Source organism: Oncorhynchus nerka, linkage group LG26 (genome assembly GCF_034236695.1).
Source record: "Oncorhynchus nerka isolate Pitt River linkage group LG26, Oner_Uvic_2.0, whole genome shotgun sequence".
NCBI lineage: Eukaryota > Metazoa > Chordata > Actinopteri > Salmoniformes > Salmonidae > Oncorhynchus > Oncorhynchus nerka.
Window position 1 is genome coordinate 19,228,683 of NC_088421.1, and position 137,835 is coordinate 19,366,517.

Sequence of the window (137,835 nt, forward strand, 5' to 3'; positions counted from 1 at the left end):
CTATGTCCCTTCCGTCTTCAAGAGAGCGAGAGTTGCACCCCTTCTGAAAAAACCTACACTCGATCCCTCCGATGTCAACAACTACAGACCAGTATCCCTTCTTTCTTTTCTCTCCAAAACCCTTGAACGTGCCGTCCTTGGCCAGCTCTCCCGCTATCTCTCTCAGAATGACCTTCTTGATCCAAATCAGTCAGGTTTCAAGACTAGTCATTCAACTGAGACTGCTCTTCTCTGTATCACGGAGGCGCTCCGCACTGCTAAAGCTAACTCTCTCCTCTGCTCTCATCCTTCTAGACCTATCGGCTGCCTTCGATACTGTGAACCATCAGATCCTCCTCTCCACCCTCTCCGAGTTGGGCATCTCCGGCGCGGCCCACGCTTGGATTGCGTCCTACCTGACAGGTCGCTCCTACCAGGTGGCGTGGCGAGAATCCGTCTCCTCACCACGTGCTCTCACCACTGGTGTCCCCCAGGGCTCTGTTCTAGGCCCTCTCCTATTCTCGCTATACACCAAGTCACTTGGCTCTGTCATAACCTCACATGGTCTCTCCTATCATTGCTATGCAGACGACACACAATTAATCTTCTCCTTTCCCCTTCTGATGACCAGGTGGCGAATCGCATCTCTGCATGTCTGGCAGACATATCAGTGTGGATGACGGATCACCACCTCAAGCTGAACCTCGGCAAGACGGAGCTGCTCTTCCTCCCGGGGAAGGACTGCCCGTTCCATGATCTCGCCATCACGGTTGACAACTCCACTGTGTCCTCCTCCCAGAGCGCTAAGAACCTTGGCGTGATCCTGGACAACACCCTGTCGTTCTCAACTAACATCAAGGCGGTGGCCCGTTCCTGTAGGTTCATGCTCTACAACATCCGCAGAGTACGACCCTGCCTCACACAGGAAGCGGCGCAGGTCCTAATCCAGGCACTTGTCATCTCCCGTCTGGATTACTGCAACTCGCTGTTGGCTGGGCTCCCTGCCTGTGCCATTAAACCCCTACAACTCATCCAGAACGCCGCAGCCCGTCTGGTGTTCAACCTTCCCAAGTTCTCTCACGTCACCCCGCTCCTCCGCTCCCTCCACTGGCTTCCAGTTGAAGCTCGCATCCGCTACAAGACCATGGTGCTTGCCTACGGAGCTGTGAGGGGAACGGCACCTCAGTACCTCCAGGCTCTGATCAGGCCCTACACCCAAACAAGGGCACTGCGTTCATCCACCTCTGGCCTGCTCGCCTCCCTACCACTGAGGAAGTACAGTTCCCGCTCAGCCCAGTCAAAACTGTTCGCTGCTCTGGCCCCCCAATGGTGGAACAAACTCCCTCACGACGCCAGGACAGCGGAGTCAATCACCACCTTCCGGAGACACCTGAAACCCCACCTCTTTAAGGAATACCTAGGATAGGATAAAGTAATCCTTCTCACCCCCCTTAAAAGATTTAGATGCACTATTGTAAAGTGGCTGCTCCACTGGATGTCATAAGGTGAATGCACCAATTTGTAAGTCGCTCTGGATAAGAGCGTCTGCTAAATGACTTAAATGTAATGTAAATGTAAGTCAGTCATTTGATTAGTCATGCTCAACAGGTGCAGTCATTGGAACAAAACTGTTTTTGCTGTTTGCATGGCAAAAATGTTGAGCCCATCCCCAACAGCCTGAAGAAACACCTGGAGGGAATAATAAGGAACTTCTAGTGGAAGTGAACCACAACTAGGCTACTAACTAAACACTATGCAGCCAACCCTCACTCACTGGACAATGAGTTGACTCAATCCATGTTCTTACAACACAGAGAACATCACTTGTGGCAAATGTTTCCCTAAGAATGCTGAGCTGAAAAATCATATGAGTATTTAGCACTATGTGGATGGGACATTCCTGCTGGGATGGAGGATTTATCTGGAATGCTCAACTAGATGATCAGGACAGTCTAGGGTACTACTTGCCCGAAAGAGGTGAAGTCTTGCGACGACTGTACTTCTGATTCTGATTCTCAAGAGGAAAGTTAATTAGCTGTGAGATCACTAAGGAGGACCAACAGTGGTTGAGGGATCATCTGAAAGGGACTGACATGTCTAACTGACTTCACAGGTTCTTTGATTAGTCATGTACAACAGATGCATTCATGGAACAAAGCAGTTTCTGTGGTTTGTATGGAAAAAACATTGAGCCCACAACATGCACCTCAGTGAGAATATTCTGTAACTGTGTCATGGTGGACGTGCCTGAAACGTCAATGTTTCCATTGAGCTCCAAATAAGAAGTAAGTATAATTCGATAGGACTAACCCTAAGAAAATCCTCTGGACTGCTTAACTAGAGAGACAGCGAGAGAGAGAGAGAGAGAGAGAGAGAGAGAGAGAGAGAGAGAGAGAGAGAGAGAGAGAGAGAGCGAGTACATCTAAGGATCGGAGAGACATCACTTCCGGCAGATCTCCTTGCCGAGGGAGGCATTGAACATCATGCACTGTTTCTCATAGGGGGTGCCTGAAGATGTTCTGCATGTCACGCCTTATGTCTAAAACATGGAAAAAAGGGGAGACAAGATCTCAAAATTCAATGTTTTATCACATTTGATGAGTTACTAACTTGTCCGTCCACATTCTCGATCTGCTGTAGTCCCTACACCTGGAATCTCGCACTCGGATCACACTGGCACAGGAGGTCCATGCATCGGATGGCCTCAGGGATACACTCCTGGAAAACTAAAACATTTGGTCAGTGGTGGGTCTTTTTCAAAGCTGTATCACTATCTTATCTGGACAGAAGATGCATTGTTTACCACAACACAAACACACCTTGGACAATGTGACAAGTGGTCCCTCAACACCCAATCCTGAATCATGAGAACCATACACAAACATACTGTGCAGATATACATTTCAGCCACACCTGTTGCTGACAGGTGTAGAAAATCGAGCACAAAGCCATGCAATCTCCATAGACACATTGCCAGGAGAATGGCCTTACTGAAGAGCTCAGTGACTTTCAACGTGGCACCATCACAGGATACCACCTTTCCAACAAGTCAGTTCATCAAATTTCTGCCCTGCTAGAGCTGCTCCGGTCAACTGTACGTGCTGTTATTTTGAAGTGAAAACATCTAGGAACAACAACGGCTCAGCCACAAAGTGGTAGGCCACACAAGCTCACAGAACGGGACTGCCAAATGCTGAAGCATGTAGCCCATAAAAATAGTCTGTACTCGGTTGCAACACTCACTACCGAGTTCCAAACTGGTCCAATCTGGAAACTCATTAAATGGGTTTCCATGGCCATTTTAGGCCACAAGCCTAAAATCTCCATGCGCAATGCCAAGTGTCAGCTGGAGTGGTGTAAAGCTTGCCACCATTGGACTCTGGAACAGTGGAAACGCCTTATCTGGAGTGATGAATCACGCTTCAGCATCTTGGAGTCCGATGGACGAATCTGGGTTTGGCGGATGCCACGAGAATGCTACCTGCCCGAATGCATAGTGCCAACTGTAAAGTTTGGGGAGGGAGGAAAAATGGTTTGAGCTAGGCCCCTTAGTTCCAGTGAAAGGAAATCTTAACGCTACAGCATACAATTACATTCTAGACGATTCTGTGCCCTTTCCTGTTTCAGCATGACAATGCCCCGTGCACAAAGCGAGGTTCATATAGAAATGGTTTGTCGAGGTCGGTGTGGAAGAACTTGACTGGCCTGAAATTTAACTGACCTCAAAATGATACATTATTTTAAAAGATTAATGACCTTAGATTTCAGCATTTGTGGCATCCATTTCAAGGAAAATCCTAATTTACCTCAAATGTCTCATTGCTCTTACCATCATTGGTGTTACTACTCCTAGTCGTTGCACAAAGTTAAAATAATGGTAAAAAAAAATGTAAAGTCATAAAGCTACCATATTAGTTGATTTAGAATGGGAAGAACTTGTCTAAAAAAAAGTTTTCCCAAAACGACATGCCCAAATGCCAACATAAGACGAGTCAGCAGCTAGCCAGCTAGCCAATTTTCAGTTGACGCAATAATTTTCTCAGTCAAACACATTACCCAAAATGCACTGTGTGTCTTTTGTTTACCAGGTCATGTAATCTTTGGTGTAAAAGTCAACTAGAACAGAGAGCACCTTATCTATCCACTGGGCTGCAATATCATCCTCAAAATCCTAACAAAAAAGAAACAGGAGTTAATGCATGGCCACACCAACAACGTCTCCTGTGTCACTGTGTCCAAAGGTGGAAAGTATGTTGCCTCATGGTCAGGTCACTTTCATGGGCTTCAAGGTAATGGACTAATGCAAAGATGAAAGAAAAATGGATGGGCAGAAAACTTTGATGAAAGATAATTAGCCTTTATCATTCTTTGAACAGGATGATGTTTTAATATTGGACTTTTCCATGAGAAGAATATATGCTCACCTGCAGCTCCACAAAGCCTAAGTGGGAGGATTGGCCTTCTCCCCTCAATGTCAAGTACATGGTGACCCTTGGGGGCCAGGATGATGGCAGTTTTTGTCAAACTTTGTGAAATACTGACATTTGACTCAGATCCTCTGTTATAATACAGTAGTTACAAATAGGTGTATTCATACATTTGAACTGAATAACTGTGTGTGTCTATAATTTCCATATAGTGGTGTGTAAAATAGAAAACAGAGAAGCCATTTGTGGAAGCCCGGCCTCAGCCCACAGTGGTGGTCACTGCCTTAATCTGCAATACTCCAACACAAGTGATAGCATCTTCGTATGGGCAGAACAGTATGTATATCTAAATAGAGCTATTTTTGTATAACTTTGGCTTGGCACACCTTCTAATGAAATGTCACAGCTATGGGCCTATAAGGATCTGGATCATATTCTTGTAACGACACTCTCCGCGTTTGGGAACTTGATCTTCCCCACAAAATTACACACACACAGGGCAGCCGAAAACAATTGTGAAATGCATTTGGGTAATTATAATATCAGAACACACAGGGCTCTATGCTGACCTTTCATACAAGGAGTACATATGCACCTATGTTGAAAAATGTAGGCACACACAAAGAAATTAAGTCGCACTGTAGAGCCCTGAAACATTCAAACACGTGAATAGTATGACCCTTTGTGAGAGCGTCATTTCCTCAGCATACTGCAGTAAATCTTGCAGCAGTTTGCAACCTGAATAACTTGTTATTTCTTGGTACAGTTCCCTGAGGAAGGCAGCTATCTCTACTGTGGAACCAGTGGGGATATCCTGAAAGTCAGTCTCAAGACCAAGCTTCTTAATGGGCCATGTCCAAGTGAAACAGAAGTTCAGCAAGCTGGCTTCAAAAAAGTTACACGGTAAGAGGAGTTTAATATCTGGCTTAGTTAGACTGCAGTACAGAACTCAGCATGCATTTCCCCTTGTTGTCTACATGGGGTGAACACAGTCTGTGATGAAGACAGGCAACATACTCTCGGCTCAGGAGATGGCACGTTCACTCTGTTCAGGATCCTCATCCAACTTCAAACACATCAAGTGAGTCTAGTGTCTGGAATGGAGGTCTTTATTCACTTTTATAGTTATTCTCTCACTTCAGTAATCCTGTGTGCATCTTCCAAAAGCATCTAATGCACCACTGTACTACTCAATGAACACTACCTGTACATGTATTCTTTGGTTTCTACTCTTTGGCAGGAAGGTTCAGCTGGAAAGGGGTGACATCCATAGCACCCCGTGGTGATGGTCACCAGTTCTTTGTGGGCACACAGGCAACACAGATCTGCCATTTCAGCTACACTGACTTCAAAGAGGAGTTCATCACCTGATCACCTCCAGCCATAACAGCGCTGTGAACGATGTGAGTGAAACAACAGGCTAAAAGGTCACATAATATACGCCATCACATTCCATTTGTGTGCAGGGTCAGTCCCCTATTGAATGCAAATAGGAAACTGTTTCTGCTTGACTGGCTGTTCATTTTGAAGCCCATTGAAACCAGTAGAGGGGGCTACACAATAATTTAGTAACCTGGTATATATATGTTAATTATTGTTTTCCAATAGATGGCAGTATTGACTCAATACAGTGTTTGCCTTATGCTAGCCTTCAAATGTATGCCATGTAACCATGCTCGGAAAAGCCTCCGGTAATATACGCCAGGTGCATTCCGGTAATGTTATTCTACGTGACAATTAAATTCCAAAACGTACTTACGTCTCCGGTGCCAACAATCTAAGAAGCAAGATACTACATCCTCCAAAGTTTATCAGAGTCATTGTCAACAGCTAAATAAATTCATTATGGGCTGATAAGTGCTTTAATTTAACGTATATATCTTGATGTATATCTCACAGTGGCTCATCTGAGCTCTTTGCCACGTTCTGAGAATGACATCTGGATGTGGCATACGGAGACCTCTAAAGAAGTGCTACATATCACTGTGCCCAACATGACCTGGCTGCAACACTGTGGAATTCATGATTGACAGCAGGAGCATCATCAGTGGTGGATTTCCCATTCCATTTCTTAGCAGCAGAAACTCAGGGGCTTTCTATTATCAGCCGCGTCTGCTGTCTGGAAATGCAAAGGCATTCCTCTGGTGGTGATTTAGTTGGGCAACAACAGTTGTGCCATTTTTAACTCGGATGAAAGAAAAACAATACTTTCTGTCACGCATTCATGTTTGTATTTCTCCCAGTCATTGACTTGTGTGTCGTTTTCTTTCAGCCTGGAATGATGTACGATCTGTGGCTTCACTCCTGAGACTAGCAGGCTGATGATGACTGTGCAGAACACCCACAGCATGGGTGTGAGTGACAGCCATCGCCACCACCAGAGGCTACAAGATGATTCAAATCAAATCAAATGTATTTATATAGCCCTTCTTACATCAGCTGATATATTAAAGTGCTGTACAGAAACCCAGCCTAAAACCCCAAACAGCAAGCAATGCAGGTGTAGAAGCATGGTGGCTAGGAAAAACTTCCTAGAAAAGGCCAAAACCTATGAAGAAACCTAGAGAGGAACCAGACTATGAGGGGTGGCCAGTCCTCTTCTGGCTGTGCCGGGTGGAGATTATAACAGAACATGGCCAAGATGTTCAAATGTTCATAAATGACCAGCAGAGTCAAATAATAATAATCACATTAGTTGTCGAGGGTGCAGCAAGTCAGCACCTCAGGAGTAAATGTCAGTTGGCTTTAAGAGTATCTCTACCGCTCCTGCTGTCTCTAGAGAGTTGAAAACAGCAGGTCTGGGACAGGTAGCACGTCCGGTGAACAGGTCAGGGTTCCATAGCTCCAGGCAGAACAGTTGAAACTGGAGCAGCAGCACGGCCAGGTGGACGATTGCCAGCGGGGAGGGGAGGGACAGGTAAAGATCATGAAGATAAAGCACCATGGAGATATAGATAAACAACAATGATGGAGATAAAGAACCATGGAGATAAAGATAAACAACAATGATGGAGATAAAGAACCATGGAGATAAAGATAAACAACAATGATGGAGATAAAGAACCATGAGCATTACAAAGTACAAATAGGGTACAAAGACCCAAATAGGGTCGATAATGGCAAACCGTGGCGGTGACACCACTTTACGAGGGTGTCTGTCTCAAGGTGAGTTGGGATATGCAAAAATACACATTTCCAATTCACACATGCATATTAATACACACTTTTACATGCATGAAATAGGACAAATATAAGCACCCACCAAATTATATAATTATAGATACCTATAGTTAGTGGGCATGAAACCTCTGCACTGTGTTAGGGCCTACCAGATAAACAACGTTTTCAAAAACCACAAGCCTTGGCTCATGTTTATTCATAACAGAATCTGGTTACAATGCTATTGATATGAAGAAAGTACTAATAGTTTAACAAATATTATTTGATTCTAACAGTGAAACAAATAGAAGCAACAGATACTGTATACTCTGGTTAGAAGTGTCTGCTACCACTCTGAGGAGTACCAGATCATCACTAGTAGCACAGACAGAAAGGAACATCAACCACCACCGTAGGATATATAGAATAGCATTTACTAACAGAGAATTCAATTCATTCCAGATTGGGTTAATGACTACCATAGTATTTATTTAGTCATTGCCATGGAAACACAATGGATGATTGATCGCACAGTGAGACGTGTGTGAGCGCCAGATGTCATAGTAGTGTAATGCGATGACAATGACAGTGCATTGTATTCTCTGCTAAGGGATTGTTTGTTCCTAAAGCAGACGGCATAGCTATGACTCAACCAGATGGTCTCTGTGGGCCACATCTAGGATGAGGTTTACTTCTTCACAGAAAACCACATTGGAAAATTCTCTCTCCATGTTCAGCTTCAAAATAATAATAATTTCACTGCTTTAACAGAGCAAGCCATAGAGCAGCACATTAACTTCATCTATTTTTGTTATTTGAGGCTTTCCACAGAGATTACTTCCCTTGGGGGTTGATAATCAGAGTTCTTCATGAATACAGTCCATAATGTATTGATGACATTGGGTACATAATGCTAGTTAAGCATAAACCTATAGTGAAAGTATCAAAGTTGACCTTACAGTACCAGTAAATCAAACTGCAACACTTTTAAAGAAATACTTTGCCCTTTCTTTTTAACTGAGGGGGAGAGTTCTGTGTTTACATGAATGTACTTTTTGCTAGCATCACTTCTTTACATCATAGGACTAGGTATCTCTAAACTGTACAGTAGTGGAGCATGTGTTTTTTCATTCAAAGTTGAGGCACAATCACATAGGATATACAATCTAAACTCTTCCCTCCTCCTGAGCACGTTCTGTCTAACTTTGCAATGACAGAAAAAATGGAAAGGCACCTGCGTTTTAAAAGGGAAATGTGGTATTTGTGGTCTAAATCTAACTTAAAGAAACAGTTGCAACGGGAGGACAAAGCTGGAAGGAGACAGCTGCCAACCCAGAGATGAGTATTACTTACTCACACACAAATATATGTTTTAACAACTGCATGTTGCTATTTGATAGACGGTAGTGGCGACCACTTGCATAATTATTTACCAGCCAATAAATTATGGTGTGCACGATACATCTGCTTATAATGTTAAAAACAGGAGGAGAGATTGACACAAATTTGTATTAATTAAAAAGTTTGAATAATGAATACTGGTCATTGTCTTATTTCATAGTGTCACTTTTCTATATAAATGTTACCATATTTGATTTCATAATGACACATTGTATTTCCCAATGGATTTTTTCATTATAACATTTATCGCTTCATTAATGGCGCTGTATCACATGATCTATTTCCGAATTTCATGGCCTTTTTCATAATAAAAAATATTCTGATTGAAAATGTATGAATAAGCCTCCTGTACACCTATATCTTGCAGACGCTGTAACCATCTGACAAATGCATGGCGGTGTCGTAGCATGCCACTGGCATATCTCCTCTCCGTCTCTGGGGCAAGGAATAAGTTTCTCTTATTTTACATGTATTTTTTAAATATGAATATCATACAGTGGACGTCTAAGCCTAAAGGCATATGCACGCAATGCCCTGATGCATTTAGCGCTCAAATCTCCGACAGATGAACAGCGAGGTGGACAGTTGTTTTAGGAAAGTAAAACCCAATAAAACAATAGGCCTGTTTGCTTATGCTACACATCTAAAACACTGAAGTGTTTTTGTAATTTGTTATAGGCTGTTAAGGACAATTCAAATGTGGCTCATTTGGCCAATAGGCTATCCCTCGTTTATTGATGGCACTGGCCTTGCCAGGTCGGCAGTTTCTTTTCTTTCCCTCTCTCTTTTTAGTCGGATCTGAATGCATACGAATGTCCAATAAATGTGTAAAATGTCTGGTAAATTAAAATCTTCCCGGTTATGTTGTCCGGTGGCAAATGTTCCTGACCGAAAACACTGGTCTTACCCTCTAGTATATAACGTAGCTTTTTCACCAGTGTTGTTCCCCTCCAGGTGTTTCCTGAAGAACTCCTGTACCCTCCTCCACAGGTCCAGCTGAGCCTGATGGTGGGCTTTAGCCTCTCCCCCTCCAGGTGTTTCCTGAACAACTCCTGGACCCTCCTCCACAGGTCCAGCTGAGCCTGATGGTGAGCTTTAGTCTCTCCCCCTCCAGGTGTTTCCTGAACAACTCCTGGACCCTCCTCCACAGGTCCAGCTGAGCCTGATGGTGAGCTTTAGTCTCTCCCCCTCCAGGTGTTTCCTGAACAACTCCTGGACCCTCCTCCACAGGTCCAGCTGAGCCTGATGGTGAGCTTTAGTCTCTCCCCCTCCAGGTGTTTCCTGAACAACTCCTGGACCCTCCTCCACAGGTCCAGCTGAGCCTGATGGTGGGCTTTAGCCTCTCCCCCTCCAGGTGTTTCCTGAACAACTCCTGGACCCTCCTCCACAGGTCCAGCTGAGCCTGATGGTGAGCTTTAGTCTCTCCCCCTCCAGGTGTTTCCTGAACAACTCCTGGACCCTCCTCCACAGGTCCAGCTGAGCCTGATGGTGGGCTTTAGCCTCTCCCCCTCCAGGTGTTTCCTGAAGAACTCCTGGACCCTCCTCCACAGGTCCAGCTGAGCCTGATGTTGGGCTTTAGCCTCTCCCACAAACACCACCACTTGACCAACTGCAGGATGGAAGCCAGACGGGCAGTGGGGCATGTAGGGTACTTCCAGAAAATGCCCCACGCTGGGGTACATCACCACCTGGTGGTGAAAGGAAAAGAGGACAGAACATATTTGCAAAAAATATAATGTTTTTTACTTTGTCATTATGGGGTAGTATGTAGATTGATGAAGGGGAAACATTTTTGAAACCATTTTAGAATAAGGCTGTAATGTAACAAAATGTTATTAAAGTCATGGGGTCTGAATACTTTCCGAATGCACTGTATGTATATTTGTCTCAATTTCTGCACCAACTGGTAGATTTAAAAATACTCTGATTTTGTAGATTATTAAGGCACATTTTAGTGTTAGGAAAGTTTCCAAACTTGTTTGGAGAGTCTTTACGCACTAAATATATTGATTAATAAAAAAATAGGTGTTGAACAATAATTCTACCCCAATTCTCACGAATCACAGACATGTATGACAATGGTCCAGTCTCGCGAACCGTGCACCACGCTCCAGGTTTAACCTGCTACATGTGGTCTGAGTTCCATAATGATGAACATTTATTGGATGCATTTGCTGTTTGTTTTGGTTGTGTTCCAGATGATGTTGTTCCCTATTTAAACAAAATGGTAAATAATGTAGTGTCATTTTGGAGTAACTTCTTGTAAATAAGAATAGTATATGTTTCAAAAGACTTTTGCATTAATTCATGTTTCTAATAAATAGGGTCGTGGATCAGAAAACCAGTCACTATCTGGTGTGACCACCATTTGCCTCATGCAGCGCGACAACTCTCCTTTGCAGAGAGTTGATCAGGCTGTTGATTGTGGCCTGTGGAATGTTGTCCCACCTTTCAGTGGCTGTGCAAAGTTGCTGGATATTGGCGGGAACTGGAAAATGCTATTGTACACATCAATCCAGAGCATCCTAAACATGCTCAATGGGTGACGTCTAGTGAGTATGCAGGCCATGGAAGAGCGGAGACATTTTCAGCTTCCAGGAATTGTGTACAGATCCTTGTGACATGGGGTTGTGCATTATCATGCTGAAACATGAGGTGATGGCAGTGGATGAATGGCACAACCTCAAACTAATAGTGGGTGAATAGCATGCTATTCTCATGCTTAAGTTCAAGGTCAAAATATGCAGAGAGAAAAAAGGAATTATGTTCCATTTACGGAGCACCAAGTCTAGGACCAAAAGGCTCCTTAACAGCTTCCACCCCCAAGCCATAAGACTGCTTAACAGTTACTCAAATGGCTACCCGGACTATTTGCATTGTCCAACCCCCACCCCCATTTTTACACTGCTGCCACTCTCTGTTTATTATCCATGCATAGTCACTTTACCTCTACCTACATGTACATATTACCTCAATTACCTCGACTAACCTGTGCCCCCGCACATTGACTCTGTACTAGTACCCCCTGTATATAGCCTCGCTACTGTTATTTTATTGCTGCTCCTTAATTTGTCTTTTTTTTCCTTTTTCTTATATTTATTTATTTTTTACTTCAGTTTATTTTTAGTAAATACTTTTTGAACACTTTTTTTCTTAACTGCATTGTTGATTAAGGGCTTGTAAGTATACACTTCACTGTAAGGTCAACACCTGTTGTATTCGGCGCATGTCACAAATCAAATGTGATTTGAAACACACACTAACTCATTCAAACGCACACAGAAACACACACATTCACGAAGACATCTCCACCATCTGGAGAAGTTGAACATGTGGTTCAAACAGCTGGCAACAAACCACCACCACCCCTCTTCCCTGGTATGTGCCTGAGCCAACATGTTCAGCCACTACTGTGTAACATTGATATTTTAACATTTATCAGTAATGCATAGTTGTATGCTAAGTGTGAATGGACTCCAGATTCATACGGAAACATCTGTACAACTTATGGCTATAGTAACTGGAGAGGGCTGTTTGGAAATGCATTCACAGGACTTAAGAATAAAAAGATTACAACGAGCGGAGGAGTATGAGCGGAGGAGCAATCAATTACTCTATTTTGGCCTGTGTGGGTATTTTGGCCTGGGTGGGTATACTTTATAAACACTTATGTGCTGTGTAATAGAAGCCTGCTGGAATGACCGTCTACAGGCAGTGCAGGGTCATTGAGGCCAGATGAGAGAGAGTTTATTTGTGGTTTGGTAAAAAACATAAATTGATAAAACCCCAGTAGAATAACAGAGACTTCGGCCTCCCGGGTGACGCAGTGGTTAAGGGCGCTGAACTGCAGCGCCAGCTGTGCCACCAGAGACTCTGGGTTTGCGCCCAGGCTCTGTCGTAACCGACCGAGACCGGGAGGTCCGTGGGGCGACGCACAATTGGCCTAGCATCGTCCAGGTTAGGGAGGGTTTGGACAGTAGGGATGTCCTTGTCTCATCGTGCACCAGCAACTCCTGCGGCGGGCAGAGCACAGTGCGCGCTAACCAAGGTTGCCAGGTGCACGGTGTTTCCTCTGACACATTGGTGCGGCTGGCTTCCGGGTTGGATGCGCTGTGTTAAGAAGCAGTGCGGCTTGGTTGGGTTGTGTATCGGAGGACGTATGACTTTCAACCTTCGTCTCTCCCGAGCCCATACGGGAGTTGTAGCGATGAGACAAGATAGTAGCTACGAACAACTGGATACCACGAAATTGGGGGGGGAAAGGGGTAAAATTCAAACATGAAAAAGAATAACAGAGACTTCAACACTTGTCTACATTGTCCTTTTAGAAAAAAAAGAAAGTTTAAATCTCTTGATTTAATGTTATTTGAATTATGTCTGATTCCAATCGAAACATTGATAAAAAAATATGCTTACATGAGGTCAAAATGCCAGTATAGTATGTTGGTTTTTAACCCCGCCACATACCTCACAGTCCCCAAATCAGATGAAATTATTATCATCTGAATGAATCCTGTTAGTTATCTTTAGGTAGTCATGATTCTGTTGTCCATAAGGATAGTGTGAATATTACACCCCTGAAATGTTTGCTAAATATTTTACCAAAGGACTGATCTCTGTCTCCCTGTGCCTCTGATCCAGCAGGGCAGCGATAGTGTGAAGATTAAAAGCTTATCCAATTAGCCACCCGCTGAGACCTGCTGAGCCAATCAGGCCCATCTAAAGCCTGTGGTCACACTGGAGTGCTGCCAGGAGAGGGTCTCAGGGCTGCCCATGCAGGGGGAACAACAATGTCTTAGAATGGGTGGAGCCCTGTCTCATCTCTTTCCTGGCTATTCTTCAATGACACGCTGTTCCTCAAATAGCTTTTGAACAACGGTATCAGAGGGGGAAAAAGCTTGGATTACTACAGCGTAACTACTGTAACATCACCATTGCACACGGAGACCCAACGCTGGGATTTTTAGACCACTGTTTTTAAGTTTCACCATTCATTTTGAAGGGTTCTTTATGACGGATTTGTCTGTTCACTTTCAATTCTATGGGGATCAGTTTAAGATCCGGCTATGTTTTGTTGATCTAGATATTTCAGTGACGACATGGTGTCCGATTGTCTTTTTACACATCCATCTGCAGGAATTGCTGTGTTCTGACTGGCCTCAGGTTTTATCTCCTGGACTGAAATGTCATTGTTGCAACAAAAAAATGACATGGCTCAACATTGCTTTCTCTTTAACAGCCACTCAAATTGACACTCAGAAAACCACAGTGAGAAGGTCCCTGACACATTACGACCAATCATATGTGTCTTTACCTCTTCATCCTGGGTGGGACATTTAAAAAAAAATGTTTAACCTTTATTTAACTAGGCAAGTCACTTAAGAACAAATTCTTATATACAATGAGGGCCTAGGAACAGTGGGTTAACTGCCTTGTCAGGGGCAGAACAACATATTTTTTTCCTTGTCAGCTCAGGGATTCAATCTAGCAACCTTTCAGTTACTGGCGCAACGCTCTAACCACTAGGCTACCTGCAGCAACAATCTTCTTCCACTGGGGTCTGTCTTTGGCCACAGTCCCATGTCAGTCATAACAAGCAGGGAGCTCATTCATCAGGATTTGTTCTGACACTGTGTTCATAAAATATGCAGAATGAAAAACAATTCAGTGAACCACCCTTCAAAACACTGCCCTCTGCAGGAAATGGGGGAAAAAAAGAAATCAACACAGTTTGGCACAAAAGGTCTGCATAAAGAGGTGTGTATTAGGCTATACTCAATACTATGACAGAGGAGGTTCATCTTTGGTGTGAGACATTCTAAAGAGAGAGTGAGTCTTGTATCTTCGATGTTAGTCATATTTCTCCTGACGATGCGATTCTAGAGGTCAACTGCAGCTTTTCACTAAATACGCTCTTTCATTAAGGTTCCTAAGGTCCTAAGGTTCCTAAGGTCATACATGACCATGACAGGATAATTACTTTGTTCCCTCATTTGTCATCATGGCAAAGAAGCCTGCGATCCAGCTCACATGGTCATGAATGGGTGTCTTCCACACAGATGAGTGATCTGAGACAGATGTGACCCCAATAAAGACCCCTACACTGAACAGTGGCTGCCCTTGCATGACCACTTTTATTGAGGTGTCAAGGGGCAATGAGTCACAACACATTATGCAAAACTCCAACAGAGAAGAGCATTCCACGGGTGATATAAGAATAGGTATGAACTTAGCCATAAGGATAAGTTATTATATAATGTCACTACCTGCTTCATTCTGGGACTTGGAGGAGCCATAGAAGGAGAAGCAGAGGAGAGTGTGCTTGCTTGGATGGTGGAGCATAATGAAAGCGCTATATAAATTAAATGTATTATTTTCAGAGTTTCTGTCAAACTTGTCACATATTTCACGCTGCTGTATGAGTTATTGGCCAAAAAAAGTTTTGTTGGCAGTCGAAGCTAAAAAGTGAGAGTGCTTCGTAAACGTTTACCAGTAGGTTGGATATACACAAAATATTTCACTTATTGATCTTGATGCAGTTATTGGTTATACTGGTACGTCCTTGCTAGCTAGCTAGACTTTAGTCATCTCTTCTGAACTGATTACTTCATCAATCAATCAGAAGAAAATCCAGAATAATATCACATAGATAGTGGACCCTACAAAAACTCTATTAATTTTCCCAAAACTTCTGGGAACGCTTGTGAAGCAGGCTCCGCAGACCAGACCGTGGTTTGAGCAGTCAATGAGAGATGTAAAAAAAACTTCCTATTTGTTAATTGTCTCTAAATCTAAAGGCACAACCTAGTTTCGAGACAATGTCTTGTGTAGGTGAACATGTGCATCAAAGCTGGGACCGAGAGACTGAAAAACAGCTTCTATCTCAAGGCCATCAGACTGTTAAACAGCCACCACTAACATTGAGTGGCTGCTGCCAACACACTGACTCAACTCCAGCCACTTTAATAATGGGAATTGATGGGAAATTATGTAAAATATATCACTAGCCACTTTAAACAATGCTACCTAATATAATGTTTACATACCCTACATTATTCATCTCATATGTATACGTATATACTGTACTCTATATCATCTACTGCATATTTATGTAATACATGTATCACTAGCCACTTTAACTATGCCACTTTGTTTACATACTCATCTCTTATGTACTCGATACCATCTACTGTATCTTGCCTATGCCGCTCTGTACCATCACTCATTCATATATCTTTATGTACATATTCTTTATCCCCTTACACTTGTGTGTATAAGACAGTAGTTTTGGAATTGTTAGTTAGATTACTTGTTGGTTATTACTGCATTGTCAGAACTAGAAGCACAAGCATTTCGCTACACTCGCATTAACATCTGCTAACCATGTGTATGTGACAAATCCAATTTGATTTGATTTGATTTGACATGTTATTACTCCAACCTCGCCAAAGTGACAAACTGACACGTTTTCATTTTCGTCAAAAACAACTTTATATCGAAAGAGTGCCTTCTGATCTGACGGATGCACATGCGTAGTTCTGCGCGAGATGACTGTTAGACCCAATGATATGTATAAACCCTGGATTGCTAACGCTATGTATTGCCCATTGAGAGGCTTTGAAGCCACCGTCGGCCACAAAGACAGTACCCAGTAGGAGCAGTCCACCATAGGAATGAATGGAATTATATAGTATTTCAATTAAATGTTTAAAGGGCAAAGTTACATGTATTTAAGTGTTGTCTTGTTGTAGTGGGGACAGTAACAGTAACAAGGAAAATGTTGTGATATTTATTTTTATTTAGTAGTTTTATGTTCAGCTAACATAATATCATTTTAAAGTGTGCATTAAGGTGTCCGTAATAGAATAAATGTGTCAAAACTAATGTAGTCCTAAAAAAATGCATTTCTATAGCTTCCAAAATATGTTTTACAATGGAGGAGTAAGCGCCCCCCTGTAAGTCATCCAGAGTTTATATACATCATTGGTTAGACCCAATAACATGATCAAAGATTTCATTTGGAGAGGGAGTTTCTACGTATCTTCACAGGGAACCAGTTTTGCTTTTAGTATGTCATACATTTAAGGATTTAATATATCATTTGGTGTTAGTAAAGGTGGAAGGATTGGCCTTCTCCCCCCAATGTCAAGTACCTGGTGACCCTTGGGGGTCACGATGATGGCAGGTACTAGCCATAGCAATAGTGTGTCAAACTTTGTGAAATACTGACATTTGACTCAGATCCTCTGTTATAATATAATAGTTACAAATAGTTGTATTCATACATTTTAACTGAATAACTGTGTGTCTGTAATTTCCACATAGTGGTATGGAATATAGAAAACAGAGAATCCATTTGTGGAAGCCCGGCCCCAGCCCACAGTGGTGGTCACTGCCTTAATCCGCAATACTCCAACACAAGTGACAACATCTTTCTATAGGCAGAACAGTATGTATATTTAAATAGCTATTTTTGTATAATTTTGGCTTGGCACACCTTCTAATGAAATATCACAACTAAAGGCCTACAAGGATATTGATCATCTCTTGTAGCGACACTCTCCCCGTTTGGGAATGTAATCTTCCCCACAAGATTAGGTCCACTGAATGTCAGACAGGGCAGCTGAAAATAATTGTGAAATGCATTTGGGTAATTACAATATCAGAAGAGTTTGTGGTCATACCACATTCTTAAAAACACAGGTGCTGGGCTAATAAAGAATACTAGTATAGAACAAGAAGGCCCGCATACTGTTAAAGCTCCCAGTTCACCGATTTATTGACTTTTTGTTCCGAAACGGATCTTCGTCAGGTCATAAATCGGCTAAGATCCGTTTCGGATTGAAACGTTGTCAATAAATCTGTGAATTGGGAGCTTTAACAGAGTGCGGGCTTCTTGTTTTATACAAATTACAATATCAGAACATACAGTGCACTAACACATACACAGGGCTCTATGCTGACCTCTCATACAAGGAGCACGTGTGCACCTATGTTGAAAAATGTAGGCTGTAGAGCCCTGATACATTTGTGAGAGTGCTATTTCCTCAGCATACTGCAGTTTGCAGCCTGAATAACTTGCTATTGCTTCATGGTACAGATCCCTGAGGAAGGCTGGGACCAGTGGGGATATCCTGAAAATCCGTCTCAAGACCAAGCTTCTTAATGGGCTGTGACCCAGTGAAAAAGAAGTTCAGCAAGGTGGCTTCAAAAAGGAATACGGTAAGAGGAGTTTAATATCTGGCTTAGTTAGATAGACTGCATTACAAAACTCAGAACTCAGCATGCATTTCCCCTTGTTGTCTACATGTCTGTGATGAAGACAGGCAACATACTCGCAGCTCAGGAGATGGCACGTTCACTCTGTTCAGGATCCTCATCCAACTTCAAACACATCAAGTGAGTCTAGTGTCTGGAATGGAGGTCTTTATTCACTTTTATAGTTATTCTCTCACTTCAGTAATCCTGTGTGCATCTTCCAAAAGCATCTAATGCACCACTGTACTACTCAATGAACACTACCTGTACATGTATTCTTTGGTTTCTACTCTTTGGCAGGAAGGTTCAGCTGGAAAAGGGTGACATCCATAGCGCCCCGTGGTGATGGTCACCAGTTCTTTGTGGGAACACAGGCAACACAGATCTGCCATTTCAGCTACACTGACTTCAAAGAGGAGTTCATCACCTGATCACCTCCAGCCATAACAGCGCTGTGAACGATGTGAGTGAAACAACAGGCTAAAAGGTCACATAATATACGCCATCACATTCCATTTGTGTGCAGGGTCAGTCCCCTACTGAATACAAATAGGGAACTGATTCTGCTTGACTGGCTGTTCATTTTGAAGCCCATTTGCCTTTTGAAATGACACCAGTAGAGGGGGCTATACTATCATTTACTGTAAGTCATGTCCTGTGTCCTCCAAAGTAGATATTGTTGAGCATGATATTTATATTAGTCATTGTCAATAGCTCAATCGATTCATTATGGGCTGATAATAAGTGCTTTAATTTAACGTATATATCTTGATGTATATCTCACAGTGGCTCATCTGAGCTCTCTGCCACGTTCTGAGAATGACATCTGGATGTGGCATACGGAGACCTCTAAAGAAGTGCTACATATCACTGTGCCCAACATGACCTGGCTGCAACACTGTGGAATTCATGATTGACAGCAGGAGCATCATCAGTGGTGGATTTCCCATTCCATTTCTTAGCAGCAGAAACTCAGGGGCTTTCTATTATCAGCCGCGTCTGCTGTCTGGAAATGCAAATGCATTCCTCTGGTGGTGATTTAGTTGGGCAACAACAGTTGTGCCATTTTTAACTCGGATGAAAGAAAAGCAACACTTTCTGTCACGCATTCATGTTTGTATTTCTCCCAGTCATTGACTTTTTGTTTTGTTTTCTTTCAGCCTGGAATGATGATAAGATCTGTGGCTTCACTCCTGAGACTAGCAGGCTGATGACTGTGCAGAACGCCCACAGCATGGGTGTGAGTGACAGCCATCGCCACCACCAGAGGCTGCAAGACGATTGCCAGCGGGGAGGGGAGGGACAGGTAAAGATCAAGAAGATAAAGCACCATGGAGATAAAGATAAACAACAATGATGGAGATAAAGCACCATGGAGATAAAGATAAACAACAATGATGGCGATGAAGAACCATGAGCATTACAAAGTACAAATAGTGTCGCGGTTGATAATGGCCATTTTCCGAGGGTGTCTGTCTCAAGGTGAGTTGGGATATGCAAAAATACACATTTCCAATTCACACATGCATATTAATACACACTTTTACATGCATGAAATTGGACAAATATAAGCACCCACCAACGTATATAATTATAGATACCTATAGTTAGTGGGCATGAAACCTCTGCACTGTGTTAAGGCCTACCAGATAAACAAAGTTTTCAAAAACCACAAGCCTTGGCTCATGTTTATTCATAACAGAATCTGGTTACAATGCTATTGATATGAAGAAAGGACTAATAGTTTAACAAATAGTATTTGATTTTAACAGTGAAACAAATAGAAGCAACATATACTGTATACTCTGGTTAGAAGTGTCTGCTACCACCCTGAGGAGTACCAGATCATCACTAGTAGCACAGACAGAAAGGAACATCCACAGTAGGATATAGAAGAGCATTTACTGAGGTCAGACTCATTTGTACAACAGACTAAAGTATTGAGGGAGAATTAAACTCTGATTGGGTTAATGACTACCATAGTATATATTTAGTTATTACCATGGAAACACAATGGATGATTGATCGCACAGTGAGTCGTGTGTGAGGCGCCATCTCCTTGCCACTGGTCATATTTTAGCGCCAGATGTCATAGTAGAGTAATGCAGTGACAATGACAGTGTATTGTATTCTCTACTAAGGGATTGTTTGTTCTTAAAGCAGACGGCATAGCCATGACTCAGGCAACCAGATGGTCTCTGTCACCCATTTCATCGAGGATGATGTTTACTTCTTCACAGAGAAAACCTAATTGGAAAATGATCTCTCCTTGTTTAACTTAAAACATATATATTTCACTGGTGGACCAGAGCAGTCCATTGAGTAGCACACTAACATCACATAAAATATTGTTATTTTGAGGTATTCCACAGAGATCATTTCTCTTGAGGCTTGGTTTTCGTAGTATTATAATTGAGTATTTCATGAGTACAATCCATATGTCTTCATAATGGACGTTTGGACCTGATTTTTTAGATTCAGGACTCTGGATCAAACTGCAGCACTTTCAAAGAAACACCTTTTTCTATTTATCTTTAACTGAGGGGGAGTGTTTTGTGTATAAATAGAATATACTTTTTGCTAGCATAATTTCTTTACATCAATAGACTAGGTACAGTGGGGAGAACAAGTATTTGATACACTGCTGATTTTGCAGGTTTTCCAACTTACAAAGCAGGTAGAGAAAATCCAGAAAATCACATTATATGATATTTAATTAATTAATTTGCATTTTATTGCATGACATAAGTATTTGATACATCAGAAAAGCAGAACTTAATATTTGGTACAGAAACCTCTGTTTGCAATTACAGAGATCATACGTTTCCTGTAGTTCTTGACCAGGTTTGCACACACTGCAGCAGGGATTTTGGCCCACTCCTCCATACAGACCTTCTCCAGATCCTTCAGGTTTCAGGGCTGTCGCTGGGCAATACGGACTTTCAGCTCCATCCAAAGATTTTCTATTGGGTTCAGGTCTGGAGACTGGCTAGGCCACTCCAGGACCTTGAGATGCTTCTTACGGAGCCACTCCTTAGTTGCCCTGGCTGTGTGTTTCGGGTCGTTGTCATGCTGGAAGACCCAGCCACGACCCATCTTCAATGCTCTTACTGAGGGAAGGAGGTTGTTGGCCAAGATCTCACGATACATGGCCCCATCCATCCTCCCCTTCATACGGTGCAGTCGTCCTGTCCCCTTTGCAGAAAAGCATCCCCAAAGAATGATGTTTCCACCTCCATGCTTCACGGTTGGGATGGTGTTCTTGGGGTTGTACTCATCCTTCTTCTTCCTCCAAACACGGCGAGTGGAGTTTAGACCAAAAAGCTCTATTTTTGTCTCATCAGACGACATGACCTTCTCCCATTCATCCTCTGGATCATCCAGATGGTCATTGTCAAACTTCAGACGGGCCTGGACATGCGCTGGCTTGAGCAGGGGGACCTTGCGTGCGCTGCAGGATTTTAATCCATGACAGCGTAGTGTGTTACTAATGGTTTTCTTTGAGACTGTGGTCCCAGCTCTCTTCAGGTAATTGACCAGGTCCTGCCGTGTAGTTCTGGGCTGATCCCTCACCTTCCTCATGATCATTGATGGCCGACGAGGTGAGATCTTGCATGGAGCCCCAGACTGAGGGTGATTGACCATCATCTTGAACTTCTTCCATTTTCGAATAATTGCGCCAACAGTTGTTGCCTTCTCACCAAGCTGCTTGCCTATTGTCCTGTAGCCCATCCCAGCCTTGTGCAGGTTTACAATTTTATCCCTGATGTCCTTACACAGCTCTCTGGTCTTGGCCATTGTGGAGAGGTTGAAGTATGTTTGATTGAGTGTGTGGACAGGTGTCTTTTACACAGGTAACGAGTTAACAGGTGCAGTTAATACAGGTAATGAGTGGAGAACAGGAGGGCTTCTTAAAGAAAAACTAACAAGTCTGTGAGAGACGGAATTCTTACTGGTTGGTAGGTGATCAAATACTTATGTCATGCAATAAAATGCAAATTAATTACTTAAAAATCATACAATGTGATTTTCTGGATTTTTGTTTTAGATTCCGTCTCTCACAGTTGACGTGTACCTATGGTAAAAATGACAGACCTCTACATGCTTTGTAAGTAGGAAAACCTGCAAAATCGGCAGTGTATCAAATACTTGTTCTCCCCACTGCATGTCTAAACTCTACACTACTGGAGCACATGTTTTTTCATGAAAAGTGGTGAGCACAATCACATAGGATGTCAAATCTACACCTTTCCTGAGCTCCTTCTTTGTAGGTTAATGAATTTTTCAACAAGGGAAAAAATAGAAAGGCACCTGCGTTTTAAAAGGGAAATGTGGTATTTGTGGTCTAAAAATACCTTCAAATAACAGTTGCAACGGGAGGCCGAGAGGCCAAGGAGACAGCTGCCAACCCCAGAGATGATTATGGCTCATTCCCACACAACCATGTTTTAACCACTGCATTTTACTATTTGATAGACGGTAGCAGTTTCTATTTGCATACTGTGAAGGACTCATTAGGAGAAAGTCAAGGCTTTAGTTATAAATCTCCCAAAAGTATTTACCAGCCAATAAATGCTGGCATGCACAATACATCTGCTTATAAACATTTTTAAACAGGAGGAGAGATTTTGACACAGACTTGCATTAATTAAAAAGTTTGAATAATGAATAATGGTCATTGTGAAAGACTCTGTATATTATAATCCTGGTTGAAAAATAATGAGCATGCGCTTTTGGAAACTGTTGGGTGGATTTTATACATTGTGATTGTATGCATTTTGCAGTTTAATGAGAGTTCTACACACAACTATTCTACGATCCTCGTTTACTGCACATCAAGGCCTGTAATATTTAACATACTGTATATTTTCTGTGACGGATTGGCTATTGGGAGGTGTATGACGGGTTTGCCTTACGAGAACTAGAAGGGTCCCTCTCAGGATCCATTCATGGAATGACATCACCCTCGATGGAGACCAGTTTGTGACAGATACAGATGCGTTACCTTAAATCTTGTTGGTAAATTCCACTTTATAGTTTCAGACTTGATTTACGCTAATGTAGAATGTATCAAACCCCTAGAAAAATATCCATTATTTATAATCCACATAATAATTAATATTTCCTGTTGCTGCAGGATTATTTTCCTGCTGTGAGAAACTGGCTCAAATTAAGAAACAGCATATGTATGGTTTATACAGTTCAATGTAATCTCAGGCCACAACATTTCATTGTCTCTCAGAGACATCATTCATCAAGCCTTTGTAAGATGAGATAGTCTGTACTGTACCCATTGTACTGCACTGACAGCAGACTAAACGAAACACTGATATCCCATAATAATGTATGCTTTGTGTCTCCACATAGGTGGCGAATGGTGATGACAAGCTGGTGAACAAGCTGCATTGGACCTTTAAAGATCCCACTCCTATTAGTGTTCCCATTTCATTGCCTGAGTATAGATTAACAAGACATTATTTCACAAGGTCTCCATTTCTACCAGGGCATTCTCCAAGGTATTGAATGATATTGTTGTGAATGTAAAAGGAATGCACTTATGCTTTTGCAAAGACTGTTTTTTTCCCCAACCAACAAACTCCATAAAGTTCATGTTTGAGATGAACCTGACTGAAATATGTCTGCTTATTTTCCATCATATCCTTCTATCTGTTGTGTATGGTTGGTTACTGCTCTCTTCAGGTGAGCACCTCACCACTGCCCTTCATGCCAGTGGGCTGAAACAGCAGGGGTTGGGAAATTTATGATTGGCTAATATGTGTGTGTGTTCTAAATGCAAAAACGTGTCCATGACTAATCCACATATTTTATATTAACAGAGAAAACCTGCCAAAAAGAAAATATGACTGTTTCAACATTCAACCATGAAAAACTGCTTGTTTTCATGAGAATAAAAGTTAAACCTGGAAACATCAACTTGATTGTTTTCATGAAAATAAAAGTTAAACCTGGAAACATTAATTTGTGAGTCAGAGTTTATATAGCCTACTATGCCAGTGTAAACTACTTTGATGATACAGGGACTAGAATCAAAGTGGGAGGGAATAGTCACACACTACGCATGAATACACGCCTCTTTCGAGACGAAGTTCGAAGCGATGGGTAAGTGCGTGTGTACATGCCCGTAAAGGCTGCAAGTAGGAGGCAAGAAAAGGCGAGGGTAATGTTGAACATCGATGGAGCTCATGTAATTTGGTCAACAAGTATTAAGGGTTTCAGTAAGTGATGAAATGTTTGACGTTTACCGGCTGCACGGAGTCGATATGTGTTGATGTGCCATGGCTCCGCGATGGTTTCACCTCTGTGCGCTGGTGTTCTGTCCTCCTCACGGTATCCGGATGGGAAATCTCTGCAGAAAAGTGGCACACTGGCCTCGAAATTAATTCCAGAATTCTCCAAAATTGGCAAAGTATTATAAAGATATGGATAAACACTGCAGAGTGAAGGATGAAGCCACGTCAAAGGCAGCAAAGCGCAAGGAAAACAAACAGAAACATGGACGGCTTTTTCGAAAGAAATCATTGAAGTCGGTGGGGAGTTTTGTAAATAAAATTATCAAAACTTTGGGCACTTTTACCCACTTTGGAGATGTTGCAGTTCAGGGCGCAGAGGATGACGATGGAGGGTTTCGTGACGGGACACCTTGTAACATCAGTACCAACTCAGAAAATATCAAAGAGGATGTCCAGGTCGCCGGGGATGATTCTGTTAAAAATAATTCGATAGCTTCTTCCCGTTGCTCGGTGAAAGAGAGGGTTTTATGGTGCTATGGTGGCAAAATTCCAGGTGTTCTAGGCTTGAAAAATCATGGGAACACCTGTTTCATGAACGCCGTGGTCCAGTGCTTGAGCAACACTGACCTGCTCGCAGAGTATCTCGGGTTGGAGCGGTACAAATTGGATTTGAGTCGAAGGAGAATGAATGGGATTGTTAAAAGTGAAGACACGCAGCATGCCAGAGGTGAAGTCACGGAGCAGTTGGCATCACTTGTTAGGGCACTCTGGACTCTGGAATACATCCCTCAACTGTCAGTGGAATTCAAGGTAGGCTATAGTTGGCTATAATTAAATCTAGTTGCTCTTATACCTGTGTACTAACAATATACTTACTATGTAATAAACTCAGGACAAGCTATTTTAAGTACCAGAGAGCCAGGGGTGAAGATAGCGGCTTTATTTCCATTTGCTCCTGCCCCTGTATACCTTGACTGCACCTTGATTGAAACCGCAACATAAAACAACTATGCTGCTGTCATTCCTAACATGATAAAAAACTATTTGTGTGACATTTGCCTAAAATATTGAGGGGATTTACAGAAAATGTTAAGATATTGGTCAATAAGCATTTTACTGTTGGTCTACACCTGTTGTTTACGAAACATGTGACAAATAACATTTGATTTGATGTTATATTCCAAAAAATGCTGCCTGAAGCACTATCCATGACATTGGAGCTCATAAGATGTATTAGCCTATAGGTAACCTGTTTATTTCTTTCGCCAGGTTTGATTACTTTATAAGTCAGTGCATCAGCTACTACGCTGAACTCCAGTTCAATAGCTACTACGCTGAACTCCAGTTCAATAGCTACTATGCTGAACTCCAGTTCAATAGCTACTACGCTGAACTCCAGTTCAATAGCTACTACGCTGAACTCCAGTTCAATAGCTACTACGCTGAACTCCAGTTCAATAGCTACTACGCTGAACTTCAGTTCAATAGCTACTACACTGAACTCCAGTTCAATAGCTACTACGCTGAACTCCAGTTCAATAGCTACTACACTGAACTCCAGTTCAATAGCTACTACCCTGAACTCCAGTTCAATAGCTACTACACTGAACTCCAGTTCAATAGCTACTACGCTGAACTCCAGTTCAATAGCTACTACGCTGAACTCCAGTTCAATAGCTACTACGCTGAACTCCAGTTCAATAGCTACTACGCTGAACTCCATTTCAATAGCTACTACGCTGAACTCCAGTTCAATAGCTACTACGCTGAACTCCAGTTCAATAGCTACTACGCTGAACTTCAGTTCAATAGCTACTACACTGAACTCCAGTTCAATAGCTACTACGCTGAACTCCAGTTCAATAGCTACTACACTGAACTCCAGTTCAATAGCTACTACCCTGAACTCCAGTTCAATAGCTACTACACTGAACTCCAGTTCAATAGCTACTACGCTGAACTCCAGTTCAATAGCTACTACGCTGAACTCCAGTTCAATAGCTACTACGCTGAACTCCAGTTCAATAGCTACTACGCTGAACTCCATTTCAATAGCTACTACGCTGAACTCCAGTTCAATAGCTACTACGCTGAACTCCAGTTCAATAACTACTACTCTGAACTCCAGTTCAATAGCTACTACGCTGAACTCCAGTTCAATAGCTACTACGCTGAACTCCAGTTCAATAGCTACTACGCTGAACTCCAGTTCAATAGCTACTACGCTGAACTTCAGTTCAATAGCTACTACACTGAACTCCAGTTCAATAGCTACTACGCTGAACTCCAGTTCAATAGCTACTACACTGAACTCCAGTTCAATAGCTACTACGCTGAACTCCAGTTCAATAGCTACTACGCTGAACTCCAGTTCAATAGCTACTACGCTGAACTCCAGTTCAGTAGCTACTACGCTGAACTCCAGTTCAATAGCTACTACCCTGAACTCGAGTTCATCTCTCCAGTGCTTTTATAGTCTGTGGGTTTACCCAGATGGCTTTTAGTTCACCACTTAGTAATGAGGTGGCTGGCTGGCACAGTGTGTCACTGGAGTCTGAGGGCATGGGATTACCAGGTGTCTGTCTGGAGTGCTGAGCTAGCACTTTGTTCCGTCAGACACTCACAGCACAGAAGAACCTTGAACATAAACAAAGGACTTACTATACTCTAAACAGACTTTTGAAAGATGGTGTGTCATATTGAGTGTCCAGGTATGGCGGCTTTGAACGCTGGGTTTTAATATTACAGTCGCTGAGATGATGAGCACCTGGCTGACTCACTACCATTTACAGTGTTTCTGAATTGGACACACTTCATTATGTTAGTTAGGCAACATTGCCATAGAGAAGACTGTTTATTGAGAGGAACACTCTCCATTAAAGGATCTGAGAGTGTAGATCTGAGAGTGGATCTGAGAGTGGATCTGAGAGTGGATCTGAGAGTGGATCTGAGTGTGGATCTGAGAGTGGATCTGAGAGTGTGGATCTGAGAGTGTGGATCTGAGAGTGGATCTGAGTGTGGATCTGAGAGTGGATCTGAGAGTGTGGATCTGAGAGTGTGGATCTGAGAGTGTGGATCTGAGGTTGTGGATCTGAGTGTGGATCTGAGAGTGGATCTGAGAGTGTGGATCTGAGAGTGTGGATCTGAGAGTGGATCTGAGGTTGTGGATCTGAGTGTGGATCTGAGAGTGGATCTGATTTTGGATCTGAGAGTGGATCTGAGTGTGGATCTGAGAGTGGATCTGAGAGTGGATCTGAGAGTGCATCTGAGTGTGGATCTGAGAGTGAATCTTCTTGTGGATCACCCTGCCCACGCTAAAGAGGAGGAAAAATCAATTATCACACTCCCGCCTGCAGTGCTAAGCTCCCATATAGTTCAAGGCCAGATAAAGAGAAGATGATAAGGAGTAGGACAATACATTCACAATGGATTTATTCTTGGAAATGCGATTTTGGTCTGTGAGGAGAAGAGGTGTAAGCGTAACTAGAGGCACACCTTCACCCTGCATTGTGCAAAGCCAGGCTCAATCACTTTGCCTCTAGCTCAGTGTAATGTACTGGAAGTATAGGAGTTCAAATAAAATCAAATGTATTTATAAAGCCCTTCTTACATCAGCTGAAATCTCAAAGCGCTGTACAGAAACCCAGCCTAAAACCCCAAACAGCAAGCAATGCAGGTGTAGAAGCACGGTGGCTAGGAAAAACTCCCTAGAAAGGCCAGAACCTAGGAAGAAACCTAGAGAGGAACCAGGCTATGAGGGGTGGCCAGTCCTCTTCTGTCTGTGCCGGGTGGAGATTATAACAGAACATGGCCAAGATGTTCAAATGTTCATAGATGACCAGCAGAGTCAAAGAATAATAATCACAGTGGTTGTCGAGGGTGCAACAAGTTAGCACCTCAGGAATAAATGTCAGTTGGCTTTTCATAGCCGATCATTCAAAGTATCTCTACCACTCCTGCTGTCTCTAGAGAGCAGGTCTGGGACAGGTAGCATGTCCGGTGAACAGGTCAGGGTTCCATATCCGCAGGCAGAACAGTTGAAACTGGAGCAGCAACACAGCCAGGTGGACTGAGGACAGCAAGGAGTCATCAGGCCAGGTAGTCCTGAGGCATGGTCCTAGGGCTCAGGTCCTCCGAGAGAGAGAGAGAGAAAGAAAGAGAGAAAGAAAGAGAGAGAGAGAATTAGAGAAAGCACTACTTAAATTCACACAGGACACCAGATAAGATATAACAGACTGACCCTAGCCCCCTGACACATAAACTACTGCAGCATAAATACTGGAGGCTGAGACAGCTGGGGTCAGGAGTTAGAGAAGTTTTGTCTGGGTGGTGGTCAATGAGGGGCATATTGAGAGTACCCAACCACAATACCAGACTAAAATACCATCCAGAGATTGAATTACCTTTATTGTGCAGTCAGTGCTGTACCTCCTGCCAGAGAGGTCTCATAGGAGAATCAATCCTAACTAGTTTATTTGGTTTCTGTCTGACCCAATGTTCTGTGTTCATCTCCTCCAAAAAGTAATTATTTCTCACAATCTCACTCTTCTCTGGACACCCTGCCAACTTCTCTCCATCTATAGCCACTTCCTTCTTATCTTGTGGGACTCTCCTATCAGATTTTGAGAGGACAAAAATCTGAGCTGGCTTCATGTAGTCAAGATAGTTGAGATCTCAAGATAGCTGTAATGAAAAACACTCAATGTATGTGATGAGATCTTTCCTGTGTTTAAGTACACACAGGCGTGCATCTTGGCTGTGGCTCTGTGACCAGAAGGGTCATGAGTTCATGTCTGGCCGTCTAAAACTGTATTTTATGTAATTCCACAGCTGTCTGCAGTAGAGGTCGACCGATTATGATTTTTCAACGCCGATACCGATTATTGGAGGACCCAAAAAATCTGATATCGATTAATCTGAAGATTTTTTACATTTATTTGTAATAATGACAATTACAACAATACTGAATGAACACTTATTTTAACTTAATATAATACATCAATAAAATCAATTTAGCCTCAAATAAATAATGAAACATGTTCAATTTGGTTTAAATAATGCAAAAACAAAGTGTTGGAGAAGAAAGTAAAAGTGCAATATGTGCCATGTAAGAAAGCTAACGTTTAAGTTCCTTGCTCAGAACATGAGAACATATGAAAGCTGGTGGATACTTTTAACATGAGTCTTCAATATTCCCAGGTAAGAAGTTTTAGGTTGTAGTTATTATAGGAATTATAGGACTATTTCTCTCTATACCATGTGTATTTCATATACCTTTGACTATTGGATGTTCTTATAGGCACTTTAGTATTGCCAGTGTAACAGAATAGGTTCCGTCCCTCTCCTCGCCCCTACCTGGGCTCGAACCCGGAACACATCGATAACAGCCACCCTCGACGCAGCGTTACCATGCAGAGAAAGGAGAATAACTACTCCAAGTCTCAGAGCAAGTGACGTTTGAAACGCTATTAGCGTGCACCCCACTAACTAGCTAGCCATTTCACATCGGTTACACCAGCCTGATCTCGGGAGTTGATGGGCTTGAAGTCATTAACAGCGCAATGCTTGAAGCACAGCAAAGAGCTGCTGGCAAAATGCACGAAAGTGCTGTTTGAATGAATGCTTACGAGCCTGCTGGTGCCTACCGCCGCTCAGTCAGACTGCTCTATCGAATCATAGACTTAGTTATAACATAATAACACACAGAAATACGAGCCTTAGGTCATTAATATGGTAGAATCCGGAAACTAGGGCGTGAGTTGAGTGGGTTGTCTATGTTCGTTTTTCTATCATTTGGGATTTCTGTGTTCGGCCTAGTATGGTTCTCAATCAGAGGCAGCTGTCAATCGTTGTCCCTGATTGAGAATCATACTTAGGTAGCCTGGTTTCACTTTTGAGTTGTGGGTGTTTGTCTTCCGTGTCAGTGTCTGTTACCAGTGTTTCGTTTATTCACGTTTATTGTTTTGTTCCAGTGTTCTGTTGTGTTTGATTAAACATTATGGACACTTACCACGCTACGCATTGATCCTCCGATCCTTCTCGCTACTCCTCCTCAGAAGAGGAGGACGAGATCCGTTACACTATCATCTCGAAAACAAGACGTTTATTCTTTCAGTGAAATACGTAACTGTTCCGCATTTTATCTAACGGGTGGCATCCATAAATCTAAATATTCCTGTTACATTGCACAACCTTCAATGCTATGTCATAATTAAGTAAGATTCTGGCAAATTAGGCGGCCCAAACTGTTGCATATACCCTGACTGCGTGCAATGAACGCAAGAGAAGTGACACAATTTCACCTGGTTAATATTGCCTGCTAACCTGGATTTCTTTTAGCTAAATATGCAGGTTTAAAAATATATACTTCTGTGTATTGGTTTTAAGAAAGGCATTGATGTTTATGGTTAGGTACACATTGGAGCAAGGAAAGTCCTTTTTTGCGAATACACGCCGCATCGATTATATGCAACGCAGGACATGCTAGATAAACTAGTAATATCCTCAACCATGTGTAGTTAACTAGTGATTATGATTGATTGTTTTTTATAAGATAAGTTTAATGCTAGCTAGCAACTTACCTTGGCTTACTGCATTCACGTAACAGGCAGGCTCCTCGTGGAGTGCAATGAGAGGCAGGTGGTTAGAGTGTTGGACTAGTTAACTGTAAGGTTGCAAGATTGAATCCCTGAACTGACAAGGTAAAAATCTGTCGTTCTGCCCCTGAACAAGGCAGTTAAACCACCGTTCCTAGGCCGTCATTGAAAATAAGAATGTGAGCCTCCCAGGTGGCGCAGTGGTTAAGGGCGCTGTACTGCAGCGCCAGCTGTGCCACCAGAGACTCTGGGTTCGCGCCCAGGCTCTGACGTAACCGGCCGTGACCGGGAGGTCCGCAGGGCGCCAAATTCAAAACAACAGATGTCCCATAATTAAAATTCCTCAAGCATACAACTATTTTACACCATTTTAAAGATATACTTGTTGTAAATGCAGCCACAGTGTCCGATTTCAAAAAGGCTTTACGACGAAAGCACACCAAACAAATATGCTAGGTCAGTACCTAATCACAGAAAAACACAGCCATTTTTCCAGCCAAAGAGAGGAGTCACAAAAATCAGAAATAGAGATAAAATGAATCACTAACCTGTCTCATTGCGCGCCAGCGACTCCTGTGGTGGGCTGGGTGCAGTGCATGCTAACCAAGGTTGCCAGGTGCACGGTGTTTCCTCCAACACATTGATGTGGCTGGCTTCTGGGTTGGATATGCACTTTGTTGTGTATTGGAGGATGCATTACTTTCAACCTTTGTCTCTCCCGAGCCTGTACGGGAGTTGTACGGGAATTGGATACCATGAAATTGGGGGTAAAATTCAACAACAAAATATATATATTTTTAAATAATGTGTTTTTAACTGACTTGCCTAGTTAAATAAAGATTAAATAAAGGTGTAAAAAATATATTTAAAAAAATAACAATAATAATAATTTGTCCAAATCGGTGTCCAAAAATATCGATTTCCGATTGTTATGAAAACTTGAAATTGGCCCTATTTAAATCGGCCATTCCGATTAATCGGTCGACCTCTAGTCTGCAGGCACCATGAGATAATCAGATAGCTGTCAGGCCCCTGTCTGAGCCCTTAGGCCATGGGAGTATCAGACAAAACAACCAGCCATCTATAAACAATCAAAAACCTTACCTTGTAATTTAAATGGCCCACTTCGTAATTATCTCAGAGCAGAGTTCTCAAACAGTATTATCAGTCACTCCACATGCCTCTGATAGAGTAAGAATAGCAAAGACAAGGAATAGCAAAGAAGGTGGATAAGTGTTTGCGTCACATCCCATAAAAAAACACAATTTTGGAGGAGAAAATGAAAGTGAATGTAAGTAAACTTTATGATGTAACACAATGTATTAGCAAAAGCAATTTGGTGGTTGCACACATTTGTGCTGTTCAGTTACAGGCTAATATTCACTAATATGCACCAAGTAAATCTTGGTTAAAACCTCTCTGGGATATGTGGGACGGTAGTGTCCCACCTCGCCAACAGCCAGTGAAATTGCAGGGCGCCAAATTCAAAACAACAGATGTCCCATAATTAAAATTCCTCAAGCATACAACTATTTTACACCATTTTAAAGATATACTTGTTGTAAATGCAGCCACAGTGTCCGATTTCAAAAAGGCTTTACGACGAAAGCACACCAAACAAATATGCTAGGTCAGTACCTAATCACAGAAAAACACAGCCATTTTTCCAGCCAAAAAATCAGTCACAAAAATGAGAAATAGAGATAAAATGAATCACTAACCTTTGATGATCTTCATCAGATGACACTTATAGGACTTCATGTTACATGTATGTTTTGTTCGATAAAGTTAATATTTATATCCAAAAACCTCAGATTACATTGGCACGTTATGTTCAGTAGTTCCAAAACATCCGGTTATTTTGCAGCGAGCCACATCAATTTACAGAAATACTCATAATAAACATTGCTAAAAGATACAAGTGTTATGCATGGAATTTTAGATCCACTTCTCCTTAATGTAACCGCTGTGTCAGATTTCAAAAAAACTTTACGGAAAAAGCACACCATGCAATAATCTGAGTACGGCGCTCAGACACAAAAACAAGCCATGCAGATACCCGCCATGTTGTGGAGTCAACAGAAGTCAGAAATAGCATTATAAATATTCACCTACCTTTGATGATCTTCATCAGAATGCACTCACAGGAATCCCAGTTCCACAATAAATGTTTGTTTTGTTCGATAAAGTCCATATTTTATGTCCAAATACCTCCTTTTTGTTTGCGTGTTTAGTACACAATCCAAACTCACAATGTGCGGGCAAGTCCAGGCGAAAGTTCAGACGGAAAGTCGTGTTACAGTTCACAGAAACATGTCAAACGAAGTATAGAATCAATCTTTAGGATGTTTTGATCATAAATCTTCAATAATCTTTCAACCTGAGAATTCCTTTGTCTTTAGAAATGCAATGGAACGCAGCTAACTCTCACGGGAGCGCACGAGACTGAGCTCATGGCACTCTGCAAGACTGTTGACATCTAGTGGAAGCCAATATGACCCCATAGACACAGTATATTGGATAGGCAATGACTTGAAAAACTACTAACATCAGATTTCCCACTTCCTGGTTGGATTTTTTCTCAGGTTTTTGCCTGCCATATGAGTTCTGTTATACTCACAGACATCATTCAAACAGTTTTAGAAACTTCAGCGTGTGTTCTACCCAAATCTTATATGCATATTATATGCATATTCTAGCTTTTAGGCCTAAGTAGCAGGCAGTTTATTCTGGGCACCTTTTTATCCAAGCTACTCAATACTGCCCCCCAGTCCCAAAGAAGTTAATTAGAAGCAAAAAGTTACCATTAAATGTTGATCTGTCCCAGTGTCCCCTCAGGCAGGTTGGTGGCGCAGACTGGAGAAAAATAAAACACAAAGGTAGCTACCACAGGATGACTGGCACTGAGCCACATTCCAGTAGCACCTTGCAGGACTGACGCTGTCGGGGGAGGGTTACTTAAATGTTGTATCAAAGGTTAAGTACTGTGTCCGTGACTTTATATACATTCTTCCCCTTCATCATGTCCTAACTGTCACTGTCCTCTGATCTGAGGGCTTCATTTTACCTGCTCTGGGATCAGAATCAGATGTGTGTTTTAAAGAGTATCTGATCTGTTTGTCCTAGTGCATTCTCTGAATCCCTCCTGGTGGATATCACTGTTTGTATAGAGGGGCCAGAGAAGGTTTGAAAACAGAAACTCAAACAGTTACTCACCAGCTAGTATATAGGTTTCAATAACATGGGAGAGGCCTAGGACAGGGGTCAGGGAGGGTAGGGAGGGAGGGAGTGATGAATGCTTCTTGAGCTGGAATTCAGTCCTCCCTCCCTCTCTACAGAGCAGATGGACGATCTGGTCATGATTGAAGGCTAAATCAGTTTAGACTTTTGACATGTTTGTGTGATGACTCTTGTGTGATGACTCTTCACTGTGACAGTGACTCTGGCTTCCACGGATTTGTCAATATTTAAGGTCTCCATGTAGGCCTTTTAATGATTAGGCTATTTGATCTGGCAGAGCTTTTGATTTCAGGACATTAAATATGAAGTTAAATGACTCAGTGAAGTCACAGGGAGATGACACTTGTTCTTGTTCTGTAAATCTTCTCTTCAGGCGTACACAGGGGTTTATTTGGGCTGGGTCCCGCCGAGTCCGACACCTGGCGCCTATGATTCAAATGAGACCCGGGACCTTTGATCCGTATTGGGGACATGTCCCTGTCCTGAAATTGGAGAATTTAGCATTTTTCAAACACCTAAAACAGCTTTTTGCTGCAATCTAGAACCATAGTAATTATGCCAAAACTGTTTATTTTTCTGCATATCTAAACATAGGTTACCTCTTGAGCTGTCTGTATCCTCCTGACAGTTTTTGTTAAGAAACTAAATATGCTTTTCTGCATCTCTGCAAAAATGTGGGTTAAAGATTGAAAGTAATGTGAGTCTTATTCAGGACATATAGTAATTGCTTGCTTTTCTAAAGGCATGCCAGCTAATATAGTTACACAAGCTAGCTACTCTAACTTGATTGATAGCCTGAAATGGTTTATTTTAGCTAGTTATGAGGTTGTGAGATTAGGAACTTATCTGGGCATAACATCGCTAGGTGGCTAGTCGTATTTAAAAAAATAAATAATATTATATATAAATAAGACAAATCTGTGGGGGTACATGCACCTGTGCCCTCTATGGGCATGACACCTCTCCCTAATTTTGAATTATATAAAGAAAAATGTCTTGTCCACATTTTAATTTTCCACAACCAAAAACATGAGTAAGCAACCCAATAGTAGAATAGTTTACCTATTAAATTGTTCAGCCTGTCACATTCTATGCGAGAAAGTAATATTCCTCTTGAGGAGCACTCAAATTGCGAGTGCTGCACAGGGAGAGACATATGGATGTCCAGTCATTGTACAACATTCTTAATACAGTCGCGGGAAAACCCACATTTGAAAGCCGTTATGATGGCCACTGTAAATAGCGGAGGATCACGGAGCGTTCTAGTGTTACTACACTTATTTCTCAATCCCCAAAATGTGTTAAAATGCACTATTTTAGAACCATATTTTTTATCAGCGCCATGGTTTATGCTCGTCAGAGCTCGCTAATGGCGTTGAATGCATAAGATTGGGGCTAAATGTAACACAGGTCAGGTGTAACATGATCATTGGCCAGTGGAATTGTTTGGGGGGAGCATTCAAGTCATCAGTATGTTCCTAACTGGCAACAAGATAGCCTAATGTTTAGATCTAAGAGTTAGCATCAGGTGGGCTACATCAGGTGACAATGCTTATTGCTAAATAACACCTGCCTGGTAATATGGACCGATAAGTTATTGGGCTCATTTCCGGAGTGGGAAAATCTATTTTATAATTTTCAGTTATTTTGGAATAGAATGTCCTTTTAAAAACAGTTACCTCACAGTTACCCCCAAACAAAATTTAAAAAATAAATAATTAAATTGTAGGTCTTTCCGTGACCTGTAGTATGTGCTTTTGTCAGTATATATTGTTTAGGCTAGTATATTATATCACCCCCCCACTCCACCCCCAAACTAGGGGTCCCATACAGTATATGTCACATTATTTTTCCAGTACCAGCACCCACTATTATCATGATCATGCTTCATTTGCTTGATGATGACACTGCAGAGAAAGAGGCAGTGTATACCAACATTCAGAGGTCATCTAATGTAGTCATCTAATGTAAAAAACCCTAGCAGTGGTCCTATTTATATGACTGGTGGGACTGCTCCATATTAATTGTCAGTTAGAGTCAGGTACCTCGTAAACCAGAGCATTAATCATACACAAATATTACACAGTCCAGAGTTATACGTAATTAGGTCAAAATGGCCATTGTGGACACCACAGAGAGAACTATACCTTATCTACCTTATCTACAGTATTATTTATATGTTGCAATTACCACATTCAGAGACACTGATGAAGATAACTAGAATTACCATGGGAGATTTGCCACTGGAACAGCAGCTTGTAATTGTAGCATTATGTGTCCACAGAGAGCTTATTTCTGGAAACTGCCTTAGAGAGTTCATTTAAAGTATGTCAAGAGTTAAAATCTTTATTGTCTGTACACTGCCATCAGACTATGTAGAACACAACAAAACGAGTCGTACAACATCGATGTAGGTCTTTCATCTTGCTACCTCAATTGTGCTTTGCCTTCCATGCAATATATTTACAGTAGGGTAAAGCAGTACAATGAGAAAACCTATTACATGAAGGCTATCTTGTTTCCCTAAACTGTGCTGCCAGTCTCCAAGAGGCCATTATGTCATGCTGTTCTTTCTTGACACAAAAGGGACAGACTTGCTGCTGGCACAGGGACAACTAGACAATGGATTTGTCTGTACAGTCTGAGTTCTGGCCCTGTGATGGTGATGTCTTATTTTTGTTGTCCACATTGTTTTGTAATTGTGTGTAAGGACCTGAACAGTGTGATACTTCTCACCTGACTTTGTCTCTGACTAAAAATAGACACTGTAGGAAGAGGCACACTTTCAGACAGCATTCGGAGACTACTCTCTTCTACTCCTACGTTTGCTTTGACACATCCCAATAATCACTTTGCTCTCTGTTTATGAATGCGTGTTCACTTTGTACAATGTTCAGCTGAGTAGCTACTTTGAAGATAGGTAGAGAAAGCAGTACCTCCCACACACAGTGTGTTATTATACAGGTTGTACCAATGATAGCGAGATCTACTGTACTGTATGATAGAGTCATACAGTATGCCTGTTAGATACCTGTCAACTTACATTGTGTTCCATGTGGGCTTAAGTATTCCTCAACCTACTTCTTTTTGTGGCAGAGTGATATCTACAGACGTATGTCAAAAGAACGGTCTTTATATCTGTCAGTTAAGTTTGGGTAAAACTAGTACTATAGTTGTGTGTGTGTGTGTGGTGTTGAGACAAATGTTTCTGAATAACTGAATATGACCTTGGAGGCATCCAAGGTCAGCTCTGATTGGGCTCAGCAGCATTTGAGGATGTTCTGCCCGGGACCTGAAATAGCTTTGTCTCAGACAGTAGGCGACGAGGGAAGCATGAAGAGCATTAGGGAAAATGTGCAATTCAAGAATCCCTTTGTTCTGCGTTCTGTGGAGACGGACATGGGGCTTGAGGCAATGATTGACCCGCTGTGGGTCCACTGTGGGGGCTGTGCTACAGGAATTAGGCCTACAGCTGAGCTTCCTGAAGAAGGGATCCTGTGTGCAGCCACAGGTGGACCAACAGACACACCAGACATATCATAAATCAAATCAAATTGTATTTGTCACATGCGCCGAATACAACACGTGTAGACCTTACTGTGAAATGCTTACTTACAAGCCCTTAACCAACAATGCAGTTTTTAGAAAAATAAGAGTTACATTTTTTTATTATTTTTTTAAGTAAAAAAAAAAACGAGGCTATAAACAGGGGGTACCGGTACAGAGTCAATGTGTGGGGGTGCAGGTTAGTCGAGGTAATTGAGGTAATATGTACATGTAGGTAATGGTGAAATGACTATGCATAAATAATAAATGGCAAGTAGTAGCAGCGTAATGTAAGTAGTCCAGGTAGCCATTCAATTAACTGTTCAGCAGTCTTATGGCTTTGGGATAGCAGCTGTTATGGAGCCTTTTGGATCTAGAATTGGCGCTCCGGTACTGCTTGCCATGCAGTAGCAGAGAGAACAGTCTATGACTAGGGTGACTGGAGTCTTTAAAACTTTATGAGCCTTCCTCTGACACAACCCTGGTATAGAGGTCCTGGATGGTAGGAAGCTTGGCCCCAGTGATGTACTGGGCCGTACGCACTACCCTCCACAGCGCCTTGCGGTCGAAGGCGGAGCAGTTTCCATACCGGGGGATGATGCAACCAGCCAGGATGCGCTCGATGGTACAGCTGTAGAACCCATGCCAAATATTTTCAGTTTCCTGAATGGGAATAGGCATTGTTGTGCCCTCTTCACGACTGTCTTGGTGTGTTTGGACCATGATAGTTTGTTGGTGATGTGAACATCAAGAAACTTGAAGCTCTCGACTTGCTCCACTACAGCCCAATCGATGTGAATGGGGGAGTGCTCAAACCTCCTTTTCCTGTAGTCCACGATTATCTCCTTTGTCTTGATCACGTTGAGGGAGAGGTTGTTGTCTTGGCACCACACGGCCAGGTCTCTGACCTCCTCGTTGTCTGTGATCAGGCCTACCACCGTTGTGACGTTTGCAAGCTTAATGATGGTGTTGGAGTCGTGCTTGAATGCGCAGTCATGGATGAACAGGGAGTACAGGAGGGGACTAAGCACACAATCTCGAGAGGCCCCCCCGCCGTGTTGAAGATCAGCATGGCAGATATGTTGTTGCCTACCTTTACCACCTGGGGGGCGGCCCGTCAGGAAGTCCAGGATCCAGTTGCAGAGGGAGGTGTTTAGTCTCCGGGTCCTTAGCTTAGTGATGAGCTCTGAGGGCACTATGGTGTGAAGACATGAACAAAATGCATCAGTGATTCGTATTTTCCTTTAAAATGTATACCTACCTATAAGCCTATACCTACCTGGCAGAATGATATCATGATGATTTGCATCAATCCAGTGGCGATTTGTTTAGCAAACTCTGCAATCTCATGTGTGTTCCAGAAACACAGCTAACGAAACAGTGTTGGTGTGCAATAAATAAAAGGGGATCTACACCCAAAAATGTAAATGTAATATATTTTTCCCAGACCTCAAAAGTGGTCTCCTGATGTGGTTTAAGCATTGGTGTGGACCTAAAACATAAAATGTTGTTGTTTTTCTATCAACAAAAATATATTTTGAGAGTGAAAACGTGAAAAAACTGGGGGGAAAACAGAAACCTGGAAAAACCAAACTGAGAAAACGGAATTTGAGAAAAAAACAAATAGAATTTGGCAAAAAATAGAATTGATTATATAGGGTCCTACACACCTCAGTTGGCCAGTTAATATTGCACTGTTTGTTTCATGTTTCTATGGAAGTGGGAATGGCAGTAAACAAACCAATAGCTTTTGGTACTGCAATTTGGGTATTCCCGTCACATCTCAAATCCTAACAAGCTGTCAGATTTGGATCTGAATTATCCCACTGCTGTTTTAGGTTTCCACTCTTATGCAAAATGTCCGGATTATCCGGACAGCAGAAGGTTATTCATGCATTTAGGCATGCATAAGTCTTTACTTCAAAAGCACACTGTGTGGTTATAGTACATTCATCTTGAATTACATCAATGTAACCATTTTAAAACAAGTCAGCTAATCTGTTTTCTCTGTCCATTGAAGACGCACTAATTCACCAATGTTTACAATACAGTTTTACATGGACTCCTTCATTGACCATGTGAATCTCCTTTCCCTCTCTAGAGTATAGTATCCAAGTATGGATCCCAATTCCGAGGAAACTCACAACATGACGCCCTGGAGTTCCTGCTTTGGCTTCTGGACCGAGTTCACGAAGATGTCAACTTGTCCTCCTGCAGCAACAACAATAACAAGACCAAAGCCCCAGGGAAGGTAAGAGTGCCTACTCCATCCACTGTCACACAGTCACATTGAACTGTACTGAACTCAAAGTGTAGGCTAGAGCCACAAGTCTCAACAGTGCCTTGCACTCCCCACTCACAACAGCAATAACTACTGTCTGTAAAATCTATTGCTATACAGAAAATGATCTTTTCATTTACTTACAGAACCTTGGTTTCACAAAAGAACGTCGGTTTCTCCAGGCATTTGCAACAGCATCTTTATGTTCTTTGCAGCTCTACGTTTGTACAATGTAAATTCAGCTCTCAATTATTGATGTACTTATCTACCCGTGGATCTATACTAAATGTGCTAACACATCATTAATCGACTTTAATTTATGTACTCTGTGATTCTGAATAATTCTGAACAGATGTGAGAGGAAGAGCAGCATTGCATAGAAGTGACATATTTCCTTCTCTCCTGTGCTCTAAATGGCATACGTATCAACAGATCATTCTGATAACCCTGTGTGAGGGATAAAGCTCCCTCTATACCTTGTATTGCCTTACCCCCTTCGGTGAAATTGTTCATGTACCTGTTTGGAAACAATTGCCTCTCTGACAAACTTATTTCCTGTGTTTGTGGGGAGGAACAGCTTAGAGCTGTTGTGATGGGTTTCCATAGTTCTGTCTGTCTGTGAACATGCCCTGTGTGCTGCAGCCGTCTAGCTGATGCCACAAGTGAAACTGCTGCTTTCACAGGAGACCTGCAACTTTGTTCTATAATGTCTTCTGTGCAGCCTGAGGAGTAGAATCAAAGCTGGGTAATTTGCTGTTTGATACTTTCTCTGTGCATGGCTCCTCCTGAAGGTATGCCTGTGGGCACAGTGGAGCCTGACACCCCCTGGATAGGCCTTTGATCGGTTCCACTGTGCCCATTAGCAGGGAGTTTCATGCATTATTAAAAACATATTTCTGCTTTTGAAATACACCCCCTCTTTAGCAGTGCTATCAGGGTGATGGAATGATTCATACCAAGTGCTAAATTCACGGTTGGTGAGTCATCACAAATACATCTAAATGATATCAGTGTCCCTTCTCCCACAGACCTTACTCCACTGATTTATTCTGTTGTATCATCGCTATTCTGGTGGAGGGGAATTTCAGTCTCAGATTCACAGAACAATACATCACTGTATTTGGGATTCAACATGTCTTTATCAAATTGATATGTGTGTGTTAAGTAACCGAAGTGAGATGCATGGTTTGAGGGAGGGTAAATGGTGTTCCGGACCAGTACAGCTTGGCTACTGTTTAGGCCTGCTGGCTCTTGTTTTGGATAAAACACAGCTTGGTCTTTGTTGCATCAATTGAATTTGACACTGCATACTTGAATTAATAGATCAAAGTAAGAGGTGGTCTCAAGCCATGGTCTGTTGAAGTGAATCTCACTGACACTAACCATGTAGGGACCTACTGAACCAAAGGCTATGGTTAAGACTAAAAACTAGACTGTGTGTAGGCTAAGACAGAGGTTTTGAGATACAGTTGCCAGTGTGAACTCAGCTTTGTAGTCTTGTATGTAAGATTCCTCAAAGTGTGATTTTCTTACTTGATCTATCTTCTAACAGGTTAGCAGGTTAGTGTGTTTGCATATGGGTGGGTGTGTTCTTGTGTTTATGGGTGTATGCATGTGTATAGGCTAAGTGATGCTCTGTGAGTTGTGTGTGTGAGACAGTGAGTGTTTGTATGGGCCTCAGTTCATTGAGCCATTCAATTTAGTTGTTTACTGTGAGCAATGAGCATTCGGTCCCCTCAAATGTACTTTCCCCCTTTCTCTCCATCTACCCCCCCCTCTATCTTTCTCTCTCTCTATATTTCTGTTGACACCCCCTTCTTTGTTTATCTGGCCATATACAGTACTATGCAGTGTCTATCCAATACTTGAACAAAGCTTCAATCTGTGTCTGAGATGAGTTGCCCTTCAGTGCAGGGCCAGAGGGCACAGGAGGTGATCTGGACTGTGTCTCTGTCTCTCTGTATCAGGCCACAGAGAACATCAGAGGAGGCTGGGACTGGAGGACTGCTGATAAGGCCTGTCATTATAAGTCTGGGACACGTCAAGGAAAAAGTTGTCACACTTTGTTAACGGTGTGAGGGACAAAAACCTGCTGTTTTTGACAGTGTGCCGGACAGTGTGAGGGACAAAAACCTGCTGTTTTTGACAGTGTGCCGGACAGTGTGAGGGACAAAAACCTGCTGTTTTTGACAGTGTGCCGGACAGTGTGAGGGACAAAAACCTGCTGTTTTTGACAGTGTGCTGGACAGTGTGAGGGACAAAAACCTGCTGTTTTTGACAGTGTGCCGGACAGTGTGAGGGACAAAAACCTGCTGTTTTTGACAGTGTGCCGGACAGTGTGGGGGACAAAAACCTGCTGTTTTTGACAGTGTGCCGCTCCGCTTCATCATTGCTTTTACACACTTTTACTTTAGTTTAGGCAAGACAAACTGGTAATATCAATTTGGTTAGGCTATCTTCCCACACCACACCTCCAATGGTTCACCTTTCTGTGTGAAGGAGACCCATTTGAACTTTTGAACTTGTTATTGTGTTCTCTGTCTGAGGGACTTCCTCCCAGCTATATGGCCCATTAAGCCCAGCTTCCATTGGCACTTTGAAGCCAACCCAGGTTGGGCTGGTCTTCGTCGGCTAGCTCAAATTGCATTTCCACTGCCTCCAGAAATAAGAAATTATGTCATGTTGCTAGGTAGTCAATATGTGGCTGCAGATGGCTTCGCTGATATTGCTAGCTAGCTATCTAGCAAGATGTTGAATAATTGAATTCACCCTCACCATGCTGAAACTAACGTTACCCCATACTCCTGCCAGTGCCTGTCCGACTCAGAGTTTCTCTGTCCAGTGTTTGTGTTCTTTTGCCATCTTTTTATTGGCCAGTCTGAGATATGGCTTTTTCTTTGCAACCCTGCCTAGAAGACCAGCATCCCGGAGTCACCTCTTCACTGTTGACGTTGAGACTGGACAGAGGAACTCTGCCTAGAAGGCCAGCATCCCGGAGTCACCTCTTCACTGTTGACGTTGAGACTGGACAGAGGAACTCTGCCTAGAAGGCCAGCATCCCGGAGTCACCTCTTCACTATGGACGTTGAGACTGGTGTTTTGCGGGTACTATTTAATGAAGCTGCCAGTTGAGGACTTCTGAGGCGTCTGTTTCTCAAACTAGACACTCTAATGTACTTATCCTCTTGCTCATTTGTGCACTGGGGCATCCCACTCCTCTTTCTATTATGGTTAAAGCCAGTTTACACTGTTCTGTGAAGGGAGTAGTACACAGTGTTGTATGAGATCTTCAGTTTTTTGGCAATGTCTCGCATGGAATTGCCTTCATTTCTTAGAACAAGAATAGACTGACGAGTTTCAGAAAAAAGTTATTTGTTTCTGGCCATTTTGAGCCTGTTATCTAACCCACAAAAGCTGATGCCCAAGAAACTATTTACAGTTGTACAAACCTATGATAGAGTTGTAATAATACAGTGTTTTTATTGTTATTAACTCATTCTAGAGATTTTATAAAGTATTGGATTTCAAGTAAAAAATATGTTGCATTTGGAGACATATTTCAAATATTTTTTTCGTTACAAGAGAGAATGAAGAAATGAACGACTAATTCAGTAGTTTTGTTCTCATTTGAATAAGAACATATTTCATTGTAAATACTTGGGTTTTGTCATGGCTTCATCATGTATGCATTCTGCTCTGGCTGTTGAGTAAAGACAACCCCTTCCAGAGGCCCATCGCTTGTCTCTATGTTGGCTTTATACTGACAGGAATAGGAATCATGCTTCATATTGACCTCAATTAGATCTGTGGAAGTCATTATTAACCTGCCCTGGAAATCACATTAGCATGTCCTCATTAATGCCAAAGCTATTAATAATGACAGTCAACTGAGTCATTTAGCCTGAAATACATGACTGACTAATTGATGGACAGACATCACCTCTCATGCAGCTGCATCTCAATTTGTACGAAGCTAATGCTTCATGTTCTCTAATGATATGGGGTGGTAGGGTAGCCTAGTGGTTAGAGAGTTGGACTAGTAACTGGAAGGTTGCAAGTTCAAATCCCTGAGCTGACAAGGTACAAATCTCTCGTTCTGCCCCTGAACAGGCAGTTAACCCACTGTTCCTAGGCCGTCATTGAAAATAAGAATTGGTTCTTAACTGACCTGCCTAGTTAAATAAAGGTAATATAAAAAATAAAATGTCGACTAACATATAGTGGGAGTTCAGCAGGTGTCAGGGTTGTGCTTGTGGTGAGGTTCTCAGAACCTCACTCCTGAATGAATTAAGTATTCTTCTTGAAAGCTTGTTTTGAGGTAGAGAAAGCCCTCCTAGTATTCAAAAGAATACTGTCTAACAGAATAAACTCTATATCAATAAATGACATGCACACACAGAGCAGAACATCTCTTATGACAGTCATCTCTTATGTTTAGCCAGAACCTCTCCCAGCCGCCTATGAATGGACTGAGCACCGGCGTTGTCATGGATTTCATTTTCTTATCAGTATGGAAACATGTGGCCTGATAGACTAGAGCCAAGGAAATAATCCCAGGGCTCATACAGTACACTACCTACTAAAGGGATTTATCCTGCTATTCTCACTGTGTCCCCCCCCCCTCTCTTCTCCTCAAAGTCTGCTACTTACCATACTCACTCTTCCCTTTATTGGTCTTTTTAGAGCCCTCTAAGAATTTACAGTAGTATCAGCTAGCCACCCACAAAGGAGCTCTCCTCAGGGGAGAAGGCTTTTATTGGCTCTTTCAGGTGACAGACTCCATGAAGAGAGGTCTTCTTATTTTAGCACTGCTCAGACATCTATCACATCTAACTGTGTTTATCCTTCTCACATCACAAAAAGTCAAACCCTTGTTGACGTCTGGGAGAAGGGTCTTGAAAGAGGGAGTTCAGAGGAGTTTAAGGGTTTGTTGTGTTGTGTTTGTTACTGTGCTGTGGCAGGCTGCAGCTCTGCCACCCTACTGGAGCTATTGCCGTGCCAGTGGAGTAAGCCTGGGTCACAGGGAGGATGGAGGGAGTGAGGCAACTGGTTTATAAGTCCTCTCATGTCACCACCGAGACCAGGGAGGGAGCTCTGCTAACCCTACTGGAGCTATTGCGATGCCAGTGGAGTAAGCCCGGGTCACAGGGAGGATGGAGGGAGTGAGGCAACTGGTTTATAAGTCCTCTCATGTCACCACCGAGACCAGGGAGGGAGCTCTGCTAACCCAGGGGCTGAATTAATTGTTTTTCAGCACGCGTTCAGTTACCATAAGCAGCACAGGAGACCCAGGTGAACAGTGGGAGTTCCCCCACCCCTGAGCTTCCAAGCTCAAGTCAGTGGATCCCAAACATTCATTCTGGCCCCCCTTCCATCATTGGGGAACATGTCTCGCCTTCCCTCTATGTGCACAAGTACTGTCCATGACACAAACTTTTCACCCCCCCTCTTGTTGGCAGAGAGAACATGTTGCAGTTTTAAAGCTAATTTCCTGCAATTTAACACATTTTGCCCTGTCTTATGTCTTATGTGTGTTCATGTTATATCTGAGTGACATTACAACAAAATCAACAGGCTAAAAAACCTAGCTAAAAAAAGATTCGCTGACATGCGCTGGTTGATCTGGACATTTCTGACAAGTTATAAATATCTCTCTAAGGTCTGCAATGACTGACATGACCAGAGGAAAACGGATGATGCACTACACACAATTTCCAAATTGCACTATACGCATTCTACTGTTACCATTATCAAGAGTAAGTTGTAAGCTCGACTGAGTTCCTTAAAAAGAATACACACACACACACACATACACACACACACACACACACACATACACACACACGTACTGTAGTCACACCATGGAACTGGCATTCAGTTTGTTGACCGTTTATCACTTAGGAAACAGTGCTGGTGTGAAGCTCTCTCTCTGTATCATGAATGCGGCCCTTTGTAAGCCGGTGGAAGAAAGAGACGCTTGTTGAGCACTGCTAGTGAAGCGAGGGAGAGGTGAGACAGGGTTGTGTTGGGCTCTGTACAACAGTGTGGCTGTGGGTGGGGAAGCCTTAACGGGTAGTGACAGACTGACAGATAAGCAAACCTCCATTCAAGGACAGCAATGTTGCAGAGTCAGTACAGTACAGCAACTGTTGTCATGTTTGATGATATTTCAATTATTTGTATCTGATTTACACGTGTTTACTTATCCAGAACAAAGATTGGGTACAGTAAGGACTTTTGCTCTCAGTGAACCCTCAGCCCTCCTACAGCGTTGGAACATGAATAAGGGACTGTGATTGTAATGCAGTCAGTGCTGTCACAGCAAACACACAGGCAGTAAAAAAAGCTTTTGAGAGATTTGAGCTGGTCCGAGCTATTCACTTTAGAGAATGGGATATTCACCAGAGGGTCTTGGGAATCTACTGTCTCTGTGCCCATAGAGAAGCACAGGGGAGGGGTGTGAGTAGAGAGAAGAGGAACAATGTTCAGGGTTCAATCTTGGGTCAAAGAGGATTATCAGTGGTACTCATGATGCAAGCCAGGAAAAGAGATAGCACTGAAGGCGAGCTACCAGAGACACTCAACAACAGAAGGTCACTACACAGGACATTCCCATGCAGGGTCAAATGACTCATGTCCTGCACTGGTTCCTCAGCCATGCTGAGCACAATCATCACAACGATCACTATCAAGGTTACCAAGGTCAGAAACATTATCCTCAGAACCTTTTAAGGCATCATCCTCTCTTCTCTTCCCTGTCTCCTCATAAAGATCTGCTGTGATTTACAGAGAGTGCACTAACTAAGCCAACCACCAATACCTGACTACAACAACATCACTTACAGTAGCACCGACCGTCACAACGTGCCATGTGTGGTTGCTGTTTTCCAGTCAGAGAGGGCAGGGTGAAGGCCTATTGTGCCTGTGTGGTTGCTGTTTTCCAGTCAGAGAGGGCAGGGTGCAGGCCTATTGTGCCTGTGTGGTTGCTGTTTTCCAGTCAGAGAGGGCAGGGTGCAGGCCTATTGTGCCTGTGTGGTTGCTGTTTTCCAGTCAGAGAGGGCAGGGTGCAGGCCTATTGTGCCTGTGTGGTTGCTGTTTTCCAGTCAGAGAGGGCAGGGTGCAGGCCTATTGTGCCTGTGTGGTTGCTGTTTTCCAGTCAGAGAGGGCAGGGTGAAGGCCTATTGTGCCTGTGTGGTTGCTGTTTTCCAGTCAGAGAGGGCAGGGTGAAGGCCTATTGTGCCTGTGTGGTTGCTGTTTTCCAGTCAGAGAGGGCAGGGTGCAGGCCTATTGTGCCTGTGTGGTTGCTGTTTTCCAGTCAGAGAGGGCAGGGTGCAGGCCTATTGTGCCTGTGTGGTTGCTGTTTTCCAGTCAGAGAGGGCAGGGTGCAGGCCTATTGTGCCTGTGTGGTTGCTGTTTTCCAGTCAGAGAGGGCAGGGTGAAGGCCTATTGTGCCTGTGTGGTTGCTGTTTTCCAGTCAGAGAGGGCAGGGTGCAGGCCTATTGTGCCTGTGTGGTTGCTGTTTTCCAGTCAGAGAGGGCAGGGTGCAGGCCTATTGTGCCTGTGTGGTTGCTGTTTTCCAGTCAGAGAGGGCAGGGTGCAGGCCTATTGTGCCTGTGTGGTTGCTGTTTTCCAGTCAGAGAGGGCAGGGTGAAGGCCTATTGTGCCTGTGTGGTTGCTGTTTTCCAGTCGGAGAGGGCAGGGTGCAGGCCTATTGTGCCTGTGTGGTTGCTGTTTTCCAGTCAGAGAGGGCAGGGTGAAGGCCTATTGTGCCTGTGTGGTTGCTGTTTTCCAGTCAGAGAGGGCAGGGTGAAGGCCTATTGTGCATGTGTGGTTGCTGTTTTCCAGTCAGAGAGGGCAGGGTGCAGGCCTATTGTGCCTGTGAGTGTTTCCTCTCCCCAACTTTGATTTTGTCTGCTCTGTAGAACAGAATGGCTTCCTGTGACTCGGAGCCACCCAGCTGGAAAAGCAGCTTGGAAGAAAGGGTCCAAATGTGACCTCTCTGTGCTTGTGTATTCCTTTGACCTCTAACCCAGATTAGTGTTGATTGGACGATACATACTGGGCTCATGTTCTGTATCGTCATCCCCACAGAGCAAGAGAATGTGTGTGTGTGTGTGTGTGTGTGTGTGTGTGTGTGTGTGTGTGTGTGTGTGTGTGTGAGATTGTGTGAGATTGTGTGATATTGTGTGAGATTGTGTGCATGTGTGTGTGAATTATTGTTGACTTCTCGTGGAGGTTTAATTTGAGAGCGTCCCTCCCTTTGCCAGCACTGTTCTTGAAAAAGGACCTTTTTTAATTTATCTGCAGTCTGCCGGGGTTGCTTTCACTGGCACAGACACAATTAAGCTGCCTCAGACACCCCAATGTATCACTCAAGGTTTAAGGAGCGGTTAAGGACATTTCTATATACTGCACTGCACTGTCGCTGAGCCACCACCTCTGTGTGGAATGTTTTCTCCAAGTCTACCTGTAAAAGGGCTCATAATTATACAGGCTAGTTGGCAGCAGATTTTCATGACCGTTTGACTTCATTTCACTTTATTTGGATGTCTTTGATAAGTTCTTTTGAATGGGGTAACATGTTTTGTAAACCTATGATAACACCTTATACACTCGCTGTAAACATTCTTTACAGTTCATGGCTCTTGATAGACATACTGTACATGTTTCTGTAAGTATATTACAAAGGCATCACACAGAGGTGGTCTATATAAATAGTTACTAGCCTTTCTTGGCTTTTGCTCCTGTCATTACATCCCCATCTGTGGGTGTCTCCTGCCTGTCACCAGTGTGTCAGCAGCACAGTAATAAACCCCATCAGCTCAGGAGACCCACATCCCTGTCTTTATATGAATTCATTTCCTCCTCTGCCTCCTAAAAGCCAATCGGCTTATGAGTCATTAATGATTAATTTCACAAAGTCATATTCATCCACCCAAAAAAGTGTTAGGAGCATTTTTCTTGAATAGTACCTCTAAGTATTTTCTTGGCTCGCAAAGGTACTTCCAAAAAGTGCTGTGTTTCCTCCCTCTTTTTGTTCCAGACTTGATGTTATTTCCATATAAAACAAGCAGTGAAGCGGCAGGGCAGATCCACTCAGCATTAGTGGAGGATGATTCTCTCCACTGGGCTGTAATGTTTTACTGTCATTAATCTTTTTACTGTGGAGGTCCAGCGAGTCTGCTCTATAGAATGATATCTAATGTAGGTTACCAATGACTGTAGCATTGTGGAGATGACCTCATACACTATGTGAGAGAATGTTACAGGATGCCAATAATTGTGCTCCACCAGTGGGTTTTACCATGGTTGAAAATCTGTCAAATGCTCTCAGAGAGTAGCCCACTCGGTATGACTGACATGAGGTCAGAGAGACTGAGTCACATCATCATCCCCTGCTGACCTCTAGCTACTGCCTGGCTATTATTTCCACTAAAAGGAAAGGAAGTCGACCTCAGTGCAGACCTGCTGGTAGGTGTCTGAAAATCCCTCTCAAATGAGGAAAGTTGGCATGCTAGCAAGGATTCTGGGAAGGAGTTGGTTGGCTAGGGTCGGTTGGCTAGGGTTGGTTGGTTAGGGTCGGTTGGCTAGGGTCGGTTGGCTAGGGTCGGTTGGCTAGGGTCGGTTGGCTAGGGTCGGTTGAGTTGATGCATTACAACTAATCATGTGTTATATCGTCATTCACCTCAAACCACTGTGCCTGAACCCATTCTGCTGATATCTCATATACTGTTGTCGAATCATTGTCAGAGGTCTCGCTACCACTTTAGCTACCCTCCTGTCACTAGCTGTATTCTCCAACTGAAGAACTATACAGAGAAGTGTCCGTGCATTGAGGGCTTCTACACTCCTTCTACACTCCTCTCTTCTTATATCATTACCCACTCCAGGACTATGTCCCTCTGTCTCTCAACCCGCTAATCATTTTATCCTTTCCTTCTTTCTTATGTAAAATAACTAAATTCCCTTTCACAGAGTCCTCTGCTGCCTTTTCTTCTCAGTTATGAGACTGTCTCATTCTCAATCCCCTTCTGTGGATTTCTGACCTCCAGACTTTGGGATTTAACTAGTAGCCCACCCATCTGACTGGCTCAGTGAAACGGACAATGGAATGGTGTGTCTGGAGCATACAGCTAGAGCAGATTATGATCTGTTGTGCCAACAGCCTGCCTGTATGAAGAGCCATAGACCCTTAATGCTGATTCACTTATGTCAAGGATGTCTACATCCTTGGTTATAGCTTCATGGAAGTGCTTGAATGTGAGATCTCCATTTTACATTATTATATGTCAGTCTTTCCTGAACATTGAGTTGATATGCTTTTCCATTGATATTTTGTGCATTTAGTAATACAAGTTGAGGCTTTTGTTCAACTTAAAAAAGAACAACAACAATTGCAAAAAAAAGCTAAATGTATGACTCCATAGAAGATTATAGATATAGTACATTGTATGTTGCCAGGTTCTGCACTTCTTCATTAAATAAGTGTTTTACCCAATTTCGTATTATCCAACTGGTAGTTACGATCTTCTCTCATCGCTGCAACTCCCCTATGGTCTCGGGAGAGGTGAAGGTCGAGAGACATGCATCCTCCGAAACACAACCCTGCCAAAACGCACTGATTCTTGACACACTGCTCACTTAACCCGGAAGCCAGCCGCACCAATGTGTCAGAGCAAACACTGTTCAATTGACGACTGAAGTCAGCTTGTAGATGCACAGCCTGCCACAAGGAGTTGCTAGTGCACGATGAGACAAGGAAATTCTGTCCGGACAAACTCTCGCCTAACCCGGACGATGCTGGGCCAATTCTGCGCCGCCCCATGGGTCTCCCAGTCACAGCCAGCTGTGAAATAGCCTGGGATCGAACCCGAGGCTGTAGTGGTGCCGAGGCTGTAGTGGTGCCTCAGCACTGCGATGCAGTGCCTTAGACCGCTGCACCACTCGGGAGACCCAGGATCCGAGCACTGTCACTAGTATGTGCTTTCAGGGTACTGTAATAATTAATTCTGGATTGTGGTGTACACTTTTTTAACTATAGTAAATACTACAATATTTAATTTGCATATACCCTACCCATTCCCCTCTCCATATCCCAATTTGTGCCACGCTTAAGTGAGAAACCTGCATGCAAGTATAGATCATATATTGTGTTCCTTACAGGTTATTAGAAGGAGCCGAAGCTCTGAACTATCTATTCAGACCCTAGTCCTTACTACCTACAGGTTATGGAAAATGTTCTCTTTTAGTATATCTCCAATATGTTTCCTCAGGGAGAAAGCTTCTATGTATCAAAGATAATAAAACAAAAACACTATAGTACATACTACAGTATACTACAATCTACAAACACACTACATGAATTACTATATTATCTTTTATTACAGTATTTACATGATCTTTTTTTACAGTATTTACATTATAGTAAAAAGACATGTTTTGTCATACCCGTGGTATACGGTCTGATATACCACAGCTGTCAGCCAATCAGCATTCAGGGCTCGAACCACCCGTTTATAATATAGTATTCATACCATAGTATACTATAGTATTTTCTTAATTTCTTCATGTGGGCAGCTGTCGTCCGAATCAAACCAGAGATCATGGTACACTATATATACAGGAGTATGTGGACACCCCTTCAAATTAGTGGATTTGGCTATTTCAGCCACAACAGGTGTATAAAATCGAGCACACAACCATGCAGGCAATCTCCATTGAAAACATTGGCAGTAGAATGGCCTTACTGAAGAGATCAGTGACCCACAACGTGGCACCTTAAGGATGCCACCTTTCCAACAAGTCAGTTCGTAAAGGTCCTACCCTGCTAGAGTTGCCCCGGTCAACTGTAAGTGCTGCAAAGTGGTAGGCCACACAAGCTCACAGAACTGGACCGCCGAGTGCTGATGAGCGTAAAATCGTCTATCGAGTTCCAAACTTCCTCTAGAAGCAACGCCAGCACACCAACTGTTAGTTGGGAGCTTAATGAAATGGATTTCCATGGCTGACCAACCGCACATAAGCCTAACACCGTACCCTAATCGGCCACAAGTGTGTGCCATTTTGCGCAAATTGATTTTGTCCCCCCACACCAAACGCGATCACGACACACAGGTTAAAATATCAAAACAAACTCTGAACCAATTATATTAATTTGGGGACAGGTCGAAAAGCATTAAACATTTAAGGCAATTTAGCTAGCTAGCTTGCAGTTGCTAGCTAATTTGTCCTGGGATATAAACATTGAGTTGTTATTTTACCTGAAATGCACAAGGTCCTCTACTCCGACAATTAATCTACACATAAAACGGTCAACCGAATCGTTTCTAGTCATCTCTCCTCCTTCCAGGCTTTTTCTTCTTTGGACGTTGGCGATTGGCAACTAACTTTCATAACGTGTATTACCACCACCGACCTCCGTTCGTCTTTCAGTCACCCACGTGGATGTAACCAATGAGAAGATGGCATGTGGGTATCTGCTTTGGAACGAGATGTTCGATGAGCAGGTGTCCACATACTTTTGGTATTTTTGGACTGTATAACCAGTCTTGAGATCCCAGGGGTAATTGTAGCTGATACCCTTTGTGAACTCACAGAAGGATACCAAGGCCAGAATTCTGCCTCTGGACAGGTCTGCTTTCTAACATACTCCCACTAACCAGACCTGACCAGACACACACATCATCTAGCGGCCACTACCTACCTACTACACACTGAGGTCAGCCTCACCCTGTTCAGCAGAGCATTCCCACTTAGCATGTCCATAACGATGCTCCCACAAAGAGTGATTCCCTATGGGGGGGCTCTGACAGTAGTGCTGCTACCCCTGTCCACCTTGACTAAAGAAGGGGCTATTTTTAGAGAGGGACGTGGTAGGAGGTTTCTCAGAGGGAGACGTCCATTATTCATTAACGCGGTGCATGACAGCGCTGTGTAGTGCACTCTCTCTCTCTTTCACTGTCTGTGTGTTCAGCTCTACTGGAGAGGTTAGAGCTCTGCTGTTGCAGCCCCTGTTCTCAATCATTCTCCCCTAGTGCTCTGCTCCTTCCAGAAGAACATGTCCATCTCTGTGTTTCCATGGATGCTTCAATTATTCACTGCAGGCCCATTACTGGGAAACCTCGTCCCCATTTACGCTCCATTCCTGAAAACCCATCAGGACGAGGCAGGTGATCCGCGCAGGATATTTGCCGGAATTCCTCTGCGGTGGAGTGAAAGTGCCCAGGTTCCTGAACACTGGTATGAATCACTATGGGTGACATTTGGGTTAATTATTTAAGACCTCACTAGAGGACAGACCATTCTGTTAATGTGTGTGATTTCAGGCTCTCAGTCAGCACCACAATGAAATAAAGTCCCGTTATCGGTCTTAGTCTTGTCATTACGCTCTATGGAGAGTTGACGATGGGTAAATGTTTCTGTAACTGTGGTTCTCAGTGCTACCAGTGCCAAATCCGTTTGTAATGGCATCTCAACTGGAGAATTGTGTTTACTGTGTGAAGTGAATGGCCTCGAGCGTGGTGGAGTGTCGTAAGAGCAGGACGTTTGTTTGTACTGTAGTGCTTATTATCTTGATTTTATCCTTCAATTTTACACTTACCAATGTCTGGACATGGACTTAAATCGCTGTCAAAACTGGTATGCTCTGGTGGTTACAGAAAATGACCCCTTTGAGCCACCGTCCACTTTCACTAGCCGATAACAATGCTGCAGTATTTTTCTCTGGTCAGTCAGCTCAGGAATCACAATAGATTAACTCTGTCCCCCTCGTTGACAGTGCTGCGCTGGCAACACAAGGCTCTAGTCCTTCCACTCAGTTGCTCACAACTGTATCTTTGTCATTTATCTAAATCCTAAGAATCAATTACACTGCTGTAGCTGCCAGGGTGAGGGATTGGAGTTTTAATGTTATTCTTACTCCCGGGGTATCGGCACACGCCTCTCCTGGCATTGAGGCTTTTGGATTAAGCAAGGTTGACAATTTGACAATTTAACATATCTTGGGTATTAGCGGTCGCACGTTACTACTACATGATGAGTTCTGTTTTGTGCATTAAACTGACAGTGTCTGAAATTCCTCCATGTTCTCTTTTCAGACTTCGTTAATGTCCTCATCTCCTCTGTGCCCAGTCAAGTGCCCCTTCACAATAGTCATTTACTTTGTCAAATGTGGTCTTATACTGTAAATATATACAGCAGAGTACTTTTCTTTTAGAAGGGACTTTCACTAGAACTGTTTGAAAGGACAACTTGATAAGCCATTGTAATCAGCCAATCAAATGATCATCTGATCTGACATTTACTGTGATCCCTGTATACGTTGGTCTGCTGTATGTCCATCCTGAACACACACTTGTAACCACTGACCATGCTTTTCTTCATGTGGGTCTGCTGTATGTCCATCCTGAACACACACTTGTAACCACTGACCATGCTTTTCTTCATGTGGGTCTGCTGTATGTCCATCCTGAACACAAACTTGTAACCACTGACCATGCTTTTCTTCATGTGGGTCTGCTGTATGTCCATCCTGAACACACACTTGTAACCACTGACCATGCTTTTCTTCATGTGGGTCTGCTGTATGTCCATCCTGAACACACACTTGTAACCACTGACCATGCTTTTCTTCATGTGGGTCTGCTGTATGTCCATCCTGAACACACACTTGTAACCACTGACCATGCTTTTCTTCATGTGTGTCTGCTGTATGTTTGCGATATTGTACTGTATCTGTGACTGAAATTATTTTCAAGGGGATAATTGCGGATCATAATCTGAATGTATTTTATTTGATATAGTCTTTAAGGATACCTACTGAGCATAGTCTTTAAGGATACCTACTGAGCATACACTGATTGAGTCAATGTTGTTTACAATCATTTCAATGAAATTACGTTGAACCAATGCGAATGTACGTTGGCTTGACGTCTGTGCCCAGTGGGTAGTTGCTTTTAATTGTATTTTTATTTTGAATTGTACCTTTATTTAACTAGGCAAGTCAGTTAAGATCAAATTCTTATTTTCAATGACGGCCTAGGAACAGTGGGTTTAACTGCCTGTTCAGGGGCAGAACGACAGATTTGTACCTTGTCCAACACCCTAACCACTAGGCTACCCTGCCGACAATATTTGCTGACAAAATTAAATTCAGCTTATTTTATTCAATTTAGACGCTAAAGGGCTGTGTGATGCCTCTCACAACCCTATCAAGCACTAAGTTGAACAAATGAAATATCTGTTAGTTTGTTTACACAGTATTGCTGTTAATAAAAACACCAGGGCAAAGTCAAATAAACATGACTACGTTGCCTGCGGCAGGCATGCAATCGTAGCCTTTACTGATGAAGCTATTTATACAGGTTTAGTAATAAATCATTATTTGTCCACTCTGCTTCTAATGAAATGTTCCCTCATCAATTGGCCTTTCCTCTCCATTACAGGGCTCTGCTCTGTCAGTGAGACTTCTCAACCACAGCCACCTCATCTTAGAACTGTTGGAAAGAGCTCAAATCATTTTAATTTAATCTGAATCTCCCTTTTGAAAATGTGTTCATCTCCATGTTCACTTATAGCAGAACACTAAAGCGCCATCCTTCACAGACATACTACTTTTTTGTGTCACAGAGTTGATGGCCTAGAAGAAGCAGCAGACATGAACACAGGCTTTTTGACAACTTGCTGTTTCTCTTTGTGTCCATGACAAGTGGAGTCGTTTGATAAAGCATTTATCAAGGACACACAGTACAGTACATTATGTTCCCGTCTTGGACATCAGTCTGTTGCCTTTGAGTGTTTGTGTGTATGTCCGGGCGTGCGTGTATGTGTGTGTTTGTGTGTATGTCCAGGCGTGCGTGTATGTGTGTGTTTGTGTGTGTGTCCGGGCGTGCGTGTATGTGTGTGTGTGTATGTCCGGGCGTGCGTGTATGTGTGTGTTTGTGTGTATGTCCGGGCGTGCGTGTATGTGTGTGTTTGTGTGTATGTCCGGGCGTGCGTGTATGTGTGTGTTTGTGTGTTTGTCCGGGCGTGCGTGTATGTGTGTGTTTGTGTGTATGTCCAGGCGTGCGTGTATGTGTGTGTTTGTGTGTGTGTCCGGGCGTGCGTGTATGTGTGTGTGTGTGTATGTCCGGGCGTGCGTGTATGTGTGTGTTTGTGTGTATGTCCGGGCGTGCGTGTATGTGTGTGTTTGTGTGTATGTCCGGGCGTGCGTATATGTGTGTGTTTGTGTGTGTGTCCGGGCGTGCGTGTATGTGTGTGTTTGTGTGTGTGTCCGGGCATGCGTGTATGTGTGTGTGTGTGTGTGTGTATGTCCGGGCGTGCATGTATGTGTGTGTTTGTGTGTATGTCCGGGCGTGCGTGCGTGTATGTGTGTGTTTGTGTGTATGTCCGGGCGTGCGTGTATGTGTGTGTTCCAAGATAGCATCTCAATGTTAGACAGGACATTCAAGTTTATGAGACCTCTTAAGATGCATACTATAGTTTTCCACATTCCGTAAAACTTAAATTAAATGCCGTCTCAAATAGCCGCCTGTCCCTTTTAATAGCCAGGCATCGACACACATTTCAGCCTTTTTCGAATAAACACGGGGTCTAAAATGAGTTGTTTACGAGTAAACTTCAGTGAGCAATGTAAAGATTGAGCAAAAGAAAATAGGAGAACAACATAATTTCTAAGGATGAGACAGCAGTGTGGTTTGACATGGTCGGCTCAACTACGGGGGATACAAGGCGCAACGAGTGAGAGAATGGTGCTGAAGCGCAAAATCGTTGGCGTATGATAGGCAGCCTAGTCTTTGCAAGCCTGATCTACAATGGATTTGTTATTATACTGGTCATACTGGTCACTAACTGGTCATACTGGTCACATTAAACAGTGTTATAGTCTTTTCAACATCTCCCGGGCTGGGGACCGTCGCTGGAGACCCCAGGCTGGGGACCCTCTCTGGAGACCCCAGGCCGGGGACCGTCGCTGGAGACCCCAGGCTGGGGACCCACTCTGGAGACCCCGGGCTGGGGACCCTCTCTGGAGACCCCGGGCTGGGGACCGTCGCTGGAGACCCCAGGCTGGGGACCCTTTCTGGAGACCCCAGGCTGGGGACCGTCGCTGGAGACCCCGGGCTGGGGACCCCGGGCTGGGGACCCTCTCTGGAGACCCTCTCTGGGTTATTCTGTCACATTCGTCATAACGAGGAGACCAAGGCGCAGCGTGATAAGAATACATTCTTCTTTATTTACACAAAGAACACTAAACAAACTTTAAAAAAAAATGTTTTTAAACGAACCGTGAAGCTAATATGCGTAGTGCAGACAGGCAACTAAACATAGACCAAGAACCCACAAAACACCAAATGAATATGGCTACCTAAATATGGTCCCCAATCAGAGACAACGATAAGCAGCTGCCTCTGATTGGGAACCAATTCAGGCCACCATAGACCTACATAAACCTAGACTTACAAAACCCCCTAGACATAAAAAAAACCTAGACAATACAAAAACTAACAAACTCACCCTAGTCACACCCTGACCAGACCAAAATAATAAAGAGAACTAAGATAACTAAGGTCAGGGCGTGACACCGAGTCAAGTCTCAAGTCAAGACCGACAAGTATCAAGTCATGTCTCAAACTTTGAGTTTCGAGTCCTAAATAAGTCATAATGTGCTCTTCACCAAATATTTTTTTAACAAGAGTAATAGTTAGTATATTACATTTACGCAAATCATGAATGCTTTTAAAAATATCTATATATTTATTACTTTCCAAATAAACGTTATTTTTACATGGAAATACATGGGTAGCCATGAGAAAGACCCCCCCCCCCCAAAAAAAAAAGTGATCGACTATCGAGGATCGCTATGGGGCGCAATCGGGCGATGTAGGCTTGTACACAATCGCCCAACCTTACACACACACACACACTCACTCTCTCTGTGTGGTTACAGTAGGCTAACGTATGTCAATGGTTTTAGGAACAGCAGTAACATCAGGCAGGATTTAGGCTACCAACTGCCTGTTGTAGCTCAATCTTGGGTGCAATGATCACGTTCTCGCACTGATTGACTGTGTGAAAGCTCATTGATTTAATGTTATGTTAGCCTACATGCTACACTAGCAGAGTTATAAATGATATAGCTGTCGGCTATATTAGCCACGACTTACCATTCTTTGTGCAGCTTCAAATGTCGAACAAAGTTGGAAATTGTTGCGCCTCCGTCTGCAATTTTCTTCCCGCATGTTTTGCAAGTTGCAATCCGTTTTTTGTTGATACAGCGTCGTCTTTATATCTGGAAATAATAATTTGGGTATCATCTTTCCAAGGGCTCCATCTGAATTCACCCGCCGACGTTCCTCTGCACTGCCACGCACAACTTTTTCTCAGCTGGCACAATTTGATTGGCTGTAATCAAACTGTAATCTGTTAAATGAAGAGTTGATGTGCTTCACACTTTTTTTAATAGCATAATTTTTCATATTTGGGCTTGGGGAGGTTATCAAGTCAGGTTGAGTCAAAAGGCTCAAGTCCAAGTTAAGTCACGAGTCATTGGTGTTAAAGTCAAGGTGGCAAGTCATCATATTTGTGACTCGAGTCTGACTCTAGTCCAAGTCATGTGCCTCGAGTCCACACCTCTGGATACTAGTATCAAATCAAATCAAAATTAATTTGTCACGTGGCCGAATACAACAGGTGTAGACCTTACAGTGAAATGCTTAGTTACAGGCTATAACCAATAGTGCAAAAAAGGTATTAGGTGAACAATAGGTAAGTAAAGAAATAAAACAACAGTAAAAAGGCAGGCTATATACAGTAGCGAGGCTATAAAAGTAGCGAGGCTACATACAGACACCGGTTAGTCAGGCTGATTGAGGTAGTATGTACATGTAGATATGGTTAAAGTGACTATCCATATATGATGAACAGAGAGTAGCAGTAGCATAAAGAGGGGTTGGCAGGTGGTGGGTGGCGGGACACAATGCAGATAGCCCGGTTAGCTATTAAATTCAGCTTATTTTATTCAATTTAGACGCTAAAGGGCTTGAAGTTGTTGTGATGCCTCTCACAACCCTATCAAGCACTAAGTTGAACAAATTAAATATCTGTTAGTTTGTTTACACAGTATTGCTGTTAATAAAAACACCAGGGCAAAGTCAAATAAACATGACTACGTTGCCTGCGTCAGGCATGCAATCGTAGCCTTTACTGATGAAGCTATTTATACAGGTTTAGTAATAAATCATTGGCGGGTGGCGGTTGGCGGGACACAATGCAGAGAGCCCGGTTAGCCAATGTGCAGGAGCACTGGTTGGTCGGGCCAATTGAGGTAGTATGTACATGAATGTATAGTTAAAGTGACTATGCATATGTATATGATAAACAGAGTGTAGCAGCAGCGTAAAAGAGGGGTTCACACGCACACAATGCAAATAGTCCGGGTAGCCAATTGATTACCTGTAGTATCGCGATATTCATTTAGTGACAAGGAAACAAAACACAAAGCGGATTTAACTTCTTTAGGAAAACAGCCCTAATGTTGGAAACAAACATTATGTTGTCATCCAGAGTCACATTTATTTACTTTCCAAACTATAGCATACATTATTTGACATACAGCAGGTTTTTAAAGGACCAAAGAGTTAGTCTGCTTCGTGTTTTAATTTTTGCCACTGAAAACAGATTGCGATACTGGTATCGTCCTAGCCATACTAGCGGTTGCTGCTAACATGCTGCTGCCGCCTCGCAGTCTGATGACTTGGCCAGGCTCACCAGGGAATTTAGTGAGGTGATAAGACTGTGTCTGGGCTGGGCTCATTGGTCTCGGAACACTGTGTTGTTATCTCTGCACAAAGATCACTCTGGAATGTATTATCTCTCCAGCTCCAGTCAACTCTGCTGCTGAGGAGGCCAGAGAGTGGTAGTAAAGGCATGAATTCAGCTAGCTATATGTTCTGTAGGAGCATAGGCCTCAGGAGAGCAGACCTCCTAGCCTCTATCTCTCTCTCTGCTCTCAATGCCTGCTCTAAAGACCTGTTACCCCTTGACAAATAAGAGGAGGCTCAGCAGAGCATTACCGTACCACACAGGGAGGGGAAAAGAGAGAATGTTATGAGAGAAGGATGAGGGAGTGACTGAGTGGGGTAGAGTGTGATGGAGAGAGCTAAAACCATAGAGGAACTCACTAAAGTGAGAGTGGAGGGAAATGAGAGAAGAGGGAACATTTGTGATTGTATGTGCCTATTGAAGCCCCGTGCAAGAGGGGAAGGTCATGCTTCGGGCACATTCCGGTCTGTGCTATGCTGAAGTGGACTTGGAAGAAAAGACTCAGTGGCGTTGGTTAGTTAGAGGAACTCTCCTCCACACTACACTACACTTTTTGAGCACTCCCACACCACACTACACTACACTTTTTGAGCACTCCCACACCACACTACACTACACTTTTTGAGCACTCCCACACCACACTACACTACACTTTTTGAGCACTCCCACACCACACTACACTACACTTTTTGAGCACTCCCACACCACACTACACTACACTCTTTAGAGCACTCCCACAACACACTACACTACACTTTTTGAGCACTCCCACACCACACTACACTACACTTTTGAGCACTCCCACACCACACTACACTACACTTTTGAGCACTCCCACACCACACTACACTACACTTTTTGAGCACTCCCACACCACACTACACTACACTTTTTGAGCACTCCCACACCACACTACACTACACTTTTTGAGCACTCCCACACCACACTACACTACACTCTTTAGAGCACTCCCACAACACACTACACTACACTTTTTGAGCACTCCCACACCACACTACACTACACTTTTTGAGCACTCCCACGCCACACTACACTACACTTTTTGAGCACTCCCACACCACACTACACTACACTACACTTTTTTTCCACAACCCAAAATTCAAAAACCTCCTTTCAGCTCCATTTGTGAGATGGGGTCATGGTTGAGCTGCCTGCCTGGGAACAGTGGCAGTCAGTATGGGATCAGGACAGGAGACATGGTGTGGTGGAGAAAGAGTCAACAGAGAGACTTGGCGAGCAATAATGCTCTGACAGCCTCCATGAGCCTGTCAAATGAGGGCTAAAATGATATGATGACTTAATGCATTTTCAAGTGCCTGGCGTCTAGGTACAGCGCTCTAGTAACATCAGTAATAATGTGCTAACCCAGAAATGTGGTTTTAGCTTGGCCTTTTCCAAGTCAACCACTCTTGATAAGAAAAGGTGAGTCAGAGATTTGTTATCATAGTTAAACGTGTACATCCAGTGGCTTTGTTCAGGTGCTGTATGTTGAAAGTATGAATGTTTATTTGAAATTTAAAAGAATCCAGACACATCAAATGTTCTTTGTGACAAATGTCACCTTCAAGATCAAAGCTGTTTCAGTTTGGGAGCTACACATAGGCACACACACACACACACACACACAAAGGCTGTATTGTAGTCATATATTTACTCCATAATGTACCATTAAATATCTCCACAATGCATCTGAAGTGCATCATGCTACTGTTATCATGTCACTAAATCCTGAATGCCTGAAGGCAAATGGCAGCTCAAATTCCCTTTGCACTTGAAAATCTGATGTTCGTATCTTTGGTGCATAATTCTCCCTTTATTTTTTATTTATAACCATTGTTATCCAACAATGTGCTTGTTTTGTAGGAATAAAGGCTTAACTGTGTCCTCTTACCTAAACGTTGATGCATAATCAGCTATGGTGACTGTAACAGTAACTGTATAAATCAGGAAATAGACAGTAAGGAAAATGTTCTGCTTTGTCAATTTCATAACCGACGTTGTCAGTGAGCTCATATTGTGCAGTTGATATTGACTATATTGCAGAGGCATGTTGAAGTTTCACACATCTTCAAAGAGAGATTGTGAGAGCTCAGTTACAGTAATAATCGGTAATCAAGCCAGGAAAATCATTTGTTATTTGCTGTTAAATTGATTTACCATGATTTCCTTCAAAGACATTCATGAAGGGAAGGCCGTTCGAGTGTTGAACCAGTAACCGAAAGGTTGCTGGTTCGAATACCCGAACCGACAAGGTGAAAAATCTGTGTATGTGCCCTTGAGCAAGGCACTTAGACCTAATTTGCTCCAGGGGCACTGTACTTGTAACGATGTACGCTGGGAGTCGGGAAGCAAGTTCAGGGAGTAAATACGTTTAATAAATAAACAAAACAAGAAACACAAACAGCGCACCGACATGACACAGAAACAATGACGACTGGGGGGAAAACAAAAGGAGTGACATATAAAGGGCAGGTAATCAAGGAGGTGATGGAGTCCAGGTGAGTGTCATTATGCACAAATGCGTGTAACACTGGTGACAGGTGTGCGCCTTAAACGAGCCTGGTGACCTAGAGGCCGGAGAGGGAGCACACGTTACAGTGCTACTATGACTGACCCTGTAAAACAACACAAAACAACACATTTCACAGTACCTATCTGGTGTATGTGACAATAAAATGTTTTTTTATCCCAGTAAATGATAGGGGTAATTAAGCCTAATGAATGCCCCTAATGACATTATATAGTATTACCTCTCTTTTTCTCAGTCATCCATCCTGTCTCAGTGCCATGGTATGGTACCTTTTGTTTCGTTTTTACCATTGCTGTACCAAAATATCCATCATAACCACACATCTCCTCCTGGCTCTCCTGTCACAAGACAATGTGGTTTTATGAAATGGTGCAACCATGACCCTGATACCATAGTGAGAGAATGATTCAGATTTGACATTACATTGGTTTCAAATGACTACACTGCATCCATGATGTGCCATTACATAATCTGCAGTAATTATTATTCCACAGAGTCACACTGGCAACAAACCGCCATTAGAAAGTGCTAGAGACATCGTCAGAAGTGACGATGAAGGAGGAGCAAAGACCATGGCTGCTGTTGTTGCTGCTGTTGTTGTTGATGGTGCAGCTAGGGCTAGGTGGATTAGTTCAGTCAAATCTGCACTGACGGGGACAGTTTTCAATTCATTTAATTCATTATCACATAGCTGGGCTATGCCCTTGTTGTGTGCCGTCCCAGATCAGCTTGTTTTTTTGACCTTGCATGGTTTCAGTGATCAGTCTGTTAGTTTTATCGCTTTTTCCTCCTCTTTTATCTTTTCCAAGGCCAGTTGAGCTCTGCTGTAGGTGAGTGGATTAAAGAATAAAGAGAGAAGTCCCTCAAGCGGGTTGCATTCACGTCAATACTTTCCACTGCCTTTGAAAATCCCCTTTTAATAGAAAAAAAGACTGCTGAACAACATTTCACAATGTTCTAACTAGACATATATTAATTTAATATATTTTATGCTGATCTGTACCTCCCCTCAGTCCAGTGTTAACCCCTATATTCATTTGGCAGCAGTGGCTCACCGCTGCTAAATTGTTGCCACTGATGCAAAAAAAAAACAAGTATATATTTCTGCCAAGATGCACTTTTAAATGGATAGTTGTTAGCTCAATGACTGGAAATCTATGGGAATAGCTAGCATGTCATTGCGCTAACTCTAGTAGCTAGTAGCAATGCCCCCAGAGTTTTTTTTTTGGGGGGGGGGGCAGCAGCACTGAAAGCCCAGTCCACAATGGTGCACAGTCTTGTTTTGTGGATGGTTAAATAAAGGTTAAATAAAAATAAATGTTACGGAGGTGAAAGAAGGCAGATTTGGTGGCGGACTTGATGTGGGGCTCGAAGGAGAGAGTGGGGTCCAGGATGACCCCCAGATTTAAGACCTCGGATAATGGGCAGATGGTGCAGCCATCAATGGACATCATGAGGTCACCCACTTTCTTGAGGGGGACTTTGGAAGCCACCAGCATGACCTCAGTTTTATTGCTCTTGAGTTTGAGTAGATTGGGTGTCATCCAGTTTTTGATGTCCTGGAGACAGTTGATCAGAGATGAGGGAAAGAGGTGAGAGGTGGGTTTGGTGTGGATGTAAATCTGGGTGTCATCCGAATAGCAGTGGATTTAGTTGAACCTGATGTTTTTTTGTAGATGTAGATTGTAGATGTTAAAATGATGTGTTTCTGTTTGTCCACTCTCTATTCCAGGGACCTGGTATATCAGAGAAGGCGATGGTCACTGAGACTCCCCACTCGCAGCAGCCCGGGGCATGCCACAGCTTTGTACAGGAACACTTCCAGGCACAATACAAGTGAGTTTCCAGTTTGCCAGGTCTGCCCATAGCATACTGCTAGAGAAAAGCCCTATTACTATCTGCACCTTAGTCCTGCAATCATTGATGAAATTGATGGCATCTGAGCTGAGCTGAGTAGAAGACAGTTGACTCAATGCCTGGACTTGTGCTAATGTAAAAACTGCTGCCTTGCATCTTGAAGGACAGGTGAAAAATAAATGAATTACTATACAGGGAATTGTCTCTCATATTCGTGTCAGTCAACAATTTCCCTCAGATTCAGTGTCTTGAATGTAAAACAGAAGAGTTACTTTTCTCTCCTTTGTTCATTGTGAAATATTTTTCGTGGCTCAACCTGCTCCTTAGATGAAAATGCTAGAAAATAATAAATAATTAAAAAGTGTCAAAATGTGACCGCTTTTGTTATTTTATTTACATTAGGAGCCAGTTGTGTTTTTGTCTAACCCGTTCTATTCCTGTCAGTGCACCTGGATGAGGTTGCGAGGGAGTCTGTTGTTGAGAGATTGATTGAGATTTAGGAAAACTTTGAAAGTTGGCTAAACAAAAACATATTGGGGAAAAAACCCATTCCAATTTTAATACATTTCCTTTAATTATGAACCATATGTTATAAAGTTCAATGCAATTATGGTCATTTGTGTGGAAATCAGTTTCATGCTTGTCTTGGTATAAGCTGTTAGCCCATCGGTCACACTGCCTGTAACTTGGTCTATTGGGTTTTGCACCTCTCCTATGAGTTCTTTGCAATTATTGTACAACCAATGCAGAGTTAGGTATGGAGGCTTTTTTCCCACATCACATTCGATTACCGATGACTCTTCGATCCAGTTCTCATTGATTGGATTCAATTGTAATTATCAGATAATGTGTAATGGAGATGCCATTATAACTATAAGTGGGTAGAGGTTGTATATGTATTAGCAGGAGAAAGAGTAACCTCATTAAATCACTGCAGATATTCCAGTAATTACTGAGCCTAGCTGGAGCATCAATACTGACAAGGCCCATGCACAGAGTGCAGTAAGAAAGACTGCCCCTCCACCTAACCTTTATGTCTCCTAGGTAACTAGGGACCCCTTCAAGTGCATTTATGGTCCGGAGTAAAATGAGTGAGGTGGTTGGTTCTTGTTTGAGGTCAAGTGAAAAACGACAACTGTACAAATCGAATAGGCATAGATTACCTACATATTGAATATACGTATACAATCTTTGCTCTAGTAGCTTTCCTGATAAGCTGTGACTGATGAACCTGATTGAGTTTTCACAGTTTTAGTCCTTATAACATTCCTTTCAATCCGTGTTCAGTGCCCCTCAGCGCCTGCTACAGCAGCTTTGAACCCAGAGCTTCACAAGTGTTCATTTAATCTGGGAGATAAAGCCTCCTAGGTATTTCTATGAAACAGATGCATCTCACAGCTGTGGTCGGGAGATCACTGGAGCTGCTGAAGGTAGTGGAGCTGTTGCAGTACCTTCATCATGATTTGGCTGTCCACTCCTCTCACAGAGGTGCCAATGACAGTTTTGCATCCAACTGCCAAGTGTAAATCTCTGTCAAGCCCCCAATTTTACGTTAGCTGTACTCTTCTCTGGGTAACCTTGACTAATGTCGTACTATATTGACAAGGAATTATGCAAACAACTGCACAATAGAACAGATGTATATTTGGACCTTTTAACTCTGTCGTGAAGTAATTAGAACACTTGCCACTCTGTGGAAGTTTCCATTTGCTTTGTAATTTCCTGCTTGTTTTTGTTTCCTCCATCTGCTAATTCCTTGGAAAATCAGCAGCTTGGTGTAATGCCTTTAATACATCTGTCAGAGCGCATCCCTTAATTGCTACCCACTGATGAATGTTTCTGCTTTGACACCCGGGAAATGGGCGTGTCTAGACAGGAAGCAGCCATAGCTAGCTCGGGAGCCATAGCTAGCTCACCCACTCAAACACTGTGCCAGATTCACCAAGGGTGATTCAGACTGGAATCCAACACTTGACTGATGATCACTGATAGTATAACTTCAAAAACAGCATAACTTTGCATTTCAGAGCTACAGCATGGCTTTAGTTCAGTGGAAAAGAGCTCTGGACTATATAGAAATGTCTCTCAAGGAATATTCCATAACCATATCTTTCCATAACCATCTGTTTTTTCCCCTTAGGCCAGTCCAAATCACTTACTCAGGCAACAGCATCATTATCTGAGATGAGGATTGAGGCCTGGGTGTGAAAGTGTAAGACTGAAAAGCTACTGTCAAAGCTTTTTTAGAATAATGTGTGAAAGTGGGATTCAGAGTCGCAGTGGTCAGTGAAATTGCAAAATACTGTATGTATTTTATATGATTAAATATTTGTCATACTAATAACTAATATACTACTATTAGTGACATATACTTACGATGTTTGTTGTGCTATTTGTTTTAGGAACAGCCTTTGGAGTCCCTATCTTTGATTTGTTAACTATTCCTCTATCCCGCTCTCATTGCCCTCCAGCATTTGAGTCCTGGGTGTAACACTTCAGTATGTAATATAATTATCACTGCAATGGGCCTGTTTGTCACTATACAATCACCAGGCCCATTATACTTGACAAGACTTAGTCAGTTTACAAACAAGCTTCATATATACTGACAGGCCTTTTATCTCTTAAGTTTTTGATTCTGATTTGACGTTCATCACATGTTGGTGTCATTCAATTGACTGTACGGTACCGTTATTACAATTCTCTTTGTCTGAATGTGATGTCTCCGCAAAAGTGAAGTGCCTACTCTAACTCTGGAAGTATTGATTTTGAACTTATTATTTCTCTACAACTCTGTAGACTGATCAAATCATGCATTGCCCAGTTCTTGAAGGTAAAGCTTTGATATAGCTAGTTTTGTTCTCATCCCACAGCATGACTCACAGCCTAGCATGGGTAATATGCAGTGAAAATCTCTGTGGTATCGGTCAAGCGCTGCTCATTAGAGTGAAGCCAAACGGCAGGCAGCAGAGCATGTCAGATTATGGACGTGGTGTACAGTAGTTTCACTGGAAGCCCAGCCTTTTTACAGCGGCACGAAAACCCACCACTCTCTCTCAGAGCTTCTCGCCTCTCTTTGTCTGAATCATTTTGACTGGGTGACCTTTGTTTTGTCTCACCACTTAATTTATTAATATTTCTGCAGGAGGGTTGAATAAAAAGGGCTTTGAAGCATTTTTTAGATTATTACTGTGACTCTGTGATTATTACGGTAATTCCTTTGTTTTGTCTGGATGCTCAGGATCACCTGCTGAACGATGCCTTACATATCAACAATCTCTAATGGGGCCACGACCTTTTGAACCCAGAGATGCAGTGAGGCTGCAGGCTCACTGAGATGAATTAACAGCCAATCTTTAGGCCAGGGATCATCAATTAGATTCAGCCACAGGACAATGTTTTTCGTGAGATGATGGTCGGGGGGCCGGACCATAATTACAAAACATTTGTAGACTGTAAATTGACCACAAGAAGCCCAAACGGATATATTTGACTATATGATCACGTGTCTCTCTGTTATGCGTGGGAATACTTAGGAACTGATTTCCAAAATTAAAATCACTTGGAGCTCATATCCTGGTGTTTTTACAGTCCAACAATGAAAATGTAAAAAACAAAATACAGTACCGGTCAAAAGTTTGGACACATCTATTCATTCAAGGGTTTTTCTTAATTTTTTACTATTTTCTAGAATAATAGTGAAGACATCAAAACTATGAAATAACACATATGGAATCATGTAGTAACCAAAAAAGTGTTAAACAAATCAAAATCGATTCTTCAGATTCTTGAGATTCTTCAAAGTAGCTACCCTTTGCCTTGATGACAGCTTTGCACACTCTTAGCATTCTCTCAACCAGCTTCACATGGAATGCTTTTCCAACCGTCTTGAAGGAGTTCCCACATATGCTGAGCACTTGTTGGCTGCTTTTCCGTCACTCTGCGGTCATCCCAAACCATCTCAATTGGGTTGAGGTCGGGTGTTTGTGGAGGCCAGGTCATCTGATGCAGCACTCCATCACTCTCTTTCTCGGTCAAAAAGCCCTTACATAGCCTGGAGGTGTGTTTTGGATCATTGTCCTGTTGAAAACAAATGATAGTCCAACAAAGCGCAAATCAGATGGGATGGGGTATCTTTGCAGAATGCTGTGGTACCTATGCTGGTTAAGTGTGCAATGAATTGTAAATAAACCACTGAAGGTGTCACCAGCAGAGCACCCCCACACAATCACACCTCCTCCTCCATGCTTCACGGTGGGAACCACAAATGCGGAGATCATCCGTTCACCTACTCTGCGTCTTACAAAGACACAGCGGTTGGAACCAAACTCATCAGACCAAAGGACAGATTTCCACTGGTCTAATGTCCATTGCTCCTGTTTTTTGGCCCTAGCAAGTCTCTTCTTATTATTGGTGTCCTTTAGTTGTGCTTTCTTTGCAGCAATTCGACCATGAAGGCCGAATTCACGCAGTCTCAACTGAACAGTTTATGTTGAGATGTGTCTGTTATTTGAACTCTGTGAAGCATTTTTTGGGGGCTGCAATTTCTGAGGCTGGTAACTCAGAAACTCAGATACGTTCATGGTAACTAATGAACGTATCCTCTGCAGCAGAGGTAACTCTGGGTCTTCCTTTCCTGTGGTGGTCCTCATGAGAGCCAGTTTCATCATAGCCCTTGATGGTTTTTGACTGACCTTCATGTCTTAAAATAATGATGGACTGTCGTTTCTCTTTGCTTATTTAAGTAGTTATTGACATAATATGGACTTGGTCTTTTACCAAATAGGGCTATCTTCTGTATACCAACCAAAGCTACCTTGTCACAACAGAACGGATTGGCTCAAACGCATTAAGAAGGAAAGAAATTCCACAAATTAACTTTTAACAAGCCACACCTGTTCATTTAAATGCATTTCAGGCTACCTCATGAAGCTGGTTGAGAGAATGCCAAGCGTGTGCAAAGCTGTGATCAAGGCAAAGGGTGGCTGATTTGTTTAAGACTTTTTTGGTTACATGATTCCATATCTGTTATTTCATATTTTTGATGTCTTCACTTTTATTCTACAATGTAGAAAATAGTAAAAATAAAGAAAAACCCTCAAATGAGTAGTTGTGTCCATACTTCTGACTGGTACTATATACAGTGGGGAGAACAAGTATTTGATACACTGCCGATTTTGCAGGTTTTTCCTACTTACAAAGCATGTAGAGGTCTGTAATTGTTATCATAGGTACACTTCAACTGTGAGAGACGGAATCTAAAACAAAAATCCAGAAAATCACATTGTATGATTTTTAAGTAATTCATTTGAATTTTATTGCATGCAATAAGTATTTGATACATCAGAAAAGCAGAACTTAATATTTGGTATGGAAACCTTTGTTTGCAATTACAGAGATCATACGTTTCCTGTAGTTCTTGACCAGGTTTGCACACACTGCAGCAGGGATTTTGGCCCACTCCTCCATACAGACCATCTCCAGATCCTTCAGGTTTCAGGGCTGTCACAAATGCAAATTAAATAATTAAAATCTTACAATGTGATTTTCTGGATTTTTGTTTTAGATTCCATCTCTCACAGTTGAAGTGTACCTATGATTTAAAAAATTACAGACCTCTACATGCTTTGTAAGTAGGAAAACCTGCAAAATCGGCAGTGTATCAAATACTTCTTCTCCCCACTATATATATTATTAGTTATTTATTTTTCTCTGAAAACTTGGGGGGCCAAATAAAACATCCTGCAAGCCAAATTCGGGGAACCCTGCTTTAGACACTTAACCTTTAGTAGATTGTTCTAATAATAGCTGTTATAACAAATATAATTAATTAAATTATTTTTCAGGAAATGTGACACTGAGCGTCCAGATACTTGGAAAAATGGCTTTTAGAGTTTTACCCAGGCTAGTGCAGCCCGCAAGTGTTTCTTTGGGGGGGCCAACCATTGTTTTTTGGGTGGGCGGGGATTTAGTTTTTGGTTAAAAGAAAATACTTAAATCAACAGGAAAATAGTTTAATTTAGGAAATCTGTTCCCATGTATTCCCACAAATAAAAAAGGAGACATACAATACGGGTTAAATAAGTATTGTCTCGCTCTCTCCCTCTCTCTCTCCCTCTATATATATATATTGTATTTTCCCCCGATTTCTCAATATAGGGGCGGTAGGTAGCCAGCCTGGTGGTTAGAGTGTTGGGCCGGCAACCGAATGGTTGCTGGATCAAATCCCTGTGCCGACGAGGTAAAATTCTGTCGTTCTGCACCTGAACAAAGCAGTTAACTCACTGTTCCCCGGTAGGCTGTCATTGTAAATAATAATTTGTTCTTAACTGACTTCGCTTGTTAAATTTAAAATATCCAATTACAATATTGTCTAATTGCTGCAGCTCCCCAACAGTCTCGAGATAGACAAAGGTTGAGTGATGAATCCTCTGAAACAGGACCCACCAAACTGTGCTTCTTAACCCCTGCCCGCTTAACCCAGAATCCAGCTGCACCAATGTGTCAGAGGAAACACCGTTCAACTGATTACCAAAGTCAGCCTGCAGGCACCTGGCCTACCACAAGGAGTCGCTAGAGCAAGATGTGCCATGTAAAGCACCCCCGGCCAAACCCGGTGCTGGATTTTTTACGTTCAACAGTTTCCCGTGTGTATCAAGAATTGTCTACCACCCAAAGGACATCCATCCAACTTGACACAACTGTGGGAAGCATCCCTGTGGAATGCTTTCAACTCCTTGCAGAGTCCCTGCCCCTATGAATTGAGGTTGTTCTGAGGGCAAAGGGCTGTTTTGTACACACGGTGTATGTGATCGTGTCTCAATGTAAATAGGGTATGAAATTATTGTTATCTTCAAATATAATCTCTTTTTGGGCTTAGTTGGGGTCAATTTGCAGTGTACAAATTATTATAATTATGTTTTGGTCCCCCACTATCCAAATCAAATCAAAATCAAATCAAATGTATTTATATAGCCCTTCGTACATCAGCTGATATCTCAAAGTGCTGTACAGAAACCCAGCCTAAAACCCCAAACAGCAAGCAATGCAGGTGTAGAAGCACGGTGGCTAGGAAAAACTCCCTAGAAAGGCCAAAACCTAGGAAGAAACCTAGAGAGGAACCAGGCTATGTGGGGTGGCCAGTCCTCTTCTGGCTGTGCCGGGTGGAGATTATAACAGAACATGGCCAAGATGTTCAAATGTTCATAAATGACCAGCATGGTTGAATAATAATAAGGCAGAACAGTTGAAACTGGAGCAGCAGCACGGTCAGGTGGACTGGGGACAGCAAGGAGTCATCATGTCAGGTAGTCCTGGGGCATGATCCTAGGGCTCAGGTCCTCCGCGAGAGAGAAAGAAAGAGAGAATTAGAGAGCACATCTTCTGGCTGTGCCGGGTGGAGATTATAACATTATAACCCCTTGTCCGCTCGTCAAAAATCGTCCCGTGGCTGCCTACCCCTGGGCTAGTGTTAAAGCTGACTAAAACTATCACCCTTCAGCATCACTGCTTCATAGACATGGATTCCCTCTCAAGTGCTGCTCACACTTCATCCATTAGGCATCACGGAAATATCACCTCCTTTTCCTTTAGGCCTAAGTGTTCCTTACCAATAAACAGTACATCTATGTTTTATTGGAGCTGCTGGAGTGTTATTTGTATGCAAGGATGGGCAGCTCCTCTGTTTGGGCAGCTCCTCTGTTTCCTGTTGAGAATAAGACATCCGTAGGGGAGCGATCCACTCTGCCAAGAGAGAGCTCCACGCAGAGCCAGTGTCAGCTGGGTTGAGTTGAATAGGGCTTTATTCACTCTCCCCCACTCACCCCTGTGGGTCTGTCAGGTGCCTTACTAGAAGGGAAACACATTTAAACAGCTATGTTCTATGTTCTGGCTAAGATTTCCATGGTAGGCTACCCCTTGTAAAGGTTCCTGACATGCAGGCTGGAGAAGTGAAAGCTCTGTGCACTGATCATATGAAAAATTCAAAACACAAGAATAGGGAAATACTGTCTTAAAACATCGCCTTGCTGGGTAAAAGAGGAAGAGGGACATTTATGCTTGAAATTCAGATTTGCGAAGAAACCATAGCTTTGTCAACTTGTTTTGATTGTATGCAGCAAAGTCATTGTTGAACTCAATTCCACTCCAGTCCTAAAGGCTATTATAGTTTCAGGCAGCCTTGTGAAATGCTTTTCGCTTCCTGACTAGAAGAACCAGTCATGGAGTTCTTGCCATAGAACTATTACAGGATTTAGAAGTACTTCAAGTCAAGTTCAATTCAAGTCCAGTTCAATAGCACTGCAGTCTGAGGACTTCCATGGAAATACCCTCTGACTCTTTGTTCAAACAATTAGTGATTTGCCAGAATAAGCAACTTCCTCTCCTAAACATAAAGGGGTTTGTTGGAGACAGTGTGTGAACCAGGTGTGGAAGGAAATATTGGTAAAATGGAAGATTTGCTCTCTTTTCCTGTCCTTTGAGTCCTATGGCCTGAACATTCATATAGGGAGTAAACAAGCCATATCTTAGGACTGTTCTCTATTCTTCCCATGATGGTATTAGTGATCATTAGGGAATCGCTGCGTGCTGGTTCCCATTTAAAGGCCCAGTCACACCGTGAGGGTTTTTCCCACTACCCACCCCCCTTACATCACTTTTCTTTCCCATAGAAAATCTCTACAGAAAATCTCTACAGCAACACATCAGTGTGTCCATTTTAATAGCAAGATGCACTTTCCTGCTGGCCTGACACAGAAGTGCATGTTCAGGTGTCTAAAACAGGCATCAAACTTCACACAATCTTGTTTTTCTTTCCACAGGTCATCGCTGACCTGCCCTCATTGTCATAAACAGAGCAACACCTTTGACCCTTTCCTCTGCATTTCACTTCCCATCCCTCTGCGCCACACCAGGTGAGTACTATCCCTGTTAGGGCACCAACCATACTGAATACACAACCATGCAACACATCACACCACACCATGGTACTACGTGCAGATATTAGGAGACATCTGTCAGTGAGAGTCAAAGCCATAGTAGACGGAAAGACTTGCCTTAGGTACAGACGTAGAAATACACCGTAGACAAGACTCAAGCACTGGTGTCTTTTTAACGTCCCTTTCAGTCCTCTAGAGGCTCATAATGTTAGAGGAATGGATAAAGATCTGGAGTAGCACAGAGAAACAATAGACCTGGCTGAGATGGAAAGCCCTGAGGAGCACCACCTCAGAAACCAGGAACAATGTCACATTCATGCCCAGGTCACAAAGATCACTCCATCCTTTTGACAACTTTGTTTTTTATTAAAAGCAGAAGATAATGTTTCCTCTCACACACCGCCTGACAACACTAAGTCAAAACAGTATGGTTCTCACCTTTATTCTCCAGTGCAGATGGAGGAGTTGTCCTAATTGGAAAATATTATTTAGAGTCAAGCGATAAGTTTAACACCTATCTCAGATTCCTGGGCTGGGGTGTCATAGAAGTGCATGCAGATGTGTCCTCCTTTTGATGTACCAGGGTGTGCCTAGCAAATTCAAAGCCTAACACACACTCATCTATCCAATCCTACACCACAAATGGACACTACAACGTTGATCTCATACTGTAGATCATCATTCATACTGAGCATGCAACGTAAAGCTAGAATCCTTAGTTGCTACATGAATTTGAGAGTGGATACATATTTCCGGCCCCATCCCTTAGCTTTTTAGCGATAAAGGGGCGGGGAGCACGCTTTGTTATTGTTTCAATGAAGGATTCTAGCTTTAACAGGTATTATTGGTGCAGCACTCCACCAATCAGGCGTTTATGGCAGAGTGGCCGGACGGAAGCCACTCCTCAGTAAAAGGCACATGACAGCCCACTTGGAGTTTGCCAAAAAGCAGCTAAAGGACTCTCAGACCATGAGAAACAATATTCTCTGGTGTGATGAAACCAAGATTGAACTCTTTGGCCTGAATTTCAAGCGTCACGTCTGGAGGAAACCTGGCACCATCCCTATGGTGAAGCATGGTGGTGGCAGCATCATGCTGTGGGGATGTTTTTCAGCAGCAGGGACTGGGAGACTAGTCAGGATAGAGGGAAAGATGAACGTAGTAAAGTACAGACAGATCCTTGATGAAAACCTGCTCCAGAGCACTCAGAACCTCAGACTGGGTCAATGTTCACCTTTCAACAGGGCAACAACCCTAAACACACAGCCAAGACAGGGTAGCCTAGTGGTTAGAGCGTTGGACTAGTAATCGAAAGGTTGCAAGTTCGAATTCCCGAGCTGACAAGGTACAAATCTAAAGCAAGCTTTTATGCTAATTGGAGAATCGTTTTTAAAAATCTAGCTCTAACAAACAGCTTGCCAGCCAAACTTTACATAATCGCCTCATTCGTTCTACTTTTGGCTAATGGCATTGAATACTGTAGACAGTTATGAAAGGAAGAAACAGATGGTTTGCCTTTTAAGATTTTGTACATGGTTGCCCATATAAGAAAAAAGGTGTCATATACAAAACTATCTCCATAAACCCTAACACAAAATAAAGTGCAGACTTTCAACACCAACAGTCATTAACACCAACCCCAACCTCACACATATACATTTATTTATTGGACTGCTACAGTACCTATTTTCTGACAGAAATGTGTTCCCACATGTCATATATACAGTATGTGGTTAGTTATGATCTAGTGTGTTAACCAATGTGGCAGAGTCAGCCACATTGACCCATATTGATGTTGTACCCTAATGGACTGAGTGGTATGGCAGGCGTCTCCATTTAAACACATTAACTTCACTAAATGAGCCACTCATTACAGATCAGCATGTTGTTACTGTAAAGATCCTTCAGAGATCTCTTTGTATAATGTTCCTGTGCTCCTGAGGAAAAGGTTTGCGATTCATTATCATGATTGATTCAGCTTTGTACTCAGAGACGGGGAGCTAAACCTCTGAAAGGTGTTCTCGGGATGTAGCCACTATTTGCAGTAGTTTAGTATAATCATAGACTCAGATTACCATTCAATTGAGGGCTTTAGTTGAGTATTCAGTCACTGGAAATTGAATTCCCATTATAGGTATTGGATGCATCATGTAACGTTATAGATTGTTAATTATCCCTATGCCTGCCTTTCTAGTTCTGAGCTGTTGAGTGTGTGGGGATGTTTTGTCGCTCCCAGAATGGTTCCAAACAAGATAATTAGTATGAATTAGTGACGCTTGCCTGCTCAGAGCATCATTGATTAACTACTGCCTTCACTGTTTGTGTCTTGAGACACAAAAAGAACCGTGATAATATGAGGCACTGTTTTGGTGTTCCTACTGCCTAGTCAAAGGCAAATAAAGGAATGGACTCAGGTGCGCTGCGTCTGTGCATATAGATGTACACAGACTGCATGACCGCTTCATACCTCTCACTATAGCATGTGCTGAGAATCCTTGACCCCCATTGTATAGGTTACCCTGAGTCCAGACAGCAGGGGATCTCACAGCTCAACAACCTTTACTTACTTAAGTATTGCCTGAGAAGCCAGTGTTTGGAGGATATATTGGCATGGGTGTTGTTAGGCCCGAGAAGAAGTTGAGGGTGTTAAGGTTCGTTCCTTACGTCCTTCTTTGTCAATCATTGGTTCATTGGTGAAATTAGCATTATGACAATATTTTTCACGCAGTCAGTCAGGAAAGCTAAGGCCAGCTTCTTCAGGCAGAAGTTTGCATCCGGTAGCTCCAACTCCAAAAAGTTCTGGGAGACTGTGAAGTCCATGGAGAACAAGAGCACCTCCTCCCAGCTGCCCACTGCACTGAGGCTAGGTAACACGGTCACCATCGATAAATCCATGATTATCGAAAACTTCAACAAGCATTTCTCAACGGCTGGCCATGCCTTCCGCCTGGCTACTCCAACCTCGGCCAACAGCTCCGCCCCCCCCCCCCCCGCAGCTACTCACCCAAGCCTCTCCAGGTTCTCCTTTACCCAAATCCAGATAGCAGATGTTCTGAAAGAGCTGCAAAACCTGGACCCGTACAAATCAGCTGGGCTTGACAATCTGGACCCTTTATTTCTGAAACTATCCGCCGCCATTGTCGCAACCCCTATTACCAGCCTGTTCAACCTCTCTTTCATATCGTCTGAGATCCCCAAGGACTGGAAAGCTGCCGCAGTCATCCCCCTCTTCAAAGGGGGAGACACCCTGGACCCAAACTGTTACAGACCTATATCCATCCTGCCCTGCCTATCTAAGGTCTTCGAAAGCCAAGTCAACAAACAGGTCACTGACCATCTCGAATCCCACCGTACCTTCTCCGCTGTGCAATCTGGTTTCCGAGCCGGTCACGGGTGCACCTCAGCCACGCTCAAGGTACTAAACGATATCATAATGGCCATCGATAAAAGACAGTACTGTGCAGCCGTCTTCATCGACCTTGCCAAGGCTTTCGACTCGGTCAATCACCATATTCTTATCGGCAGACTCAGTAGCCTCGGTTTTTCGGATGACTGTCTTGCCTGGTTCACCAATTACTTTGCAGAGTTCAGTGTGTCAAATCGGAGGGCATGCTGTCCGGTCCTCTGGAAGTCTCTATGGGGGTGCCACAGGGTTCAATCCTCGGGCCGACTCTTTTTTCTGTATATATCAATGATGTTGCTCTTGCTGCGGGCGATTCCCTGATCCACCTCTACGCAGACGACACCATTCTATATACTTCCGGCCCGTCCTTGGACACTGTGCTATCTAACCTCCAAACGAGCTTCAATGCCATACAACACTCCTTCCGTGGCCTCCAACTGCTCTTAAACGCTAGTAAAACCAAATGCATGCTTTTCAACCGTTCGCTGCCTGCACCCGCACGCCTGACCAGCATCACCACCCTGGATGGTTCCTACCTTGAATATGTGGACATCTATAAGTACCTAGGTGTCTGGCTAGACTGTAAACTCTCCTTCCAGACTCATATCAAACATCTCCAATCGAAAATCAAATCAAGAGTCGGCTTTCTATTCCGCAACAAAGCCTCCTTCACTCACGCCGCCAAACTTACCCTAGTAAAACTGACTACCCTACCGATCCTCGACTTCGGCGATGTCATCTACAAAATTGCTTCCAACACTCTACTCAGCAAACTGGATGCCGTTTATCACAGTGCCATCCGTTTTGTCACTAAAGCACCTTATACCACCCACCACTGCGACTTGTACGCTCTAGTCGGCTGGCCCTCGCTACATATTCGTCGCCCGACCCACTGGCTCCAGGTCATCTACAAGTCCTTATCTCAGTTCACTGGTCACGATGGCAACACCCATCCGTAGCACGCGCTCCAGCAGGTGTATCTCACTGATCATCCCTAAAGCCAACACCTCATTTGGCCGCCTTTCGTTCCAGTTCTCTGCTGCCTGTGACTGGAACGAATTGCAAAAATCGCTGAAGTTGGAGACTTTTATCTCCCTCACCAACTTCAAACATCTGCTATCTGAGCAGCTAACCGATCGCTGCAGCTGTACATAGTCTATCGGCAAATAGCCCAACCATTATTACATACCTCATTCCCATACTGTTTTTATTTATTTACTTTTCTGTTCTTTTGCACACCAATATCTCTCTACCTGTACATGACCATCTGATCATTTATCACTCCAGTGTTAATCTGCAAAATTGTAATTATTCGCCTACCTCATGCCTTTTGCACACAATGTATATAGACTCCCCTTTTTTTTCTTTTTTTTCTACTGTGTTATTGACTTGTTTATTGTTTACTCCATGTGTAACTCTGTGTTGTCTGCTCACACTGCTATGCTTTATCTTGGCCAGGTCGCAGTTGCAAATGAGAACTTGTTCTCAACTAGCCTACCTGGTTAAATAAAGGTGAAATAAAAAAATAAAATAAAAATTAAATCATTCAAAAACCTTTAGTAATGCAATTGCAGACAGAAGTTGACAAATAGGAACATAGCATGCATGTTTCTGAGTAAGTTCTACCTCAAACAAAATGTCTCAAGTTGTTTTATTAAATCAAAGTCCCGCCTTAGTGATGTCACTGACTACGTCATTACTTTTTTACTCCTGAGAGCAAAACCCTGCATCCATGGCTATACAAACATAGAGTTTCAGTGTTTATCTAAAAAGCTAGGCAATAAATGTCTCCTCCCTAAATGTTGATCTATTGTAGAATGTCTGAGTAGTCTCTTATCTCCCACACTCCCCTGCAGAGTTCTGTCTTAGTCACACATTGAGTGAGTGAATGAGAAAACAACTGTGGTACCATTCTAAAACCATATAATGAAAATATATGTTGTTTATCTGTAGTCTAGGACCCTATAAATGTAAGGAGCGGTCTTATAACCCCTCCCCTTCTATTAATATAACGTAAGCATAATCAGTTATTCTAATACATCAAACATTTGTACAGCCCAAAATCATGACCGCTAGGTGAATCCTGACAAGGGCCAGCAAACCGTGCCAATATATCCTCCAAACACCGGCTTCGAGGGCATTGTCACTTTTATACAATGGGTTACCAACATATTCAAATAATGATTTACATATTTTAATTAAAAACGTTATTTTGATGGATTTATTCATACTATTTCATCCTTCCACAAGATATAGTCCCGACACAAATCTAGGGTTGCTACCTAAGCCGATTGGTCGTTCATTCTATCGGTTCGGTTGCCAGAGACGCGACCCAGTCATTCAGTCTTTTTGTTCTTTATCTATGGACGTGACCCAGTCGTTCATTCTAAATATTCCATTGCCATATTGGCCGGCAATGTTCTTATCACTTGCTTGCTAGCCAACTACGGTTAACTTACAGTCACGTCAACAGTGCAGCCAGAATAACAACAAAGTAGCTGCATTTGCATTTTAAGCTGTTTTCTAGTGACATTTATTTGGATACGTCCATAACAATGAGCTAATGATGCACGATTTCACCTGGCGTAGAACATGTGCTCTCTCGTCAGGACACTGTTGTTTAAGAGCTAGCCAACAACACAGCTAACACAATCACTTCAAACTGAAACTGGAAAAACTTCAAACTAGCTGCTCTTCGTTTAGTTTTACCTGTTTTCTATTGATAGTTATTTGTATATATCCAGAGAAATTATGCTAATTCATGATTTAGACTGGCTGAGAAAAGCTGCCTACCTGTCTGTCTCATTCCAACTCCCGACACGTTCATTACTATGGGACAGCTGGAGATCGAATTTGAATATTGAAACAATATTGCAAATGTCGGAGTGACAGACAGTAAGGTTTATTCAAATCTCTGCTGTTGAGGACGGAATGTTAGATGCTTTTCATAGTGGAGTTTATAAATTACCTGGCTGGGCTGATGAGACAGTGGATTGCGCAGTCAGATGGAACAGAGTAAATAGGCATTTTAACGTCATAGATTTAGCCGTTGGTAACTTGTGGAATAGACACCTGCTGGAATGAGGTTTTAACCAATCAGCATTCAGGATTAGACCCACCCGTTGTATAATACTGTATATCCCCCACTACTGTGTGTCCTCTGTCCCCATGTGTGATAATGCCTGTGTGCTGGCAGTGGCATCTCTCACTATTTTTATCATGTTAAATCTTCTCCATGGTGGATTATAGAGCAGGTCATCAACAAGACATCACAAAACTCACTTTAATTGATAATTGTCATTAGTCTGCTGGACAATGTAGATACACAGGTAAAATGGGAGCTGTCTCAGTATGGCCTTGTAAATAACAACATACCAATGACTTAGTCTCTGAAGAGCTAATGAAAATGGTAGCAATAAAAATGGTAGTGATTTCAATGCAGCGGCTATTCTCTCTCTCTCGCTCTCTCCCCTTCACTCGACAGGTCTTTGTGTGTTACTCTGGTCTTCAGTACGAAGGGTCAGAGATACCTGCGCATCGGGCTGGCTGTGCCTCTCTTTGGTTCGCTGGCCTTTCTTAGAAGGATGTTGGCGGATGAGGGGAAGATCTCCCCAGACCAGGTAGGTGATCTTGTCTCACTCTTCTTGATGATGCACGCTATCCTCAGATACACTTTCACTCCATTTTCCAAGTCTCTGATTAAATAAGATGGATACTCTTGCTATCTCTCGCTCTCCCTCTCTCCCTCTCTCTTTCAGGTGATCCTGACAGAGATCTACACCACAGGCTTTCAGCGCTCCTTCTTTGATGAGGAGGATCTGACGTGCATAGCCGAGACTGACATCATCTATGCCTTCCAGGCCCCGCCCCTATACATCAGAGGAGGCTCTGCACTACTCTCAGGTAACCGTAGCAACAACTACATATTCCAGGGACATTCAAATCAATATCACCACTATCAACCAAGATCATCCAATAGAATCTGTTCCTTTTTCACTGTATGAGCAAGCAGGGGTCATTTCAGTCCCATCGTGAAATAAGCCTTTCTCAGTCAAGACCATATAGAGGTAATACTGTAATAACAGAATGGGATGTACAACCTCTGTGAAATACCAGGGTATTATGTGAAAGTCTGTCCTTCCTCTGGTGGTGATAATTACATGCTCTTTGTACTGTAGCTTTTACCCGAACTGTGCACTGTTGGCACAAGCCTTCCAAACATCAGGATGAACAACTGAGGAGAAATGCATTGTTTCTTTTTAAACAAGATAATGAATGACCTTGCTGTGAGAAAACAGACACACACATTTGTTTGTGTACTTTGGTTCTGATAGATTCCATGAGGAACTACCAATGTAGAATAAGCAGTCATTGGGGAACATGTGTGCTTATAAACACATTTTCAATAAAACTCAGATGCTCAGATCTACTCAAATCACCATTATTTTCCGCAAAGATTTGCTGTCATCGAATGATTTATGTTTGAAATATCTCTCCTCTGTAATTGTACTGATGATGTGAAGGGCAAACAGACATTGTTCCCAGAAGCCAGATTGTGTGGATAGTTTTACCACATTTTTCACCCTGGGTTTTGCAGAGCTGGGTTTGTCCCTGAAAATGATACTTCTTTGCATCACCACTGAGCAAAGTTATTGGAGAAATCTGTCTCTCCTTTATCATCTTTGGTTAGACCACACGTAATCGACTACTCAGTTTGATTGGTCTGCACACACACACACACACACGCACGCACGCACACACACCACAAATACACACACACACACACACACACACACACACACACAAATACACACACACACACACACACACACACACACACACACACACACACTGAATCCTCCTGGGATGTTTTCTCAGACTGGGGTGGATATGGAGAGGCCTCTCTCACCACCTCCCTGCTGAACAGAGTATCCTCTCATTTCATGCACATCCAGTCTGATAACAGAACTCAAACACTGTTACACAATGAATACTGAGTAATGATGCAGGAGGCTTCACCTCAGCTTATACCTCATTGGGTTGTGTAATGTGCCTCTTTAAATCATGATGAGTTGTCACTGCTCATAAACGTTAATGGTCACTGCTGCTAATGGAAGATACATTTTGTGTACTTGAAATCAATATGCCTTTAGGGATCATGCACCTCACGCACATTAACTATGAATGGGAATGGAGTCGTATCTGTTCTTCCCCAGAACAGTGTCTACACTGATTTAAAAGACTCCTCTACTATACCACTCCTGTACTACTCCCTAGTTTACATACAGCATACTTTACTCACTACTTCTCTCAGTATGAAAAGCATGTGGGACTCTACAGAGCTCTTTTCAGCCTCTCTGCTTGGAAGAAATCCTTTCAATAAGCAATTGACAGTGTTGGTCAGGTACAGGGCTGGCAGTGTCTTTGAGTGAAGTGGCCTCTAAAGACTGACCAGACAGCAGCTAATTTCTCCACAGTTTCTGGGTCAGGAGGACTGCCATAATGCCTCTATAGCTGGAAGTTAAAGTTTCTAAAGTGTTCATGTTCGGCTTTGAAAACCTGAGCTCGCCTGAATTGTATAGTAACTCCTAGACAGAGATGTTCAACACTAGTGTTGCAGGCTTGTGCTTTGACAAACTGGATATGTCTGAATACCTAGACTGTCTGAATGGAGTGTCTCAGGTACCAATAGAAGCTGTCAAGCTGAGGCATCAACTGAAATGAATTGTAGCACTTACTGTATGGCTAAAAAAAAACAAGAGCCGTGGCACCATACTACAGTATTTTAGTTGGCGAATTCAAAGGGTGGCTCACTTTAAGCACATCAGCGACTGGCTGTCACTAAAGGCTCTCACTAAATGTCCTAGAATCATGTTCAAAATCATAAAAATGTGAAAAAGGGGCTGTCCACCTCTGTTTGACACACAGCCTATCAGTAATGTCACTTCACACCTTGATGAGCGGCCTGTAGAAAAATGGTGGAGTGTGCGTTTGTCTGTGCCTGGCAGCATTTTCATTTGATGGTTGTCAGCGAGGAGAATGAGTAATTGAGTCGCTGTCATCAAGGTTTACATGAACTATCTACAATGTATGGAATATCCCAGTGTGGCACAAAAGATTCATGAGAGATGATGGTGTCTGGGAGTATTTTCCCTCCTGCCTGACCTTTCATGGCATGGTGAAATAGGAAGAGAGGTGTAAGCACTTTCTATGTCAGTTTATGTAAACATTGATTCTGTACCCACAAAGCTCCATTGTCATGGCAATTCTCATAGAAGTATCTTATTTCACATTCAGTGAAGTGCATCATACACACAGATAACATGTTTTTTTTCCCATCAGGTATTCCCCTTCTTTGGGTTGACAGTGTCTTGCTTGTTCATACCAGGCTCATATTAAGGAAATTAATAACAGATTGCATGACTTCATCTAATCAATGACTGATCCAAACTCAGTCGACCCTGCAGCCCACCATGACATGGTTTATCCATTGTGTCTCTAATATAGTATGGTTGTAATACAGTATGCTGCCTGGCTGCCAGGCCATAGAGTTCCCCATGTCAGGGCATCAGTGGGATTTTCAACATGTGCTTCAATTTACTGTCTAACAAACAGCCTGGGCTTCCAGTTTAGGTGGAACTGATGTGGAACACTTGTTTGAAAAGCCCAATAATTAGTTCAGGCTCCTCAGTGAGGACATTCAGAAGCCTGGCTAACTAGGTCACTCAGTGCAGGAGACGAACGCCATGAAGTCATCACTAGGGCTGTTACGGTGACTGTATTACTCAAATTCTCATGACCATTTAGTCATGGTAATTAGGCTTCTCCAAGCTCTGATGCTGCTGATGGTTATTAGTAGCCTACCAAACTGACTAACTATGAAAGGATCGACACAGGAGATAGGAAGCAGGTACAGATGTAATAACTGACGGACATGAAACAGAACAGGAGCAGTGTCTGGACAGGAACAGGAACACATAACAACACATAACAACAATTAATGCAGACACAGGGAACATCACCGAGGAACAGACAGATATACAGGGGCAATCAACCACGTAAAGTCCAGGTGAGTCCAATGAGCTCTGCTGCGTGTAATGATGGTGACAGGTGCGTGTAAAGACGGGTAGCCTGGCACCAGGGAGGGGGAGCGGGTGTAAACGTGACAAGCTACCTGGTACTCAGCACTATATTGTCCCTCTAATCACTCTGACATCAATGCAAATGTCATCAAAAATCTAATCAAACACTTCATGAGAGGCCATGAGCTTATGTTGCGCAACATATCTTTAGACTATGCAATTGCGTGCTAAAACAGAATGATGGCCTCTATTAAAAAGAGGAGGATCCCATGAGCTTTATATAGGCTAGGCCTACTATATTTATTTCTCAACTTTCCTAATATTATGCACATTTCTCTTTACAACAGGAGTATAGCCTACCTGGCTGGCATGAAAATTAACTACGGGAAAAGTGTCCTCCATTCGTTATTTAACTGCATAGATTACGTGCATTTTTTCCCCTGCCCCTGTTTCGAGACCGGTTTATGATAATGGTCCATTCTAAATCAAAACAAATTTCACATATATTATTTAGTATATGTAAAGACAAAATTAAATCAAGAACAGTCTGATGCGTGACAATATTAGCCTATCACTTGTGAATGATGCCCTAACTAACATGGTACAAGCACACCAAGACAGTCGTAAAGAGGGCACGACAAAACCTATTCCCCCTCAGGAGACTGAAAAGATTTGGCATGGGTCCTCAGATCCTCAAAAGGTTCTACAGCTACACCATCGAGAGCATCCTGACGGGTTGCATCACTGCATGGTATGGCAACTGCTGGCCGCTAATAAACATTTGATTTGATTAAATGTGCACAGCCTGCGCAAATGACAAAGCAGAGCTCCTACCTTTCATGTGACTTTTTTCAAATCATCATTAGTGGCATCATGCAGCCTTGTATTAAAAATACAAACGTTGTTCTATATGTTTTGATCACAACTACAGTTGCATAAATAACTCTAAATTTAGCATATAGGAAGACCTGCTTCTTTGGTAATCGCTCAACTCAGAATAGCCGGATGAATAGCAGGATTTCACTCAGAAATCCTTTAGAGAAAATATATTTTCGATTTTATTCATACTATAAAAAAATGCCACAAAATTCTAAGCGAATCTTGTCTGCAAAATGAACTAGTGTAGCCCACAGCCATATGGCCTAGCCAGATCAGGACCTAACATAAGGACAAAGAGTATGTTATTCTGTTCTTCTGAAATTGACTAACTTTTCTTCATATCCTGATGTCTGCATCAGTGGCTTTCTATGCTATGTGTGGAAGCCAGGAGATGCTGAATGTGTTAATTATTGGTCAATTTCCATGAGAACGGCAGTTATTTGCTTGACAATCACCGGCTGACAAAATGTCATGACCGCCACCACCCTAGTAATCACTGACGTCTCAGTCTCGGTATGTGGTCAGTTTGGTGTCTGTCTTCGCTATAGGGCTTCACGGCTTTCTCAGAACCAGTCAATACCTGACCCTGCTAATCCAGTCATTGAAGTGGATCTCTTTGGGGGCAGATGTGTTTAATTACTGGCTTTCACAGTGTTCAGGCTGGCTCATCCTGTCCTTCACATCTGTCAGGGAATTGAAAATTAAAGTGTTTCTCAGACGTAACCCTAGACTACAGGAGAGTGAATACACAACTATTCCATTATCTTATAGAGAGTCATATCACTCATCACAGGAGACTACAATCAACAGGCATATTAAATTACATTTGTGTGTGTGTGTGCGTGCGTGTGTGTACAAGTTGAAGTTTCTGTGTAGCTACAGGAATCTGCCGTGGGCTATTTTGACACTCTCCATCTGTCATTCTGAAAAGCTGACATCAACCTAAAGGTAGGAAACTGGTTGTAATTTAAAGACCAGTGAAAAGACCTTGGGGGAGATGTCTAGAAACAATACATTTCTGATTCAAAAACATAAGGAAATATTTTACTTTTATTTAATGACCAATGAGAGACCTCCTCTTAGCATCAATCACGTGGGGACAGTCCATGAGGTGACCTCTGCATTTTACTGCTGAATTCTAGAACATTTCTCCAGTCATTAAAGAAGGGATTCTTTACATAAATCATCCTCAAAGCGATCAGAGGTCAACAACTTATGTAAATTGCAGAGCATGATTGAAGAGAGTTTGAACAGCTGTTTCATTAGTTGAACATGAATAAATGAAGGGCAGTAATACTTTTCCTCATTATGTTCACTCTCGGGTCAGGGCTCTATCATATCAGAGCTGTTTACATGAAGGGTCTGATTGATATTGAATAGGTCTTTGTTTCCATGCATTCCTTCACTCTCCTATATCCTGGTATTAGATCTGTGGTGTGGCTGGATTGAATGATGGGATATTCTCACACTCAGGATCTTGGCGGCTTTGGGGCCTTCAAGCGTGACATTCACCGTTGGCGATGATTAATTGTGAGCTGGATGGGTGTAAACAGCGGTGTTTAATACAACGCTGTGGTTTTGGGAGAACACTGTCGCTGGGCCAATCAATAGCTGCTCGTTTCTGTCTACAGTCCTATTTACCATGTGATTTATCACCAAGTGTTTTGGGGTGCCAGTGCCGCCTGATTGGTTGGCATTGTCTGTAGGTTGGTAATCTCGTTCCCAGACATTCCCGCACAAATGAGTCTGGTGGACCAGTGCGTCAAACTTGGCCAAAACATAGAGCTGGGAGTTAGAGCTGGGAGAAACTCCTGGCGCATAGGCATTGGCTTAATCTAACTAATCTACCAACCAATCATCTTCCACAACACCTTCCCCCTAACCCTCCCCCGTACGCTAGTACACCATAAGCACAGAGCACCACAAGCACACCACACCACAAGCACATGTGATTCACTAAAATGAAACGATGACAAATACTTTGCCATAGAATCACTCGCATATAATTCTATGGTCACTCCCACTAAAGTAAACTTTGAGTGGTTGATATCCCAGGCTTATATGCGCTGTGCGCAATAGCCTGGGGATGAGGTTAGTAGGTTGGTAACACAACATCTGCTAATGTCACGTCTGTGAGTGCTGTAATTTCATCAGGCTTTTTCTCAGTCACACTCCACAGTGTGAGGGAAGAGAACTTAGCTGGTGAGAAGTGCTGGCACCCACCAGGAGTGAAAAGCTTCATCAGATAAGACCATCCTGCTGGGAGAGTCTGCAGCGCCCGCTCCATCTGTTCTCCCTTCTGGTTTGCTCCTTCCCAAATAAAATGTAACGCCAAGTCTTATATTTAACTTTCCTTCACTCCCCCCCCCCCCCTCCCCCCCCCCCTCTTGTCTCCTCCCTCTTTCCTCCTCTCCTGCAGGGTACCACCACAGCCTGCCGTCGTCGCCGTACTCCTCCGGGCCCGAAGGTCAAAGGTTACCTCCATCCGGAACTTTGTCATCAGAGTTCCTGAACCATGGTGTACCGGTGAAGATCCTGTTGCTGGTGTGCAACGCTGCCTGGAACGCCCAGCAGGCTGTCAGGTTAGGTGACTGTTTCAAACACACTCTGGGATCTAAGGGGCGGTTGGTGTTGTTCACCTCTTCATACCATCACTCATTGAAAGAGAAAGTTACAGTTACAACATAAGGTCATGAGTAATTTCTAAATATAGACTGTTCATTCGACTTTGGGCCAGCAGGAAAAGACCTCACGACTTTAATGTCAATGGGGAAATATGCAGCACAGAAAGGCCTCTACTATCTCATGTGACGGTTGAAAGAGCCACAGTCAATGAGTCACAGCCTCTGAGAGTTTCTTGTCAATCTAATTGAGAGGCGAGTCTCCAACTGAATGGTTGTGAAGTTTGACATCTGACACGATGGCGTAATCCATCAGACATCCAGCCCGACAGCAGTGGAGGGATCAATACTCGCTCAGGAGACCTCACAGTGTCGGCCATGAGAAATCCAATCCCATCCAGAAGGCTTAGTGTCTCTCAGCATTCTCCCATGCTTCAACATCGCTGATTAACCCTCCCACTGGGCACCACACACTGGTGTTAGATGTCAAACTTCATAACCAGTCAATGTTGTTTCAACGTAATTTGTCAACGTATTGTGATGTGGAATCAACTTGGAAAATATATTGGATTTGAAAAAAGTAATCAACCAGTACTGTTCATCTCATTTCAACCAGAGTTGTAAACATAAAAACATGTTTAAAACTTCAATTTAAAGGAAAGGTTCACCCATTTTGAATGTTATATTGTTTTTGTGCATCCCTGAGTGATGTTCTATCAATTCCCTGGGTCCTTTCATGTTTTCATGTGTATCTGAGTTATTGGCGTTCAAGCAGGCAGACATCCGTCTGGTATGATGTAGCACTGTGGTAAAGTCACTCTAACTACACTGGAATAGGACTTTTAGATGGTGAAAACGTCTATCATACATGTTAGATTTCAATACTGGCCAATGTCATAACACGGGAGGATGTCTTCTCTTAAATGAGCCACTGGTTATATTTTTACAATATTCCTACCTCGAGACATTTAACAGAGGGTCTAGCCCATTTTTCCTATTTGTCTGCCTCTTTAATTCAGGGTGCATTACATGGTGCCGTTGCCAGAGATATGAAAGAAAGGAGATAGGAATCCAATGAATGAAGGAACGTGTTACTACGCACCACCCTGTCGACCATTCGCGTTCACGTTGTCATGCTGTGTCACACGGTTGCTAAGATAATCGTTACGCAAACCCTTCTCAGAGTCAGTGTATACGTCGAGAAAAGTGCCCATGTCACTCCCTGACCATAGTTTGCTTTGTATGTTTCTATGTTTTGTTTGGTCAGGGTGTGATCTGAGTGGGCAGTCTATGTTGTGTGTCTAGTTTGTCTGTTTCTGTGTTTGGCCTGATATGGTTCTCAATCAGAGGCAGGTGTTAGTCATTGTCTCTGATTGGGAACCATATTTAGGTAGCCTGTTTGGTGTTGGGTTTTGTGGGTGATTGTTCCTGTCTCTGTGTTTGCACCAGATAGGGCTGTTTTTTTTTTCACATTTCTTGTTTTGTTAGTCTATTCATGTATAGTTTCTTTATTAAAGAAGCATGAATAATAACCACGCTGCGTTTTGGTCCGCCTCTCCTTCGACTCAAGAAAACCGTTACAGCCTATTTTCTCTAAAGTACGTAATATCACAATTCCAAAGCTATACGATATTACAGGTAGCAAGTTTAATTATCTCACATCTCGGAAAATATTTTAAATGTTGTACTTCTTGGCGAAATTAGTGCTAGTGTTGGTTTTTGAGCTAGCGCCCAATAGACTCCCATTCACTCCTTGAAGGAGAGCGGTCCTTGTCCCAGAATCGCCCAGAATGCACCGGCCTGTACCGTAGACATAGCATGGGCAACGTTTCCCATCTCCTCAAAGGTGTATGTGCCGTTGAGAATGTCAGATTCCGCTCTGTGAGGCACGTCGATCTACAGGTTGAACATGCTGAGATTGTAGACTCCTAAATTGATAGCGCAGTTTCTTTAGGCGATTTTACAGCTAACTAGCTACTGCACATGCTGAAATTGTCTTTGTTATTATTGTGTGTAGCTATGTTTGCTAGCCAGCCAGCCTATAAAGAGAGCATTGCATGTGGATTTTGTAGTCTATTTGAGCTACCACAGATTTCCACAACGATTTTCCATTTTGTTGCCAACCTTATTATAACGCCAAAATGAAACATTTGTTCAGAGAAAAATATTATTCTCACATATTAGTGTTAATTAACACTGTACATTAAAAGAATGAATGGTTTTGGGTGGATTTTTCCTTTAAATACCTTGTCTAACAGGTTGTTACATTAATCTAATATCAAAATAATCATCAGAACTATGTATACTTTGAAATTGCATTAATTCCACATAGAAACGTAAAATAAATGATCCCATATTCAATAACTACTGAGTGTACAAAACATTAGGAACCCCTGCTCTTTCCATGACTAAATCCCTATTCGACAGAATACGTTTTACTGGAAGAGCTCAGGTAATGTAATTATGTGCACAATCACAAATCACCACTTCTGTCATTTTAGTCCGAATCTGCCATGTCAGTCATTTTTACCTGGTAGGAAGGTTATTATCCCTGCCCTAAAAACCTACTGTTTTTCAGCAAACTCAGAGGTCTGATAATACTTATCCCATGTGAATCGTGTTTAGCATGTGCTGCACCCATTTTGGGTAAGAACATGGGAACAACTTTATGCTTAAAACAATGTGTTATACATGTAACCTACAGATGAATGATCTGTTTTTTCATATATCAACTTTCCTAGCGCCAATACTTCTCATTTAAAAGATGACGTGGACGATATTGTGCCAATTAATTGATAAATTGGCAAATACGTATGCATTATTATTTTGACTTTCTCCGAACTGAAGGCCATTTATTAGGCCCATATTAGGCTACCCCCTACCCCCATAACTTCACGCCTAGAAGTTATGGGGGTAGGGGGTAGCAATTGGTGGTCTACACACCAATTTGGTGGTCTACACACTAATATGACCCCTCTTTCGAAAGCTGAGACTCTCACGTATGTGTCAGTTGCTCACAACAAGAGTCGTCTGAAGGTCTCCCGGTACCAGTTGAAAAAGATTATGGGATTACAGTATAACTTCCTTTGGAAGTTTTGGGGGCACTTTCTGTTGTTCCAAGTAGTGAATCTGTTATTCAAAGTGTTTGTATGGGTTAATAGCAGTAAGGCCAAATAAAATTCTAAATCAAATAGCTAAATTAACCTTGGTATGACCTTCTTAAAACAATTCCATACATAACTTAGTAAAAGAGCTAAGAGCTTGCTGTCTAATCCATATCATCTCTGGACACGGCATGCTTTAGATGTGAGTTCCTCGCTGAGATCGTTCAAAGCCAGATTGCTAGTTGTAGTCTGAAATCCAGTCCTGTTTGTAGCAGGCCACTTCACCCATATTGATTTAATGTATTTTGCATTTGCTTAGATGTTTCTTTCTTAGTGATCCCATCATTATGCACAGTGTGGAACAGGACAAACAAATCATAATGTGACCCATATTGATGCTGAGTCTTATTTCCATGCAGACAAACTGCCTGTTGAGGAGAGAGATGCGATGCGCATCAGTGGGAATTCTGACACATTTCATAGTCTCCATTGGATGATCTTATCACAAGTGTCAGACGTTTTTTGGATCAAATAACTTTCTCATTTGTTTTGGTCTGACAGAGGAAAATAAATCTGACTGTCATAAGCGTGAAATTATTATTAAGAGATATGAGCTATTTTTGCAATTTATTCCAAAGACTGCACAGCTAGAAAATGTGGTTCCTTGGAAGTTGTGGGTTAGTGAACATATGTTTTTGGTTTCACAATGGTTGTGGGAACAAAGCCATACGTTTTGTGACTGGTAAAAAGGAATGGTTTTTCAACGTTCTGAGAACAGAAGGGAACATTTAGCCTGTTCTGGGAACATTTATTTTTAGGTTGCAGGGAGGTTCTGAGAATGTTTTACTCTGGTTCCTTGAAAGTTTTCCTGGGAGCTTTTATTAATGCTCTGAGAACAGAAATTCTATGTTATTTTGAGGTTTTTGAATAACTTCCTTTCAAACTTTAGAAATACTCCTCAGTTTCATCAGCTGTTCTTAGACAATCCCACAGGTGAAGAAGCTGGATGTGGAGGTCCTGGTCTGGCGTGGTTACACGTGGTCTGCGGTTGTGAGGCTGGTTGGACATACTGTCAAATTCTCTAAAACAACGTTGGAGGTGATTATGGTAGAGAAATTAACATTCAATTCTCGGGCAAAAACTCTGGTGGACATTCCTGCAGTCAGCATGCCAATTTCACACTCCCTCAAAGCTTGAGACATCTGTGGCATTGTGTTGTGTGACACAATTGCACATTTTAGAGTGGCCTTTAATTGTCCCCAGCACAAGGTGCAGCTGTGTAATGGTGTTTAATCAGCTTCTTGATATGTCACACCTGTCAGGTGAATGGATTATTTTAGAAAATGAGAAATGTTCACTAACAGAGATGTAAACAAATGTGTTCACAAAATTTGAGAGAAATAAGATTTTTGTCCATATGCAAAAATTCTGGGATCTTTTATTTCAGCTCATGAAACATGGGACCAACATTTTACATGTTGCATTTATATTTTTGTTCAGTATATAATCTTATTTTCTCTTTCCATGGAATTAGTCCATTGTGCCACCAGGATTGAGCTAACATGCCATGTTTTTTTCCGCATACAAAATCAAATCTGTTAAGTTTAGTCTATTCAAACATACCCCATTTCATATGAAACAAGCACTCATTATGATCAGGCCAATTAGTGGGCGCGGCCAACGCACCTGAACATACTTAACAAGATAGAGGATAGAGTTTTGTTAATGCTGAGAACAGAATGTATATGTTTTTAAATAACGTTCTTCGAAAGTTCTCTGAACGTTACTAAAGTCTTCTTGTGGTTTTTATGGAAAGTTTTCGTAACCCTCCCTCTGAAAAATGAGAACATGACTTTAAATAGAACCATGTTAAAACCTGTAGGAAACGTTATGCTAAAGTACTGAAATTCCCACAGAAGAACATTGTTTCTTAACATTCTTGGAACAATTAGAGAACATGACTTTAGATAGAACCATGGTGAAACGTTATGCTGAATTACTTTGTTTTTTAACATTCTCTGAACTATTTGAGAATATTCCCAATGTCAAACCAGTTGGACAATGTTCCTACAGTAGAACATTACCAAAATTGAAATGAAATGTTAACATGTTTGAACTTTTAGGAACATTTCTGTTTAAGTAATGAAATACCAAGAAATACCAAGAAAATAAGAATGTTCCAAAGCCAAGCAACAATCCTGTACCGTTCCCAGAAAGTTGTGGGAAGGTTGTATACAAAATAACCATAGAACATCCTGGCTCTCACCAAGCTCTAAGAAACATATGGTTCTCAGAACATTATGTGCTAGCTGGTTGGGGTCTGTTTTAGGTTCTTGCCCTGAGATGAACCCAAATCATTCCATTTTGACCTGTGAGCTCTTTATAATTTATGCACTCTCTTAAAGCTGTGTGTGATACTCTTAGTTAATCAGGGGTTAGCTATTCTGACGATTCATTTCTTCAGAAAATATTTGTGAAATTGTCCTCTGAAAAAGTCTGTCTCAATGGAGCTAATTCTGTGTATTTCTGTAGTATGTCTTTGGATTGTTATCGCACCACTACCCCAGCTACGCTCCATTCTACTGCCTTGGTTATGACATTGGCAGGCTTGGCCATGCGCTAGTCCTCACAGCTGCCTTTGTTCTAGATGGATGATCCCACACAAAACTATCAGAGCGATCATCTGACGATCAACACTCACATCTTAAATTCATCAGTCTGAGTGATGCCCACCAGCAGCCCAGTGGACAATCTGTTCCTTGCTGTCTTCTCTGTGTACACTAAGACAAATAAAGCACAACGGTGCTTCAGAGACAACTAACAAGACTGTTGTAGTAGCTCAAGACTTTACAAGGCTACTGCTAAAACGGTGCCTCGGAGGCACCATAGACTGTGTGGGGATCATTGTGGGATGAACATGGACGTGTCTGTAAGGCAATTTAACATACTTCCAATCTTGCATCATTCTCAGGTGAAGAGAGAGGGGTAGTACTGTATACCAGGGCCTGCCATAGAGAGAGGGGTAGTACTGTGTACCAGGGCCTGCCATAGAGAGAGGGGTAGTACTGTGTACCAGGGCCTGCCATAGAGAGAGGGGTAGTACTGTGTACCAGGGCCTGCCATAGAGAGAGGGGTAGTACTGTGTACCAGGGCCTGCCATAGAGAGAGGGGTAGTACTGTGTACCAGGGCCTGCCATAGAGAGAGGGTAGTACTGTGTACCAGGGCCTGCCATAGAGAGAGGGGTAGTACTGTGTACCAGGGCCTGCCATAGAGAGGGGGTAGTACTGTGTACCAGGGCCTGCCATAGAGAGAGGGGTAGTACTGTGTACCAGGGCCTGCCATAGAGAGAGGGGTAGTACTGTGTACCAGGGCCTGCCATAGAGAGAGGGGTAGTACTGTGTACCAGGGCCTGCCATAGAGAGAGGGGTAGTACTGTGTACCAGGGCCTGCCATAGAGAGAGGGGTAGTACTGTGTACCAGGGCCTGCCATAGAGAGAGGGGTAGTACTGTGTACCAGGGCCTGCCATAGAGAGAGGGGTAGTACTGTGTACCAGGGCCTGCCATAGAGAGAGGGGTAGTACTGTGTACCAGGGCCTGCCATAGAGAGAGGGGTAGTACTGTGTACCAGGGCCTGCCATAGAGAGAGGGGTAGTACTGTGTACCAGGGCCTGCCATAGAGAGAGGGGTAGTACTGTGTACCAGGGCCTGCCATAGAGAGAGGGCTTGACAAGACTATGGGCCGATGATCTGAACAGCATAACAAGTCCTGGAAATAAAGGAACAAACACCTCAAAGCACAGAAAATGAAGGCCTTTTGTTGTGTTGTCTCTCTTTATTCCCTGGTTGTTTCAGCTGTTGCTCATAGTGACCATGGAATGTGGGTCTGCAATTATACAACAATCCGTGGAAAGTACAGTATGTTGAATGGAGGACAATGACATTAATGTTAACAATGTTGAACAGTGTTTGCGATAACTTAATGCACCTTGAGTATCTACATGGTCTCCATGAGGTAATGAGACAACCCTTCATGAAACTATGATGGGTATTGAATTAAAACAGAATCAATATTTTACTTTAAGACTCAGATGAGAAATACATTTTGATAGGGTTCGTGCACTTTCACATAGACCTAATCAAGCTACATTTTGTAGTGAAGGCCAGAGAAATATTTACGAAATATTCACAAAATATTCAGCTTTGGGTCGTGTTACCTGCCAGATCGACGTACACTGAGGAAAACATTTCATCTCAATTTGATAGATCATTGAGATGCACCTTGATTAACCCTGTGACGAATCCTCACCGTGGTGTTATCTCTCAATGATGTGTGTAAGCCTCAGCCTCTCCCAGTTAAAGATGAGGAGTTTATGACAGAGACATGGCCTCAATCTGAGGTCCCGTAAAATGAAGGCATCATGTGATCTTTCAGCTCTGATGCAGGGCCATGCCTGTAATGTTGTTATAATGTATAATTATCTATGTGTGTCTCATATAGATACACTGTAATGAGAGCTCTGGTATAATGGTGATTACATAGGTGGAGCGTCATCCGTGACAATAGGTGAAGGGGGCCTGAAGACTAGTAAGAAACCAGCGACCTAAGCAGGGCCAGTGTGGTTCTGCCTATATGACAGTGTGAGAAGTGAATGCAGGATGTGTACTCTACTCTACTCCTTCTCTCACTGTATATTGATTAAACAGTCATTTGGGTCAATGAAATGTTAGTTGACCACAAACATGCTCATCAATGAAATACATTTTTTTGATCAGTTCACTTCACGTATCCCATTGATAACTGTCTAAGATCCTATCTCTTCTGACTGAATGGTCATCATGTGTTCCCATCTGCTCCTCAGGTTTGGACCTCCGTTCCTGATGAGGGAGGACCGCTCCACCTCCTGGGACCAGCTGCAGCAGAGCATCCTCAGCAAGCTCTACTACCTGATGATCAACGGAGCACAGGCCCAGGTACAACACTGGAAGACCATAGCTGACACACAGCTAATGGCTCAGCGACTCTCCAACCCTAACCTCTGACCCTGGGCTAGTGTGTTTTCTGCCTGTCATATCTCTCTATGTCTTGTCTTCTAGTACAGTATGGGCTACCTCTTGAGTATAAAAAAAAACACCTAACCAAAACTACTTTATGGTATGTGCATATACAGTCAGGTTCAAAATTATTAACCCCCTTGATAAAGATCTCAAAAATTACTATATAAAATAAATAATTCAAATACTGAGCTATATTGTATGCTACATTTTTTTTTAAATATTATTTTATACTAATACAATTGCTCCTAAAAATATATATTTTGTCTAACACGTAATATATTTTTTCTCAAAAAGTTAGGCGTCAAAATGATTGACACCCCTGTTTTCAATACCTTTCAATTCCTCACCTTGCGAGGTAAACGGCACTGAGCCTTTTATGAGTTGGAGAACACATTGAGAGGAATCTTAGACCATTTCTCCATACATAATTAATTTGGATCCTTAATAACTTTTGTCTGCGCTTATGGACTGCCCTCTTGAATTCAAACCACAGGTTTTCAAAGGGTTTCAAGTCAGGAGACTGAGATGGCCATTACAAAATATACAATTTGTGGCCAATTATTTTCTTTGTGGATTCTGATGTGTGCTTGGGGTTATTGTCTTGCTGGAAGATCCAAACCAAGTGGCTTGTTTGCACTGTCTCCACCTTTGTTGGGGCAACCGAAGAACATTGGACAAACATGTAGTGATACAAATGCAAAACAAACAGTCTGCTTAGATGCGCCCAGCTGTGTGACCTCTGATTGCGGTTCAGCGCAGCATAGCATGATGTTAATCATGTCGCTAAACAGCTTTCCAGTTAGTGTCTGACTCTCTAAGGCGGTTGCATGGCCACCAGACTGCCTGCATGTTTGTCTGTCGGTTTGCTAAAGACTCCTGATGTTTTAGAGAGAAAGGAAATGATAGGTTAGCATTCTGTGAAGAGAGGAGAGACAGAGATGCCATGAAGGAAGAGTGAGAGTGTTAAACTCTGTATTGGATTTATCCTGTCCTTTTTTAAACCTCCAGTTGGCTATTTAATTCAAGTCTAGCTTACAAAATCAGTGTAAGGAGCCGACCTCAGGCAAGAGAGAGACACTCCAAATAGATGTTTTGCCTCAATAATACAATTCTCTAGAGCTTGAAAGGACAGATACGCATCAACCTGCATTTATGGCAGCAATCACTTACTTTCAAAAGTGGATTTTCTACCCTCATCTAATTTTAGACCACAGCAATGGAGTCCAATAGCAGCAGAGTGGCAGTAAGCCAGTCAGTCTGCCTCATTGGATCCTGATGTTGCCTCTCCGTTGCCTGACATCTCAGTCAGCATGGAGCTGCTCACTCGAGCAGACAGGATGACATGGTACGTATGCTACGCTAACCATTCAAATGACATGGTGTTGGTGACTGTGTATAATTAAAGGATAACAGCACCCCTCCTTGAGCAAGCTGTGGCTCAGACTCACAGCTGTAATTCATGACACTACATGATGTCCTCACAGTGACACTCTGTGAAGATGGGGAACTGATGAGATTTAATTGAAGATTCAATACAGGAGATGAGGAGATTTGTACATGTGGAATGGAGAATGGATATTTGTCACACAGAGACAGACCATGTCACAGACAGATGATGTTATGGTAATACGTGAGGGATTAAGCAGAAATCCGTCAGTGCTTAGATTGTAATGGGAAAGCATCAGAACATTATTCTCACGTGTAAATAGTGTTGCTATCTACCAAATCATAATGTTCTCGTAACACAAGCAGTAATTAACCCAGGTAGATTTAAGACTGAAAGTTACTGAAAGCAATGATTTTCTCTTGGAGTGCGTGTGCTACTATAACAACTCTTGTGTTTAATTCAATATTGTTTGGTCTCCTCTTGCCTCATGCAGTGTTCTGGCTGAGACAGGTAGAAGCTCAGAGATGTATTGTTGCGTGGTGTTGTGTTTTAGCTGTGTTTTTCTTCCTATCTACACAGCAGTCATTCTGACAGGGTATGACAGACCAAACCTAGGTGCTTATTTGTTCATTTTCCCTCTCACTTACTCATACCTTCTCACACACCTGTCACACACGCACATACACACACACCTGAGCTGAGCCTCTTTCTGCTTCACACACACACACCAGAGCTTTTCACACATTCTTAGACTGTAGCCTGCAGTGGGTGGGATGCACACACACACACACACACACACGGGTATATACTGTATCTGTGTGTGGCATGGGTGGTCTTTGCATGTAGAAACAAGTCTATCATGCTAAGCAGAATACAGGGCTTAAACAAAGTGGCTAAGTACTAGATGAGAGGAAAACTAATTCCAGGTCCACTTTTGTCATCTTTCGTTTCAAGCTTTTGACAGGTAATTCACTTTGAAGACTTTGGGAAGGTTGAGGTATTCTCAGTGAAGCTGTTCACAAAAAAACATCTCATGGAAAGCTGCCAGAGGGTAATGTGATAAACACTAGGACCTCAAATATGTAGCTGCTTTACACATGCATTTATAGAGGACAGTGTGACCCAGTGGGAAATCCATTCTTCTTCCATTTTAAACCATTCCGGCATTTCAGTTGGAGCAGTCATAAGAGCACTTAATGTGTTCTGTGTTCGCTATCTCAGGTTGAACACAAATATAGAAAAACCCTCTTCAAGACTCTCTAAGGTATTTAGACAAACTGCAGGCCTCACAGATTCCTTTATGAGGTCTGGTTATTCCCCCGACGTCCTAGATTTTAGATCTAGTATCTTTATTCTAGGTTACCCCATGACAGGTCGGTGTTGAGCTGTATGCCCACACGGCATCCTAATGTACAGTCCCATAGCAGCTTTTGACATATAATTCCTCATTAGTATTGTCATTCTGTATAGCTTTGCAAAGATTTGTCTTTTTTCATCGTTTTTATTCATAATATAATGTCAATCCAAATGCATCAAGAGGAGAAGTGGATCCCCCTTTTGGCAATCCATTTAAGGACACCCATTTTCCCGTCCCCTCAAGTTTAATTAGTCATATGTACAGGATACACATGGTGTACAGCGTCCAATAAAATGCTTAGTTGAAGGTTCCTTCTCGACAATACAACAACAATAAGAAATAATAAAAGATAACAATAAGAACAAAACGTAATTGGCTCAGGAAAATAGAATAAACATCTTAGCATAAGTGTAATATAGGAAAGCACAATTTATAGTCCAATATTTACACATGTATCAGAGAAAGGGGGGATTAGGGGGGGAAGTGTTAAAGTTGTGCAGTATTAGCAATAGTAAATGAGAGTGATAGCAGCAATTGGGGTGTGTGTGTGTGTGTGTGTGTGTGTGTGTGTGTGTGTGTGTGTGTGTGTGTGTGTGTGTGTGTGTGTGTGTGTGTGTGTGTGTGTGTGTGTGTGTGTGTGTGTGTGTGTGTGTGAGGTTAAGCGGGCGAGTGTTAAGAAGCGCGGTTTGACGGGTCATGTTTCGGAGGACGCATGACTCGACCTTCGCCTCCCGAGCCCGTTGGGGAGTTTCAGTGAAGACACAAGATCGAAATTGGGGAGGAAAAGGATGTAAAAAATAGAAACTCTTGGTGTCCGACCTTATGCTTTGATACCGTCTGACGGACGGTAAGGGAGTGAACAGCTCATGTCTGGGGTGTGTGGGATCCTTGACGATGCTGCTGGACTTCCTCAGGCACCTTTTCAAGTACATGTCCCGTATGGGTGGGAACACGGCCCTGCAGACCACCAGCAACAGTGCAATATCTGAAAATGTGGGACAGTTAAACAGGTGGCATGAGTTTGTAAACCTTCTGACCTGAAAGTCAGAATAACCATGTTCCACATCATCATGGTGATGTGCCAAGTGGTGATGTGCCACACTTTGCTTCTTTAAAACTTGACTGCTGACATGCAAAATATTCTGGGACTGTATTAACAGTGGACTAATGAAAATAATAACAAAATGTTTTCTTTTAAGTGTTAAACAAACCCTGAGAGGGCTGTTAGACAGATGGGAGCTGCCCCCATCAGGATGACTGGAGAAACAGCAACCATCCCATTATTATCCTGCTATAATAATGGAAAGGTTTAGTCAATCTCATATGATTTATGCCTGATGAATTTCAAAGCCATGCTATTATGTTATTAACTGATTCATTTACTTTAGTTTGTTTCTGACATGGAAAGTCAACATGTTCACACTCGTAGCAACAGCCATCGTAGAAATAGGAACTACCTTGAACATCTTTGCAATATTTACAGTATTTTCAGGACTGTATTGTTTCAATCCTTTCAGGACGAGTCGGTTCAGTGTTCTCCTACTTACATAATGCCTTCACCACCTATTTTTGGTTCTCTCCTCTTCACAAGAATCAGTGTTGTTGTGTATCCTGGAATCTGGCCAGCAACTCACAGGAATTCATTTGAAGGAGAGGAAATCAATTTCATTTTCTGCAAAACACTCCAGAACATCCAATCCCAGCAGGTCTCTGAGTAATATAAACAAAGAGGGTGATTATCTTTGGTATTATTGGGTGTTTCACATCGAAATTAACCTGTGATCATTGTTACTCTAACTTCCGCGACGCATATAAGGCCCTGCCCCGCCCCCCTTTCGGAAAAGCTGACCACGACTCCATTTTGTTGATCCCTGCCTACAGACAGAAACTAAAACAAGAGGCTCCCACGCTGAGGTCTGTCCAACGCTGGTCCGACCAAGCTGACTCCACACTCCAAGACTGCTTCCATCACGTGGACTGGGATATGTTTCGTATTGCGTCAGATAACAATATTAACGAATACGCTGATACGGTGTGCGAGTTCATTAGAACGTGCGTTGAAGATGTCGTTCCCATAGCAACGATTAAAACATTCCCTAACCAGAAACCGTGGATTGATGGCAGCATTCGCGTGGAACTGAAAGCGCGAACCACTGCTTTTAATCAGGGCAAGGTGTCTGGTAACATGACCGAATACAAACAGTGCAGCTATTCCCTCCGCAAGGCTATCAAACAAGCTAAGCGTCAGTACAGAGACAAAGTAGAATCTCAATTCAACGGCTCAGACACAAGAGGCATGTGGCAGGGTCTACAGTCAATCACGGACTACAAGAAGAAATCCAGCCCAGTCACGGACCAGGATGTCTTGCTCCCAGGCAGACTAAATAACTTTTTTGCCCGCTTTGAGGACAATACAGTGCCACTGACACGGCCTGCAACGAAAACATGCGGTCTCTCCTTCACTGCAGCCGAGGTGAGTAAGACATTTAAACGTGTTAACCCTCGCAAGGCTGCAGGCCCAGACGGCATCCCCAGCCGCGCCCTCAGAGCATGCGCAGACCAGCTGGCCGGTGTGTTTACGGACATATTCAATCAATCCCTATACCAGTCTGCTGTTCCCACATGCTTCAAGAGGGCCACCATTGTTCCTGTTCCCAAGAAAGCTAAGGTAACTAAGCTAAACGACTACCGCCCCGTTGCACTCACTTCCGTCATCATGAAGTGCTTTGAGAGACTAGTCAAGGACCATATCACCTCCACCCTACCTGACACCCTTGACCCACTCCAATTTGCTTACCGCCCAAATAGGTCCACAGACGATGCAATCTCAACCACACTGCACACTGCCCTAACCCATCTGGACAAGAGGAATACCTATGTGAGAATGCTGTTCATCGACTACAGCTCGGCATTCAACACCATAGTACCCTCCAAGCTCGTCATCAAGCTCGAGACCCTGGGTCTCGACCCCGCCCTGTGCAACTGGGTACTGGACTTCCTGACGGGCCGCCCCCAGGTCGTGAGGGTAGGCAACAACATCTCCTCCCCGCTGATCCTCAACACTGGGGCCCCACAAGGGTGCGTTCTGAGCCCTCTCCTGTACTCCCTGTTCACCCACGACTGCGTGGCCACGCACGCCTCCAACTCAATCATCAAGTTTGCGGACGACACAACAGTGGTAGGCTTGATTACCAACAACGACGAGACGGCCTACAGAGAGGAGGTGAGGGCCCTCGGAGTGTGGTGTCAGGAAAATAACCTCACACTCAACGTCAATAAAACTAAGGAGATGATTGTGGACTTCAGGAAACAGCAGAGGGAACACCCCCCTATCCACATCGATGGAACAGTAGTGGAGAGGGTAGCGAGTTTTAAGTTCCTCGGCATACACATCACAGACAAACTGAATTGGTCCACTCACACAGACAGCATCGTGAAGAAGGCGCAGCAGCGCCTCTTCAACCTCCGGAGGCTGAAGAAATTCGGCTTGTCACCAAAAGCACTCACAAACTTCTACAGATGCACAATCGAGAGCATCCTGGCGGGCTGTATCACCGCCTGGTACGGCAACTGCTCCTCCCTCAACCGTAAGGCTCTCCAGAGGGTAGTGAGGTCTGCACAACGCATCACCGGGGGCAAACTACCTGCCCTCCAGGACACCTACACCACCCGATGTTACAGGAAGGCCATAAAGATCATCAAGGACATCAACCACCCGAGCCACTGCCTGTTCACCCCGCTATCATCCAGAAGGCGAGGTCAGTACAGGTGCATCAAAGCTGGGACCGAGAGACTGAAAAACAGCTTCTATCTCAAGGCCATCAGACTGTTAAACAGCCACCACTAACATTGAGTGGCTGCTGCCAACACACTGACACTGACACTGACTCAACTCCAGCCACTTTAATAATGGGAATTGAAGGGAAATTATGTAAATATATCAGTAGCCACTTTAAACAATGCTACCTTATATAATGTTACTTACCCTACATTATTCATCTCATATGCATACGTATATACTGTACCCTATATCATCGACTGCATCCTTATGTAATACATGTATCACTAGCCACTTTAACTATGCCACTTTGTTTACATACTCATCTCATATGTATATACTGTACTCGATACCATCTACTGTATCTTGCCTATGCTGCTCTGTACCATCACTCATTCATATATCCTTATGTACATACTCCTTATCCCCTTACACTGTGTATAAGACAGTAGTTTTGGAATTGTTAGTTAGATTACTTGTTGGTTATTACTGCATTGTCGGAACTAGAAGCACAAGCATTTCGCTACACTCGCATTAACATCTGCTAACCATGTGTATGTGACAAATAAAATTTGATTTGATTTGAAACTTTGGAACCAGACAAAATATATATTTTTTGATTGATTGTGTTCCTGGTAGTACCTCCCAAACTAGAACAGTTCTCAGTAAACAGTCTCTCCTGTATATCTCGCAGAGATGAGGAGAAAACTAACACAAATCCTAATGATGATTCATTTGGAAAGACCCACCCTTTCCTAGCGTCCTCCAAGTTTGGTGCAGGGCCCCAAGCTTATCAAAAAGATTCAGAGGCTTTGGCCAGGAAAAATGTGGTTTGGAACTATTAACTCTCCAATGTATTGATTTGAATGCTTGGCTGCTCATCTTCTCTCTGGTGGCAGTATTTCAAATCAAATGTTATTTGTCACAGGTGTAATGCTTATTTACAAGACCTTGACCAACAATGCAGTTTTAAGAAAAATAGGTGTTATGTAAAAAATAGAGCAGCAGTAAAATAACAGTAGCGAGGCTTTATACAGGGGGTACCGGTACAGAGTCAATGTGGAGGCTATATACAGGGGGTACCGGTACAGAGTCAATGTGGAGGCTATATACAGGGGGTACCGGTACAGAGTCAATGTGGAGGCTATATACAGGGGGTACCGGTACAGAGTCAATGTGGAGGCTATATACAGGGGGTACCGGTACAGAGTCAATGTGGAGGCTATATACAGAGGGTACCGGTACAGAGTCAATGTGGAGGCTTTATACAGGGGGTACCGGTACAGAGTCAATGTGGAGGCTATATACAGGGGGTACCGGTACAGAGTCAATGTGGAGGCTATATACAGGAGTACCGGTACAGAGTCAATGTGGAGGCTATATACAGGGGGTACCGGTACAGAGTCAATGTGGAGGCTATATACAGGGGGTACCGGTACAGAGTCAATGTGGAGGCTATATACAGGGGGTACCGGTACAGAGTCAATGTGGAGGCTATATACAGGGGGTACCGGTACAGAGTCAATGTGGAGGCTATATACAGGTGGTACCGGTACAGAGTCAATGTGGAGGCTATATTCAGGGGGGTACCGGTACAGAGTCTATGTGTGGGGGCACAGGTTAGTCGAGGTAATTGAGGTAAGATGTACATGTAGGTAGAGTTAAAGTAACTATGCTTAGATATAAATAGAGAGTAAATGAACAGAGAGTAGCAGCAACGTAAAAGGCGGGAGGGACAATGCAAATAGTCTGGGTAGCCATTTGATTAGCTGTTCAGGAGTCTTATAGCTTGGAGTAGAAGCTGTTAAGAAGCCTTTTGGACCTAGACTTTCAGTGCGGTTATGACCGTAAAAAACAGTGCCAATTCAAAGGATGTTATTGCTGGGGGATGCTGCCTTTACAAGTCATTATTCAACCTCCACATCAGATGATAGGGCACTTTTTACTGACTACAAACCTTGATCTGTCCTGTGCAGTCAGGATTCAAATTATGATTCAAAGAACTGTGCTGTCCATCACCATATGCATGTCCACCAAGACCAGTGGGAACCCTGATTATACTGTACACTCATAGTTGTACATTACTCTAGGCCCTGCTCCTAACTCCAGTGGCAATGCCAATATTGATTCATTCAAAAAATGTTTGTCTTGCAGAATGCCAGAGTGCTGTTTAAGATCCGTGTGGTGGGAGGATCAGCGTCCTACAGCTACCTCTCCCCCCAGGATGGACGGCCGCTCTACCACCCAGCAGTGAACAGGTGAGACAGACAGCCTCTGCAGGCCACATACTGTAGCTAGCTAAGCGTCTGCATGTCAGACAGTTAGGTAGTGAGATGAGAAGGTAAGGCCGCGAACATGCGCTTCATCAAGCTAAAGTGAAGCAGTAGAGGTGTTCAAGCAAGGCTTCTAAGCATTTCAAGAGTAATGTGTCAAAACCACAGTTTCTTCCCTCTATATTTTGTATGGGTAGTTCTTTACTGAGAGGCAGCCCATACGGTGTAGTGGATTAGGTAATGCCCATTTCTTCCCGCAGTGAAATATGCAGCCATTTTGTAAGATTCTTTTTTAGGAGAGGGTGTCTAATATTTTACGAACTGTGGAAACTAATTGCCATTTTAAAGGGCACTTTATCAAGGCAGAATTCCTCCAGTTGCTTAGAAATGTCCATTCATCCATTTGAATGGTTGCTGGGGGGGCGTGGTGCTTTTGAAGTGCGTGTGTGCACAGTATTCAGAACACTTCTATTTGATGATGGTGCTACAAGACCCATTAATGTATTGATATTTCAGTAATACTACTAAATTGCTGCACGAGTGCCCCTCAAAGGTTTATGTGATTTTGTTTAACCTTTAACAACACCATCAGTAAAAGCATTTAGCATTTCAATCAATAGCTTTCCCTTACTTTGGAAAATAAAGTGATAGGAAGGAAAATTCTTCTTCCAGCATATAGGTTGTCTGCTATCCGACTGTGCTCCTTTGACCAGCATAGATGCATTTATTCGGTTGATATTTTGTTGGTGTCCATAGCCAGCCTTCATCACAGGCAGGGCTGTGTAGAGTCATAATAGAGGCTGTGATGGTGGTAAATGAAAGCATCTATAGCCTGTGGAGAGATACATGTACTGTCTCTACAGATCTGAAATCTCCAGGGCTCATACTGAGAGGCACCCCATAGCCATGAAGATCACTGTGTAATGAAATTCTGTTTGAAGTGTTCGCTTGAAGAGTTCAACTGGCTTTGATTGACTCTCAGCCCAGAATATAATGTAGTTTACCTGAGGGACCCCCAGAGCACAAGATTCCTACAAACAGTCATAGACATTGTGATAGTGAACTTACTACTCTACTCTCTGCCAAGAAAACTGTAGACAATCTTGCCAAATGCTCTGAGAGATATTTCTGAATTCAAATACTGTTTAATTGAGTCGTTTTGAGACTGGATGGATCTCTCGAGGCCATTATAAAAGCACAACTGTCATAGAAGACTTGAGTCAAGAAAACATGCTTCATTGTAGTAGAGACTGAAAATAAATTTCAGTTTCTCTGTCCCCATTCCACCTCTTCTACTGCTCATGAATAACTAGCATTAAGGAAAATCCCCAATTAATCTGTCACAAATTGTTTAAATCCCACCTATCATTTAAATCCTATTTATAACTGACCCAATTAGTGGAGCTGGGTTTCTGGTGGGGCTCTATCACACCAAGAATAGCCTCATTCATTGCTTCAGCTGTTAGGGTTTGGTAAGGCACATAAAACTCGACTTTTACATTAAATCAATCTGATTCATAACATGCTTTAGGAAAGGAAAGGGAAAGGACCCCAACATGATGATATTCAATACTGTCAGGGTTTCAAGGGGCCTACAGTAGCGTTAACACAGACTCTGAATGAAAAGCTAATGTTTAACTACTTTCTTGACCTGCCGAAGATCCAACTCGGATCAAAACGTCGTCTTTATTGTGCGTCTGATTAAATCACCATGGGAGCATACCAGAGTTGCGGACATTCCTTTTTTCTTCAACTACTTTCTTACCATCGATTGTGCTTTAAACATATGTTGTTGTGTGAATAGTTTGTGGATATTCTGTTTATTCAGCCTCTGAAAACGCACTTCTGAAAGCACTATCTACAAATCCATGATCTGCTCCTTTTTTTGAATCCCAGTGTGGTGGATGTTTAATTGTTAGGTCCTGCTGACACCTAGTGGCTGTACAGAGTCTATAAATACATGCTGCTGCACAAAGGCCCTCTCTGAAAAGGTCTCGATGCTGCATTTCCAATGGGGATTTACCCTGGTGTCTTACGCCAGGCTCAGACTTTTCTGTTTCCATCTATGTGGGCTGGCACTTATGTCTCACGAGGCCATGGCTCTGCTCTGACTTGGAGCCACGGCAAAGCTCTGGGTACTTTTCAGCTGGCATTTACATGATGGCTAATTCTGAACTTTAACACCTTCTCGCAAAACTACAGTGTTCTTGAATGATGCAGAGCTTGAAGATTCTGCTCGCCATAAGTATTTAGTGCCACACTCCTAATGGAAACACAATAACTCTAGAGTTTACACCAGGGGTTCCCAAACTGGTTTGGCCCACGACCCCATTTTGATATATTTTTTTTTTGTGACAACACCATTGTAAAAAAAAAAAATGTAAAGTGATGAAATCAACAGCCAATATTTACTTATTTAATTGGAGCTATGACAATGTATTACAAATCAGTCTGATAATACTTTTGACAGTAATCATTTTCTATGATTTTCTGTACAGAAAATAACAATCATTGATGATGTTCTTTTTCCCTGATTTAGTGCCTGATCTTGTCCACTCTGTTCTAATAAGGCTTGTGGGCATTGTAGAGGGAAACAGACACACATGTGTTCCTGAGAGTCTTATCTTTCAGTGATGGGGTCATAATATTTTGTATCTTAAACCGTTCAAAGGATAGAGCCACATTTGTAGGAAGAAAACAGAAACCTGACTGTTTATTACAACCACATCTAGTGGCTACCGGAGGTTACTGACATAACCCCAGTTCTATGAACCAAGCATGATTTTTTTCCAGAGTTTCTCTTGTGACACCATTTTCAAATCTGGAGACCCCACATGGGATTGCGACCCCTAGTTTGGGAAACGCTGGCCTACATTAACATAAAACACTGGTGGCCCACTGGTGAGGAGGGTAAGACTCAATGGGAAAGCACCATAACAAAATGTACATACCACCTGAATAATAGGTGAACAGTGTGCGAAGGGGATTATGCTGAAGTTTTACCTTGCTAATCTGATGACCTTTAACCCCTTTGTTCCCAGAGCTCTTAATCTCTGTGGCTCAGGAGGACCGCCCCATGTGAAGCTCATCATCGAATGGGAACACAGAATAAAAGACTGGTCAGTCATTATCAGTGACAGTCTATAACCTTCTAGCCCTGAATTATTGTAGACCAACTGTAATCATAAAACAGTATGTATGCTGCTGCATATGCCTTATTTTATTAATGCCTGGCAGCCTCTTTCTCTCTCTGTGCATGTTCCCAACTCTGTCTGTCTGTCTGTCTGTCTGTCTGTCTGTCTGTCTGTCTGTCTGTCTGTCTGTCTGTCTGTCTGTCTGTCTGTCTGTCTGTCTGGCTGTCTGTCTGCGTGTCTGGCTGTCTGCGTGTCTGTCTGTCTGTCTGTCTGTCTGTCTGTCTGTCTGTCTGTCTGTCTGTCTGTCTGTCTGTCTGTCTGTCTGTCTGTCTGTCTGCGTGTTGTCGGTCTCCTGCAGCCTGTTTGGGAACATCCAGGAGGAGGTGGTGAAGGATGCTGAGAGTGTGAGAGGCCAGCATCAGCAGCACGTCCAGCAGCACAGTTGTACTCTGGACGAGTGCTTTCAGCTCTACACTAAAGAGGAACAGGTACATTATCTCCTACGGTCAGGCAACAACCACTGCTGAGTACAATCTGTTGTCTCACTATAGTCTACAAGGGTGTCAAACTCATTCCATGGAGGGCCTTGTGTCTGCTGGTTTTAGTTTTTTCCTTTCAATTAAGCCCTAGACAACCAAGTGAGTTGAGTCCCTTACTAATTAGTGACCTTAATTCATAAATGAAGTCCAAGGGAGGAGCGTAAACCCGTAGACACTCGGCCCTCCGTGGAATGAGTTTGACATGTGTCATAGAACCTTATGTACCGAACCCACTGACTGAATGACTGACGAGGAGCAAGGAAATCCTTCCTACCTGTGATTTTCATTATATACTGTATTTTTGTTTATAGGGGAGACTGCCTCTAGTTTGAAACAGTCCTTTAAGGGAAATTCATCCAAATTACAAATACATTAATCTTATGCTACCTTAAAAATAAGATGCACATTTGTTATTTGGGTGAACAATCCCTTTAAGGACATCATTATGGAATCCATAATGCTTCTTACAGACCCCCCAGTGTTATAAGATGCAATGTCAACAGTAACATCAAAGGATGTGAATGTTGTGGTATGATGTCAAGAACAAAATCTGCCTTCAGTCAAATCAATCAAGATGACCTGAGGTGGAATTAATCTTGCCAATTGGGCTCTTATTTTCCCGTCCGTGGAGTTCTATTAGAGCTGTGAATGGACTCTGTTTCTGCTGGGAACTGTATGCTCTCGCTTAACTGTATCTACACCCAGATCGGTGTCTAAACGACTTGTGAATCAGAATACTTCCTTCCCTTCGAATGGTTGATTGATCTTCCTGCTCCCAGTTATACTGTACCACAATATATTGTTTACCGTCATGCCCCATCTCCATGCCCCTCCACACCTCGTTTCTAGGCCGTCATTGAAAATAAGAATTTGTTCTTAACTGACTTGCCTAGTTAAATAAAGGTACAAATACATTTTTGCAAATTAAAAATAAATAAATAAACATGAAGAGGTTGTTTAAGGGAACGTTCTGAATATCCAAAAGGTGTACAGTGAAATGCTTACTTACAAGCCCTTAACCAACCATGCAGTTAAGAAAAATACATTCAAAAAGTAAGAAATAATAGTAACAAATCATTTAAGCGCAGCAGTAAAATAACAATAGCAAGGCTATATACAGGGGGTACCGGTATTATCAGGTATCAAGGTAAGACCCAAGTCCAGACTGTGAAGGGGCAGGCAAATGACAGGTCAAGGCAGGCAGGGGTCGATAATCCAGAGTAGGAGCAAAGGTACTGGGACAGGCAGAGTGGTCAGGCGTGGGGGGGGCAGGGTCAGGACAGGCAAGAGTCAAAAACCAGGAGGACGAGAAAAACAGAGGCTGGGAAAAGACAGAAGCTGACAGGAACAAACGCTGGTAAGCTTGACAAACAAGACCAACTGGCACAGACAGACAGAAAACACAGGTATAAATACCCAGAGGATAAGTGGGGAAGATGGGCGACACCTGGAGAGGACAGGTGAAACAGATCAGGGTGTGACAGGTACAGAGTCAATGTGCGGGGGCACCGGTTAGTCGAGGTAATTGAGGTAGTATGTACAGTTGAAGTCGGAAGTTTACATACTGTACACCTTAGCCAAATACATTTAAACTGACATTGCTGACATTAGTCTTAGGTCAGTTAGGATCACCACATTATTTTAAGAATGTGAAATGTCAGAATAATAGTAGAGAGAATGATTTATTTCAGCTTTTATTTCTTTCATCACATTCCCAGTGGGTCAGAAGTTTACATACACAGTATTTGGTAGCATTGCCTTTAAATTGTTTAACTTGGGTCAAACGTTTTGGGTAGCCTTCCACAAGCTTCCCACAATAAGTTGGGTGAATTTAATCCCATTCCTCCTGACAGAGCTGGTGTGACTGAGTCAGGTTTGTAAGGCCTCCTTGCTCGCAAACGCTTTTTCAGTTCTGCCCATCAAATTTTCTATTGGATTGAGGTCAGGGCTTTGTGATGGCCACTCCAATACCTTGACTTTGTTGTCCTCAAGCCATTTTGCCACAACTTTGGAAGTATGCTTGGGGTCATTGTCCATTTGGAAGACCCATTTGCGACCAAGCTTTAACTTCCTTACTGATGTCTTGAGATGTTGCTTCAATATATCCACATAATTTTACTTCCTCATGATACCATCTATTTTGTGAGGTGCACCAGTCCCTCCTACAGCAAAACACCACCAAAACATGATGCTGCCACCCTGTGCTTCACGGTTGGGATGGTGTTCTTCGGCTTGCAAGCCTCCCCCTTTTTCCTCCAAACATAACGGTGGTCATTATGGCCAAACAGTTCTATTTTTGTTTCATCAGACCAGAGGACATTTCTCCAAAAAGCAAGATTTTTTTTCTGAAGTTTTGGCTGATTTCTTTAGATTTTCCTATGATGTCAAGCAAAGAGGCACTGAATTTGAAGGTAGGCCTTGAAATACATCCACAGGTACACCTCCAATTGACTCAAATGATGTCAATTAGCAGTTAACAAAAATACATTCCGAAACTTCTAAAGCCATGACATCCTTTTCTGCAATTTTCCAAGCTGTTTAAAGGCACAGTCAACTTGGTGTATGTCAACTTCTGACCCACTGGAATTGTGATACAGTGAATTTTATAAGTTAAATAATCTCTTTGTGAACAAATGTTGGAAAAATTACTTGTGTCATGCACAAAGTAGATGTCCTAACCGACTTGCCAAATCTATAGTTTGTTAATAAGAAATTTGTGAAGTGGTTGAAAAACGAGTTTTAAAGACTCCAACCTAAGTGTATGTAAACTTCCGACTTCAACTGTACATGTAGGTAGAGTTATTAAAGTGACTATGCATAGATAATAACAGAGAATAGCAGCAGCGTAAAATAGATTGGGGGGCAATGCAAATAGTTTGGGTAGCCATTTGATTAGATGGTCAGGAGTCTTATGGCTTGGGGGTAGAAGCTGTTTTGAAGCCTCTTGGACCTATACTTGGAGCTCCGGTACTGCTTGCCATGCGGTAGCAGAGAGAACAGTCTATGACAAGGGTGGCCTTCCTCTGACACCGCCTGGTATTGAGGTCCTGGATGGCAGGAAGCTTGGCCCCGGTGATGTACTGGGCTGTACGCACTACCCACTGTAGTGCCTTGCGGTCGGAGGCCGAGCAGTTGATATACCATGCAGTGATGCAACCCGTCAGGATGCTCTCGATGGTGCAGCTGTAGAACCTTTTGAGGATCTGAGGACCCGTGCCAAATCTTTTCAGTCTTCTGAGGGGGAATAGGTTTTGTTGTGTCCTCTTCACAACTGTCTTGGTGTGCTTGGAACATGTTAGTTAGGTAATAGAGGTGTACGGGAACTTCAAAGCCTGTAATTTGGTTTATGTAATACGCTTATGAAGTTGACATGTGCGATAGATGTCTAGAACATGTCCTCCTCAAGAGCCTTCTCTTAGTTTCTTCCTGAGCATTGTTTGATTCCTATGTCTGCTTCTGATAGGAGTGAATAATTTCTCATTGCCATTCATGAAGGCAAATGACTAAGCTTTCTTTAGCTCCATTCGTGACCAGATTAGTATCCTCGACTGAACATGAAGGTTAATGGATACAGCTGCCTCCATCTCCTTCCTCCACTCTTCTTCATGCACACTAATCAGAGGGATTAGAGTGCCGGAGGCGGTCGCCCCAGCAACAGGTTGTGAAAGTGACTGATAAATTAGGCTTCACATACTGTTCTGATGAAACAGACACGGTCTCATGCACAGAGCTATCACTGAATACCATCGCAACCTGTATCAGACCACATTTCATGTCTTAAACATTGTCCACCAGCTTCAAACTGCTGGAAAACAATATTTTTGGTTATTGAAAATATATTTCACAGCGATTTAGATTGTACACTGATTCCCTACACTATTCAGTGCTTGCTTTCTCACATAAACTGAAATTGAGCAAACAGTGTAGAATTTTTGCAACCAGGAAATTAGCGATTTTTGCTAGATAATACAGCCACAAAGTCGGAGCAGCTGCCACTCCGGCGGGAGATATCAATAGGAAAAGCACACAGCCAATCACAAGACTGGTGGGTAAGTAATACTGTGAAACATTATCATTCCACAATTAGCGGCAGATATATTATGGACATTTTCTGAAATTACAATACAAAAATGTAAAAGGTTGATTGAGGGACAAGATTTCATTTTTTTTTTACATGGATGAATTTCTCTCTCTGTCTCTCTCTCTCTCTCTCTCTCTCTCTGTCTCTGTCTCTGTCTCTCTCCCTCTCCCTCCCTCCCTCCCTCCCCCCCCCAGCTGGCCCCAGACGATGCATGGAAATGTCCCCACTGTAAGCAGCTGCAGCAGGGCATGGTGAAGATGAGCCTGTGGACGCTGCCTGACATCCTCATCCTCCACCTCAAGCGCTTCCGGCAGGTGGGCGAGCGCCGCAACAAGCTGGCCACGCTAGTGCGCTTCCCCCTGGACGGCCTAGACATGGCGCCCCATGTGGTGAAGAGGAGAAAGAGCACCCGGCTGCCCCCCCAATGTCCTCTGCCCCCCCACGGTCCTCTGCTCCCTGGCCCCCTGCACCCGGCCTGGAAACAGCCCTGCCCACCCGACAGGGCCCCTCCAGACTTCCTATATGACCTCTATGCCGTGTGTAACCATCACGGAGGCATGCACGGGGGACATTACACAGGTTTGTATGGAGGGACTGTCTGGCTGTCATATTCACATCCTATAAATGTTCTATGAAATATCAATCTCATTGAAAGTGGTCTTTAATCAGCAAGGTGTCTTGAAGTGAGATCCAGTCCAAAAATGTGTTTGATGGTGATGATAATAAAGACATGGTGGTGGTTTGTTTAGTATGTATGTAAGTACACACTGTTGTGCGTGTCTGAACAGGTGTCTGTGTCTCTGTGCAGCGTTCTGCAGGAACTCATTGGATGCCCAGTGGTATGGGTATGATGACAGCAGTGCAGAGCCAGTCACAGAGGGGGAGGTGTGCACACGGGGAGCCTACATCCTCTTCTACCAGAGACGCAACACCATCCCTCCATGGTCAGCCAGCTCCTCTCTCAGAGGTGAGCCATGTTGACAAGTCCATTCATTAAGCCACAGTCTGCAATATGTCCTGCAGTCCTATTGTGTCATTTCAATAGATGATATATACCAATTGGTTCTGGAAGAATACTGACCTTTAGAGGTCTTCAGTTGAAAGTAAGTCCATGTAATGGAAATAAGGCTTCTGAAATCCATTATTGGTGAAATGATGGCTTTGGTCGCCCAATAATGAATGGCACTTCATTGACAGCATCCAGACATTTTTCTAATTTAAATCATTAATGTTGAAATCAAAAGAGTGTATGATTGGCAGTGTGTAATGACCTTGTCCATGGTAGGATGGAGGTACAGTAAAGGCATACTAGGTTTGGTTTGCTCCTAGCAGAACTCGGATAGGCAAAGGGAATGTCTGTGCATTGCATACTCCCTCAAAAGTCTTTTGCTTAAAAACGAGAAAAAAGCTGCAATAGCGGCAATTGTCCCTCTTGAGACGCTGTAGCCAGTATACACTTCCTCAAAATAGTCAGAATTTATCTAAGATAACTCAAGGAATCTATCATTCATTTTGACGTTTTTGCAGAGGAGATCTTAGTCGTGCCTTTTTTCATCTAACTAAGATGTTTGGTGCACTATTTCACAATGAAAAAGTTTATTGAAGAATCCCTACTGTTGACCAATCTCCGACCAAGGGGCATATGCTTCCAAACTAACAACAACTAACAAAATGTTGTCATAATATATGCACAAACTCTTCCCGAAATGTTTCGGCTGGGAAGCATGTGGACGCCTACTGTCCCCCTCTAGGAAAAGGAGACAGGTTTGTATGTATTAGCTGTGTTGAGAGTCCAGTAGATGGCACTTTGCTCTCTATAACAGTGTTCTTCTACTTCTACAGGCTCCACCAGCTCCTCCACGTCAGACCACTGGCTGATCCGTCTGACGCGGGACAGTAAGAGGGGCAGCCTGTTCTCTGGGGGGTCCACCTCTGGCCCTCCTGGCCCCACACCAACCCCTGAATCCCCAGAGCTCCCTGTGTTCGAGGACGAGCCTCTTAAAACAGAGACAGGTGAGTAGCCCATTGGGACACCATTTCCCCAGTCTGTCTCTAAATAAATAAAACCACTATTGTTCGCTGTGCCTGATTGGTCTGAAGTTCTGGTTTTTACTCAAAGAGGATTATATCTTTGAGATAATTACATAATTAAAAAGCAGATGATTATGTAAATAAGTCGATCAATGAACCATTAAAAAAGAGGAGGAATGTGAGGAAAAATCCTAACTGTGTTTGTTTTTTCTTCTGGGTCCAGATGGGTTTGAGAATAAGCCATTTGTCCGAGGCACTCAGGGCAGGAGCGTGAGCATGAGGTCACCCACTAAGACCAAGGACACCCTGAGCAAAGGGCTGCCCCTGCGCTGGTCCTTTGGTTCCAAGGACCGCCCCAAACCCTCCGCCCCCAGGCGAGGGGAGCTGGTGGAGTACCTGGAGTCAGGGCGCAGGCCGCGGTGCACCAAGGACCCCATCATCACCCTAGTGGCCACCCCGCCCCAGGGCGGGCACAGGGACCTGGGCAGCTCCCCCAGTGTCAGCAGCCTGAGCTGCATGGACAGGTCCAACTCTGAGGCCTGCGACTCCCCAAGAGTACCAGAGGGCCAGAGCAGGCCTGCCATAGAGAGGAGCTCCAGCCTGGGGCTCAGTATTATCACTAAAGTCAGGGATGACAGCTCACTTGGACGGAGGTCCTCCAAGAGGTTCAGGCAGGACCAGAGCAGGACCCTGGACCCTCACCCCCATAGAGGCTCTACTGATGGGGTCCACATCAGCCACAGTGCCCCCCCAAGTAGGGACTCTACACTGAAGAGGCCCAAGGCCCAAGCAGGGCTGACCTCCAGGGTAGGGGTGCTGCAGGCTGGTCTACAGCCTGAGGAGAGGAAGGGGATGAGGGGTCAGGAGGTAAGGAGCCACGACAGCCTCTTGTCCTTTTTCAAATCAGGCTTCCTGAAGAAAGACACTCAGAGGATACCTAGCAAGGGGGAGGAAGTCCGGGCCAATGGCCACGGACGAACCAGCAAGGTGGCAAACGGTAGTTTGTCTAAACTCTCCCTCTCCAATGGGACCCTGAACGGTGTAGCGCTGGAGGAAAAGAGGGCCAACGGCGCCCCTAGAAGTGACTGCCGTCACAGCAAAGGGCAGCTTGTCAACGGGAGGGCAGGGAGTCACAGCTCTGCTGCTGACATCAAGCGTGCCCACAGCTCCAGTAACATCCAGACCAAACTGGACTTGACCCTGCGCAGGTGTGCCTCTCTGCAGAGGAACGGGCAGGTAGCTCCCCCGGCCCCCCGCAGCAGCCTGGCCACAGACAAGCCCAGCTATGCCACCCTGCAGCGGGCACGCTACAGCACCACCTCCCTGGGCAGGCAGCAGAGACCCGTCCCCGAGTCCTGCTTCTGACTCCCTCCGCACCGCTAGGCTAACTGGCTGCTGCCACAGCAGTAGAGTTATCTGGCGTGTGTGTCTCTTTATTTAGAGTTTGTGCCAATGCTACTGTCAGGGTTAGCATGTTAGGGTGAGCTGAGCAGTCTGGCCACCACTGCTAGAGCAGAGGAATAGTCACGGTGTTACTATAAGACAGGTTCTTAGGGGAGGCTTTGCCAACAGTAATGCAGTGCGTAACAGTTAACTGTCTGTCATAGTCTTCTGTTTAATGTAAGTGCCTCTGTGACAGTTCAGAATGATTGTTTGTTGAACACTGCAACCACGCTATTGATTGACACACATCACATCCAGACGGTCACCAGGTCTCTGTAGTATAACCATCAGAGCTGTTGTTTCTGAAGGGCATCATGTACCCTCTGTTAACACTGATGTTATTGACGTATTGTCTTTGTGTGTAAATGAATCTATGCAGTCTGTGTACAATGGAGAGGTACAACTGCTGTATTGTGATCATATTTATTCCACAAACATGTCAAGCATCTGTCTTGGTTGTATGCTGTCCTTGATTTTCTATTGATGTAGCCGCGGAGGAATATCCTGCACAGAAAGATTCAGTTAAATGATTGTCTGTCTGTGCTTCCACCGCAAACTGTTTGCTGGGACCTCATACACTTATGTTATTGCTAATATTCATCATGTACCATCTTCTGTCAGTGGCAACTGGCAACTGAAAGAAATAAGTACTGTAATAACCTGGTTGTTACACACCTGTTACTGACTACCGTACTGTAACGACGGTGTGTGATTGGAGGAGAAATAAGGGTAGAGGAATGAAATGGTGATTTATGTTCGTAACTAACATGATTGAAATACTGGGTTGAAAAGAGGTTAGTTTGCACACCATGTACTCCAGCACAGTGATGGTCCTGTATACTCCACAATAGATTTAATGGATCTTGAACCAAAGTTTGTGTCAATCAGAACATTCATCAGGACCCTGAAAAAGGTCTAGATAATCTAGTTTAAGATTCATTGTGGAGCATACAAGAATACCAGACAGTATCTAGGACTTTCTATTTTAAATCGAAATGGAAAATAATTATCAAAAAGAGCCACTTGAGAGTTTTGTACATTGACTTGTGTGAACGTAGATGGGTGCTATTTTGTGATGGTGAACTGTTGTGGAACCTCCTCACACCAGTGGTTTAGGTCAGCCCCTTATAGAGCACCAGGGACAGACTGACAGCCCATTTCAAGGCTTTTAATATCACTCCCTGTATCTCCCCACTGCTGAGCTCCAGAGAAAGTTACTGCCAGTTTCACAATAACTCACCAGGGGGGGATTAAACCTCCTCCCCTGTTGCCATGGCAAACTCCCTTAAAGATACCAACTGTGAAGGTGCTGCTGTCTGATGTACTCTGTAGAGGGGCAGGGATTTCTTGATTTTCATTCATTTTCGACCCAAAACATCTCTTGACTTAGCTTCCAATATACAGTACATGACGATCTATTACATTAAATGAAGATCATTGAGTAACTTTTCCTATAGAGTGCTGTAATGCATTTTAATTGTCAGCCATAGGGTACATGCCAATTCAGATAAATGCACATTCTGTGTATGTTCTAGTCAGTGCAGATTTCCCAGCAACAATGGATGGAAACGTATGATGTGTGTTTTATGTTAGGAGGGTGTAGAGCACATGTGTTTGAGCTTTCATCAACTGTATATGAACATATGTAGAAGTAATATTACCAACACAATGGCATACAGTGCTTCTGTAAAGGGAAAAATACTATCAGAGTGAATGTATTTATCTATTAGATTTCTGAGTTACTTAATTACTTAGGCCCATCGCCCCATGAGAAGCATAGGCCATCAACTGGCCATCAACTGAGTTGACTTCATGTATCTGAAATTATCTAGAATTTAATCCCAATGAAATGATACAATCCTTTACTATTCTCCTAAACTACAATGTTAATGTGTAGGACATATGGTTGTGTTAGCAGACATACAGTAGTAGCTATACAATATACTGGACCATATGGGATGCCCCATATGCATCATCATAACTTCTTCTAATGGGGATTGGTTGATGACACTACACCATCAACCATCATGACAAATTGGTTGATGACACTACACCATCAACCATCATGACAAATTGGTTGATGACACTACACCATCAACCATCATGACAAATTGGTTGATGACACAACACCATCAACCATCATGACAAATTGGTTGATGACACAACACCATCAACCATCATGACAAATTGGTTGATGACACAACACCATCAACCATCATGACAAATTGGTTGATGACACTACACCATCAACCATCATGACAAATTGGTTGATGACACTACACCATCAACCATCATGACAAATTGGTTGATGACACTACACCATCAACCATCATGACAAATTGGTTGATGACACAACACCATCAACCATCATGACAAATTGGTTGATGACACTACACCATCAACCATCATGACAAATTGGTTGATGACACTACACCATCAACCATCATGACAAATTGGTTGATGACACTACACCATCAACCATCATGACAAATTGGTTGATGACACTACACCATCAACATTGTCTGATGACACAAAAGCATTAACATAGGCTGATGACACTATACCATCAACATTGTCTGATGACACCACACCATCAACATTGTCTGATGACACCACACCATCAACATAGGCTGATGACACTACACCATCAACATTGTCTGATGACACTACACCATCAACATTGTCTGTTGACACTACACCATCAACATAGGCTAATGACACTACACCATCAACATTGTCTGATGACACTACACCATCAACATCGGCTGATGACACTACACCATCAACATAGGCTGATGACACTACACCATCAACATTGTCTGATGACACTACACCATCAACATAGGCTGATGACACTACACCATCAACATTGTCTGATGACACTACACCATCAACATTGTCTGATGACACTACACCATCAACATTGTCTGATGACACTACACCATCAACATTGTCTGATGACACCAGACCATCAACATTGTCTGATGACACTACACCATCAACATTGTCTGATGACACTACACCATCAACATTGTCTGATGACACTACACCATCAACATTGTCTGATGACACCACACCATCAACATAGGCTGATGACACTACACCATCAACATAGGCCGATGACACTACACCATCAACATAGGCCGATGACACTACACCATCAACATAGGCCGATGACACTACACCATCAACATTGTCTGATGACACCACACCATCAACATAGGCTGATGACACTACACCATCAACATAGGCCCGCCGATGACACTACACCATCAACATAGGCCGATGACACTACACCATCAACATAGGCCGATGACACTACACCATCAACATTGTCTGATGACACCACACCATCAACATAGGCTGATGACACTACACCATCAACATAGGCCGATGACACTACACCATCAACATAGGCTGATGACACCACACCATCAACATAGGCCGATGACACCACACCATCAACATAGGCCGATGACACCACACCATCAACATAGGCCGATGACACTAGCTCAAATGTTATGCCTTTTTTTTCACTTGTTCTCATCAATTTTGTTTCTGCAACCTTATTTAACTTTTCTGTATCACTTTGTTTACCAAAACGAGCACTTGTTTTGGAAGTGACCCTAAATGAAGGATGCTTTCCTTGGGAAGGCATGGGTTGACTATATTTTATATGCAACTTTTGTAAAAGTCTACATTTTATACCTGATTTGTAATTATTTAAATGAAGGCTCCAGATGATCAAATCAGATAATGTATGCTTCTGATTAGAGAGCAATGTCAGGATAAAGCACAAGTGGACTTTAATTGTGAACTTAACATATATATTGTATCTGCTTATTACCATACTGGAATTTATTTCAATTGCAAATTAAACACAGCTTTTCTCACAACTACTCTCTTTATTATATCATAATACAAACGAGGAGATATTCAATTGCATGTGTCATTGTATCTGTCTAACTTGGACTTTGAACTGGTTCAGGTTCTGCTCATTTCCATACCACATCATACCAGCTTAACTTACAAAACCAAGGTGTAGAGAACAACTGATTAACAAAAGTTGAACTATTGTGGAGAAAAAATTGTATTCCAAATGTTTCTTAAATTCATCATCCAGTGTGTCATGCATGTTTTGTTGATATTGGGAGAGCACATTCCAAATAGTTCTCTTGCTGTGCTTTTAGGGAAATGTATGCCTTTCCTACACACACCTTTCCTTCTCACTTCTCAGTAGTTGGTATTCAGACTTACCTTATGCAGGTGTGTAACAGGCTTTACAGGCGTGGCTAACTGAATTCCTTGTTTCAGATTTAATTCAATAGGGTTTTCAGTACATTTATCTAAAGCCATCCCTTTAAATTGGGTGTACCTTTAATTTGAGTTCTCTACAGACTCACTAGAATATGTGGAGAGAACGGTTCAGAATATTAGAGATATTAGAGATCAATGAAAGAAAGTAATTTAAATTATTGACCGATTATGATTTTTCAGCGCCGATACCGATTATTGGAGGACCCCAAAAAAGCCGGTACCGATTAATCGGCAGATTTTTATATATATATATATATATTTTTTGTAATAATGACAATTACAACACTACTGAATGAACATTGAACACTTTTATTTAACTTAATATAATACAGAAATAAAATCTATTTAGTCTCAAATAAATAAGGAAACACGCTCAATTTGGTTTAAATAATGCAAAAACACAGTGTTGGAGAAGAAAGTAAAAGTACAATATGTGCCATGTAAAAAAGCTAACGTAAGGTCTATTTTTCTCCACTTCCTGTCTAACTGACGTGCCCAAAGTAAACTGCTTGTCACTCAGGCTCAGAAGCCAGGATATGCATATAATTGGTACTATTGGATAGAAAACACTTTGACGTTTGTAGAAATGTTAAAACAATGTATGAGACTATAGCACAATTAATATGGTAGGAGATAATCCAAAGAAAAACCAGACGGAATATTATTTATTTTGAGAGCACATGCTCTTTCAATGGAAAGCTATAGATGCTATGCAATTCCAGCTCCCACATTGTAATTCCTATCGCTTCCACTAGATGTCAACAGTCTTTGTTCAATGTTTCAGGCTTGTTTCTTCCCAAACGAGGAAGAATTTTGGTTTTGGTACAGGGAGTCAGAGTTGGAAATCAGTCTTTGCGATGAAGAGGATGCGCACTTGCTAATTTTACTTTTCTATTGAACATACATCTTTCCGTATGAAATATTATAGTTTAATTACATTTTAGGGTACCTGAGGATTAGATATACATTTATTTAGACTTGTTTTAACAAAGTTTAGCAGTAGCTTTTTGGATTCCTTTCTCTGCATGTTGAAGAAGTGGATTACTCAAATCGATGGCGCCAACTAAACAGACTTTTTGGGATATGAAGAAGGATTTTATCTAACAAAACGACCATGCATGTTGTAGCTGGGACCCTTTGGATTGCAAATCAGAGGAAGATTTTCAAAAGTAAATGAATATTTAATCGCTATTTGTGATTTTACGAAGCATGTGCTGGTTGAAAAATATTTTGATGTGGAGCGCCATCCTCAAACAATCGCATGGCATGCTTTCGTTGTAAAGCCTATTGTAAATTGGATAATGCAGTTAGATTAACAAGAATTGAAGCTTTTAACCTATATAAAACAATTGTATGTACCTAGATGTTTACTATCCATAATTTTTATGATTATTTATTTGAATTGCGTGCCCTCGACTTTCACCGGAAGTTGTCCCGCTGACGGGACACCTATACCCTAAGTTTTAAGTTCCTTGTTCAAAACATATGAATGCTGGTGGTTCAATATTCCCAGTTCTTCAATATTCCCAGTTAAGAAATTTTAGGTTGTAGTTATTATAGCAATTATTATGCTTTGACTAGTTCTCTATACCATGTGTATTTCATATACCTTTGACTATTGGATGTTCTAATAGGCACTTTAGTATTGCCAGCCTAATCTCAGGAGTTGATAGGCTTGAAGTCATAAACATAAACATCAAGCATTGTTAAGAGCTGCTGGCAAATGTAGTAAAGTTTGAATGAATGCTTACGAGCCTGCTGCTGCAGACCACCGCTCAGTCAGACTGCTCTATCAACTATCAAATCATAGACTTAATTATAATATAATAAACACAGAAATACAAGTCTTTGGTCATTAATATGGTCAAATCCGGAAACTATCATTTCGAAAACAATTATTCTTATTCTTTAAGTGAAATACGGAACTGTTCCTTATTTTATCGAATGGGTGGCAACCCTAAGTATAAATATTGCTGTTACATTGCACAACCTTCAGTGTTATGTCATAATTATGTAAAATTCTGGCAAATTAGTTTGCAACGAGCCAGGCGGCCCAAACTGTTGCAATGAATGCAAGAGAAGTGACACAATTTCCCTGGTTAATATTGCCTACTAACATGAATTTCTTTTAACTAAATATGCAGGTTAAAAAAAGTTCCTTCTGTGTATTTATTTTAAGAAAGGCATTGATGTTTATGGTTAGGCACATTTGTGCAACGATTGTGCTTTTTTCACGAATGCGCTTTTGTTAAATTAAATCATCCCCCATTTTGCGAACTAGGCTGTGATTCGATGATAAATGAACAGGCACCGCATTGATTATATACAACGCAGGACAAGCTAGTTAACCTGGTAATATCATCAACCATGTGTAGTTAACTAGTGATTATGTGAAGATTGATTTTTATAAGATAAATTTAATGCTAGCTAGCAACTTACCTTGGCTCCTTGCTGCACTCGCGTGACAGGTGGTCAGCCTGCCACACAGTTTCCTCGTGGAATGCAATGTAATCGGCCAAAATCGGCATCCAAAAATGCAGATAACCGATTGTTATGAAAACTTGAAATCGGCCCTAATTAATCGGCCATGCAGACATCGGTCGACCTCTGATTTAAATACACACATATTCATCTCCTTTCAGCACCAATTGGTAGATTTAAAAATACTGTGATGTTGTATATTATTTAGGGTTAGGAAATATCTATGAATTTTTATTTTTTTATTTTTATGTTTGGAGAGCCTTTATGCACTAAATATATTTGTGAATAAAACATACAGTGGTTTGATTCATTCTGAAAGTTGCCATATTCAATATTGTTCCATTAAACATTGGAAGGTGAGAAAAGTATAGAATAGAGGTTGAACAGTATTCTTATAAATCTACCCTAATAATCTTCATTAATCATAAATGTGACTACAACGGTCCAGTCGTTGTGAACCGTGGTCCAGGCTCCAGGTTTAAACTGCTACGTATGGTGCATAATGACTCAAATAGGCTACATGTCCCAAATTATTGCAGAACTTGTAATACGTTAACCTAATATGATTCACTATTGCTATCGATGCTCAGGAACAACCACACATGACAGAGGAAAGAAAAGTAAACTAGCAATGGAATGGAATGATAATGGCTAATATTTAACACAATACGAATTGTAAAAAATATAGTGAAAAGTCTGAGCATATAATTAAAACATTATAGAAATCATAAATCAACTTGGTAGGTTTGCCGCTATACTACCATTTGTGCATGGCTACAGAAGCCTATAGATTGGGTCTCCAAGTTTCATCCCTTGGAATTAGGGGCGGCAGGGTAGCCTAGTGGTTAGAGCGTTAGGCTAGTAACCGAAAGGTTGCAAGTTCAAATCCCCGAGCTGACAAGGTACAAATCTGTCATTCTGCCCCTGAACAGGCAGTTAAGCTGTCATTGAAAATAAGAATTTGTTCTTAACTGACTTGCCTAGTAAAATAATGGAATAAACATTTCTTAAATGTCACTGTGGGAAAGTTGATATGTGTCACACCCTGACCTTAGAGATCCTTTTAATTATCTATTTGGTTAGGTCAGGGTGTGACTAGGGTGGGCAATCTATGTTTTCTATTTCTTTGTTGGCCGGGTATGGTTCCCAATCAGAGGCAGCTGTCTCGTTGTCTCTGATTGGGGAACATACTTAGGCAGCCTTTTCCCACCTGTAGTTTGTGGGATCTTGTTTTCTATTGTTGCTGTTTAGCCCTACAAGGCTGTTGGTTTTCTCTTTCTTGTTTTGTTGCTGGTTATCATTAATAAATATGATTAACCTACCCCACGCTGCATCTTGGTTCGACCATTCTTACAACGACGAGCGTTACAATATGTTGATATGCTTCAGTTCGCTGCCATATGACTGATTTCACAATTGTCTCCAGCGATCATATGGTAAAATACAGTAGATCTAAAACAATTGTCATTTATATTTGCAATCCCCTTATCCAAACGGGGGAAATGGGAACCAGGTGTGTGTAATCAGACAAGACAGTCCGGGGTTGATGATATTGAATCCCGATCAGTGAAGCCTAGAAAGCCGGTGAAGTAGACCTCCAGAGCTGGTGAACAGAATGAGCAGCGTTACGGTGGGATCCGTAACACAGCCCCGCCTTCTCCATTGCACCTCGTGCGTCACTACCCTCCAGTGGCCATGTCCTCACAGATGCAGTCCTGCAAACACAAAGAGACACCATTGACACTATTAACGAGGTTGCCAAGGAGTTGAAGTGGGACAGGCACGGCTTGGTTTCTGCAGGTGCTTCTCTGTAAAGCTGGGCCCACTACAGCACAGAGATCCAAGAGAACAGCTCTTGGTAATCGGATCCGGCTCATAAGCCACTTATTTTCATTGTCCAGTAAATCACTCTGAGTTCTTCCATTCGCCAAGTCTTCCAACAGTGCCAAAGCAGCCATTGTAATTGCATGCCTTTTCATACCCACCCATTTGATCGTCAAAGCTACCCAGTTGCGTAACATCTTTAGGTGTGGTAATTTCCCTGATTGTAACTGACAATGACAAGGCCATTATCATCACATTGACAGTTCTGCGCAACGAACATGTGATAACACTATATGAAACTGTGCACTCATATCTGCCCTGTCATTTGTCTGTTCACCGTATTATTTATGAGAATACATTTCATAACATACAAGCATTTCTCCAGTTTATGTGCGTACTATGGGTAAAAGTGTTCGTGGAGGACCGCACTTTCTCCCAGCAAGTTGTTTTTTACAAATCCCAAAGTTTGCTTAGAAAGTGGCGTACGCCTTCTTTTGTGCCTACGCAACGTTTATAAATGAGGCCCCTGATATGAACTGATCTGGAAAGCACAATAGTGTATCCCCCGTCTAGTGGGGCTACACTATTGCTCTCTGGCTCTGCCTACTACAAAATCACAGACTCAATTTTGCAAATTTAGATTTGTTTTAGTTTGTCGCATTGAAAAGAGGCTGATATAATGTTGATTCGATCACAGAAAAAACATTGATCTATATAGTGCAAACTAATGCCACGAACTCAGTGAAATGCAATCTCTTGCATCTCTGCCGGCATGGCATTTAGTAGTGCACACGCATTTTAGATGGAATGCTGCTCATGTGGATTGTTTCATGAATAGCTAGATAAAACATACAAAACATTATGAACACCTGCTCATTCCATGACGTAGATTGACCAGATGAATCCAGGTGAAAGCTATGATCCCTTATTGATGTCACTTGTTAAATCCACTTCAATCAGTGTAGATGAAGGGGAGGAGACAGGTAAAAAATAAATTGTAAGCCTTGAGACAATTGAGACATGGATTGTGTATGTGTGTCATTCAGAGGGTGAATGGAAAAAACAAAAGATTGATGTGCCAGGTAGTAGGTGCCAGGCGCACCGGTTCGTGTCAAGAACCGCAACGATGCTGGGTTTTTATGGGTTTCCTGCGTATATCAAGAATAGTCCACCACCCAAAAGACATCCAGCCTACTTGACACAACTGTGGGAAAAATTGGATTCAAGATGGGCCAGCATCCCTGTCGAATGCTTTCGACACCTAGTGGAGTCCCTGCCCCGAAGAATTGAGGCTGTTCTGAGGGCAAAATTTATATTTTTAAATAAGATAATCTTTGAGAACTAATATTCACCAAAATACAAACTAGACAGTAAGGGAGAATCTAAAATTAGAAAAATGGCATGGCATGGGGTCCCCATTGATTTTGTTATAATGTTTGAGTCACTCAGATAGCACAAGAACAAGTCATGAGCTATGGCAAAATGTGTAGAATTGCTTAAAAAATGTAAAAAATGTATCTTAGCTCCATGGCAAAATGTGTAGAATTGGAGGAAATTAGCAACATTTTCTCTCTGTGGCCAAAAGGAGGGCCTAAAAAATGTTGGGTCTGAGACTGCACTGTTGGCCAAGGCCACAAGAGCAACAGGTTTAAGTCGATATCACAAAACAAGCCCAAAGTAGAACGGCACATAGAGCAGAAACCTATCTCCTGTTTCTTTAGCGTGAGGCAGCTAGCTTTAATGTACAAGAACACCCCTAGATACTAGTCATAAAATAAGGGAAGCATATTAAAACAAAAATCATGAGGCACATTAAACATTAGAGATTTGGAAGAAGACATGTTGCCTTTACTTACTGCCTGAAGACGTTATTCTTAGAAAACAAGATCATCAAAAGCATTGATCATTGCATGGCATAATTTTTATTTTTTTTCCACACATAAGTAGTGTGTGATGTAAGGCAGCTATTAGCCAGCCATGATAGAGAGTGACCAATCCTAATAGGAATCTCTCTCTTTCTCCCTCCCTCCCTCACACACACACACACACGCGCACGCACACACACGCACACACACACACACGGCAGGTAGCCAAGTGGTTAGAGCCTAGTGGCTAGAGCGTCGGGCCAGTAAACACACTCACACACACTGAAGACATAGATATTCAAGCTGTCTTGTTTTCTGAAACCAACTAGTGTATTTTTGGGTGGTCACTTTTATTGTGAGAAATCATATTACGTTTCTCAACACTTCTACATTAATGTAATAACCACTAATGAATTGTGAAAAACTATGATTGAGAATGTTACAGGCAATTAACCCACTGTTCCTAGGCCGTCATTGAAAATAAGAATTTGTTCTTAACTGACTTGCCTAGTTAAATAAAGGTTAAAAACTTTTTTTTTTAAATAAAAATAAATGATACCCTCCCCTGTTATTGGTAATGGTGAGAGGTTAGCATGTTTTGTTGTAGCCTCTGTAACCTTCTCACTCATCATTATTCATGATTCATTCATGATTGTTATTAATCATGGCATTATCAGGGCTCATGAATTAATGTTTAGAATCATCTACACAGTTAGTAGAAAATTCAGTTGCAAACCGTAGTCTGTTTTTTTTATGGAGGTTTTAGAGCAATGGCATCTTCGTAACCTTCAGGTTATTTCGATATAGAACTTGTTTACTGTGGATATAGATACTTTTGTACCTGTTTCCTCAGCATCTTCACAGGGTCTTTTGCTGTTGTTCTGGGATTGATTTGCACTTTTCGCACCAAATTATGTTCATCTCTAGAGACAGAACACGTCTCCTTCCTGAGCGGTATGACGGCTGTGTGGTCCCATGGTGTTTATACTTGCGTACTATTGTTTGTACAGATGAACGTGGTACCTTCAGGCGTTTGGAAATTGCTCCCAATGATGAAACTGACTTGTGGAGGTCTACAATTTTTTTTTCCTGAGGTCTTGGCTGATTTCTTTTTATTTTCCCATGATGTCAAGCAAAATGGCACTGAGTTTGAAGGTATGCCTTGAAATACATCCACAGGTACACCTCCAATTGACTCAAATAATGTCAATTAGCCTATCAGAAGCTTCGAAAACCATGACATGATTTTCTGGAATTTTCCAAGCTGTTTAAAGGCACAGTCAACGTATTATATGTAAACTTCTGACCCACTGGAATTGTGAAAAAATTGTTGGAAAAATGACTTGTGTCATGCACAAAGTAGATGTCCTAACCGACTTGCCAAAACTATAGTTTGTTAACAAGAAATTAGAGGCGTGGTTGAAAAACTTTCTGGACCCCTTGACCTTTTCCACATTATGTTACCTTACAGCCTTATTCTAAAATAGATGAAATAGTTTTTTCCCCCTCATCAATCAAATACCCCATATTGACAAAGCAAAAACAGGTTTTTAGAAATGTTTGCTAATTTATATTTAAAAAAAAAAAATGAAATATCAAATTTACATAAGTATTCAGACCCTTTACTCAGTACTTTGTTGAAGAACCTTTGGCAGCGATTGCAGCATCGAGTCTTCTTGGGTAGGATGCTACAAGCTTTGCACACCTGTATTTGGGGAGTTTCTCCCATTCTTCTCTGCAGATCCTCTCAAGCTCTGGGGAGCATTGCTGCACAGCTATTTTCAGGTCTCTCCAGAGATGTTAGATCGGATTCAAGTCCGGGCTCTGGCTGGGCCACTCAAGGACATTCAGAGACGTGCCTCGAAGCCACTCCTGCGTTGTCTTGGTTGTGTGGATCTCTCTGTACTTTGCTCCGTTCATCTTTCCCTCGATCTTGACGTGTCTCCCAGTCCCTGAAAAACATCCCCACAGCATGATGCTTCCCTCACCATGCTTCATCGTAGGGATGGTGCCAGGTTTCCTTTCAGGCGAAAGAGTTCAATCTTGGTTTCATCACACCAGAGAATCTTGTTTATCATGGTCTGAGAGTCCTTTAGGTGCCTTTTGGCAAACTCCAAGCGGTCTGTAATGTGCCTTTCACTGAGAAGTGACTTCCGTCTGGCCACTCTGCCATAAAGGCCTGATTGGTGGAGTGCTGCAGAGATGGTTCTCCCATCTCCACATTGAAACTCTGGAGCTCTGTCAGAGTGACCATCGGGTTCTTGGTCACATCCCTGACCAAAGCCCTTCTCCCCCGATTGCTCAGTTTGGCCAGGCGGCCAGCTCTAGGAAGAGTCTTGTTGGTTCCAAACTTCTTCCATTTAAGAATGATGGAGGCCACTGTGTTCTTGGGGACCTTCAATGCTACAGAAATGTTTTGTTACCTTTCCCCAGGTCTGTGCCTCGACACAATCCTGTCTCGGAGCTCTACGGACAATTCCTTCGACCTCATGGCTTGGTTTTTGCTCCGACATGTACTGTCAACTGTGGGACCTTATATAGACAGATGTGTGCCTTTCCAAATTATGTCCTATCAATTGAATTTACCACAGGTGGACTCCAATCAAGTTGTAGAAACATCTCAAGGATGATCAATGAAAACAGGATGCACCTGAGCTCAGTTTCGAGTCTAAATATTTATGTAACTAAGGTATTTCTGTTCTTTATTTTTAATAAATGTACAACCATTTCAAGAAACCTGTTTTCGCTTTGTCATTATGGGGTATTGTGTGTAAATTTCTGAGAACATTTATTTTTATTTAATCAATTTTAGAAGGCTGTAACCAAACAAAATCTGGAAAAAGTCAAGGGGTCTGAATACTTTCTGAAGGTACTGTATATTCTATTCTTATTTACAATAAAGTGACTCCAAAATGACACAATACATTATTTACCATTAATTTCTATTGGGCACAACATAATCCGAAACACAACCAGAACAAAATGCAAATGCATCCAACAAGTTTGTTAAGTCACAAGCTTGATGTAGTCATTGCGTGCTCGGAAAATGGGACCAAACACTAAACTATTGACTAAATGTAATACTCTATAAATTAATTTGTCCAAATACTTATGACACCTTTAAATGGGTGTACACAAAATGCTTTAATTTCTAAATGGTAAAACAGATATGTATGAAAATACCCTCAAATGAAAGGTGACATTTTGTACTGTTGCCTCATGTAAAATATCTTAACTCAAATAAAAAATGCTGGTGTATAGTATAACCAAATTAAATTAAGTTTTAGCTTCACTGTCCAAATAAATTAATTGGAGAGTGTACATATGGAGGGGAGTGTATTTTAATGTAATAGGGACATTAACCTGTGATGTAGCCTAGTTACCCACCTGTGCCATGAGAACTAGCAAGCCAGTGACTGCAGTTACAATGGCTTTGATGAGATTTTGGGGCGTAGGGACAGGAGACATAGAAAATCATCATTCTAGATGGTTGTCTTTTTAATGTATTTGGTGCTCTAATCTCTCAACATGTTGTCCTGACCTTATAGTCCAATTCACCAGCACAATACAGCATTACTGGTTCCAACAAATCCACTACTTCCTATGGTTCCTCACTGCAGCAAGATAGGCGCTTATAATCAGACTGCAGTATAATCAGTTATCATTTCAGAATATTGCCATTTAGGGTTTCAAGCACATCACTGAACTATAGATACGACAATCTCTTGTTAGGCAGGATGTCACAGTATTTGTTCTAATAAGAGTGATGATTTTCAACCTTGCATGTGTGAGGAGAACAAAATGGAATATGGAACAATGAAATATCTTCCCTTATCTCTGAGAGTTTTTCTAATAAGAGTGATGATTTTCAACCTAGGCTGAAGAATATCAATAACCCAGGTAGATTGTTGCTTAAAGTTATGGACAAAAGAGAAGTAGTTGATATTTCCTACGTTATATCTTCCTTTCTATTTTCACACATCCTATAAGTCCAATCAGGGCCATGTATTCATGGCTACTACCTTCACAAGGTAAGGGTCCTCTGTGTTTAGCAAACAATACAAAGCACTTTACCTGAGACATGCAAAGAAAAATGCTTCAACAAGATACTATATCACTTTTTTCCTTTCACCCTGATGGTTGTCCAAATGGTAGTGTTTGTTGGTAGTGTTTGTTAATCATCAACTTGTTATTGTACGCTTTCTTTGTGTACTTATTACATTTTAGACTGACATCCCAACATCTGTAATGTTGGAGTCTTTTTCATGACTTCAATCAAAGCGTAATTTCTCTGGCATATTGCCAAGCTTTATGATTGTTTACAACATTTATCATTAAAATGCAAAGGCGTATGTATTTCTCAATCTACACGCCTGACACTGAAATGGGGCAGTTGAAAGGCTGTGTCATTTGCAGTAGCTTTATGCACTTAAAGCTAGAATCCTTCATTGAAACAATAACAAAGCGGCCACTCCACTTCTGTTTTGCTAACAAAGCTGAGGGAAGGACCTGGAGAAATGTAACCACTCTCAAATTCATAGACCAAGCTATGAATGGAAGGACTGACCATCCATGATATCAAAATTGGAGTATGAACCATGCTTTGAGGCTATACAGTGTTAGTTACCTTATACTTTTTTATAACAAACTTTTGGGTTCGACAGTTGAACTAAGCTCATGAGGCATTTACACATTATAAGTTCAAAAATGGATGTAGCATCTAAGGATTCTAGCTTTAACCGATGACCTCAACATATTCTATTATCACAAAATACAAAATGTATACATTTTCCTTTTCATGTCATCTCTAATGTGTTGGCACATTAAAGTGATGGTAAAGTACAGACTCTACTAATAAGATTCATAAAGTCAGTCATACCAGTATACTTGATCACACTGAAGGCTCCGGTATGTGTTGGGTTGTGTTGTGTATGTTGTGTTCAGCAGCTTTATGGATGACCCATTCTCTTGGCTGGTGTGATGTTTATGTTTTGAAGAATAAAAGCTATTGGTATCTTCAGTCCCCTCTTGCTTTGTGCTGCGCTCAGTAGCCTGCAGGGTGTAATTACTGCTCCAGGAAAGAGAACACAGCTGTAATGGGTTACTTGTTGGCATTCTGCAGTGCCACTAACACTTAGGACGATACTGTACAACTCAAATATGATCCAATCTCTTTTTTTAACTGCATCATAGCAGCCTTAATATTGATTGGAGCAGCAGTGCAGTTTAAATAACTCTGCAAATTGATTTCCAGAGCCCCAGTAATCACCATTTCCAGAGCCCCAGTAATCACCATTTCCAGAGCCCCAGTAATCACCATTTCCAGAGCCCCAGTAATCACCATTTCCAGAGCCCCAGTAATCACCATTTCCAGAGCCCCAGTAATCACCATTTCCAGAGCCCCAGTAATCATTTTGCTTTCATTTAAATTTGTCTGAAGATTCCTTTTTGAAGAGTATTTGTTCAAGTGAATAAGGGCTGAATCAATCGCTGGAATTGAAATGATAGGGAGCACCGCAATTTGATGTGGTGGAAAACTGAACGGGTCGTGCATAACATGTCAAGCTTGTTACCCACAGACAGGCTAGAAACGTTTTAACAATATGAATATTGTATATATTTTAAGCTTGCATTAAATTGCCCCTCCCTGCTGCACATAACAAGCTTCCCTTCCCTCTGTCACAATGGGATTTATGGATGATTTAAGATGCCGTCGTTACCCCGGTTACTTTATTTGGCATTAATAGGCACTTACTAAATATGTGTTATTTAACGTCTTGAGATGGGAAACATGTTTTTTTATTAAGTTGAACATGTGCTCTTTATGACAGAATGTAAACATTTTGTAAAATAAAACATTTATACACTACTCAAGGCACCTAAGTTTCTGTCTTCACTAGTTTCCCGCTGATACCCACAATTAGTTTAGTCCATTCCCTAGAGCAGGCATTAGACACTCTGCTGTGTCTTATCTAAACATGGGGAAACATTCCAAGTCTGTTGTTTGTGAGAAGCACCACCTACAGGATGTAATCACTCTGAGCTACTGAGGCATGTGCTCCTTTAGTTAGGGGGATGTGTGGGGAGGGGTGGGGGGCAGTGAATTCATGTGGAGAGGCTAAAGTCCTGCAAGCTTTTTCAACCTTTAATGATATATGCTTACTGTTGTTATCTGAACAATAGCAGAAATTGTAAATAAAAATGTTCTGTTCAACCATGTATATAAATGACATACAGTACATGTATAAAGTACAGATACTACTGGTTATGCTTCATATATTCCATGGCAGAAATCTGAGATCTTGAGGCACACAAAAAAATTATCAAAAATAAAAAGGTTTGGCTTGGCAGCACTGGATTGAAATGTGCAGTTCCGTCCCATTTATATAACATGCAAATTGCATCACTTAGCATGCCTGTCTGTGTTGGACATCAGATACATATTTGGATATCAGATAGTGAATTAGATCTTCAATTTCAGACAATTGGAACAGAACATGAATGGCTTTGAGCATAAAGGATGGGGGGACTGGAATTCGGGCCTTACTATACAGTATGTTCAAAAAACATTGTGTGTTTATGAAGTGTTTGTATGGATTGACAAAGGCTGAGTTTAGACCAGCTATACATGTCTAAATCTAATCAGTAAATGTGTATTTACCTCACATGTTTGAATGTGTGGTCCTCTCTGTTTATTTGTAATACAGACTCTCCTTGTTATCCCTAGTGCAATGGAATGTCAGGTGAAACATTCCACATTCTGCTCTTGCTTTTATCACCCTTTTCAAAATAATGGACATTTCAAACCACAACGAGGATGTTTTTAATTAAATCATTTGACTAGTCCGGGCCTATCAGTTAATAAGCACTCCAAACAGAAGTTATCTATATGCCTGGTGGACTATGCACATTCCTTCTGTTTTCTGAAGGGATGTAACTGCTCAGTCAACTCAGATGTGTCATTTTTATTGTGTTTTGATTGAGGCAGTAATTAATGAATGACTACAACGTGTTGAAAGCGTTCCGCAGGGATGCTGGCCCATGTTGACTCCAATGCTTCCCACAGTTGTGTCAAGTTGGCTCGATGTCCTTGGGTGTTGAACCATTCTTGATACACACAGGAAAATGTTGTGTGAAAAACACAGCAGGGTTGCAGTTCTTGACATACTCAAACCGGTGCACCTGGCAGTTAACCCACTGTTCCCCGGACACCGAAGACGTGGATGTCGATTAAGGCAGCCCCCCCGCACCTCTCTGATTCAGAGGGGTTGGGTTAAATGTGGAAGACACATTTCAGTTGATGGCATTCCATTGTACAGCTGACTAGGTATCCTCCTTTCCCTTTATATAGAGTGCTGAACTTATATGAGAAACACCCAGTTGTTATCACTATTTCTGCAGCCTATACTAGGACAGCTCTTAATTCCAAAAGCACTTGTGTGCATTGCAGTAAGATATTGCTTTGAGTTTTTCCTTTGGTAATGGCCATTTTGAGTTACTGAGTGAAATTAAATACTTGATGTTCATTATTAATACATTTGTACCCTGGTGCAGTGTTGTGGTTCCATAAATGAGAAGTGAACCAGGATCAATTTTAATACCATTAATGAGTTGGTAAAGGGGGGGTCAAAAATTGGATTCCCTTCGTATTTTGATTTGTTTTTCCTCCATTTTACTCCTCACACATACACACAAGTGCACATTATTGTCAAATTAGTACTAAATATATTTGATTGAACACCAATTCAGGTACTTTATTTCTGGACAGTGTTGGAAGGGAATCCAATTTTCCTGGGAATGTAATAACAATAGTAATGTCTGGGTGTCTGGGTTTGAGAGCGGCAGAGTTCAATATTGCATTTTCCTCCTTCTAAAGCAAGCCATTACTACCCTACAAATGGTTCATTTCCAGCCCAGTGATAACTTTGCCCGTTTCCAAGATTACCAGCAGATAACCTGCCTCTCTTCTACAGCAGCCATCAGGTAAAATATTGCTTTGTTTGGACAGAGTGCTTTTTCCTCTTTTATGTGTGCTTCCCCTTCTCTGAGAATAAGAGCTCTTCACAAATACACAAAATGCACTCTAGCACAGACAGTTCCGCTGCTACTGTATTGCATTGGTTTTTCTTACGTCTCATGCTTTAATTTTTTATTGTGACATCTAGAAATACCTTTGGATCAATTGCAGTCATTCAACACTGTATGGTGCATCAAAACATTATTATTTTCCCAAAGATAACAACAGTGGTTTCCTTGGTGATCACATACATTACATGGTAATAGACAGGCTGCACATATTCAATATTACAAAATGACTAAGGACAACATATTAGTTGACGTCAAAATCCCATTCAAAGATAGCACACAATAATACATCAATACGTCACAACTTTCTCAATGATCACAGTCATCACACAGGTTCCAGTGTAGACATAGATGACATTACGACAAGGTGTGATTTCCTTGCATCTCAGATCACTGACTGGACGGACCGATGACAGAATCACAGAATATCACAATATCTACACAGAAACATGTTTTAACACATTGAACTGAAGTGGAAATCTGTCAAATGTGATTATCATCAAAGAAAACTAAATACAAATTGTTACCACTTGAAACAGAACTGCAAAATAGTGTTATTGATAACTGTGGGCTGACTTCCTTTTATAAAAGTTCACATTGTTACTAATAGCCTACCTTTCAATTGCCTACTGAATACTAGTACAAAGTCCCTGTATTCACAGTTCCTTCATTAGAGCATGATAGCATAGGATTAATAGGATGAAGTTGAATGTCCCTGTAGGGAAAAGTGTCTTATAAACACAGTATTGCTGTGTACAAAATATATACTGTACACACTCAACATACTACATACATTGCACGTTAACCCTGTCATTTTGTTGCCCTCCTTACTTTGCTACCTGACAACTTTACGGTTTTTACTTTTTAATTACTGTATATATTTTTAGTTTTTCCCTCACTCAACTTTTTTTTCATTCAACTTTTTCACTCCGGACGCTTTATCTGCACATGGTTCGTCGGGACTTCCAACAGCCGAAGCTAAAGTAGTAACATTAACATGATGCCTTCTAATTGCAGTCGCTGTACTCATAAAGTACAGGAGAACGATCGCCTTACGGCGAGGGTAGGTGTGCTGTAAGCCAGCTTCAGATGCAATCGTTAGGCAAGGGTAATTTCAGTGTAGGAAAGGATGAAACAGCGTCTGTGCCACCAGTAAGTACAGATAGTAACGTTAGTATAAATCTCCTCGCTCGGTCACCGAGGTAAAGACAGTTTCAAGTTCGATATTCAACGGATATTCGCGCTTTCAAACCACTTGAGCCACAGACTCCAAATAAGTGTCATGATGTTGGAAAAATTGAGCACAACATTGCACAGGTCTTATTTTCACGATTTAGACGATAATTTGCTTTCCAAAGCTAATGTGTAAATGTGAGCAGCGTCTTGTATTCCTAGTTGAATTAGTTAGGGAGCGTGAAAAGTACACACTTTTTTTTACATTCAAATTTCAATAGCTCCTTGGTCATGTGACATAATTACTTCAAACAAGGTTCAGAATATCCACTGACTACTCTTCTATATTGCACACCCTTTAATTTGTCCATTTTCATCTCACACGTTTTTACATGAATTTTTCCAAATGTAGAATTTCAATAGCTCTTTGGTTATGTGACCTGGTGACTTCAAACAAGGTTCAGAATGTCCACACAGTGGGCCTACACATTGCACACCCTTTAGTTTGTCCATTTTCATCTTACATGGTTTTAGATGAATTTTTCAATATGTAGAATTTCAATAGCTCCTTGGTCATGTGACCTGGTGACTTCAAACAAGGTTCAGAATGTCCACTGACAACCCTTCTATATTGAACACCCTTTAGTTTGCACATTTTCTTCTCACATGGTTTTTAATTTGTCAAAATGTAGAATTTCAATAGCTCCTTTCTTTCACATGGACACTGAAAAGATCTGCAAATGGCTGGAATGGATCCAGGACAGGAGAGGTGTTCAAACAGAGGTTCTTAAAGAAAGGCGCACAGGTAGGCCTCATGAAAAACAGTGTTTCATATCTTTTTAATCACAGTAATAGGCAGTGATTTGTCAGTCAGTGAGCTTGATAACGTGAAAGAATCATTTTTATAGCATCACTTTCATATACTGTACATTAAGACAAATCCTTCTACGTTGAGTATTAGAACACAGTATACATAACCTGATAATGGCTTGATATTTGAGTGCATTCACAACAAGCCACCTGCAGACAACTTACAAAATGCAATATTGCATTTGAGGGTTTGTTTTTCTGATAAAAATTGTTATTTGATGCATGGACTACTATTTCTAACTGGGAAAATAAATTCCTTGATTTAGGTAACTTTTTGTGAAGAGGTATGAGGGTTGTGATATGGGTCATTTAATAGTAAAATCATTTAAGGCATCAATACATTTCTATATTGCTTCCCCAGTATCTGCATGAACCATCAGGCCAAGTGTTTTTGGTTGACCCTGCTGGACAGAAAGAGAAGGAGGAATCGGAACATGCTGCATTCAAATTCAGGTCTTAGTTATTCCATTGTACTGGATCTAATACATATTAGCATTTGACATACATTCATAAGTGTAATACTTTTTTATGACATACTGTGAAAAACTCTATTGGCTGCTGGCTCTGTCACTTTCAGACATGCGCAGAGCAGACTTCAACCACAGGGATTCTCTGTAAAGAGAAAAAGGCACAGACACACCCCTTGACCTTCAATTGGCACCATTGACATGTATGTATTCTCTCCTGATTGGCTCTGTGGTGCACAGTCTGGCAGTCTGACTAAAGTGGTATGAGGAGAGACATCCTCCTTTGTATTTATGAGAACAAATATTTCCTAACACTTTGGATCCTATTATTGGACAGTTAGAAGACAAAATGCATCAATGCAAAAAATAATATTACTAATTACCGTCCTTGAGTAACCTCAACCTTGTGGGTCTATGGATGTTTGGGCCAATAAAGTGCCAACTCAATTCTACCACTGACTAGTCTCTCATTTCCCTATGAACAGGGACACAGGGCAATACTTTTTAATCTAAACCAGCCCTTTTTTACTGGAGTACATTAACCCCTAATTGGGGATCTTTTCTTGACACATAGTAGCAGTTTACCAGATAACAAGTCAAGAAGAACAAAAAGTAGATTGTTGTAAGAGTGTATTACATCCTGTGCTGGCACCATTGTAATAGAGGAATTCTAGATTCCTATGTATTTTGTTGCCAAAACCAAATTCGCACTCGTTTCTAATTCATTAATGAGGTGTAAGTTCATTAATTATGCATGAAGTAGATCGAGACCAGTCTTAAAAGCCAGGTAAGAGCGTTTAATTCCAGAGAGTACTGACCCATAATACAAAGAACATTACATTTTAAAGAGAGAACATAAAATGACGTCATCAGTTTCACACCCTCTCTCCGATTCTCACAAGAGCCCATTGTTTTTAGGTCTGAAACTCTTCTCCTACTCCCCCCATAAAACTACATTCCAAACTGTCTAAAAGATATACTTTTCTCCACTAATGGAACACCACCCAAACATTTCTTATCTGTCTGAAAAGCTATAGCATCCCTCTCCTTAAACCGCCCAAGAGGCACAGACAATTCATTTGTTTCTGCTTACATTTTCAGTAACAGCTTAACCAAGAATTCATACTTTTCATACCATAACATAATAGTATTAGAATAAATGGTTCTAATAATCAATAATGTATACATAATTAATCATTTCAACCATAATTTCCTCTATCACATTGTCATATCCATTCTGGATTCTGAGTGGTAAAATCATAGCTGAAAAATGCCTTTATATATA

At 42.3% G+C, this 137,835-nt stretch overlaps 1 protein-coding gene and 2 pseudogenes across 1 annotated transcript; all 3 read left to right on the forward strand.

The window, feature by feature from the left end:
* Positions 1-3,271: 3,271 nt before the first annotated feature.
* On the forward strand, positions 3,272-5,867 carry LOC135559582 (cilia- and flagella-associated protein 52-like; annotated as a pseudogene).
* Positions 5,868-9,531: 3,664 nt separating this feature from the next.
* Positions 9,532-19,581, forward strand: LOC115110902 (cilia- and flagella-associated protein 52-like; annotated as a pseudogene).
* A 4,755-nt stretch (positions 19,582-24,336) lies between these two features.
* Positions 24,337-119,364, forward strand: LOC115110903 (ubiquitin carboxyl-terminal hydrolase 43-like). Its single transcript, XM_065010217.1, has 15 exons — positions 24,337-25,285; positions 39,959-40,108; positions 64,240-64,343; positions 73,184-73,276; positions 80,188-80,323; positions 80,462-80,606; positions 87,084-87,246; positions 95,250-95,361; positions 104,122-104,225; positions 107,282-107,359; positions 107,733-107,862; positions 112,189-112,573; positions 112,803-112,961; positions 113,837-114,007; positions 114,249-119,364. The coding sequence occupies exons 1-15, from the start codon at positions 24,665-24,667 to the stop codon at positions 115,388-115,390; spliced, it is 3,693 nt and encodes a 1,230-aa protein (XP_064866289.1). The 5' UTR covers positions 24,337-24,664; the 3' UTR covers positions 115,391-119,364.
* The last annotated feature ends 18,471 nt before the right edge of the window (positions 119,365-137,835 follow it).

What these genes read in the sequence shown, in the direction of transcription:
- LOC115110903 (XM_065010217.1), top strand. Translation starts at nt 24,665, where the DNA reads ATGGATAAACACTGCAGAGTGAAGGATGAAGCCACGTCAAAGGCAGCA. An exon ending in AACGCCCAGCAGGCTGTCAG is followed by an intron (nt 87,247 to 95,249) that starts GTTAGGTGACTG and finishes TCTGCTCCTCAG; the next exon opens with GTTTGGACCTCCGTTCCTGA. An exon ending in AGCCAGCTCCTCTCTCAGAG is followed by an intron (nt 112,962 to 113,836) that starts GTGAGCCATGTT and finishes CTACTTCTACAG; the next exon opens with GCTCCACCAGCTCCTCCACG.